Source organism: Schistocerca americana, chromosome 9 (genome assembly GCF_021461395.2).
Source record: "Schistocerca americana isolate TAMUIC-IGC-003095 chromosome 9, iqSchAmer2.1, whole genome shotgun sequence".
NCBI lineage: Eukaryota > Metazoa > Arthropoda > Insecta > Orthoptera > Acrididae > Schistocerca > Schistocerca americana.
Genome location: NC_060127.1, coordinates 23,313,017 through 23,457,195, shown reverse-complemented (window position 1 = coordinate 23,457,195; position 144,179 = coordinate 23,313,017). Strand labels below are relative to the sequence as shown.

The window sequence follows — 144,179 nt, the reverse complement described above, 5'->3', positions numbered from 1 at the left end:
AATTTTTAATTGGAATTTACATGCAAAAAAAAATTGCATTTGCTGCAGTACTACAACATGTGGTTCCCAGAACCCTTCTGATGACAATGGGGACACTTGATACAATATTTTTCCATGCTAGGTCACTTTGCATATTATGTTTTCACCTCAAACCGGATTTTACAAGCATATTTACAAGTATAAGTAGGGTAACTTTGAACCTCTATATCTAAGACACAGCTAAAGATACCAAGAAACATTTCAAGGATGTTAGAGACTGGTATCTCAGCAACATGTCATAAAAATTACATACATTTGCTGTGCCTGATTATCTTGGAATCCGTGGCTTGGTTTTGGCACCCAAAAACCATGTTTCTCAATAATGGATGAATATTTTTTGAAAACAGGAAGATGGCACTTCTAGATAAATGCTTAGAGAACATACCATTAAAATTTGAGTAATTTGTTACAATTGTTATTTAGATGTCTGCTGCTGAAGATGAAAACATGGTGAACAAAGCCTTTTTCAGGTTTTATCAGGAACTGCACATGAACTGAATGGTGCCTCTACAAGCCCCTTTAAGGCTCACTGTAGTCCACATCTAATGCAAAAAGAACTAAGCTGTGCTACAATGTGTCCGATTCCGGGCTGCTACACATCAGGATGGGTGGGAGAAATGGTGAGGGAGAGCAAATTTATGCTAGGACAGACAACCAGACAGTGGTAGTGTTGACAGGCATTTATTCAAACAGTCCTATACAGCACTCTGACTGTCCTCACAGCCATGTTGTGTGCTTGCAAATGCAGCTGATCATGGAAAGTGCTGACACCCTGATCTGCTGGTGACGACCGTTGCCGTGGGTTGCAAGCGACAGCTACTGCGAGGCCAAGCAGCCCACCAGCAAGTGCACCGTGCATGCTGCCATCTGTGCAGAATGGTTGCAGGCCACCCAGGTCCTCTGGAGACTTGCTGGCGACACACCCTTGTGCTTATTCGTGGTCCCAGTATCGTGTGCTTGGGTACAGTAGTCGACACCAGATGCCTGTTGCCGAGCAGCAGTGCCCCGTAAACCCACCCGGGGATCGAAGACCGGGATAGTGGCCAAGGATGTCTAGATAGCTAGGAGTCCAGAAGGGCACATCTCTGTAAGTGAGGCAGCAGCAGGTAGTCAGCCGATATTCATCACCGAGTGTGGGACATGGTTGCTCTGAAACTTGAAAAGCCCATCATCCTCTGCAGTTCAAGATGCAGACTAAATGGCAGGCAACTGAACGTTTTTAGCCCCTAAGCTTGATTATTTGTACCCTTATACCTCTGCTTTTGATATAGTCAAACTGGAGGGGTATGAGTAAGTTTGTTCATTGCACTTGTCCTGTCAGTTGTTCCTAAATGGTTCTGCCCTGGGCACGAATTGCTAGGCCCAGTTAAATTTGCAGCATGTGGGTTTCTCAGTAGCGAGCAAGTGCCTGAGCTACAAAATGTTACTTCACACTCGGTCACACCATATTAACTGCTCCATGTGCTCCACCGTTGACCAGCATCACAAAATTATATTGCTTAATACAGAGGTTTCATTTTGATCAACTGTTCCCTCTACCTATGCAGGCTAACCACTCGACTGGCAACTGATGTGTCAGTGGATCTGTAGACTCTGCAAGTTTATGTTTATTTTGGAAATCAAATATGCAAATACCCAATAGAAACCTGCCACAACTGTTAACTGAAATGCTTATTAGTGTAATCTTGTGCTGACAATTTCTTAAAATTTTGAATATGTTGTAACATCCACTTTATTGAAATTTTGCCTCCTGCTGTGATTCAATAAATTTGTCTAATGAATATATAAGTTCAGGATTGAGGGTGGCACTAAGGTAAGTTAAAGTGGCCCTTCCAGCCAATAGAATGTATTCTGCATGAGTGCCATTACAGCCATACCAGTGAGTGTAGCCAGAAGGTCAAAATCCTTCCCGACCATCTCACAAGCTATACCATTAATGATAAGACCACTTCCCTGCAACTCTGATCTTCTCGGCCCCTTTTTCACAGCAATTTGACAACACAGTTTCTGGAGAGAAGACCGAGTACAGCCAATGCCTCCCTACCTTTTTGAAGTGAGACCCTGTGGGCAAGATTTTCTTTTCACACCTTGTCTCATTCCTTTCCCATAAAAACATACGTGCCTCACGTCTGCATCTCAGTCTGTACCATTCGGTCTAGACGGACAACAATACTGCACTGAGTGCACTTCTTCAAATCCACTAACTATATAATGACCCCTACTATCTGAATACAAGAATACTTTTTGTATCCTTTTCACATCCATTTTAGTATTATTCTCCCCCCTCCCCATTTCTCTGGATATTGGCAAATGGTGTAACACTGAAATTTTGAACCAAACCATGCCATAGGTAAGTGAACCGAATTATATGCCGTTGCTCCATCCTTTTTTACCTTAGCCATATGAAAAACTGATGCTAAACTACATTTTATTGCTTCCACTATACATCTTAATTCTCCTGGCAACTGCATCTCCACTAGGTGTAATTCTAACATAAACTTTCATGCTGGAATCTGTTGTAACGGCGACTAGAACGGTCGCGGGATAGTAGTTACGGAAACGCGGCGGGACCCGCGGAGCGGCCCGCGAACAACACAACGGGAGAGGACGAACACGACCAATGGAAGACCTTACAACACAGCAAGAACAGACAACAGAGTACAAACCAAAACAAGACAACCACGTCCACTGGAATAGAAACACGAAGTCAATACGCTGTCTGAGACGATATGTACCGAGACACAATGCGATGTTAAGACTGCTGGCTGAGCCTGAGGCAGGCGCTTAAGTATACTGTCGGGGGCGCCGCTATTGGCCCCTTGGACCACGTGTTTCACTGTGGTGCCCTCTCACTAAAAGCGGGCCAGGAGGTGCGCACCGCCACAGCTTATGGCGCGATGGTGCAGAGACCTCTAGGGGTCTTCGACGTCCATGCCGACTGGCGGGGATTCAAATTCCGCGGCGTGCAGTACCAGAGAATCAACACTGGACTGAGCAGTCCGTTTACTGCATCCTGCGATACTGTCACCTCACTTCTTGTGTCGCCCAGCCAGTTTTCCAGTGCAAGGAGCAACCTTGCAATGGACAACTTATTATACCACAAACTTAATTGTTCTTGCATCTCCCTCAGATTGTTATTCAGCACCTTCTTTGTATCACTGATATACCAAGTTACCTCAATAGTTAACTCCTTGTATTGTTTAATACTTCCTGCTGTAAACAACACAATCAAGTTGCATGCCATTCTACAACACCCTTTGTAGAACATGAAATTTGCTGGAACTGATCAAATGTATAATTTGATACCTGAACATCCTCCTCATCCACTAGCCCAAACGCCATTTTTAGTAATTTACCTCCTGCATTTAACCAACTTCTTTTCTCTGAACTAAGGTCTGTGGTACAATATCCACCATCTGTTATAACTGTGCTCCTAATGTACTGTAGGTAAACTGTAACTCATGGTACTCCCACTGCACTTCCCTAAAAATGTCACTTCCCTGCACCTCTTTATACAGCTCCAAAACAACATCTCCCCATTTCTGAATTTCATTCCTAATTTCCCAGATCTCTACTGTTGACTTCAGTGTCCATTGATGGCTTATAAGCCAGACATCTGAGTGCCTAGAGAATAACACACCTTATTCTAACGATTGATCAACAGTTAAGAATTCTGCTCTACTCTTGATGAAGTATGACTAACCCAGGACCATTCCCATCATCCAGGATGTCCGTGCAAATTCACCATGTGAGGAAAGGAACCATCCAGCATCACTCCCTCCTTCTGAAATGAATAATTAATTACAAATACAAACAAGAAACAACAGGAACAAAATCCTGACAATAGTAAAACTAAAATACCTGTGGCAATGACATGAAAACACAAAATCCGCCAGAGCACAACACAGTGCAAAACATACCCATAACACAAATATCAAGACTATGTCTCTCAGACTTATTATGTGACCTTAAAGCAAAAGGCATATGTTATACCTTGTACTGTCTAACAGCTAAAGGTTCCTTCTTCCTGCCTACTGCACCTTTGCATACCATATCAATTCCAGCTAGTAGTGGTACTGTATCCACCATACCCTTAAATTATTTCACCCGGATGATGCTCATGAGAAACAGTTTGGTCGGAAATTGTACCTTTACATTAAATGGTGGGGTCATCTCTGTGACCTGATACAGCCCCTGGTATTGGGTCAAGAACTTCATCTTCTTTTCCTTTGGTGTACAGGGATTAGCGACCAATACCCACTGCCTGGTTGTCTGTCCATGGGCCTATTCGGCTGTTCTGGGCATTCCATAGCCCTTGTGTTCACCTTTTGTACATTTCTCTACACTTCCCTTATTCTTCTTGCAAACTTCTTCACTGATTCACAGTTTGGTCCTAATTTAGGACTTAAAAAATCAAAGGGGAATGGTATGTGTGTCACATACACTACTACAAATGCTGACTTATCTGTTCCCTTATGAGTCTTCAAGTTGTACGAGCTAACCACAAGTGGAACATAGATATCACAGTGTTCATGTCTAGCGTCCATGTAAAAGCTTAGCATTTTCAAAATGGTCTTATGGGTGCACTCTGTCCTACTGTTGGTTTGAGGGTGGAATATGCTCATTCATAACTTCAGAATAAGCAACATGTGGCATATCTGTGTCATAAGTTCCGAAACGAAGTTTGTACCTTGCATCTGTGACTAAAGGTATCAGGCACTCCAACTTTCAATATCCAACTGTTAACTAATGTCTGAGCTATAGTAGTGGCCTGTTGGTCTGGAATTGCTGTCAACTAGAAAACATGAAACCTGGTCGATGATCATAAGCACATACCTATTCCCTGCAGGGTTTCTGTTATATGGGTTGCAAATGTCAACTCCAAGCATTTGAAATAGCACTGATGCTTGTGGTAACCTCTAGAAAGGGATTTTATGGTGCAAAATATTTGCTCTCTCCATGCAGGGTACACAGTTTCTGACATCCTGCTCCACAACACACTTCCTATTCATCAACCATAACCAGGGGGGGAGGGGTTACAGAGAGACAGTCATGCAAAGAACTTTCAAACATGTTTTCTGAAAACTGTCTTGAGCAACTAGTTCAGCAGCCCACATGAAATGGAAATATCTTAGACCTTGCAGTTACAAACAGGCCGGACCTTACCAACGAAGTCAGTATAGTGATGAGTATTAGTGATCGTGTTATCATTATACCAGATATGGTCAACAAAAGTTAATGAATCAACCAAGAAGGCCACAAGAGAATTTCTGCTAGAAAGAGCAGATAAGCAGTTGTTAGCATTACACTTAGATAGTGAATTGATATCACTTGGTTCCATTAAGATGGATGAAGAGGGATTAAGTGCAAAGTTTAAAGATATTGTAAATCATGGCTTGGAGAATTATGTGCCAAATAAATTTATTACAGATGGAAAAGAGCCACCATGGTTTTACAATGAAATTCTGAAAATGGTGAAGAAACAAGGTTGTTGCACTCTCGGTTCAAAAGAGAACATGCAAATGATGACAGGCAAAATTTAGTAGAGATTCATGTGTCTGTGGCAACGGCCTTGCTGCAGTGGATACACCGGTTCCCGTGAGACCACTGAAGGTAAGCGCTGTCGGGCGTGTTTGTCACTTGGATGGGTGACCATCCAGGCCGCCATGCACTGTTGCTATTTTTCGGGGTGCACTCAGCCTCGTGATGCCAATTGAGGAGCTACTCGACCAAATACTAGCAGCTTTGGCCAAGAATACCATCATAACGACCAGGAGAGTGGTGTGCTGACCACACGCTCCTCCTATCTGCATCCTCCACTGAGGATGACACAGCGGTCGGATGGTCCAGATGGGCCACTTGTGGCCTGAAGACAGAGTGCTTTTTTTTTCATGTGTCTGTGAAAATATCTGTGTGCAAAGCATAGAGCATCAACTAATATCATGCCTTAGCAAAAGATCTGAGGGAAAACTCAAGAAAAATCTGGTCCTATGTAAAAAGATGAAGCGGCCCTAAGGCTTCCATCCAGTCACTCGTTGACCAGTCTGGTGTGATAGTTGGAGATAGCAAAACAAAAGTACAGTTTTAAATTTCCCATTTAAGAAATCATTCATGCAGGAGAATCATACAAACATACCGTTGTTTGAGCATCACATATGGACGATGTAGCATCCATAGTGTAGAGGAGCAACTGAAGGGTTGTAAAGAGAGAAAAAAAAAGTCACCATGTCTGGAGAAAATGAGAAAATATCAAAAATACCAGTTCAGTTTTACAAAGAGTACTCTGCTCACATTTACCACAAATCTCTCACATGGTGCAAAGTCCCAAGTGACTAGAAAGAAGCACATGTGACTCCTGTGTATAAGAAGGGTAAAAGTATGGACCCTCAAAATTACAGACCAGTATCAGTAACGCTGGCTTTCCACAGAATGCTGGAACATATTGTCAGTGTGAATACGATAAATTTTCTTGAGAGCAAGAAGCTTATGTTCACAAATCAGTACAGTTTTAGGAAGCATCACTCATGTGAAACTCAGCTTGTCCTTTTCTCGCATGATAGACTGCGAACTGTGGATAAAGGGCAACAGGCAGAGTCAATATTTCTAGATTTCTGGAAAGCATTTGATCTGGTGCACCACTGCAGACTTTTAATGAAGATATGTGCATATGGAATAGGTTCCCAGATATGTGAGTGGCTCCAAGACTTCTTAAGTAATAGAAGAACTGAGTATGTCATCCTCAACAGCAAGTATTCACCAGAGATGAGGGTATCATCAGGCATGCCCCGGGGGAGTGTGGCATGGCCACTATTATTTTTTATACAAATAAATGATGTGTCAGACAGGGTGGGCTGCAATTTGTGATTGTGTGCTGATGATACTGTGGTGTACAGCAAGGTGTTTGAAGTTGAGCGATTGTAGGAGGACACAAGATGACTTAGGCAAAATTTGTAGTTGATGTGATGAATGGCAGCTAGCTTGGAATGTAAAAAATTGCAAGTTGATGCAGATAAGCAGGAAAAACAAACCTGTGATGTTTGGAAACAGCATTAATAGTGTCCTACTTAACACAGTCACATTGTTTAAATATCTGAGCATAACACTGCAAAGCGATATGAAATGGAACGAGGATGTGAGGACTGTTGTAGGGAAGCTGAATGGCCGGCTTTGGTTTATTGGGAGAATTTTGGGACAGTGTGGTTCATCTGTAAAGGAGACCACATGTAGGACAACAGTGCAATCTATTGTTGAATACTGCTCAGGTGTTTCGATTATGTACTATGTCAGATTAAGGGAAGACATCAATGCAATTCAGAGGTGGGCTGCTAGATTTGTTACTGGTAGGTTGAAACAAGATGCAAGTGTTTCAGAGAGGCTTTGGGAACTCAAGGGGAATCCTTAGAGGGAAGGCAATGTACTTTTCGAAGAATACTATTGAGAAGCTGATTGCAGAATGATTCTACTATTGCCAACATACATTTCGTGTAAGGACCATGAAGGTAAGTTACAAGAAATTAGGGCTCATTCGGAGACACATAGGCAGTCACGCTATTAGCAAGTGGGATGGGAAAGGAAGTGATTAGCAGTGTTACAGGGTACTCTCTGCTATGCACCATACAGAGGCTCACAAAGTACATTTGTAGACCTAGATGAATAATCTGTTCAAAGGCTCAGCTATTTTTGTGAAATTAATTAAGAACTTACAATATTAGATGCACAAACTGACAAATGACTGTATCTGTCTCATCATCTGCAGTGCTGGGAAGTTCTGATTTGATCCGTGCACACCACACTCAAATTACGTTCGTTTCCCAGATAGTTAACCCAAGTTCCAGCAAAGTTGCACTTGTCCATTCTCAACGTTGAATGTTCTGACTGTAACATACTAAAAACATCTTCTAATCATCTCACATACGCTGGTATATCCTTTGAATAGACTACTATGTTGTCTAAAAACACTGTACAGATTTTAGGCTTTAACTATCTTAAAACTCTTCTAATAACCACAGAAAAGTAGCATGTGCATTCTTTAAACCAAATGACATCTGCTTATACTGGTAATGCCCACATGGTACAGTAAATGCTGTCTTTGGCTGAACCTCAAATAACCACTTTTGAGATCCATTGTAGAAAAGTAATGAAACTGACCCACAGTATCCCTGGTTTCCATAATATTAGGAATTGGGTAAGCGCCTGTAACAGTCTGTGCATTCAGAGGCCTATATCACAGCAAAACCTATGTTTCCTCATTCCATCCAGTAATTTTTTAGGGGTGATTATGATTGATATTCATGCTCCAGGGCCTGTCGCTAGGTTCTACGATCCTGTCTTGTAGTTGGTGTTCAGTGAACTCCTCTGTAAATGGCTACATGATACAGTTTCCTATAAATCAGTGTACTATCTCCTGTTGGTATACAATGCTGATTTATCAGAGATGCTGGAAATCCCAAAATATGTACAAAACAAGTCAGTAAACTTTAACAATTCTTTTTCCACAGGTGTGTGACCACTTCCCTCCAAGTCACCCGGCTAGTCATGAAACACTGCTGTCAATGGTTTGCTTTCGGCCTGTATCCAGACTCAAACTATCAAAGTCTTCTTCCTTTAATACTTCCAATGTGTCTGTAACTTGGCCTTTTGACAGACTAACTTCATCTCTGCCAACGTTATCGATGCTAACTGGAACTACATATTCCCTGTTAACATATTACTTCTGCGTGCTATGCTTCTGCACAAAAGACAGTGTGAACCAGCCAAATCTTTATTACTCAATTACATACAAAGCCCCACAAAGCAAATTACTACCCACTGAAACCCTCACTACCTTTCCCATACCTGCCGCATCACCTTCACGGAAGGTGAGTCTTGCGACCTGACTCAACCATGCGCTGCCAACATTCAGTCCTCCCACGGTGTTTGTTGGAGAAAATCTAATCCAAGATCACTGAGTATCCTTCATCCACATAGGACAAAACTTCAATACATTCTATTAACTTATTTTCCCCTACAGTAAATTCAAGTACTGCCCAACAACTCAGCACTTCTATCACCAACTCCACATAACTTATATTGTGGTGACCCAAGCCACCTCCTGCTCACCAAGTTCACACATTCGTCCCTGTGTCTGCAAGAAATCTCTGTTCCACGCCGTTACTGAGCCCGCTAAGCAGCATTCCGCCTTTGCACTAACTTGTGCAGTGCTACGGCCTATCAGGAATGCTTTCTGATGATCCAAACATTCCTATTTGAGTTTAATGCCTGGTTCTTCCAGTGGTGCTTCCCATTCTCCCCCTTCCAATAATCAGATGCTAAATGGCTCGTTTCCTGACACGAGTAACCCTCTGTCTGCATACACTGTTTCTGAATATGGACCTTACGTGCACACCTATAGCATTTGACCTCAGAAGTAAACACACACTGACCTACCAATTGCTTCACAGCAAAATCTATTTCCTCCAATTGCACTGCTGCTGTTCAGTCATTCGAATTCTCAGTGTGAACTCTTTGTGACATTTCTGTGGGAATTCTGCACAAGAAGACGTCTAGTGCCCTGTTTCCTGCTTCCTGCAGTAACAACTCACTGGCCTCTACAGTCTAAGCATTGACTTTGTGAATCCTGCCTGAAAATGCTCCGACTGGCTCATTACACTTGAAAGTCAAAGTACTGAGCCTCTTGTGAAAAAACTGTGTGCTCTTTTTTGTAATTCTGGCGTAGTCCACTGACCAACTCCTGAAATAACTATTCTTTACTGAGAGTCTCACGATATACTACATATGTCTCGGTTTCTCCTGTTAATCGTAAGTTAGCCACATGAAGGGTTACTTCATCTGACCTACTGCTAATTGCTGCAATAGTTGTAACATTATCAATAAAAACTGACACATCTTCCAGTATTTTCCCTGAAAAGGGATCAATAAGTGCAGCTACTGCTGGACCAAACTCTGCCTTATTTTTGCCTGACTCAGGCTGTGGCAGAACCTGACAGACTACCAAAGTCTAAAAGGGAGGTAGTTGGGCTCCTGCTTTTGTCGAAAATTTTCCTCTAGTAACACCTGCACTTGCTCTGCTAGAGCAGCAACAGACTCTGTAGTAGTAGTAGTAGCAGCATGTGTTTCTGCCTTTCTGTGTACTTTATTTCTACTGTAATTAATGCCAGAAACACAAATAATCCAATAATACACTAAAAAGCGTTACAATTTATCCCATGTATTGTCATTCATCTACACTCTGAACTATCACAAACCAAATGACTAACACGTCTATACAAAAATATGTGGTTGCTACAGTCTTATTGCACAGAAATTTGTGCCCTACAAGACTACAAAATGGACGCCTTACTCATACTAGATTATTGGTTCTACCAACACCATTAAACAATGATAAGTCCATGGGTTCATGTGGCTTTGCTAATGTGACATACACTAGCTAGTACATCACAAATTAGATCTAATAACTGAGAACAAATACCAAATTAAACATAAACAAATTGAGACTCACCCCTTCCCATTGTGCTGTGCCAATACTACCAAACTGGAGATATGCCAAGTACCACTGTTCATATGTAATTTATTAAAGTACCTTTTTGTACTGCTTGGCAGCAAATCACAGAGTTTGGATGTCAAGAGTTACCCAACAATCACTTCACTCACCAAACCGTAGCGTTTGGATGTTGGACGATCAATTCTCGATACAAACTGTGCGGAGATATGAGGGAGAGGGCATATTTACACCGGGGCATACAGTAAAACAATGATAATGTTGACAGACATTTACTAGACCAGCTTTATACAGGATCTGACAGCTCTCACGACCACACTGTGTGCTTGCAAAAGCAGCCATTTGCAGTATGCGCTGATGCTCTGATCTGTTGGTGACATCTGTGGTCCTGGGTTGTGGGCAGCAGGTACTGCAATGATGAGCAGCCAATCAGCAGGTGATGCTGTGCATGCCACCAGTGATGAAGAATTAGGTTGGCCCACCAAGTCCTCCAGAATCTTGCCAGCTAAGCACCCCTGCATTTACTCATTGTCCCTATTTCATACACACAGTTGCAGTAGCCAACACCAGGTGTCTGGTACCGAACACCAATGCCCTGGCCACCCTCCCTTTCCCCAGGGATCAACCAGAATGATGGCCAATGACATCTAGGTGGCTTGGAGGCTGCAAGAGTGTACCTCACCCAGCTGAATTGTAGACAGTTCACTGGCCAAAGTCCCTCAGAGGGCAGTTGCTGATCACATGCCAGCTCCCTACATCACTGAAACTTCCTAAGACTTATAAAGCCACTATGCCAGGGTTAGGCACATCTCGTCTGAACTCGGTAAGTCAATCAGCAGCAGGTAGGCAGCCAGTCTTCATCACCAAGGGTGGGTCGTGGTTTCTCTGAAACTCAAAAGCGTGTCCATCTCTCCAGTTCAAGGCGCAGATAAAATGACAGCCAACTGAATGTTTTAAGTGACTAAGCTCGATTATTTATGCCGTTATAACTACAGTTCCAATCTAGTCCTACTGGAGGGGGACAAGTAAGTTTGCCCCTATTATTTGTCCCGTCAGCTTTTCCTAACTCGCTCTGGCCCCAGCACAATTTGCTAGGTCTGGTTAAATTTGCAACATGTTAATTTCTCAGTAGCACACCAGTGCTAAGTTAGAAAATATTACATCATCATGTTCAGTTCCGTGGGAATGATAGTGCCCCACGACCATGACGTAATCCAGGACAGAAACATCAGCACTGGTTGCAATGTCATCTGCCTTTTTTATTGCACTGCAGATTTAAATTTCAAGAGCAGCTATCATCTGCCAGTTGACATCTATATTAGCGATGCAATAAAAAAGACAGAAAACATTACATACATTGCTGACTTTCATTTTGTCCTGAAATGTTACTTCACTCTTGGACAAACTGTGTTAGCTGTTCCACACACAACATAGTGTAGCAAACTCCCATCTGAGTGAAGTGTTTTGTCATAATGTCAGTGATACCACCCAGTGGCTTACTTAATTAGCACACCAGTCAGGCTTGCCTGTACTGCTTGGCCATGGTAGAAATAAAACTTCAAAAATTCACATTTTATGCGCCAAATTTTTCAGGGTGCAGCATCTGGAGGAAGTATGTAACATCCAAAAATTGACCATGTACTGTATGACTGTTACAGTACGACTGTTGGGTATAAAAATGATCCCTAGCCCAAGGGCTATGCAGAACACTTGACCCTACCTCTCTATCACCTACAGAACCCAAGATACAAGCCCCAGGAAAATCACTTTTTAAGTGTGGCGTTATGGAACATGTTGGTAGTGCATGCTGTTGCATGCATACCAGTTATTATTATTAGTGGTGAATGCCCCCTTGAGGAACAATAAGCAGATGATTTTCAATCTTTGTTAAGGTTCTTCTTATTTTCCCAATATGTCTTCATTTTCTCCCCAAAGGCCTTCTTTCTTGAGTCCACATTGGTTGGTATGGTTTTAGTTCTGTCTCTGAAGTAAACTTCCACTTGTCAATTTTGCTTCGGAATGTATCCCTGTCTGATGTGTTTGTTATGTCAATTTTTGCTTTTGTCAAATCCTTCTTAATTTCAGTTACCCGGGGTACTGATACTTTAAGTAATGTCACATGGTCCAATAGACATTTAGTTAGTCTGGTTCCAGGTAATCCATAGAACTTCATTCATCTCATTCTGATGTTAGTTTCAGTGTTTGATACTTTTTCTGTTTGGAGTCTGTATCCACCTTGTGCATATCATGGTCCCAGAATTTTTCTAAGACTCTTTCCCTCTACATACTCCCAACATCACCACTGCCGAAGCCCAGGCTATCCGTGATCTGAAGGCTGACCGATCCATCACATTCTTCTGGCGGACAAGGGTTCCACGACCGTGGTACTTGATTGTCGGGAGCATGTGGCTGAGGGACTGCATCAGCTTTCAGACAACACTACATACAAAGTTTGCCAAGGTAATCCCATTCCTTATGTCCAGGCGGAGCTTCAAGGAATCCTCAGAACCTTAGGCCCCCTACAAAACCTTTCACCTGACTCCATCAACCTCCTGACCCCACCAACACCCCACACCCCTACCTTCTATCTACTTCCTAAAATTCACAGACCCAATCATCCCGGCCGCCCCATTGTAGCTGGTTACCAAGCCCCCACAGAACGTATCTCTGCCTACGTAGATCGACACCTTCAACCCGTTACATGCAGTCTCCCACCCTTCATCAAAGACACCAACCACTTTCTCGAACGCCTGGAATCCTTACCCAATCTGTTACCCTCGGAAACCATCCTTGTAACCATTGATGCCACTTCCTTATACACAAATATTCCACACGTCCAGGGCCTCGCTGCGATGGAGCACTTCCTTTCACGCTGATCACCTGCCACCCTACCTAAAACCTCTTTCCTCATTACCTTAGCCAGCTTCATCCTGACTCACAACTTCTTCACGTTCAAAGGCCAGACATACCAACAATTACAGGGAGCAGCCATGGGTACGAGGATGGCCCCCTCGTACGCCAACCTATTTATTGGTCGCTTAGAGGAAGCCTTCTTGGTTACACAGGCCTGCCAACCCAAAGTTTGGTACAGATTTATTGATGACATCTTTATGATCTGGACTCACAGTGAAGAAGAACTCCAGAATTTCCTCTCCAACCTCAACTCCTTTGGTTCCATGAGATTCACCTGGTCCTACTCCAAATCCCATGCCACTTTCCTTGACATTGACCTCCATCTATCCAATGGCCAGCTTCACACATCTGTCCACATCAAACCCACCAACAAGCAACAGTACCTCCATTAAGACAGTTGCCACCCATTCCATATCAACCGGTCCCTTCCCTACAGCCTAGGTCTTCGTGGCAAACGAATCTGCCCCAGTCCGGAATCCCTGAACCATTACAGCATCAACTTGAAAACAGCTTTCGCATCCCGCAACTACCCTCCCGACCTGGTACAGAAGCAAATAACCAGAGCCACTTCCTCATCCCCTCAAACTCAGAACCTCCCACAGAAGAACCCCAAAAGTGCCCCACTTGTGACAGGATACTTTCCAGGACTGGATCAGAGTCTGAATGTGGCTCTCCAGCAGGGATACGACTTCCTCAAATCCTGCCCTGAAATGAGATCCATCCTTCATGAAATCCTCCCCACTCCACCAGGAGTGTATTTCCGCCGTCCACCTAACCTTCGTAACCTCTTGGTTCATCCCTATGAAATCCCCAAACCACCTTCCCTATCCTCTGGCTCCTACCCTTGTAACTGCCCCCGGTGTAAAACCTGACCCATGCACCCTCCCACCACCACCTACTCCAGTCCTGTAACCCGGAAGGTGTACACGATCAAAGGCAGAGCCACGTGTGAAAGCACCCACGTGATTTACCAACTGACCTGCCTACACTGTGAAGCTTTCTATGTGGGAACGACCAGCAACAAACTGTACATTCGCATGAATGGACACAGGCAGACAGTGTTTGTTGGTAATGAGGATCACCCTGTGGCTAAACATGCCTTGGTGCACGGCCAGCACATCTTGGCACAGTGTTAAACCGTCCGGGTTATCTGGATACTTCCCACTAACACCAACCTATCAGAACTCCAGAGATGGGAACTTGCCCTTTAGTACATCCTCTTATCCTCTCTTCCCGTTACCCACCAGGCCTCAACCTCCACTAATTTCAAGTTGCCGCCGCTCATACCTCACCTGTCATTCAACAACATCTTTGCCTCCGTACTTCCGCCTTGACTGACATTTCTGCCCAAACTCTTTGCCTTTACAAATGTCTGCTTGTGTCTGTATATGTGCAGATGGATATATATATATGTGTGTGTGTGTGTGTGTGTGTGTGTGTGTGTATACCTGTCCTTTTTTCCCCCTAAGGTAAGTCTTTCCGCTCCCGCGATTGGAATGACTCCTTACTGTCTCCCTTAAAACCCTCTCCTTCCCTCTTTCCTGATGAAGCAACCATGGGTTGCGAAAGCCTGAATTTTGTGTGTGTGTTTGTGTTTGTTTGTGTGTCTATCAACATACCAACGCTTTCGTTTGGTAAGTAACATCATCTTTGTTTTTAGATATAAATATATGATATGTTGTTTATTATTGTAACCATAGGTATTGGTGTCTTGTTAAAAGTAGTGGTGATGGGGGGGGGGGGGGGGGGGGGGAGAGAGAGAGAGAGAGAGAGAGAGAGAGAGAGAGAGAGAGAGAGAGAGAGAGAGAGAGAGAGAGAAGATATTTCCATAAACATAAAAGCCATTTACCCTATTTACCCGAGCATAAGACGACCCCCCTTTTTCAAGAGGCTTCTTGGGAAAAAAGATTTTAACGTATTCTGACTAATAAAAATTACAAACTGTTTTATTAATGTAAAGCACCTGCCTAAAAAGTTAACATTAACATCTGTTCTAAATTTAGACATTTATTGATTGTCTACATTTTGATAATACATGGAAAAATAATAAAATAAATGAAAAGAAATTATTTACATTAATTTGCAGACCATCATCTTTTCACCATTTTCATGTACTAACTCTGTCATCTGTAGTGTCATTAATTTTAATCATCAACATAACAGCACAACTCTGAGATTTATGTCATCATTGTCACAAATATTTGACTATTTCTTCTGAATATGTTGCAATTTCTGAGGTTGTGGTTACCAGAGGACCTGAGAATACAGCTGTTTCTGTCCAAATACTGGTGTGAGCCTGTTACAATGCCTCTTGCTTCCAAACATATTGTCTGCCCACCCCTCTCTCATTGGCTGTGTAGACCCACCAGCTGACACACACCTTTTCATTCCAGTTGTATGTCTCAGTGAGTGTCGACAACATTGCAGCGTGAAACACACAAGTATGCCACTGGCCTCTATCTAGAAAAACGCAAACCTGCATGTTATACGTACAAACACTCAACTGTGTTAAAAGGGAATTTTCCACATGGGCCTCCAACTGTTCAACAATCGTCCCACTAGTATTAAGTCCATGGAAGACAACATAAAATTTAGCAAAGCCCTGGGGTCATATTTGTTGTGTCACTGTTTTTACTCTGTAAATGAATACTTAGAACAGTAATCTTGCTGTTTGTGTTAAATTGAAAACACTGAGCAATATAATACATTAGGATACTACAGGCCTACGTTAATATATGTTAACAATGTTAAATGATATTTTCTGACATCTGCAACACACTGTGTACCATCAGATCACATGGAATAAATAAATAAATAAATAAATAAATAAATAAATAAATAAATAAATAAAGCTGTGAGGGCAGTCATGAGCCTTGTTTGGGTAACTCAGTCAGTAGAGAACATGTCTAGAAGAGCAAAGGCTGTGGGCTCTATGAGAAAAAGACATACCTTTTTTGGACTTACTAAAAACATTTGATACACTTGATCATAGAATTTTGTTACGTAAATTAGAGCTGAAACTTCCTGGCAGATTAAAACTAAAAGATATGTCTTGCAAGTTTTGCAGGAGAGCTTCTGTGAAGTTTGGAAGGTAGGAGATGAGGTACCGGCAGAAGTAAAGCAGTGAGGATGCATTGTGTTTTGTGCTTAGGTAGCTCAGTCATTTGAGCAGTTGTGCACAAAAGGTAAAGGTCCCGAGCTTGGGACTCAGTGCAGCACACAGTTTTAATCTGCCAGGAAATTTTATATCAATGCGCACCACACTGCAGAGTGAAAATCTCATTCTATAAACTAGAGTTACTAGGAACAAGAGGAGTGGTTAAAAAGTGATTTAAGCCATACCTAGAATATTGGGTGTGAAAAGTTGAGACCTCTCATACTTCAAAAGGGTTTCTAGTAAAACACCTATCGGATCTAAAGTATATTAACATAGGTGTCCCGCAAGAGATATTTAGGCCCAGTCCATTTTCTTATTTATATTGCTGATTTCCCACAGTGTGTTGGATGTAGAGAAAAAACACTGTTTGCTGACAACACCAACATAGTGATCATAGCTAAAATTCCAACACACTCGATAGAAAATGCTGACACAGCCCTCAGAGATGTCCACAGCTGTTCACTGGAAAATAATGTAACTGTAAAAGCAAAGAAAACTAATTGCATGTGCCTCTGGTTGAATAAATAACACAGTGATGTAAGATTAAAAATTAATGATGATGTATTAGAATTTGTAATGGACACAGTATTCTTGCAGTTGAAAGGAGACTGTCAGTTGAAACAGATAGAACTTGTAAAAACTTTGGCAAAGAGATGATTCACAAAATGTTATGCTTTGTGAATACTTGCACCAGTCTGCAATGTTTCATGCCTCAAATTTATGTCAGCCCTCATGTTTGACACATAACAGCTGACTGGGTAACAAATAATTCCCAGCCCTTGGTCAAAAGGTAGGGTTCATGTGGACCCCCGATACAGACTAAGCCCAGGGAAGGGTGACTGCCTGAACTGTTACCTTCTCAATTGTCAATTTGTCACTCTGTCTGGAGTTCAGGAGATATGATCTTAGGTGTGAACAACCACCTGAGGCAGGTGAGCCCCTCTCCTTAGCTCTAGCTTAGAGCTAGCTCCTCTAGCTTAGAGGGGCCCCCAGTCGGATGAAGTGTGCCATCAGAGGCATTGGCAATCACGGGAGATTTTTTCACAATGAGCCAATCATCTTCATCTCAGTCTACATATATTAAACATAAATCGAAAGAAGCTCAAGATTCAATGACCCTCCCAGCTGCATCTCGGTTCCTCGTGGTGTCAAAGAAGGTCAGTCTTTTGCTACATTTAAGCAATGTGTTGATGCAATTGCAGACCCTGTGAAATTCTGCTGTCACTTATGTAATGACACTTTGCTTCTGGACACCAATTGTGATTTTTCAAGCCCAACAACTGCTGACAACATCGCTCCTCCACGTATGTCCTTTTCATGTCAAAGTCTTCACATAGTGTTATTTACACTCAGGTGCTTGATGGTCTGATCAAGGGGGAAATCCAACATTGTCCCTCTGGTTTCACCAGCTGCAACATGGTCACATGGATGTAAAGTAAAGGAAATTTATCATCCCTCTGATCAGGACATCACTTCGGTCCATCAGGTAATGAAAAAGACTGATGCAAACTTAGTGGATACATGTACTCTTTTTCCTACATTTTATCGAGTAGTGCTTCCATCGAAGCTTAAGGCAAGCTATGAAATCATTACAGTTTGACCATACACTCCCAACCCAATGTTTTGCTACCAGTGTCAATGTTGTAACCACACTCTTGTGTCCTGTCAAAACATGGCCAAATGTGTTACTTGTGATAGGGAAGATCATGAGGGTGATTGCTCACCTCCTCCACCCTGCTGTATCAATTGTAATGGTGACCATGCTGCCTCATCCCACAAGTGTCCCATGTATCTCAATGAGTGGGCCATTCAGAAGGTTGGGGTGAAGGAGAAAGTACCTTATTCTGCCTCCATAAGTTGTTGGCTGCTCAAAAGCCCTATATTTTACCATCCAACACTTATAGCACAGTTATTGCTATGCCTCACTTGACAAAGGACATGGCCATGCAGACTTGCGAACTCCATTTCAGAACTTCAGTTGCAAAATTGCCCAATACCACAGTAGAATCCCTGTCTCCTTCTCTTATAGCTGCGAAACACGCCACTAAATCTTAACCCCAGTGGCAAACTCACCTGCTACACAAATGGCAGGCTGGAAAGGACATAAGGAACACTCCTGTAAAGGCTTTTTACATCCCTACAGCCAACAAACCTCTGGGTCTTTGTCTGCCAACTGTAAAGGCTCTAAGAAATCAAACAAAGGTGAACGGTCTTTTCTTTCCCTGACTCGGAGATCCTCTTCAATGGTGTCACCCTCATCTGGATGACCTCCATTTCAATGGTGAGCACTGCCTACCATTTCTCTGCTGCTGAGTTCACAAGCCAAACCAGGAAGAGTGCTGATGTCTCTGTAGATTTCAACAAAACAAGATCCTCCAATCTCTGTGCCCCGTAGTAGTGAGCCTTCGAACGCTGGCACTTGGCAGCTGCTGAGGTGACTGCCCTGTGTTTGTTCCTTCCTCCCCATTCCCCATTATGACTCTTCTCCTATAGAACATTTGTGGCATTAATCCAACAACAAGGAATTACAGTTGCTGTTGGAATTACAGCATCCAGTTGTTTTGTGTCTCCAAGAAATGAAGTTGTATCCTCGCGACTGCTTTGACCTCTCGTGTTTCCTTCTGGTACTCTTTGACTTTCCACATGAGGATTGCATTCCATCTCCTGGAGGAGTCTTGCTGCTCATATAGCATGACGTCCATAGCCAGACCATCTCACTGAACACCCAACTGCAAGCTGTTGCAGTCCACATTTTCCTTCCTTGTTTCATCTTTTCTCTTTGTAACGTCTACACCCTTCCGTCATTTGCAGTCACCAGGGCAGACTTACTCCAGCTTATTGATCAGTTCTCTCACCCTTTTTTGTGGTTTGGTGACTTTAAGGCCTATCATCCCCTTTGTGGCTCTTCAAGAAACTGTCTGAGAAGTTCCCTCTTGTCTGACCTTATCAATCTACTCAACCTCATCTGTCTTAACAGTGGAGCAACCGTGTTCCTTTCAGACTCCACGCACACCTGTTCCCATTTTGACCTCTTGTTCTGCACTGCCCAGCTTGCCTGTCATCTTGAGTGACCCATTCTCTCTGACATCTACTTGAGTGACCATTTCATGTGCACCATCTGTTTGCTCACTCCTACCCCTGTAGCATGTAAACCAAATTGGCAGCTTTCTAAGCTGATTGGGGGTCCTGGGGACCTTTGACAAACTTCATTTCCCAGTTATGATGACCAGGCAGAATATCTTATGAATGTTGTCCTTACCACTACAGAATGTTCCATACCTCTTCTTCTTTATTGCACCATGTCCGGATCCCCTGGTGGACTGAGACATGCTGTGAAATGATTCACATGTGGTGATGTGCTCTTCGCATTCTTAAACATCAGCCTATGATGGCAAACCATATTCATTATAAACAGTTGCATGCACAGTGTTGCTGCATTCTTCAGGTAGCAAAAAAGCTAGCTGGATTTCCTTTACTCGTTCTTTCAACACGTTCACTCCCTCTTCCGTCATGTGTGGCAATATGCACCAGCTCTCTGAGGTCAAGGTTCATTCCCCAGTTTCTGGATTGACTATAGCAGATGGCACCATTGTGAACCCTATTGCTATCTACAACACCTTGGGCTGCTATTTTGCAGAGATTTTGAGCTCCACCAACTATCATCCCACCTTCCTCCCTCAGAAATGAGTAGAGGAGGCTCAGGTGATGTTGTTCTCCTCTCATAACTGTGAATGTTACAATGTCACCTTTACTATGATAGAGCTTCACCATACTCTCACCTCATCCTGATCTTCTACCCCAGTGCTGGACGATGTTCACATTCAGATGTTGCAGCACCTCTCTCTTGCGGGCAAGCACTTCCTCCTTCAGACATAGAATCAGATTTGGGCAGATGACACATTTCCTAGATGCTGGTGTGAACACACTGTCATATTCATACCTAAGCCCGGTAAGGAAACACACCTTACTTCCATCTAGCAACCCATTTCCCTCATCAGCTGTGTTTGCAAAGTGATTCATGGCTGGCTGGTATGATGCTTGAATAATCACTCCACAATGTAGATTTTGTGCATGCTATTCTGCAGTTGACCATGTTGTCACTTTGTCAACACATGTCATGAACAGTTTTCAGTGGAACTAACAGACTGTGGCCGTGTTTTTTGATTTGGAAAAAGCTACGATGCCTGCTGGAGGACTGGCATCCTCCATCTTCTATACAAGTGGGGCTTCTGAGGCCATCTGCCCCATTTCTGGTAGCCCAATGTGTTTCTCCTTCTGTCTCTACATATTGGGCTTGTCCATCTCCTGTTTTCTGGAACTACAAAGTTCCTGGGACTTAGGCTTGATAGGAAACTTTCTAGATCCTCCCACGTGTCTTACCTGGCCTCAAGCTGTACCTGCTCCCTCAATGTTCTATGTATTTTAAGCAGTACTTCCTGGGGAGCAGATAGGACCAACCTCCTCAATTTGTACTGATCCCTTGTCTATTCAAAACTAGACTATGTACCTTTCACAGTAGCCTGGCTGAGACTCTATGCAGGAGCTGCTGAACTACCACTGTTCTACCGGCTTGATGTCCTCCTCAGCGGATACACATTTCGTTTGTCTTCCATTCCCAGCCACCAGTCTGTGCCTCCTTTTTGATGACTCTCTTGACTGACAGTATGGGGAATATCCTTCTCTGTTATCTCCTGGAGTTCACTTTCAGCTGCTGCTCCAGTAGCTAACTTCATGCTACCTGCCATGTTCCTGATGGATGTGAACCCTTCACCACCTTGGCTTCATGTGGCAGTCCGTGTTCATCTTGGGACTTCATTTGCTTCTCAAGGACACTACTCTGATCTGATCTATTGCTGTAAGTTTCTCCAGTTTCACATGCAACTAAGCGATAGCACCTTCGTGTACACTGATGGCTCTAAGACCAACTGTGGTGTCTGATGTGCCTTTTTCATGGGAACAGACCACTTTAGGTATGGGCTTCCAGAGCACTGTTTGATTTTTACAGCAGTTCATTTTACCCTCTATCAAGCCACACACTACATCTGGCAACATGGGCTTTTTAATTGTGTCATTGGCTCTCATTCACTCAGTGCCCTTCAAACCATCAGTGTGCTGTACACAGTCCATCCCTCAGTGCAATGGGTCCAAGAAAGCTTCCACTTGCTTGCATTTGAAGGAGCCACCATGGTGTTATGTGGGTTAATGGTCACATTGGTCTGACGGGAAATGTGGCTGCTGACACTGCTGCCAAGGCTGCAGTCATCCTATCTTGACCTGCTAGTTTTCCCCTTCTTTGAATGGTTTCCACATTGCCATCTGTTGGCAGGTGGTGTCACTTTGGCGTCACCACTAGTGTTCTCTTCAAAGGAACAATCTCTATGCAATTAAATCTCTCCCAGTGGCTTGGCTAACCACCTCTCGGCCCTCTCCACGTGAAGATATCATTTTAGCTAGGTTGTGTATTGGGCACTGTCATTGTAGCCACTGCCAGTTGTTAAGTGGTGATGCCCCACCACTTTGCACTCATTGTCATCAGCCTTTGATGGTTTATCATTTCCTGCCCCTATGCCCTTTTTTTAACTACTTACATTTCAGTGTATGTTTGCTATCTGAGTGATCAGCTATTTTAGTTACTGATGTGCAGGCTGTTGATTGTGTTTTACTTTTTATCTGTTGTAGCAATATGGTGAAGGACATTTAATCTCTGGTTAGGGACCTTCACTGTCTCTGTATTGTATTTTGCTTACCTTTCTCCAAAGGGATGTCCTTGTTTTTAACTTTCTTTCCTTCCTTTGATAGGGCTTAGTTTGTAGTCACTTTTAATTCTTTTACTTGATAGCATTCTACCGTTATAACATGGACACTTATGATCTCAGCTGTTTTTGCACTCTAAAACAAAACAAAAGTATCAGAATTGGATTAGCAAGACTAGATATAATCACATTATCCATCTGAAAGGAAAATCAATCAATGTTACAAGAAACTTTTTAAATGACTTTCCTGAATATGCATTACTTCTTAATAAGCAGTTAATGGCTGTATGTGACTATGCAATTAGAGACCAAGCAACTTTTGTCTGCAGTGGAAAGAAGAAAATTGTTGACCATTTGAAGTATCACTACAATCTGTAATGCAGGAGCTAGTTCGACAGCCTTGTAGCTTCAAACAGAGCTGATCTTATCAGTGGCACCATTATGGAGACAGGAATTAGTAATGATGTCACTGTAGTGACTATGGTTATGCCAGCTAGGACGTGACAATAATATGTGAAGGATAGATCGCCACTCGCCACATGGAGGATATCTTGATTGCAGACTGCCACAACAAAAAGACTGCTAAACATGTGAGCATTCAGCCAAAAGGCCTTCATCTACTTATCTAAAGTAGATGACACTAAAACACACACACACACACACACACACACACACAGAGAGAGAGAGTCACACATTTACACAAACACTATTAACAAACACTTGACCACTGTCTCTGGCGACTGAGGTCAGATTGCAAGCAATCTGGGTGGCGGGAGTAAGGACGAGGCTGGTGTGTGTGTGTGTGTGGGGGGGGGGGGGGGGGGTTATGGTAAAATGTTGCTTGTGGAACCATGCAAGAATGTGGTGAGACAGGGTAGGGCAGCTAGGTGCTGTCAGGAGACTAGACAGGGGGTGGGGAGTGGGGGAGAGCAGAAGAGGAGATAAGTAGAGAAAAAAGACTAGTGGTTGTGCTGATAGAATAAGGGACTGTGTACTGCTCACATGGGAGCAGGGAAGGACACAACTGAGTGAAGGACAGGGACTAAAGAAGGTTGAGGCCAGGGGGGTTGTGGAAATGTAGGATACATCTCAGGGACAGTTTCCACCTGTGCAACACAGAAAAGCTGGTGTTCGTAGGAATTTCTGAATACCCCCTCTCCCACCACCTGTAAAAAGAGTGATATGTGAAGCATACAACAACTACCACCATCGTACCTTAACAAAAGGTCTTGCTTTGAACCCAAGAAAATTCTGGCCCAACATAAATTTGCTAAGACAGTCCAAGTTCCTTGTTGATTGGTCGGATATGGCAATAGAAGGTAGCAAAACGAAAACTGAAGTTTTAAACCTAGAATTTAAGAAATTATTCACACAGGAGCATCAGACAAACATACCATCATTGGGCCAGCATACAGACTCCCATATGGAGGACATAGTAATAGGTACCACCGGCCTACAGAAACAGCTAGAAGAGTTGAAAACAGATAAGTCTCCAGGTCTGGATGTAATTCCAATTTGGTTTTACAGAAATTAATCTATAGTATTGACTCCTTATGTAGCTTGCATTTATTGAGGATCTCTCACAAAGCTTAAAGTCCCAAGTAACTGGAAAACATCACAGATGACTTCTCTATGTAAGAAGGGTAGAATAACAGACCAACAAAATCACAGACCAATATCCTTAACATTGGTTTGCTGCAGAATTCTTAAGCATATTCTCAGTTCAAATACAATAAATTTTCCTGAGGTGTAACAGCTTCTGTCCACAAATCAGCGTGGTTTTAGAAAGCACTGCCTGTGAAAAACCCAGCTTGCCCTTTTCTCATGATATTTTGTGAACCATAGATGAAGGGCAGCAGGCAGCTTCCATATTCCTAGACTTCTGGAAACCATGTAACATGGTGCTCGCTTGCTGGCTACTAACTAAGGTACATGCATACTGAATAGGTTCCCATACATGTGAGTGGTTCAAAGACTTCTTAGGTAGTAGAACACAGTACATTGTCCTCAATGGTGAGTGTTTGTCAGAGACAAGAGTATCATCAAGAGTGCGCCAGGGAAGTGTGATGTGGCCACTCTTATTCCCTATGTTCATAAATGATCTGACTGTCAGGGTGAGCATCAATCTGCAGCTGTTTGTTATGATGCTGTGGTGTATGGGAAGGTATCATCATTGTGTGACTGTAGGGAGGATACAATATGACTTAGAAAAAATTTCAAAATGATATAATGAATGGCAGCTTGTTCTAAATGAAAAGAAATTAAGTTAATGCAGGTGAGTAGGGAAAAATTCTGTTATGTTTGAATACAGCTTAGTAGTATACTGCTTGACACTGCAATGTCAGTTAAATACCTAGGCATAACACTGCAAAGTGATATGAAATGGAACAGGCACATAAGGGTGGTACTAGGGAAGACAAATGACCAACTTCTGTTTATTGTGAGAATTTTAGGAAAGTGTGGCTCATCTGTATGGAAACCACATATAGAACACCAGTACAATCCATTCTTGAGTACTGCTTGAGTGTTTGGGAAGTATTTTGGGAAGTACAGCAGTTTGGATTAAAGGAAGACATTGAAGCAATTCAGAAATATATGCTGCTAGATTTGTTACCAGTAGGTATGATCAACAAGCGAGTATTACGGAGATGCTTCATCAATTCTAGTGGGAAACCTTGGAGGTAAGATGACGTTCTTTCTTCAGAACACTGTTTAGATAAGTTAGATAACTGACATTTGAAGCTGGCTGTGGAACAGTTCTAATGTGGTCAACATACATTTCAAATAAGGGTCACAAATGTAAGAAAAATTAGGGCTTGTACGGAGGCATATAGACAGCCATTTCTGTGTCGCTCTGCTTGAGAGTGGAACAGGAAATAAAATGACTGGTAGTGGTCCAAGGTACCCTCAGTCATGTACCATACAGTGGCCTGTAGAGTATGTATGTAGATGTAGATTCATCCACAGACTTAGAAGCTTGTCTGACAACCTATGTTGTGACTTCACAGACTTGCACCATAGGATTGAGAACTGTATGATGTCCCCAAATTGGTCACATCAGAGTTGATTTTGTGTGTGTGTGTGTGTGTGTGTGTGTGTGTGTGTGTGTGTTGCACACAAAAATTTTTTAAGATTAGGTGACTCTCCGTTCAGTCCAAATAATGGTAGCAGTTGGCGGCACAGACAGGTAAGTATAAGATCCAAGAAAATGCCCTCTACAGGCAAGAGTATTAAAATCGCAGTGATTAACTGCCAAAGCATTTACAACAAAGTGGCAGAGCTTGAAGCATTCCTAAAAAATAGCTAAGCTAAGTACAGAGAACTGATTAAAACTCAAAATTGAAAGCAGTGGGATTTTTGGGGAAAACATAAAGAATATTGAAAGCATTGCCTAATGTTAAGCAGAGGTGCTGTACTTTTTGCTGTACACAGGACACTCAAATCCACTGAGGTATGATTTTAAACTGCACGTGAGATTATCTAGGCAAGACCAGTATGAATGACAGGGATAAACTGATAATTGGACCTTTCTATTGACAACCAGACTCAGCTCTAGATGTAATGAAAAACTTTAGAGGAAAATAAGTCCATCAGCAGTAAGTTCTCCACTCACTGTTATTTTCAGAGATGACATTAACCATTTAACAATGGATGGGGAAGTTAAAGTTTTGTAAGAAGTGGGTGTGGCAAGGTGTCCTGTGAAAAATTACTAAACGTCATCTCTGAGAATTACCTAGAACAGATTGTTCAGAAACCCACTCATCATGGAAATATATTGGATCTATTAACAACAAATATGCATGGCCTCTTTGAGGAAGTGCCCACTGAAACTAGTATTACTGACTAAGAGGCAGCTGTAGCAACAATGACCACCAAAGTATAAAGGCCAACTAGAACTTGTAGGAGGAGTTACAGGTTCAGCACATTGGATAAGGATGCAGTAATGTTCCATTTCAATAAAGGACTTCAAATGTTTAGCACTACAGAGGAGCATGTAGAAGAACTGTGACTCAGGTTTTGAAGAATAGTTGACAATGCATCTGATAGATATGTACCCACTAGAACATTAATGATGGGGAGGGACCCTCCATGATATACAGTCACTGTAATTCTAAGAGGACAGGGGCTACTGCATAACAGGTGTAAAAAAAAGTATGGATATAGATGGAGAGACACTGAATGAAACACATTGGAAGTGAAAAGGGCAATTTGTGAGGTCTTCAGCTATTACCGTAGCAAAATATTATCAAAGCATGTCTTACAAAACCCAAAACAATTCTGATCATATGTAAAGGGCGTTAGTGTTACCAAAGTTAGCGTCCACACACTCATGGACAAGACAAGAAGTGAAATTGAGGGTAGCAAAGCAAAAGCAGGAATGTTGAACCCCATTTTCAAAGGTTCCTTTGCATATGTAAATTCGCAGGCATTGCACCAGTTTAATTCTTGCATCACTGCAAAGATGAGTGATATAGATATTAGTGTCAGTGCTGTCAAGAAACACCTGAAACAGCTAAAATATAATGAAGCTCCAGGACCATATAGAATCCCTATTGGATTCTACACTCAATTTGTAGCTGAGTTAGACCCTCTCCTCTAGATCCCGCAAACAAAAACTGGATTGAGTATTTGGAAGAAAGCACAGGTTACAACTATCTACGAGAAGGGTAGACAGAAACACGGTGCAACATCACTTACATCAATTTATTGTCGAATCATAGAACATACTCTGAGCTCAAACTTGAGCAGACTGACTTTCTCTATGACAACCTGCATAGACTCAGAAAACAGTGACCATTGAAACCAAACTCACACCTTTCTCACACAATTTAGATCCACAGGACATAGGAGACAGGATGAATAATCACTCACTTCATATATTCTGTATAACACATTTATTGACAATATAAATATACATTGTACAAGAAACTGAACATTACACAGGCGTGAGACAGACTCCCAGTCAAAGAGTTTAATGCACGGGACCCAGGTCGACCACCAGCAATGTTACTTTACGGAGCAGTGTCCCCACAGGGAACACAGCATGGTGAGGGAGGCTGCATGAAGTGTGGAGATAGAGAGATTGTGTGGACCCTGGTAAGTCTCCCAGTTATGTCATTATCTGTAGCATCAAGGATGTCAGGCGGTGACGTACACTGGATGGCGTACAGGTGATAACTGTGGAGGCGAGCCAGATGGGGCCGACTGTGGCGTGAGTGTGTGGTGACGTTGAGGGGAGGAAGAGTGGAGGGTATGTCACCAGGGGTGTGTGGCACCAGCGGCAGTCTTAGTTTCATCAGAAATAAATGTTGTGCTGTGATTATGAGCATACTTATGATGGAAATGTGCAATGTGAGCACAGCAGTCTCAATGTTGTGTGACGGTTTGGTGATGTTGCAGAAATGCCATCTGATGGAGTCATCTTGTGATTGCGTGAGTTGTCACCAGCACACCAGGTGGCACAGAGTTTGTGAGGAGATCAATAAAGGCCAAAGAGAGACTCACAAGAAACATGCTGCCAACACCCTCTCGGAAGCCAGTTCGTACATCGCCACTGTGGACCAGAGGGCCCAATCAATCGGTCATCCTGTGAGTCACTGAGTCAGAGTCACAGTTAGCTCAGCCTTTAGCTCAGACTCAACCAGCACATAGTGACTGGAGTAGTTCACATAGCAGTGAGGCTAATGTGGACTATTGCAGAAGAGCTTGTACCACAACACATGGACTGTCTTAAGTTAAGTAACTTATTATTCTTATGGATAAAGAACCTTGTTAATACATGCACGCAGTTTGTGTTATAGAGGAGGAGGCCGGCCACCAAACAACATCCTCTTCTTGCTACCCACAGTACAAGCCTACATAACAATGAGACGCCACACAAAACATCTAATGCCTGACAGTCAGCATGCATACCTTTAATAGAAGATCACTGTTTATGAGCTTGACATGGAGGTGCTTGGGAAGGAGGTTATGGAAGTCCAGTCATAATATGAAGGTTGACGATACGGTGTTGCTAATGGCAGGTGTCAGAGATGAGGTACTGGGCATGTGCTGTTGTCCAGTGAGTTATCTGGAAGTGTCCACATGGGTTTGGGTCAGTTGACAGACACATCTGTAGGTGTTGTGGAAGGTAGCCCTTTGTGAGGGCCTGAGGGGAGGGGGCATGGTGGGTAGGGCAGGTCATACCATGTCATCTCTTATCATTACAAAGTCACAGACGGTGAGCAAAGACTTTAGGTGACAAACATTTGACTCTTAACACTTATGACTAAATGCAGTAGATCAGGGGATGTAGGTGACAGTTCTTGCAGCACGAAGTCTGCTGTGAGGGATAGTGTCTCACAATACAGAATTTTGGCCAGTGATGCTCTGAGGTCACATTCTTGTGCTGTGCAAACTCCCAGGAGAACCCATGGGAGTGCATCAATCCATAGGCTTCCATGGCACATGAGGACTGCTTTTAACATGTGGTGCCACCACTCAGCCAGACCACTGCTTTGAGGTTGGTATGCTGTAGTCCTGAAGGGCTTAGAGCGTGTCATGTTGCAAAGTTCAAGGAAGAGAGCAGATTCGAACTGCCTGCCCTGTTCTGTTGTGATGGACATGAGGCAGCTGAAGTGGGAACCCCACATTTCAGTGATTGCTTCAGTTGTGGATTCAGTAGTTATCCTTCTTAGTGGTGTTATTTCAAACCATTGTGTAGCCCGATTGATCAACAGTAAAACATAGTGGTGGCCGTCAGAGACAAGTGGTGGGGTGGGCCAACAAGGTCAATATGCGCATGTTGAAAGTGTCCAGTGAAGATTACCAAGGCCTATGGGTGGCTGTGCATGAATTGAGACTTTGCTATTCTGATGTGGGACACACACATGAGCCCAAAGTTTACAGTCTCTCTTCACACGTTTAGGCTACACGAACTTGTCTGTCTTCGGATGGGTGTCTGGGCAAATGCTCAAGTGTACCAAATTGTGGAGCTGATCAAATATGACACTTTGGAATTTTTGAGATACAAGAGGACATGTCCAATTTTGTTAAACATCACAGAGTATAGGGCAGTTTTCCCCCAGGATAGGACAAGATTCAGTCCATAGGTTTGTGGATGGGTCTCGAATGGGGGCTTGTAGCTGTTCTCCAGCTTGTTGGGCCTCAGCAAACTGATCACAGTGGAGGGTAGATGACACTGCACTGATATGTGAAAAATAATCTATCACAATTTTCTCCCCACCTTTGAGGCGGTGGACATATATGGTAAAATGGGAAATGTTGTCTAAATGCCAAAACAATCAGGCAGGTGTCCTTGGGTGGGTTTTGAATAGAGTTGCTAAGTGGGAGATTATCATGTAGATGATCAGGAGGCATCTTTCTATGTCCTGTCTGCAGTTGTATACTGCTTGAATAGTGCTAGTAACTCCCTGTCATTTGCAGAGTACTTGCTTTGTGACAACCTGAGCTTGTGTGAGAAGAAACAGAGTGGCTGTCGCACAGTGCCCATCTCTTGTCATAGCACAGCTCTGAGAGCAGTGTCACTCACATCTGGTGTTGTGATGAGATATGCTTGAGACAGAGGGGTGCCAAGATGGTGACCTGGGTAAGGCAGTCCTTAATGCTTTCAAAAGTGGGCTGCATCTTGTTCATCCACAAGAGTTTGCATTTGTCAGTGGCGTTCCTGCTGGCAAGGGCTTGTGTTAAAGGTGCTTGCAGGAAGGTTGCCTGTGGAAGATGGCTTCTGTAGAAATTTATCAAGGCTAAGAGCCGACATAGTTCTTGACAGTCTTGTGGTGGAGGCAGTTGTCGGATAGTCTCTATACGCTGTGGTGTGCGACAGATGCCCAGTACACTGACAATGTGTCTGAGGAAGATGACTTCCTTGAGTTGAAGTCTACATTCATCTCTGTTGATATGACACCATTGTGGGAGAGGGTGTCGAAAACTTGTTTGACATGGTTATTGTTAGATCATTTGTCCAGTGAGGAAATTAAAATATCATCAAAATAAGTATAACAGAATGGGAACATGAAGAGGAAACCATCAATAAAGTATTGCCATATTTGTACCGCTTTCGTAAGTCTGTATAGTATGAATATAAATTGAAACAGATCAAAAGGCATGATAATGGCTGTTTTGTCAATGTCATTGGTACACTGAAAAAAGAGGCGTCCACTAAATAATGGATGAAGTTCTGGATATTTGGTACCAAATAGCTGTCACTAATGATACAATCATAGAGGTTTCTGTAATTACTGCACAACCTGAGAGATCCATTCTTTTTGGGAACTAATGGGAGAACGGCAGGAACTGTTGGAGGGGTGGACTATCACTGCTTGTAACAGCCTGTCTGAAGACACTTTGGCAGCCCTTAGCGGATCCAGCAGTAGCCAACACGGTCTGTGGTGCACCGGGAGACAGAGGGTGGTGATGACCTGGTGGACTGTTCTGTTCATAATGGCACATTGTCTGAATCATTCCAGTGGCAGGATGCGTGAAGGCTCCGTAGCAGGCAGGCAAGCGAGCAGTGACCTGCTTACCTCTGCAGGGGTATCTGGAAGCAGTGCTGTAGGCATCTGTATGGATAGTGGTAAAGATGTCGGTAAGGTAGTGATAACAGGTGTAGGTGATCAACGTAGTTGGTCAAGGTGTTGTCATGTTGCGCAGAATTCTTGCTCAGAGTATCAGATTTTTTGTTGGATGATATCACCATGTCGCAGGTGGAAGTTCATATCATGTATGTCGGAGCAGGTTTGTTGAAAATACTGAATACAGTCAATGGTGTGGAGGCACTCCTGAAGGAGCCAGTGACCATTGGATGTGTCTGGAGGGAGGTGGGGGATTGGCGTGAGAATTAAGCTGTGCCGTTATGTCAAGCCACGGAAGGCGCATTGCCGACAGCAACTGTAACAGAGCAAGCTCTTGTCGTGTGACAATGGCCTTACAGTCAACCTAAAAAAGACAAATTACATTCATTTCTCTTCTAACACAAATGTTACTAATAAAATGAACCTAAAAATGGGTGAGCACGAGATTTTGAAGGGTGAGTCCTCCAAATTCTTGGGTCTGCATATAGATAGCAAAATGAAGTGGCACTACCGTATTCAAGATCTGTGCAAAACGCTAAGCTCAGCAACATTTGCCTTAAGAATAATTTCAGACACTAGGTAAATGAGCACAATAAAAAAAGCGTATTTTGGCTATTTTCACCAACTTATGGCCTATGGTATAATATTTTGGAAAAATCGACCAATAGCAAAAAAAGTGTTCCATGCACAGAAGCGATCAATAAGAATTATGTGTGGAGTACATCCTAGACACTCGTGCAGGGATCTGTTTAGAGCTCTACAAATCCTTACAACACCTGCCCAATATATCTTTTCCCCAATGCGCTTTGTTTCAAAAAATAGCAACTTATTCATAATCAATAGCTCATACCACAGTTATAACACCCAAAGGAAACTGGATATCCATTATGAGCTAAAAACGAAATGGTCCAGAAGGGGGTTTTATACAGTGGCACCAAGATTTTTAATGCCCTCCCACTGCACATTAAAGAACTGGTTGGAAACATGCCAAAGTTTAAAGAAAATCTGAAGCAGTTCCTTTTAGATGAATCTTGTTACAGTATTGATGAATTTCTTAGCAAAAATGCATAGAATCTCTTGTTTGTGCTTAAACCTTACTGTGGGACCTCTACAATTGATTAATCTTACTCTGTAAGTACAGTGTAACTTAACAATACCCAAATTCATGTATGTCTGTATATGATGCCTGTATAACTTAAAAACAATACCCAAATTTATGTATGACTGTATATGCTTTCAGATGTCCTGTATCTTAACTAATATGTAAGGGTATATGCTAAACTTCACAGTTTCTTTAATCTAATGATAAGATCAATGTATCTGTGCACAAAACAACAATCTGCAAAAAAACTTGACTCGTTCTATATCCAGGGATATGTTCCCATATGGATCTATGGAACACGAAATAAATAAATAAATAAGCATGCAGTTAGTCAAGTCCAGAACCAAGTGGAAGTACCAGAAAGCCCGTGCTGGTAACTGGTTCTGCTGCATCCACGGTGATAAATGTTCAGGTGAATTTTTCATTGGGGCTGAGGTCTGGTGTGCAGACTTGCAAGCCATGGACTTGGATTGTGCAATTACACTGCACAATAAAATTAAAGGAACACTTTTTCGAAGCCCCATACTTGTCTACCATTCTGACCCATAACTTTGAAATTTGGCTCAAAGGTACGTGTACAAACTCCCTCTGTAATGACGCAGAAACGTGGCGTCCTGCAACATCGCTCTCGGGCTCAGCGATGTTTCATACAGCGAGGTGTCGACAAGTGCGAAGAAAAGGCCACAGCTCAGAAGTTCGTGTGTGTTGATATGTCACATTGGCACCATATTTCACGACAATTACGCCCAAAGCTTCGACCATAGATACTAGAAGACTGGCCTTGCTGTGCAGAAGCTATGGGGCTAGTGTGGCCCCAACATAAACCACGTGACTGTTGGCAAAACGTGGCGGGATTTCAAATCAGCGGCCTGCCATCCTATGTTTGTATCGTATTTTACCCACATTTCTCAATTGACTGCCAAACGCTTCCAACAAAAATTAGTTTTTTATTTGTGAAAATTATGCCAGAACTACATTTGACCTGGATTTGTTCACAGTACCATTTATAAAATCTAACAAATACGTCGGACGCCACTCTGGTGGGCAGCGGGACGAAATTACTATAAACTATCAATTAAAGTAAAATGTCGTTAAAATTCTTTTAAACAGTAAGAGTGGGCTCGTGTCAAGACTTTAAACATTGGATTCGCCACGTTTTGAGCTCTAGTCAGTTATAAAAGAAAATGGGATATGGGAATTGTGTCAACTATAGGTGTCAAAATTGTTGACTTTAGGAGCAGGTCCATTTTAGAGTATCAATTTTAGGTGCACTTCAAAGGTTCAGTTCCCACTATTTTTACAAAAGTTTAAACTATCAGTTTTTAAAAAAATGATATTTTAGATGAAAGGTGTGACTTTGAAGTTTCAGAAAATAATTTTGGAGGGTAGGTTTAAAAAGACAGACACTGTAAATACAAATTATAGATATACATTGTAAATAATAACTAACCTATCAAAACACTTCTCCACGAAGTGCTTCGAGCAAAGGCGCGTATGTGCAAATGGCTTAAAATTTTTCCGTTTCAGGGCCTGTATCCAAAGCTGCCTTCGGTTTTCATCCTTAGGGAGCCTATAAGTAGGAATGAGAAACGATTATACTTACTTCTGTAACCGAATTATCACAGATACTTTCCAAAATGTAATATAAGTCTGACTGTATAGGCATCACGTTCAATACTTTAATTTACATGATACTCTATTTCAATTGTAAAAAAACATATAAAAGTCACTTCAGCAGATTTCAATAAACGCATCTGCACTATCATAGAAACACACGTGAAATGTAATGCCATTTCCCCCGACAAAACGCTGAGTTCAGCCATAAGCGCAACACGAAACAACCATGTTTTGCCAACATCCACGTGACTTCAGCCCAGAGATGTTGGAGCCACGAAAACGACGTCAGGGCCTGTCTATTATATTTATGGTCGAAGGCCCAAAGCCACCGTGGACGTGTCACACGATGCAAAGGTCGTCACACCTCATCTTACCTACATTTCATCACTTCTTTTGGCGTCTCTGCGGTGGAGGTCAGGGCCGCGACACCCGACTCCGAAATCAGATGGTTTTCTTATGGATGGCCGAGGGAATTTTAGCCACGCCGTCTGTCAGAATCGGCACGAAAACGCCTCAGGGGATGACAAGGGCGTCAGTGAAACCACGCCTTGCCTAGGGGGTTTTAATTCCCATACATTTCGCTGTCAAAAATTAGGGTTGGCAGATATTGCGTTTTTTCGGATTTATAGACTTTTTTCGACTATTTTTGGTACTTCGTTTTCTCTTTCTCCAGAATCCCTACTACTCATTGTTTTTCTTTTTTAAAAGGTTCATTTTTGTGCAAATACTTTCCCGAATTTCGGAAGAACTTTAAACGTTGTGGCACCATAGCGTGTTTGTTTGCATGGATATAAGTACTGCATAATAAATGTTCATGGTGGTTAAGATATGAGTTGGTAGCACAACCAATTATTTCTTGAGAATTAATGCATAGCGGCCACTGCTACTGCTGCTACTAAGCGTTTTGCCCTTATTCTAATTGAATCTTACTGGTACAATCTGGTTTGCTTCTAGAATACAACGTATTGTGTCCAACTGCTGACGTCCATAACGATCTGACATTATGGTATTACAAAAGCTTTCATTTAATCATATTCCTTACCACACATAACTACCACACGTGAACATAACACGTCCCTATAATGCACTTTCGCAAAACGTTGTTGAGAGAGAGCACACATGATTGTTGCGTAGCTTCTTATTACTATTAGGGGTTATTGTCAGTATTACCAGTATCTCTTCACCAGTAAACAGAGCGGGATGCATTTCCGACTCACAGCTCTTCTTGCGAGACCAACTAGTAAGTACGCATTCTCGTATTAAAAAAGGCAATTTACGTACCAGTGTAGTAAAATGGCTGTTTTAACTAATTTTAGAATAAGTGGACATGGAATTGAAGATTCGCACAAGATTCCCCCCAAGGAAAAAACTTAAATCTAGACGCACTCAAGTGTAACTGAAGATTTGAGAAAATACGTTTTCTTGGGTTAAACCGGGAACGAACGAATATCTGGCGTTATGTGTTTTATGCAGAAAGGAACTTAACATTTCTCACGGCTGCCAAAACGACGCGCCAACACGCAGATGTAAGGGACATGCATTAAAAGAAAAATGTAGTGCTGCTTTAAAGAAATTTAAGAATTATTTCGTACGTAAAATAGAATACAACGGAACGTCACAATGTCGCTTCAAGTAAACTGGCTTTAGTGTATCATGCAGTGAAACACAGCCACAGTTCCTCCAGTTTGGTCTGCGGTCATGCAGTGAAACACAACCACAGTTACTCCAGTTTGGTCTGCGGAAATAAGCTCGTTTAACACATTATCGAAGATTCTGCGACGTCTTCAAAGATTTATTGTGGACGAACAAAAGCGGAAATGTTGATGCAGAACGTGTTGGCTCCTAAAAGTGTGAATGACTTGTTTTTTTTTTGCATTCGCAACAGATGCGTCGAATAAGGGTAACAGAAAGATATTTCCTGTAACTTGCATTCGCTACTTTGACAAATTGAAAATGCTGATGAAACCTCTTCTGGAGCGACTGATTTGCTACTGCGAAGTTGAATGTAAATAAGGGTTTATTCATAGAGTGCTGATAATGCAAACGTTAATTTTGGCACGAATACATAAGTTTTTCATTCACTTCTCAATAAGACTAAAAACAATATAAAGGCGAATTGCACCACTTATATACTCCACAATACAGTTGAGAATGCGACTGATAAGTCAGATATCGATGTGGAAAGTGAACTGAAATCCTTTTTCCTACTGAAATGGACAGAGATATATATATCACAGATTGGCTGTGATATATATTACCGAGACATGTTCGTACAAGACGACTTTCTTAACTAAAGAACTTAATTAACAAATAACTTTTTAGCAGTCAACTGTGCTTTGTAATCTGATTACAATAATTTTGATCGAAAACATGAATGTATGAAGCGGTATCTATTATGAAGAAAAAATGTGACCTTGTTATGTGTGTAAACTTATTTATTTGTGATGGTAAAAAGTTTGTATGCTAGAAGCCAATATACAAAAAACAAAAAAGTTGACTTACTTTGACTACAGCTGTAGGCCTAAACAGGATTCTTCTGAACAGGGATGCCATCAAGAACTCTTTTCAAATTATTGATGAGTATCCAAAATTTTTGAGGTCAGTTTTTTTTAATGAAAACCCTGAGTGAGACATCATGCCAGAATTATACCTCCATTGTATGAGCAACATTGGAAATCTATTGGGTACAGCTAACAGAACATTAGAAGGTTGCTCGTGTTTGTATTGATAGCTTTTATTTATTTATTTATCATGTTTACTTCTTGTATCATGATCATGATATTCGCTGTTTGTTTTGTAAATTGTATGTTTGTGAGGATCTCAAGCTGTTTGAAAAGGTTTCTGCAAGAGTATCAGGGATGCACTCTATCCATAATTCTAGTGACTCTTCTCTGTGAAATAAAGACTTTGTTTGTGACTGGTTACTTCAAAATATGATGCTATATGTGAATGGAAATATCCTAAGTGTACAGCTTTGTTTCCAAGCCACACAGCTGAAATTGAGCGAATAGCAAATGCTGCTGAATTCAGTCTTTTACCTAGGTTGCTGATATGAACTGACCAGTTTAGATGGTTGTTTATTTGTAATCCCAGTAGTTTGGAAGACTCAACTCTCAATATTTCTTTGCCACCATATTTTATTTCAGTGTCTTCCTGTTTTTTATTTGCTTTTTGAAACTGTATGAATTGAGTCTTGTTCACATTGAGTGACTGAGTATTTGAAGTGAATCAATCTAGAACTTATATGAATACAGTGGTTGCAGTGTTCTCTAGACTGCAATGGGTGTTTTGTCAATCATAATGGTTGTGTCATGAGCAAACAGGGTGAAGTGTGCTTTTTGTGACATACAGCATGGCAGATCATTGATAAAGATGAGGAAGAATAAGGGGCCCAGCACTGAGCCCTGTGGCACTCTACATTTTACTGTGTCCCAGTCAGAGCAGGCAGGTGCCATTGCAGAATTGTTCAATACTACCTTATGCCGTCTAGATATGACTCGAGCCACATCCTTACTTTACCACTTAATCCATAGTGCTTAGCCTTTGTAATTTTGTGACCTACACAGTCAAATACTTTAGACAGATCATTGAAGATTCCAGCTGGTGACATTTTATTGTTTATGGCTTCAAGGACTTGAGTGACAAATGATAAAATAGCATGTTCAGTTGAAGTACCCTTTTAGAGTCCAAATTGATTTTTATTAACGATTTTATTTTTATTAAGATGATCCATGAGTCTCTTGAATATTAGTTTATCTAGGATTTTGGAGAGCCTTGTTAACAGTGAAATTGGCCGGTAGTTGGAAACATCAGCTTTATCACAGTTGCATATTTGAGTCTTATTATGGACAGTACTTTGACTTATCGACTCATTAAATATGTGACATAGAACTTCAAGAATATATTTTCAGCAGTGCTTCAGTACTTTGATAGATATATTATCAAGACCAGTAGAAATTTTATTTTTCATTTGCCTTATTACCTTCTCAGTCTCTTTGGTTGTAATATAGGGTACATGCATCTGATTAATTTTGTTCTGCACTGTTTTTTGCAGAAGATTCGTGGCTTCAACTCTAGACCCTTTACATCAAATTTGATCTGCTATTGTCAAAAAATGGTTGTTGAAGATATTGGCAACTCTATCACCTTCATCTACCGTGCTTCAATTATGACACACTCCGATACTGTCCATATCTTCTGTCTATTTTCCTGTCTCCCATATGACCACATTCCAAATAGTTTTTATTTTATTATCTGAATTGTTAATTTCAGATTTAATACACATGATCTTAGATTTTTTAATGACACTCTTCAGGATGCTACAGTATAATTTGTAGTGCTCCCTATCCTGATGTTTGTTGGAATTTCTGAGTGAGGCATAAAGTATTCTCTTTGTGTTAGAAGATGTTTTGATCCCCTTACTGAGCCATTGTCTTCTGTAGTCACTTAATTGGAGTTTTTCTAAATTCTCTTGGGAAATTCCACTTCAAAAATGGTAACAAATTTATTTGGGAATAAATTACATTTAGCATTGACATCTTTAGCCTGACATAGGGCCTACTGTGTTCCATTCCAACTGCTGCAAATGTCTGCTGAAAGTTTTCAGATTGTCACTATTGAATAGTCTAAAAGCTCTATTGATAAAACTACTCGTGTTACCTGGGCTTATATCATGTATTTTTAACAACTGCCCATCATGGTCGGAAAGTCCATTTAAATTTGTGTTACATATATGTTATCAATTCTGTTATTGTCTACAAATGTATTGTCAATCAGACTTGTGCAGTTCTTAGCCACCCTCGTCAGAAAGTGAACAACTGTCCTTAGAGTAAAACAGCTAATTACATTCTCAAAATCTGTTCTATCGTTATTATGGGTAAGGTAATTTACACTAAAATCGCCAAGCATGATTATTTCGTTGTTTAGAACAGGTGAGTTAAAAGTGATTCTGTTTGCTTAAGGACTATACTAAGCTTTCCTAAGGGTGCTCTATAAACAGTAATCACATAAACAGGCAAAGTATCATCACATAAAGAGGCAAAGTATTAACGTGGATCTCAATGCAACAAGCCTCAAAATGTTGATCAACACAATAAGTTTTTTACATCTGCAGACTTGTACACTATATTATTTTTAACATATATTATTGATCCACCTTTATCCATTGTAGCTCTAGTATAACAAGCTGCTAGGTTGTACTTATATAGTTGCACCATTGCAGTCCTTTCTGTCAAATGCTGTTCAGTAACACATGATATACAGGGTATTGTTTATTGCATTTGTGTCATTAATGCAAACAAACAACTGGTCCAGTTTGTTTCTTAGATCCAGTATATTCTGATGAAAAATACAAAATTTGTCATTTCCTAAACACTTTGGTCTGATGTCACTGTTTTGTTGTAAATTGAAATTAGAGATTATAGGCAATGTACGTGCAAATTTTTGACTTAAATTAGTTGCAGTATTTATTCAGAGATGAAGAGGCTCACGCAGGATACAGTAGCATGGAGAGCTGCATCAAACCAATCTTTGGATTGAAGACTACAACAACGAGATCATGATCATGATCATGATGATGATCATCATCATCATCCTTAAATTAGTCCTGGAACTGAGGCTGGGTACCAAAAACCCTGTAGAGTAGTGCGTTTCCTGGTTCTTGTGCTTCTTCTGCTTACCTCTGTTAGGCCTACTGCTGATGATGGTGGAGACACATCAGGTGGAGCAGAGTCTTGTGCTGCTATAGATTGTGGAGGGACTAAGACTGATGAAGTGTCTTGAGCCACTAACGGAAGGTCAACAGTAGATGAAATTCCTACCGCTGCAGCTGGTGAATGCAGATTTGATGACTGTGTTTTGAGATTCCACTGTTGCTGCACCTGAAGTTTGTGATAATGCTCCTGCTGAGCAATCTGTTATTTGCACAGGTATTATTGGATCTACAGTACTTCTCACAGCTAGCAGGGGACCTGAGATAATGTTTACTTTACTTGTTGATAGAACAGCTTTCATTATTTCAGCACACAGGGCATCTTTACCCCTACTATTTCGGTGCAGACCATGTTTTATAAAGTGCTCTCTCACAGAGCTGTTAACTGGTATGAAACTAGCATTGGGAAATGATTTACAAATTTTTCATAGTTTCGTATTAGTGTTCGCGATTTCAGTACTAACACACGATTTTTCTATAAAATCATGCCTTATGGAATAACAAGAACAAAAAAGTTAATTCGTGGGCTATTGTGAAGTCTGTCGTTCAAAACTCTCATTGCTCACCTACTTTCATTACCCTTACAGTAGATGCCGTTAGCGCCTCCCATCACAATACACTTGCTTCTAGACTGTAAGGAGCTTTCACAGTTTTTTGGAATTTCAGATAAAGGCGCTTCTGGTTTGACAACGCCAGTTACATCAAGTCTTTGGTGAGCATTACTTCAAATTGTGGCGAATCCTTTACCATTGCTATCTGCAATAACATGTTTTTTACTATATTTCTTCGGTACACGGTATGTGCGCGATTTGTGTGATGTACGTTTTTTGTTAACTGTGTCTTTCACATTCATTTCATTATTGCGTGCATTGCACAGCTTCTCACTGCCATTGTTTTTCCTAATACTAAATTTAGACAATGTTTCCCCATTCTGCCAACACGGTGGTTTTGAATGTTCATTTCCACTTACCGGTATTGGTTCAGTTTCTTCACTCATGGAAAGAGCTTGAAATTTGTTTTTAAGCACCAGTTGTTCACTGTTTTCACTTTCTGGCGATTTTTTTATGTTCTAACTTTTGTTTTTATATGAAGAATTCTCTGAATTCAAGACTGACTGACTAGAAAGTGCGAACAAGGACAGTAGCGATTTAGCGAAGCGGTTATGTTTCTTTTCCGCTATATCATTACATAAAGCGCCAAATATTTATAAGGTAGTGGGATTCTTGTTCAGCATACTAGGTTCGCTAATGCTTTTGTGGAAAGAGTGTTCTCATTAATTAATAACAAACGGAATGAGACAAAAAACAGATGTGGCACAGAAGCAGAGCTCCAAGTTATGGTGAATTTTAATCAGTTAATGTAAAGAATTTTTTGAATATGTAAAACAAGATCTTACATTATTGAAAGATGTGAAAGCATATACAAAATACCTGTAAACGTTAGATGAAGTTTTATAATTTTTTTTCGTACCGGTATATGTAACTAAATCTCATTATTATAATATGCAGAAACAATAACTATATATTCATTATCGTCTCTAAAAAATTAGAAAATACTTCGTCTTTTTTCTTTAAAAAAACGGTGTAGCACCGAGAATGATCCGTTTTTTCCCTCAAAAAATTTGATAACCCTACTCAAGAACGACAGTTTGCAGTGTGACGATCAACAAGAGGACATTCTTGACAGCCCCTGGCCCTTTCTGTAAGGACATCGTGGGGCTGCAATCCACTGAAAGTGATCTTGACTCCTTTGGAGTGTAGTGCGACCACAGTTTCTGTTCTGGTATACAAGGTAGAACCACTAGGGACCGTTCAAAACCTCCGCCCGTCCACAGGAGGATGTGAAACAGAAGCTGAAAAAGCATAAAACCTCTTTGCTGCTTTGTATCACGATCACATTTCGGTGAACGGTTTTGAACGACCCCTAATGTTTCTACCCAAGATAACAGAGCAAAAATTGCGGTCCCACTACTACCCACAGGGGTCAGATCATGTTCAGTGGGGTTGTGCAGCCCTACAATTCTCGAGTGCGGGCCGGTAACACTCTGAAACGGCAGGCACCGCTCGGAGTCGACGCTCCTAAGCACACCTGCGCTACAGGCTGACGTCAAGACCTTGTAAGATCTGTAGGATAATATTCTATACTGACTTAATGATGACATCTTAGATGCTTTACTTCAAATAAGCTTAGACTGTATTGTGGTCATGTTTTAAAGCCTGTTTGCTGTCTGACTCCTTTAGGGGTCACGGGAGTCATTCAAATGTTCGAGATTTGTTGATAATGTAACAAAAAATACAGTTCAAACAAGTAACAAATCCACTGCATTCAGGAAAAATTTGGATTCCAAAACGCAAATTCTTAAGAAGGAAAAAAAGGAAACTGGATTCATTTGAAATTATATTTAATTCAAATGCGCATTTTTAAGATTGACTCTGATAGAGTTGTTCTATTTAGTAGCATGTTTGCACCTGGTATGAGAGAATTAGCCACCTACACTTATCACAGACACCCAGGGGACGCCCAGGTGTGTAGAAAATAGTAAGCTAAACACACCCGACGTGGAGGCTTCTCTCGTGTCTCCCATCACTTCAATTGCGGTGCTATTAAAACAAATTTAGCACAACAAAATTCTTTCGCAAAAAACTGAAGTGAACGCTTTACAATACAATAAGAATTAAGTCGACTTAACACAAAAGAAAACCTCATTTTCTGAGTACTCGTGAAAAAAGTTCTAACCTTTCACGTCATAAAAAGAAACCATGCAATGTCAAAAGAAATAAAATAAGTTGTCTTTGATAATCGGAATTTCCCCGCTATTATCGCGTTTTTGCTACTTCTGGGAAATTATACAGCAGTTCAAGCAACATCCAGGTTTGTCTGGGCAGGTTGTACACTCGTATAGTGTATCAGTGCGCTTGCCTTGTTCCGCGCGCACTTCTTAAACACCGCTTCTTCATAACTTGCTTCTTCCCTGCAGTAGCTTCCCGCTTTTGCACAACGTGTGTTTGTTTGTGATGTTTCTTGCTCACATTTCGTGGAACGTCCATTGGTGGAAGGAAGCCCTTTATAATGTTCATTCTGTAATCGCACAACGTCATTTTATTTCCTGAGTATTTGTTGTGTAGATATTGAGAATTGAAAACTAGCATGTCAGTGACAGGAAAGAATGTTTTTTTTCAGCCAGCGGAGAGTCTTTCGTTCACATAAATAATACGATAACATCTGATCTTGTTTATCAATCCCAGACATACATGCATTGTACCTAATCATAGGCAAATGTTTCGTGACTATTTGCTGGCGCGCTTTCGTCACTTGCTCCATAACATTTAGATGTTTTATATGAAAATGTAGGAAACCTCTCGTCGATCCTTCCATTTTCCAATCATAACTCCGTTAGAATACCGCGCAATTGTCTCTGCTCTCCCAAGTTTTGCCGATACAACGTCTTCGGGGGTATATTTGCTATTTAATTTCAGAGTTCCTGTGGAAAGTGTTTTTAGGTTCAACATAGTTGTAGCTAAATGAAAACTGTTATAATAATTGTCCAAATGAATGTGATGCCCAACATGTAGCTTTTCTGCCATCAAATACAAACGACCTTTTAGTGTGACCTTCCACCCGCCCCCCCCCCCCCCCCCATATCTCCACTACTTCCCGTGTACACAGCGCACTTATTTGTGAAACCGTCTGGATTGTTGAGCGTGTGCATCTTAATGCCATATTTATTAGGTACGTTTGCTTGTTATGTATTGTCTAAATGACAATCTTCCCCTCCAAAGAATCATTGATTCGTCTATTGATAAATCTCTTCCCGGGTAATACACTTGAGACATTCTCGTGTTAAAATAATCGGATGTAGATCGTATCTTATATCAACTATCGTCTGGTTTCGGGTTTCCTGGAAGTGGATTTTTTGCAAAATGCAGAGAACGTAATATGAGCAAATACCGGTCTCTGCTGATACTCATTGCTATTCCTCTATTCTCAAACAGCGGTTCTTTCTTCCAGTAGTCTTGTAATCGCGGATATTTAATGTTACCTATATGTAACGAAACTCCCAGGAAAACTAGTAATTCGCCTATACTTAGAGGTTTCAATTTACAGATCCTAGATCCCTCTTTTGTATTTTCGCTCAGCAATATGTTGACTGCGTTATCGTTCGTTTCGTCAACTACAAGTTGCAACAATTCGTCTGTTACCAATAATCTGAAGAAATCCAGAGGAGAATTGCCAGCAGGATGAATTTGCAAAACTTCTTCCTCCGTAAATGGGTGATACTGCATATTATGTGGCTCTTTATGCCAGGACTCAGCTGCACAAACGTCGTGATCCGTATCGTCGGATTCGGAACTGTCACGAAACAGATTCGAAAGCTGTGCTTCCACGCTATCATCACTCTGCAATTCTTCTGCAGCCTCTAAATGACAATCTCCGTGGTATGCCTCGTCCTCACTACACAGGAAATCACTGTCGTCTAGTACACAAGTAACTGTTCCTCTGTCTGTTTAACACTTTTCTTGCTCCTTTCCACATTGGAAGGTCCAGATGTAGGTTCATTAGCCGCCATTACGAACAATATACGTGCGACAACTGACCACACAAAACAAAAGTTTACACGCTTTGATGTTGGCTTAAAGGCCTGGCCAGACAGTATGCGGCCTGGCCGTCCGGCCCATGGCCTTGAACCGCAGCCGGCAGGCCGCATTGTTGAATCGCTCGTTATTGTACGGCGGCCATCACACAGAGTGCAGCTTTGACGCAAGGGCATGCGGCCTGCCGCACCGGCCACCGCCGGGTTGTCACAGATTACAGATTCGCCGCAAGCCGGAGCGGCTGCTTGCCTCTGTTGGCGCACTCAACTGCTCTGCGGTCACACTGGAAGCAGCGGCGTGAGGCGGTTTTTGTCTTTCAGCTCGTAGTGAATGCATCATGGACACAGAAAGACTAACAGAGGAGGTGAGAGAATACAACTTTTTGTATGATACACGCGAACCTGATTTGGAGGTAGAATACTTTTGCCCTCCATATACTCTTGATAGAAATCTGAATTCTCAGAAATAGTGTTGTCACTGTGACGTCCATAATCTCCAATATCAACTATTGTAAACTCGTAGTATGAATCAACGATCGCCAGGAGAACCAGCGAAAAGAATTGTTTGTAACAGAAGAACTGGGATCCACTATCCTTCGGGCATTTTAACCATCTTTTCCGTCTATGCTTCCAAGGCAGTTCGGAAACCCCGAAAGTTCTAGAAATCCTTCTTCAGATTTCTTCCACATCTCTGTTGTAGGAGTAGGTAAATACTTGCGTTGTAGAACAGTCCATATTGCCTGGCACACTTGTTCCACAATTTCTGAGACTGTTGAACGTCCTAACCGAAAAGAAAAAGCTATGATCTGGTGACTGTCGCCTGTAGTCAAGTATCTGGAAAAGATTAAAATCAATTATGATAGAACGAATAGATAAGTTAACGACCAAAGATATGTTTGTTTAAATTCAATGACAATGTTATGAATACAATGAAACAAAACAATCTATTAAGTAGAAAGTTCTCTCTAGCGGGATATACAGATGCTAGATGTTACTATCGTTTGCTGTATTCATAAACACTGCAGATAAATTTATCATTCCACTCGTAACTATGTTGTGGGATAGCACTTTCTCCGGCAAACCTTTCATATGATACAGCAAAACTGAAATGGAATAAAGTATACGACTTCTGTTTGAAGCACAAAGAGGCCACAAACGGTAAAACTTACCTCAAACAAACGGCTTGTCTGTGCCTTGTATCAATTGGCTTTCTCCAATTCGTTGTGCGCTTCTCGGTGCTACCTTTTTATCAGGCGATGCATTTCCTCGAAACATTCTCGCGACATACGAAAATATTTGAAGAACCTATCTTCGTCAGACTCTAGGTCAATATACAGACGATGGTATTCTCCTAAGCTTTCTCTCTTGCTATCAATGTCGTGCACCCAACATCTCCTCTTCTTGGTGCCATTTCGTATCGCTAAAGCAAGCTACTCATTTCTGCAATAAAAAATAAAAAAAATAAAAAAAACCTTGCACAAAGATAACGTGCCACGCGTGCAGATTCCAAATCGTCTAACGCAAGACAATCGCGCTACGCATGCAAGCTTAATAATGGGTTTCGGCCCCTTCCACAGTGTAACAGCTGACGCATCAAGAGTCGCTGCGGCAGGCCGTTGCCTGTGTGGCGTCCCTGGCCGCTGACTGGCCCGGCCTACCGCCGCGCCGTCCTTCTCCTGCGGGAGAGCTTCTGTAAAGTTTGGAAGGTAGGAGACGAGGTACTGGCAGAAGTAAAGCTGTGAGTACCGGGCGTGAGTCGTGCTTCGGTAGCTCAGTTGGTAGAGCACTTGCCCGCGAAAGGCAAAGGTCCCGAGTTCGAGTCTCGGTCGGGCACACAGTTTTAATCTGCCAGGAAGTTTCAAGGAGATTGTTGATAAATCACTTGTACGACATGTCCTAGAATAAATGTTCACAGGTTTGTTTGACTAGTGGGAGTGTCTCACGGAGGTGCTGAAGAAACAGAACTGGCAGATACTGGAAGACAGATACAAATTATCTTGATAAAGTGTAACAATAATGGAAATCCCTGGATGGAGAAATACATGAAATAAGGGAAGGGCAAACAGTCACCTATAGTGGACCGATGCGTGGGGTACAGAAACGCATTACAGGAAGCAGTATTCGCACAAGCTTTTGAGCTCTTGTTCTTGTAGTGGCAGTAGCCATGGGGATGTGAGTTCGGATGTCTGTGTGATTTTGCATGTGAATGTGTGTACTTTTGTTAGAAAAAAGATAAATAGGTCAAAAGCTAGTGGAACTGCTGTTTCCTGTTGCTTGTGCCTGTGCACCATGCATTGATCTGCTATAGGTGAGTGGTTCCCTTTCTCTTGTTTTACCTATCCTGAAAAAGCCTACTTAAAAAGTTTGAAGAACCAGCTTTAAGTGGCGAATGTAATGATATACTACAACCATCACTCCCGTAGGGATCATGAAGACAAGATTAGATTAATTACAGCATGCATGGAGGTGTCACTCATCCCACACTCCATATGTGAAATGAGCACGAAGAGGCACTAATAGGTGGTACAGTAAAGCACCCCCTGCAGTTCACTTCACAGTGCACATCACATTATGAATGTGATGTAGATGTAGAAATGCTCGAAGGGTCCCCACAGAAGATCACTATCACTTCCATCATCCCATAGCCTCATCAGTAGATGTGTGTTAGGGGCCTAGTGACCTGAATAAATTACTTATTTAATCCATGAATAATCCACCTTATACTTTGATAACCCTTCTTGAGCATTGTGCTATCCTAAAGGTTCCATTTGCAATAGCCATTTAAAGTAAATAGCTATTGTAAGCAATAAAGCTCTGATTTTCCAGTCTAAGTTGATCAGCTTCTTTGCACCTTTTTTTCTGTTAAGTCCTTCTGAGACTTCCATATAGCAATGTGTAGCACAATTTGCAGCATTGTCCCCAGAACTAATAGTGGGCCTTTGGTTCCGAGCTGAATGGAATTACTGAACCAGAGACTTTGAAGGCTCTGTGACAAGCTAGGCTGCGACTTCTCAGAGTTGTGCCATAGGGCTGAGAACTGTAGGGCCCCCCTGAATGAGCTAGGTGTGCACTACACACCAGAGGCTGCTACAAAGATAGCTGACTGTGTGTGGGGTGCACATACATACAAGGGTTTTTCTTAGATTATGTGACTCTCCAGGCAATGCAAATAATGATAGCTATAGGAAATGCAGAAGTATTCATGTAAGATCGAAATAAATGCCTCCCACAGGTTAGAGCGTTAAAGTCCTAATGGTAAACTGCTGAAGCATTTGCAACAAATTGCCAGAGTTTGAAGTGCTCCTGAAAAGCAGTGAAGCTAACATAATACTAGATACAGTAAGCTGGTTGAAACCTGAAATTGATAGCAGTGAGGTTTTTGAGGAAAATTTAATCATATATCAAAAGCATAGCCTAATGGGAAATGGAGCTGGTGTATTTATTACAGTAGACAAGAATGTCTGATCCACTGGGATAGAAATTGAAGCTGTATGAAATATTATTTGGGCAAGATTCATTATGAGGGGTGAGTATAAAACGATAATTGGATCCTTCTATTGCCCATCAGACTCTCTCTTGATGTAACTGAAAGTTTTAGAGAAAATCTCTGCTCAGTTGTATGTAAATTCATCAATCACACTGTAATAATTAGTGGAGACTTTAATCACCCTACAATTAATTGGAAAAATTACAGTTTTGTTAGTGGTGGGTGTGATAAGATATCCTATGAACATTACTAAATGCCTTCTACGGAAACTACCTAGAAGAGATAGTTAAGAACCTCGCTCATGATGGAAATACTTTTGATCTAGTGGAAGCAAATAGGCTTGACCTATTTGAGGATGTCCACATCGAAACTGGTATCTGTGAGTGTGACACAGTTGTGACAAAAATGATAAACAAGTATAATGGACAACTAAAACAAACATAAAAATATACACTGATCAGCCAGAACATTATGACCACTGACGTGCTATTGATACAAACCCATCCAGGTGATAGCAGCATCATGGGTTTGGCAGCCACCCTTCATTACAAGTGTCGGACATCAAAGGATGGGCAGACTGCTAAAACAGAACAGGCAATGAACTGTGACAGAACTAATACCAGACTTTAATGCAGGGCAGAGTGCAAATGTGTCTGAACACACAGTGCACCAAACACTCCTGACAGTGGGGCTCCGCAGCCGACAACCTGTGAATGTGCCATTACATCAGCAACTGTGGCTGCAATTGGCATGTGACCATTGGCACTGGATATTGGTGCAGTGGCAGAGTGTTGCATGTTCTGATGAATCCTGATACCTTTTTCATCATGCTGATGGGAGGGTGCAAATGCGTCATCTTCCAGGGGAACAGCTCCTTGATACCTGTACTGCGGGACAGAGACAAGCTGGCAATGGCTCCATTATGCTATGAGGAACATTCACGTGGCCATCTATGGGTCTAGTGGAGCTCATGTAAGGCACCATGATGGCCAAGGAGTATCGTAAACTGGTTGCAGACCACTTACACCCCTTCATGACGATAATGTTTCCTATAGAAGTGTCATGTTTCAGCAGGATAATGCGTCATGTAGAAGGCCAGGAGTGAGGTGGAGTGATTTGAGGAATACAGTGGTGAGTTCCAATCGATTGCTGGCCCCCAACTCGCCAGATCTAAACCTGACTGAACACATCTGGAATGTGTTTGGACATTGCGTCAGAGCTCATCGTTCCCTCGCCGGAATTTACGTGAATTAGGTGACTTTTGTGTGCAGGTGTGGGAGTGACCTCCCAAGCCCTCATTACTTCCATGCCACAATGCATTGCCACTGGTATCCGTGCCAAAGGTGGACATACCAGCTATTAGGTAGGTGGTCATAACGTTCTGGCTGATCAATGTTTATGTTCAGTAAACTACATAAAAGATCAGTACTGTCGTATCTCAGAGGGGAACTTGAACTTTCAGCACAGATCAGGAGCATGGAGAGGAACTATAGCTCAAGTTTAAAAGAATAGTTGATGATGCACTGGATACATATGTACCCAATAGAACAGTTCATAATGAGAGGGAACCCCCATGGTACACAGTCACTGTAAAGAAACTTTGAAAGAAACAGAGGTTACTGCATAATAGGTGTGAAACAAAAAGCAGGGCTGTGGATAGAGTGGTGCTGAATGAAACCATGCTTGGCTGTCAAGAGAGCAATGTGTGAAGCCTTTAGTGATTATCGTAGCAGAATATTGTCAAATGATATTTCACAAAATCCAAAGAAATTCTGGTCATATGTAAAGGCTGTTAGCAGCACCAACGTTAGTGTCCAATCCCTTGTAAATGAGACAGGAACTGAAATTAAGAGTAGCAAAGCAAAAGCTGAAATCCTTAGCACCATTTTCAGATATTCCTTTATAAAGGAAAACACAGAGATCTCCCCCAAATTAGTTCTCATACCACTGAAAAGTATTAGTGTAAGTGGTGTTGAGAGAAAGCTGAAATCATTAAAGTTGAAAAAAGCTCCAGGACGCAGTGGAATCCACGTCAGATTTTATAATGAATTTGCAGTTTGATTAGTCACTCTTATATTATTTATCATAGATCCTACAAAGAAAAAACCATGCCCATTTCTTAGAAAAAAGCACAGGTCACACATGGGTACAAGAAAGGGAGTAGAGGTAATACAGAAAACTGCCTTCCAATATCACTGACATTGATTTATTGCAGAATCTTAGAACATATTCTGAGCTCAAACATAATGGAGTATCTTGAATGGAATGATCTCAGTGCCAGCCAGCATGGGTTCCAACAACATCAACCATGTGAAACCCAACTCACACTTTTCTCAAATGACATACTGAAAGCTACAGATCATAGCATTCAGGTAGATGCAGTATTTACTGATTTCTAAAAAGTATTGGACTTAGTACCACACCTACGTTTGTTGTCAAGAGTGTGGTCATATGGGATATCAAGTGAAATTTGTGCCTGGATGGAGGACTTTTTGGTAGAGAGGATGTAGCATGTTATCTTGGATAGGGAATCATCGTCAGATGTAGAAATAACTTCGGTTCTGCCCCAGGGAAGCGTATGGGACCCTTGCTGTTCATTTTGTTTATTAATGACCTTGCAGAAACTGTTAATAGTAACCTTAAACTTTTTGCAGGTGATGCAGTTATCTATAAAGAAGCATTGTCTAAAAGAAGCTGCATAAATATGCAGTCGACCTTGATAAGATTTCAAAATGGTACGAAGATTGGCAACTTTCTTTAAATGTTTAGAAATGTAAAATTGTGCACTCCACGAAACAAAAACCATAGTATCCTATGACTGTAATACCAATATGCCACTATTCGAATTGGCCAACTCATACAAATTCCTGGGTGTAGCACTGTGTAGGGATATGAAATGGAACAATCACATAGGTTCAGTTGTGGGTAAAACACGTAGTAGACTTCAGCTTATTGGTAGAATACTGGGGAAGTGCAATCAGTCTACAAGGGAGATTGCTTATAAATCAGGTGTCAGTGGTTCTAGAATAATGCTGAAGTGTGTTGGACCCATACCAAATAAGACTAACAAGGGATATTGAATGTATACAGAGAAGGGCATCACGAATGGTTATGGGTGTGTTTGATCCATGAGAGAGTGTCACAGAGATACAGAAGGATCTGAACTGGAAGACTCTTGATGATAGGTGAAAAATATCCCAAGAAATACCATTAACAAAGTTTCAAGAACCAGCTTCAAATGATGACTCTATGAATATACTACAACTCCCTACGTATCACTCACATAAGGATTGTGAGGGTAAGATTATAATAATTACTGCACGCACAGAGGCATTTAAACAACCACGCTTCCTGCACTCCATACATGTATGGAATGGGAAGTCATCATAACAATTTGTGCAGTGTGGTGTGTCGCTGCTCTGCGCCTGACAGTGTTTTGCAGAGTATAAATGTAGATGTATTTTATGTTATTTCAGTGATTACAAAATGAGTCTAGTTTACAAAGAACGTGGCAATATAAGCCCACTTATCAGTATGGTGCTGCACACCCTCTCACCTGGACGCATGCACTGATTTGGTTGGGAAACAGTGTCATAAAGCCATTGTATCCTCTCCTGTCGAAAGCTGGTCCACAACTGTTGTAACAGGTCCTTGATATCCTGCGTACTGGAACTGAAATGGAGTTGATATCCAAATTGATCCCACATATATTCTATCAATGACAGATAATGGTGGACCTTGCTGGCCGTGTGATAATGGTGGACCTTGCTGGCCGTGTGAGTATGTCAATATCACACAAACAGTTCATAGACACACATAACTTGTTTGGGCAAACAGTCCTGTTGAAGATTGTCACCACACTACTGTTGCATGATAGATAACACATGAGGATGTAGGAGTCCATGATGTACCATTGTGCTGTCAGACCCAACTCGCTTTATTTGTTCATTAGACCCAGAAAATATTAGATACAGGCTCCCAGGTAGATGCCATTTTCCTTGATTTCTGGAAGGCCTTCGATGCAGTTCCATACTGTCACCTGATAAACAAAGTAAGAGCTTAAGGGATATCAGACCAGCTGTGTGGCTGGATTGAAGAGTTTTTAGCAAACAGAACACAGCATGTTGTTATCAATGGAGAGACGTCTACAGACATTAAAGTAACATCTGGCGTGCCACAGGGGAGTGTTATGGGACCATTGCTTTTCACAGTACATATAAATGACCTAGTAGATAGTGTCAGAAGTTCCGTGCAGCTTTTTGCAGATGATGCTGTAGTATACAGAGAAGTTGCAGCATTAGAAAATTGCAGCGAAATGCAGGAAGATCTGCAGCAGATAGGCACTTGGTGCAGGGAGTGGCAACTGACCCTTAACATCGACAAATGTAATTTATTACGAATACATAGAAAGAAGGATCCTTTATTGTATGACAGTGGAATAAACCCTGGTAGCAGTTACGTCTGTAAAATATCTAGGAGTATGCATACAGGGTAATTTGAAGTGGAATGATCATATAAAATTAATTGTTGGTAAGGCGGGTGCCGGGTTGAGATTCTTTGGGAGAGTCCTTAGAAAATGTAGTCTATCAACAAAAGCGTTGGCTTACAAAACACTCGTTCGACCTATACTTGAGTATTGCTCATCAGTGTGCGATCCGTACCAGATCGGGTTGACAGAGGAGATAGAGAAGATCCAAAGAAGAACGGCGCATTTTGTCACAGGGTTATTTGGTAAGCGTGATTGCGTTACGGAGATATTTAGCAAACTCAAGTGGCAGACTCTGCAAGAAGGGCACTCTGCTTCGCGGTGTAGCTTGCTGTCCAGGTTTCGAGAGGGTTCGTTTCTGGATGAGGTATCGAATATATTGCTTCCCCCTACTTATACCTCCTGAGGAGATCACGAATGTAAAATTAGAGAGATTTGAGCGTGCATGGAGGCTTTCTGGCAGTCGTTCTTCCCGCGAACCATATTTGACTGGAACAGGAAAGGGAGGTAATGACAGTGGCACATAAAGTGCCCTCTGCCACACACCATTGGGTGGCTTGCGGAGTATAAATGTAGATGTAGAATCACTACCAGCCATATGGTGTCATATCTGGTGGCTCCCACAACAAAGTACCAGGAGTAACACAACTGTGCCTCTCCAAAACACTGGAAGAGTGGGACTTCTTCCCAGTTTGCGCCATACTCCACTGTGATGTTCATCTGGAGCAGTGCAGAACTGCGATTCACCAGTGAACACAGTGTGACAGCATTCAGCAGTCCTTGATTCTGGTCACAACAACACTCCAAACACATCTGTCTGAGCTGTGGTGTCAATGGCAGCCTACACATAGAATGATGAAACTTCCTGGCAGATTAAAACTGTGTGCCGGACTGAGACTCGAACTTGGGAATCATAGTATGATAATTTCCTAGTCTGACTGCTGCTAGTCTCAGACTAATGATGTGGGATTACACAGAACGCTGCAGGGAGGCCATTACTTGTTCTTAGATGGCAGGCGCACATGTGAAGGGGTTACACTGTGCTCAGTGCACAGTACAGTGATCATCCCTTGTAGTGTTCAGACGTCATCAAATGGCACCTGGACGACAAGTACATCTGCACTCACATTCCTGTGCAGCCCAACATCAGGCCACTGACGTATTGAAATGACCCACAAATCAAGATATTGCACAATTCGATCAGCCTGCCAAATGAAGAACTTCAATAAGGCCTCTTTCAAATTTGTTAGGTGCTGAGACCACTGCCTCATATGAGTATGCGGCAGCTCGATGTCCTCCAAAGTGATCGCTCGACATCCGACACTGTTCATGCCTGTTACACGAGGTATGATGAAAAAGTAATGAGATTTTTTGTGCTTCTTAAAGAATCTTTATTTACAAAATTGTTAAGACATTTGTGGCCACTTGTCGACAAACTGTCTGTCGGCTTCTGTCTCGGGTTCTTCGGTTGACATTTATTTGATGATTTTTCTGATGTTTCACTATCACAAGTGGCTGGCATTGTCAAAGCTTCACCGTCTATTGCTGGTGGTGGACTGGAGTCAAGCTCGTGCCAATAGATTATATGTGCATGGTGCACCAACGTCCAAGGGCTTTTCTGTGGTCATGTCCAGAGTGATTCTCCTTGTGCTACCTGCAACGGTCATTTTCTGCAGCACAGGAGCATGGAAAGCCAGGATCTGTTCACCTTGAGGCTTTCTTCTCTCTTGTTGAAGCTACTCTTGGTATTTCTATATCTTCTCTGAACAAGCAGGAGTGATAGCTCTTCTCTACAGCCAGAACTTCCATGTCGGCAAATTTTACTGAGTTGTCAGCCTCACATAGTGTGTACAAGACATTTCTTGTTAGGTTGGCCTCTCTGCCGTACATTCCCAGAGTAATGGACATTATCAGTTGTATAATATGCATATACAGCATAGAGACTATTTATAAACTAATGAAGAAGATCAAAGAGTGTCTCAGATCAGCAAAAATTGATAGGGACCCATTTAGAATGTTGGGAATATACCACATGCAATGCACATGCAGAAAAGTTTATGTGGAATGACTGGACAATCAGTCAACACCAGTATCAGACTGCAGGTTGGGCCAGGTGGAGAAATCAGTCATGGCAGAGCACACGTTGTGTGAGGCCGACAACTGTAAAATTCACCGACACAGAAGCTCTGGCTGTAGAGAAGAGCTATCACACCCACTTGTTCAGAGGAGCTATACATACACACAAACATGAGAATAGCTTAAACAAGAAGGAAAAAAGCCTCAAGGTGAACTGATCCTGGACTCCCACACTGCAGCAAATGACCATTGCAGGTAGCAAGAGGAGAACCGCACTGGAAATGACCATGGAAAAGCCCTTGGACATTGGTGCCCCAGGTACACACAATCTGCCGCTGCGAGCTTGACTTCAGTCCACTGTCAGCAATGGAGGATGAAGCTGAAGACGTCAGAAAAATAATCAAACAAGTGTCGGTCAAAGAACCCGAGACAGAAGCCAACAGACAAGTTGTCAGTCTTTATTTACTCAACATCACCTTTGTTTCCCTCAAAGTAATCCCCCTTAGATATAATACACTTTTGCTAGCATTTTTTACAATCTTGGAAGCACTTCTGGAGTTCACTTTTTGTTATAGAGACTTCAGCGATTTTGTTTTTATATCATTAGTGGTGGCAAAATGACATCCTTTCATGGTTTCCCTCAGCTTTGGGAATAGAAAAAAGTTGCAGGGGTCCATATTCTGTGAATATGGTAGCTGTGGCAATGTAATTGTTTTGCTTTCTGCCAAATAATCGTGGCCAGGCATTAGGTGAGAGTGGGAGCATTATTGTGACACTTTCCATGAGAGGTTTTGCCACAATTCCAGTCATTTTCTTTGGATTGTTTAAAAAAAGCAGTGCATAACTGCTAGGTAGTATTCCATATTGACTACAAGATAATAAGGCAGGAACTCACGATGCAGTATCCCATTGTAATCGAAGAAAACAGTGAGAAGAACCTTTACATGTGATGGACCTTGTCGAATTTTTTTCGGTCTTGGCTCATCAGGTAGTTTCCATTGGTATGAAAGGACATGGAGTTTGTGATATCCATATACCCATGTTTTTTTCATACGTTACAACATTCTTTAGGAGTTCTGGATAATTGTCAACTTCGTTCAGAAATTCCTGAACGATGTCTGTGCTATGTTGTTTCTGGTTGAAATTCTGCAAAGTCAGAACAAACTTTGCTGTTATACGTTTCAGGCCTAAAACGTCCAAAGAATTGCTTAAAATGAGCCAAATGATATGTCAACATCATCAGTATGCTCTCTGATGGTGATTTGGTGATATTCCAGAACCATTTTCTTTACTTCTTCCCCAGTGTTGTCAGTAATAGATGTGCTAGGGCACCCAGGGTGATCATAATCTTCAGTGTCTTTATCAAAACCCACGGCCAACATTTATAATGTGCTGTTGAGCTTTATTCCATTTTTCAAGCACAATTTAATGCAAATTCTTTGATCCATCTTTTTCTAAAGTAAAAATTCCACAAGCCCTTGAAAACACTTATAACTCCTTCGAGTTTCAACAATAAACTAACTGTTCAAAACAGCTGAAAATCCAAACGTAAATCAGGAATATGTGCAACAACAAAATAAAAAAATAAATTGAAACTTGGACATATAAAGCCTGTGAAATTAAAAAGTTCCCGGTACTTTTTGATTACACGTCTTATACTCTACAAGCCTGGTAACAAAACTAAATACAAACAACATTAATGTTTTCTGATGGTTGTTCAACCTGTCACAAAGAATTGCAACTCTAATCATTTAGACACCTGCTGACACCCACAGATGGTGCATATGTGTATGAAGTTACATTGTCATTTGATCATGTCTTCTGGGCACTTATAATACGCTATAAGGCATGTGACTTGCATTTTACTGCTGGAAGAACTAAGCAGTGCAGTCACACTGAAAATATTTGCTCAGTGGAAGAAGAGAACAGAGGTGAGGGACCTAGGAACCCATTATCATGCACAGCGATGCACTGAAATGTGTTGATCTTTTGTTATGGTATGCAGGACAAAATGTGTTTGACTATGCTAGTGTTTTAATAAATTGTGGCCATTGCTTACTTCAGGAGATGAAATGTGTAATTCTGCCACAAATACACACAAATGAATGTCAAAGGGTAACATTATATAGCTTACGGAACTACTAATTTTGTCCTCTGTGGTGGGTGGGAGGTAGTGTGGGGGAAAGTTAACACACTGTGGATGCAAATGAAGTAGGACTCAGGCAGTAGCAGTGTGTTAAGCATATGGTGTGTGAGTCTTTCTCCACTTCTTGGATCGAGTAGACTTAATGGGAGACATTTTACTGAAAAGATATCACCTAGTGAAAAAGAAAATTACATCTGCAGAGTGTGTTCTGATGTCAGAAAGAGCTAGAAGGGGAAAGCCTGTCAAAAGGAAATGTCCTGGTGGTGTCTAAATTGTAATGTAGCTCTTTGAATGCCTGAGTGTTTCAAAAACATACAACACCCAGGTAAATTATGTGTAAAAATGGAGTGTACAAATTTGTTTTAGAATAAAAATATGATCCAGTAAAACATTTTGTATATCTGCTAATTTTAATATTTCATAATAAGATTTTTAAGAACAGATAAACTGTCATGCAAATTTATTTTAAATCATGGTTACAAACCTATGATTTTTTAAAAATTTGTTAAGAACAGCAGTCTGGCTGCTCCATCCAGGGTGAATGAGGAGTCATGTATGTGTTAAAAAGAAAGAGCAGGTCACTCAGTTCCAAGAATGAAAAGGGCCAATCTGTATTGTGGAAGAGGAAAGATAATTTATTAGTTTTGTCAAGTGAAATTTCTGTTGGTGGAATATACCAATATTTTGGCTATTCAGAAAATGAGAATCATCATCAACAAAAAAGTGAATGAATAATGGATAGTTATTTCCTAAAAATGATACAAACTACAGTGTATTTTTCAGTCTAACTTTGTAAATAAGTGGTTAGTTTCTGGAGAATAATGCTTAAATAATGCAGTGGGCTTTCACACATGACATATAGTATGATCTATAATTACAGTAAATAGCAGTTCCAAGTAAAACATAGGTATTTTTGATCACTGAATTTTGGTTATCCAACCAGTAGTATGAAAAAATAGAATAATAAGTATTTTCCATAAAGCTTATCAGAACAGCTTATACAATCACAGCAATAACAAGCAACGAGTGTGTGTAACAAAAGGCATAAGAATTTTGCATAACGGAAAACAGAAATTGTTTCAAAACTTGCAGCACTAGCAGGAGTCACCTGCAGTTGCTCATTAAAGTATTGTTAGTGTTTTAAGAAATATTTTTAGAGAGATGAAGAAAACTTTATGATGCACAAATTCCAGAATAAAATAAAAACATTATGCGGTACAGTGAAGACAATCTCCAGGAAGCAACAGAAAATTCATTTACCAATTTACTGAAATGGGATCATACTCTCAAAATACGCAAGGCACGAAGTTATTATTTCTTGTCTGTTGTACGAGGGGCAATCAATAAGTAATGAAACACAATTTTTCCTCAGCCAATTTCAGCTGAAAAAATGCGGAATTTTCGGTCTTTAGATTACCAGTGTCAGTGAGGGCTGACCATTTTCAGATCTGTTTTATATCCTGCTCTAAAATAATAAAGCTATAATGGTATCAACAGAAAATACATATGCTGCCACTATGGCTTTATTAATTTACAGTAAGTTATAAAACAGATTGGAAGATGATCATTGCCCACTGAAACCAGTAAGCCAAAGATCATAAGTTTTTTGATCAGTGGCGGAAAAAAAATTAATTCATTCTACACTTCCTGGATCACTGTTTTAATCTGTGACCAAGTCAACGGGGAGCAGTACGTGGAAGATGTATGGGGTTATGTAGCTAAAAGAGTGGGGAATAATATGGTGAACTGAAATTCTGAATAAAACAAAGCTGCTTTCAGAAAAAAAAATGTGTTTCATTACGTACTGAATCAAAACGTATAGCACTAACCCAATTGAATAAAGTTCTTACAGAACACTTTTTAAGGGAAAAGGATGAGACAGGGCTACTGGAAGTGAAAACAAAACAAATTGAGTCAAGAAGCAAATCTTGAAGTATTTATTTATTCATTCATCCATCCATCCATCCACAGACCATCTCACAATGAAATAGGATTTGTCGTCATGATATGAGAGGTGTTCAATATGTAATGCAACACTTTTTTTTCTGGAAGCAGGTTGGTTATACCCAGGACTCTTTACACCATATTATTCCCCACTCTTCTGGCTACAAAACCCTATTTTTGAATGTAATCTTCATTGAGTGTGACGGTCTTACACCATCTTACTGGGTAGGCCTATGTGCCCACACGATACCACTCTACTGGTTGACGTTGAAGCACACATCTTGCTGCATCGGTAACCTCTCCATCTTCCTTATACTGCTTCTCAAAAAGTGCATCCTCCGTTGGCCAAAGAGATAAAAGCTCTTTATGGTCTTCTGTTAGGCAGCAAGGAACTCAGGGGCATACACATTTGAGTACCCCTACTGGTGGCCAGGTGTCAGCACTACCAACAGAGATATCCAGTTGAGTAGCAAGCTGTTTGATTGCAGTCTGTTGATCACCTCGAATGAGAGTGTCTGCATGTTCCAACGTTGCAGGAGTCAGAGCTGTGTGCAGCCGGCCGGCACATGGGAGATCGGACAGGTTTGCACTATCTTGCAGTGGTGACAGACACCTCACCCAATAACTCACCATGCTGTTGTTCACTGTAGAGATTCTGCAAGTGCTTAAGAATACCTGGTTTTCTGCCAAAAGACTCAATGACATCTGTCTACTTAGAACACACCTCCATTACAAACGCCAGTTTGAAGGTTACATATAGTGCCACCACCTATCGGAACATCGTGAAACTCTATGGGATGAAGCGGTAAAATCCCACAATGTCCCCCAACAAATTCCACATTTTTTCACCCAAAACTGATCCACAAAATATACATACACATAATATGTTTGTATGACTTTATGCCTAGAACCGCTCAGCCACACCGGCCGGCTGACTTTATGAAGACAGGGTAGGTGGTCAGAAGTGGCATTGCTGAAGGATTTAGGAAAAGTACAGAAAACCTTAATGAGTATGGCTGGACAGAGCAGATTCGCTCCTTCCAAACATGAGGTCAGTGCCATAACAGCTGCACTGCGTCATTTGGTTGGTCACTACTGTGCAATATTGTTTGATTTATGTACAATTCATTTCAAATAACTCGTAATATGAAACATAGTTCCGTTCTTCATCACTGCACACACTAAGGATACCATTTGGTGGCTCCTGTACTCTGAAAGTGCCTCTCACACAAACTCCAATCTGTGGAGAAAGCTGACTCCATGCTCGCTCACATTCACTCCTCAGTCCACCTAAAAAACTGACTCAGCACCCCCTTATGATGAGAGAGATCTTAAACTCTGGAGAATTATAAGAAATTACTATCAAGCACTTTACATCTTGAAACTTCCTGGCAGATTAAAACTGTGCGCCCGACCGAGACTTGAACTCGGGACCTTTGCCTTTCGCGGGCAAGTGCTCTACCATCTGAGCTACCGAAGCACGACTCACGCCCGGTACTCACAGCTTTACTTCTGCCAGTATCTCGTCTCCTACCTTCCAAACTTTACAGAAGCTCTCCTGCGAACCTTGCAGAACTAGCACTCCTGAAAGAAAGGATATAGCGGAGACATGGCTTAGCCACAGCCTGAGGGATGTTTCCAGAATGAGATTTTCACTCTGCAGCGGAGTGTGCGCTGATATGAAACTTCCTGGCAGATTAAAACTGTGTGCCCGACCGAGACTCGAAGACTGGCAGAAGTAAAGCTGTGAGTACCGGGCGTGAGTCGTGCTTCGGTAGCTCAGATGGTAGAGCACTTGCCCGTGAAAGGCAAAGGTCCCGAGTTCGAGTCTCGGTCGGGCACACAGTTTTAATCTGCCAGGAAGTTTCATATCAGCGCACACTCCGCTGCAGAGTGAAAATCTCATTCTGGAAACTTTACATCTTGACACATGATTTCCTTGTGAAAGGAATAAACCCTGATAACATCTTGAAATGCAACAAGATGTATAAAGAATGAATTAGCTGCCTTTTTAAACAGATGTATTTAGTGATCTTTTTCGTTTCCCTGGACAGTTTATTATATTATTTTATTCACTGATAGAAAATGCTATCTTGAGGTGAGGATTCCTATGATATTGTCAAAGACTGGCTTACTTACAATGTCTTTTTCAGACCCATCATGATGAAATCCTTGAGGAGGCATTCATTAATTCAAAAATTGGTTTGTGTACATCTCGTCACAAAGGAGAGCCTGCAGGAATGTGGAGTGAGTTAAATTCTATTAGGCATTTATGTAACTTTACACAGAACAGTATTAGTTACCTGTCCGATTCACACCCTCAGCACATCTTACTACAATCTCATCACAGGCTTATCCTATCCATCTGAGGGAGGGGCACCTATGAAAGTAACCATGGCGTTTACCAACTCTGCTCCAATTCCTGCACAGCACTTTATACTGAGGTGATAAGTCATGGGATAGCGACATGCACATATACAGCTGGCAGTAGTATCACATATACAAGTTATAAAATGGCTGTGCATTGGCAGAGCTGTCATTTGTGATTGATTTAAAAGGTTTCCAATGTGATTATGGCCACACAATGGGAATTAACAGACTTTGAATGTGGAATGATAGTTGGAGCTAGAAGTATGGGACATTCCATTTCGGAAATCGTTAGGGAATTCTTATTTTTATTTATTTCTTGTTCCGTAGATCCAGTTAGTGAGTCAATCACAAGGATATGGAACGTGTCAAATTGTACAGGTTTCAATTTAAACTTACAATAAATACAAGGGCATTTCAATGGCAAATTGTACATAGTTTAAGTAAGACATACTATAAATACAGTAACAGATACAATGTCAGCTAGATAACATTACTACCATTTGACAGAAAAAGGAGTTTCAAATAAAGGTTAAAGATAAGAGCACAAGGTTAAATCAGATATTAGGCCTACAAGAGTAAATACATGTACAGCCAATCTGTTGTTACAAAAAGTGTGCTAATGCCCAAATGCACAATAAAATCAATTGAACTACTTCTAGACATAATATGTTTAGTGATGGTATACATTTTCTTTCGGGTATTCATCCACAGTATAATAAGATTTCTCTGTCAGGTAATCTTTGAGAACTTGTTTAAATTTTGGCAGTTCTGTATGAACATTTTCTTTCAGAATTCAGTATTCTGAGATCCTCAGTGTCAATAGTGTGTCAAGAATACCAAATTTTGGGCTTTGCCTCCAATCACGGACAACACAGTGGCAACACAAGGGCAACTGCATTTGCTTATAATTGTTAGTGCTAATAAAGAAGCAACACTGTATGAAATAACCATAGAAATCAATGTGGGATGTGTGATGAATGTATCCGTTAGGCCAATGCAGCAATTTTTGGTGTTAATGCGCTACGGAAGTAGATGACCGACACTTTGCTAACAGCATGACATTGGCTGCAGTCCTCTCCCGGGCTTGTGACCATATCAGTTGGTCCCTAGACGACTGGTAAATCATGATTTGGTTAGATGAGTCCCAATTTCGGGTAGTAAGAGCTGATGGTAGAGTTAGAGAGTGGTGCAGACCCCACAAAGCCATGGACTCAAGTTGTTAACAAGGCACTGTGCAAGCTGGTGATGGCTCCATAATGGTATAGGCTGTGTTTACATGGAATGGACTGGGTCCCTGGCCAAACTGAACCAATCATTCACTGTTCATATACTTGGAGGCCATTTGCAGTCATTCATGCACTTTGTATGATTGGTTTAAAGAACATTCTGGACAGTTCAAGCGAATGATTCAGCCATCCAGTGTTTGCATGAAACCCATAAAACATTTATGAGACATAATTGAGAGGTCAGTTCATACACGTTATCGTGCCCTGCAACACTTCTGTAATCATGGACAGCATGACTCAGTATTTCTGCAGGAGATTTACACAAACTTGTCGAGTCCATGCTACGCCAGGCAAAAGGAGGCCCGAGACGATATTAGGAGGCAACCCACGACTTTTTGTCACCTCAGTGTATGTGGGCACAACTGCCAACTTTCTGTCCACGTGGATGAATGACCAATGCTAAACTGTGGTCAGGAGGCGAGTTAATTGCCCAGTGGTGGAATATGCTGCCGACCGCATGTTCTATTTCAATTGCTTCTTTGCAATCTGTAACATATGGATCCTTCTGTCAACACCAGTGACTCTTATTTGTGTAGATAGAAGTTGTCCTTGCAACTCATCCTTCATTCACATAATTCTCAGGGCCTCAATCTCTGCTAACGCCCTGCCCCAGGACCTTAACTCCAATCGTGCTGTACCCACATCCTCTTTCCCACAGTCTCCCCTTCCTCTGTTCTGTCAACTCCTCCCAATCCTCTCCACCACACCATCATCATCGTACAGTGAGCAAACTCACCAGTTCCGGTGCTTATTTGTCGAATTCTCATCCTGTACACCAGCTGCCTCCCTCCGAGCTGTCAGCCACACTTCCCCATCTCGTGTCTATTTTGGGAGTTGCTAGTTTGTTACATTTACTCCTATATTATTGCTAGTTTCTTGTTTAAAAGTGTTCCAAATTGTTTTCTTATTCTTGGCACATTTTATCTTTTGAGTTCTGTGCATGTTCAACTTTTTTTGGTTAATGCATGTGTTTCACTGTTTTAAAAACAGACTGGGAATTAGACAATACTTTACTACAGCTTTCCACAGGAACACTAAAATCAAAATCCACAATATATGCTAATCAAACTTGTACCATGCTGTGCCAGACATGTATCAATTCAGTATCTCTTTGAAAAAAGCCGTAACATGTAATAAGTATTTATTAGTATCAAGTATAAAACCTTAAGTAAGCTTAGTGGTGTCGAAGTTATAAGTCAAATGCAAACATTATGGTTAGAAGGTATTTAGGTTATGAGCCAAAACTGTTCCTTTATTCACCACGAAAGTGAGTTCTCCCCAAAGCCATCTCTTTCTCCTCCTAGTGCAAGATACTTTATCTCAGGCCGTATCCAACCTTATTCTTGCCTGTGCCCTGTTTCACCTTTCTTTTAGGGGAAAATCAGGTTAAAAATGCGTAGAACTCTGTTCAAATAAGATTGGAGTTTCACCTACATTGTACTTTTCCCGTCCAACAAACACCACTGAAATAACCACTCACATCAAGATTAGATTAGATTAGATTAGATTTACTTTCATTCCAATTGATCCGTAGTGAGGAGGTCCTCCAGGATGTGGAACATGTCAGAAAAACAACAATACATGACAAATATTTAAACTAAAACAAATAAGCTAATGTACCATTCCACAGGTCCCAAGTGGAATGATCGTCTAACAGCGTCTGAACTTGAAAACAGCTCTTTGGAAAACACAAACACTGTGTTTAATATTGTATTATCTCGTTCATTGCAGTAATACAGCCCCAACCTCAACGTGGTGTCATATTGTTTAATTTATTGTGCGACACATGTTAGTTCATTACGTGATTTAAGTAACTTATGTTACTGGCTCTACAAAACAGATGTTTTTTGGGGTATCTTTATGAAGCTATCTACAAATTCATGTCGCTGATTTCATCTTTAGTCATTGCACTTTCTTGTTATTGAAAGAAAGATTCCGTATTCCTCTGCACGTGCTACTTCACGTAATAATTCTCTACCAATTGCGTCAAAGATAATAGAGCAGGTGGGGCGGCGAATATGAAGCATAGACAATATGAAGGCTCACACAACATACAGTGTCATTTCCGGTTCCGAAACAAGTTGACGTGTGCCAAAGACATAAATATATAACAGCTGTTAACGCAGCGTTTTAGGGTCTCAGTAGAGCGTAAAATGTTGGATCTGTTTACAATATTCAGTAAGGGGGGTATCGTACTTTGGTATTTTCAAAGTACGAGTCAGATTTTTACACCGTCTGTAAATGCGCTTATACGAAGCGTCGTGTTGCAGGTAAGTAGCCAAAATTTGTATACATGTTTCGTACAGCGTGACTTTTCTACTTGTGTGTATTTGTATATGTAACTAAAGCAATTAAAAATTGTTGCTAACTAACCTTAGGTAAGCGCAGTGCTGTCAAAACTAAAAGTCAAACACACGCATTTTGGCTCGAGGGTGTTCAGCGTATTATTCCTATTGCGTTTTAGCAGTTTTTAAAACCGCTGTTGTTATGATGTTACAGCAGGCACTTAAGGAGCAACATTCGTGTTACTGTTGATTACTTTGTTTTCGCGTGTTTTTTCGTCGCAGTTATTAGCCGACATTTCGTATCTTGCAACAGACTGTCATTTGTGTAGGCCTAAGGTTAATATTAATAGACTACATGTTTATCAGATGAGACAAAAGTAAACGATATACGCGCTTCGCTCGTGAAGCTGAAAATTTCCATTTAAGTAAAATGATAGAATATGTTTGTCTGGTATATCAGCTGAGTTTAATACGACTTGCAAGAGTGTTCGTCAGACGTTTTACTTTAGAATGTTGATAGCTTGAGGTACAGAGGTTGTGCACATCTGGGTTTTAAGTATTAATATAGCTTTTATTTTCTTTTTCAGGAAAGGACAGGGAGTAATAGCTTTGACCATAATACTGTCACATTAAAATATAAATTAGACAATGAATTTGAATTGCTCTTCGTTGTCGCTTACCAAAAAATTCTACAGTTGTCATATGTAGACAAATTTCTAAATGATATACACTTGGAATTTCGTGACAAATACAAGAATGACCTGCAACAGAGAAAATATTTTCAGGTTTGTACAACACATGGATATCTCAGATTAATATTACATGTATTGCTGTCTAGAGTTCTGCAGTAGATGCAGCACTTAATACTCTTTTATGTGTATAGAGAATGTGATATATTTAGGATATTGCAGGTAATTTCACTTTTCTCATTGCTGTTAGTGTTGTCATCATCATTATTGTCTACACTGCAGTTTCCTTCCTCCCTCCTGCTGCTGCCTTTATTGCCATCCTTAGTCCTGCTAATACCTCTTTTACCGTCTAAAATCTGCAGCTAGAATTAATAATACCATATCAGGTCAACCGGCTGATGAAATCGTTCACCTGGAAGAGATAAGAGCTTCAAGAAATGAGTAATGATGATATCTCTCTCTCTCTCTCTCTCTCTCTCTCTCTCTCTCTCTCTCTCTCTCTGAGTAGAGTACTTGCAACCTACGACCTTAATTATTTGCTTCGTGTATTCCAATCTCTGCGTTCCTCAACAGTTTCTGCGGTGTACAGCTCCCTCTAGTACCATGGAAGTCATTTCCTGATGATGTCTTAACAGATGTCCTATCGTCTTGTCCCATCTCCTTGTCATTGTTTTCCACATATTCCTTTCCCCTGCAATTCTGCGTGAACCTCCTCATTCCTTATCTTATCAGGCCCCTAATTTTGAACACGTGTCTGTAGCACCACATCTTAAGTGCTTCGATTATCTTCTGTTCCGGTTTTCCCACAGTCCATGTTTCACTACCATACAATGCTGTGCTCCAAATGTACATTCTCAGAAATTTCTTCCTCAAAATAAGGCTTGTTTGATACTAGTTGACTACTTTTGGTGAGGAATACCCTTTTTGCCAGTGCTGGTCTGCCTTTGATGTCCTCCTTGCTCCAGCCATCATTGGTTACTTTGCTGCCTATTTAGTAGAATTCCTTAACTTCAACTACTTCGTGACCATCAATCTTGAAGTTATCACAGGGTCCCGGGTTCGATTCCTGGCCAGGTGGGGATTTTTCTCTGCCTGGGGACTGGCATCATCATCATTTGTGACAGTGGCTCAATTGGACTGTGAAAAAATTGGGACTTTGTACGCGTGCTGATGACCGCGCAGTTGAGTGCCTCACAAACCAAACATCATTTATGTTAAGTTTTTCGCTGTTCTCATTTCTGCTACTTATCATTACTTTTGTCTTCCATCAATTTAATCTCAATCCGTACTCATTAGATTGTTTATCCCATTCAGCAAATAATGTAATTCTTCTTCATTTTCGCTCAGGATAACAATATTATCATCAGTGAATTGTGTCATTGAGATCCTTTCACTTTGAATTTTAATTCCACTCCGGATTGGCCCCCCCCCCCCCCCCCCCTCCTCAATCATTGGTTCTTCAATGAACAGATTGAACCTTTTTTAATCTGAGCACTTAATTCTTGGTGCTCCATTCTTATTATTCCCACTTGCCTCTTGTTCATATTGTGTATTACCTGTCTCTCCCTATAGCTTACCCAAATTTTTATCATAATTTCAAACATTTGCACCATTTTTCAGTGTCTAATGCTTTTCCGGGTCGACAAATCCTGTGAACATGTCTTGATTTTTCTTTAGTCTTGCTTACATTATCAACTGCATTATTAGAATTGCCTCTCTGGTGCCTTTACCTTTTCTAAAGCCAAACTTATCATCCAGCACATCCTCAATTTTCTTTTCCATTCTTCTGCATATTATTCTTGTCAGCAACTTGGATGCATGAGCTGTTAACTGGTTGTGCGATAATTCTTGCACTTGTCAGCTCTTGCAATCTTTGGAATAGTGTGGATGATATTTCTCCAAAAGTCATGTGGTATGTTGCCAGTCTTGTGATACTAAAAATTCTGATGGAATGTTATCTTATCCCTTCTGCCTTATTTGGCCTTAAGTCCTCCAAAGCTCTTTTAAATTTTGATCATGATAGTGAATTCCCAACCTCTTCTAAATCGACTCCTGTTTCTTATTCTATCATATCAAACAAATCTTCCTCCTCGTAGAGGCTTTCAGTGTATTCTTTCAACCTATCTGTTATGTCCTCTGTATTTAACACTGGAATTCCCATTGCACTCTTCATGTTACCATCTTTGCTTTTAATGTCACTGAATGTTGTTCTGATTTTCCTGTACAGTGAGTCTGTCCTTCCAACATAATTTCTTTTTTGATTTCTTCATATTTTTTATGCAGCCATTTCATCTTAGCTTCCTGTACTTCCTATTTATCTGATTCCTCAGCAACTTGTATTTCTGTATTCCTGAGTTTCCTGGAAAATTTTTATGCTTCCTCCTTTCATCAATCAACTGAAGTATATCTTCTGTTACCCATGGTACACCTTACAATCCAGTAAATGATATCAGATCTCTGTCTGTTCATGATGTAATCTAACTGAAATCTTCCCATATTACTCAGCCTTTTCCAAGTGCACCTCCTCTTCTTGTAATTCTTGAACAGCGTATTCTCTTTTACTAGCTGAAATTTATTACAGAACCCAATTAGTCTTTCTCCTCTCTCATTCCTTGTCCCAAGCCCATATTCTCCTGTAACCTTTTCTTCTACTCCTTCCTCTACAAATGCATTCCAGGCTCCATGACTATTAGTTTCATCTCCCTTTATGTATTATATTACCCTATATATATATATATTCTCCTACACTTTCTCTATTTCTTCATCTTCAGCTTGCAACTTCAACGTGTACATCTGAACTATCGTCGTCGGTATTGGTTTGTTGTCGGTTCTGATAAGAACAGTTCACAGTAACACTTTCTTTGCCCTACCTTCCTGTTCGTAATGAATCGTACTCCCATTGTACAATTTTCGGCTGCTGTTGACATTACCCTATGCTCATGTGACCAAAAACCCTTGTCTTCTTTCCGTTTCACTTCACTGACCCCCTACTATATCTATATTGAGCCTCTGCACTTCCCTTTTCAGATTTTCTAGTTTCCTTATCACGTTCAAGCTTCTGACATTCTACACCCCAACTCGTAGAACGTTATCCTTTCGTTGATTATTGAATCTTTCTCTCGCGGTCACCTCCCCCTTGGCAGTCCCCTCTAGGAGATCTTAATGGGGAACTATTCCAAAGTCTTTTGGCAATATAGAGATCATCATGACACTTTTTCAGTTACAGGCCACATGTCCTGTGGATACACATTACGTGTCTTTAATGCAGTGGTTCCCATTGCCTTCTGCATCCTCATGCCGTTGATCATTGCTGATCCTTCCACCTTTTGGGGCAGTTTCCCACACCTAGGACAAGTGTGTGCCCTGAACCTCTGTCCGCTCTTCTCCCTCTTTGACAAGGCTGTTGGCGGAATGAGGGTGACTTCTTATGTCAGAAGTCTTCGTCCGCCAGTGCTGATTATTAATCAAAATTTAAGCAGTGGCGGGTTTTGATCCCGGGACCGAAGACATTTTGATTACTAATCAAAGACACTACCCCCTACACCAAAGGTTCTGTGTATCTATGAACACAAAATGTTAGGAAAGCAAGAACTGACAAACTAGGGGGAAGGGAATGGTGTCGTTCAGGCCTTGAAACATATTAAAAACTTTATTTCAGACCACAGTAGAAAAGCAGATTTCACACGGGACATAATTGTAAACAAGGAATATGCAACATTTAAAAGACAAATTTTCACCTTCAAATATAACCCAAGTCTTGGATTTAAATCAGTCATCCACCACTATCTTCACAAAAAATTGCTTTTTATCGTAACACATTTGTTGGCTTGTCAACTGTCATCCAAAATCGGTTTCCGACCTAACTTAGGTCCCAGGAAATGGAACAACAGTTTCACACCTGTCATTTCCACTAGGTTTATGTGGGTTTACTTTACAGTACAGTCAAAGCTACCATCCATATTAACTCAACAACATATTGTTAAGGAACATGAATGACTTTACGATTAAAACATACAAGCAAAAACATCATGGAGTGCCAGCTACATAACATAATGTCACAAATAAAAGAATACACCAATGGTTCATTCACTAAACCCCAAAATCCTGCTGCCATTTTTTTCATCATTCTCTGGGCTCCCTGCTACCTGTCTTTCTGTACTCTGGCCAGTTGCTACTTTTATGGGGGAGGGAGGGGGGGTTGAATTACGATTGTGTAAGGAACAGGTGGAAATTGAACCTAAACTACCACTTTTACAGCACTGTCAACTTCAGTGAACAATTGCACAGTAGCCATTACAGAACTCTTTGTGTACTTCACTTTGTTTAATGTATGCATTGCTTATTTATTTTTCTTCTTATTTCGGAATGAGTGAAGAGACTAATTCTGCCAGGATGAGCTTTTCACTCTGCAGCAGAGTGTGCGCTGATGTGAAACTTCCTGGCAAATTAAAACTGTGTGCCGGCTCGAGACTCGAACTCGAGACCTTTGCCTTTAGCGGGCAAGTGCTCCATCGCCTCAGCTACCCAAGCACGACTCACGCCCCATCCTCACAACTTTACTTCTACCAGTTCCTCGTCTCCTACCTTCCAAACTTTACAGAAGCTCTCCTGGTAGAGCAGTTGCCTGCGAAAGGCGAAGGTCCGAAGTTCGAGTCTCGGTGCGGCACACAGTTTTAAAGGAAGTTTCATATCGGCGCACACTCTGCTGCAGAGTGAAAATATCATTCTGGAAACATCCCCCAGGCTGTTGCTAAGCCATGTCTCTGCAGTATCCTTTTTTTCAGGAGTGATAGTTCTCCAAGGTTCGCAGGAGAGCTTCTGTAAAGTTTGGAAGGTAGGAGGCGAGGTACTGGCAGAAGTAAAGTTGTGAGGACAGGGCATGAGCCGTGCTTGGGTAGCTCAGATGGTAGAGCACTTGCCCGTGAAAGGCAAAGGTCCCGAGTTCGAGTCTCGGTCCGGCACACAGTTTTAATCTACCAGGAAGTTTGACTAATTCTGGTATCGCGGGTTTTGAGTCTGACTCTCACAACGTCAGAAGGGATTGGCAATCCCTATGACCATGTGCCAGTTTGGTATTCCTGATAGCACAGAGGACATGTGATGCCTGCCAGCCCTGTGAAAAGGAAGCAGAGCTGGTACTCCTGCACCATTCCTCCGTCCTCAGACAGTCTTAAGTTCTCATTTGTTTACACTCGCGACAGACTGCTGAGACGTAATAATATACGATACCAGTAAGGCAATACCCAAAGTGAGTGAAATAATGTAAATACAAAATTTCAAATTTCATTACCAGTTACACCTTTGTCAACTAATGTAATGAAAATGCAGAAAAAGGAGCAACATGATGTAGTAATATTTGAAATGAGATGTGTACACTGCATACTGAATGCCACAGTTAATATCATTGTACCCGCTGCAACAAAATTTCAGTTTCTCCTTCTCCCCCTCCCCTTTTGTTAGTTTCATCATAGTTGTTACAGTTTAAATTTCATCTCCTTTGATAATTTCACTCGAGTGATTCATAACAATCCCGTTGATGCATGAATAAACATAAATTACAGATACTGAGAGAGGATGGCTGGCCACTACTTATCTTCAGGAGAGGGAATTCCCAAAATCAAACAGAGTAAAGGTTAAAGATAGCATAGTACTAGATTCAACCCAGATAGGGTAGGACAACATTAGAAGTAAAGATGGATTAAAGCCAATTCACAGTTGATGGAATTAATGTCAAAACACTTCCTGGCATTCACTCAGACAACTAATGGAATGTGGAGTACTGTATAATGACATATTTTTTTCCAAATGTTGTGTTTTTTTTTTTCTCCAGTCTTTGATCACAATATAAAGTACTTTTGACTGTATAATGGTTAGGGGAGAAATTGGCCAAGAGTGACAGTAAGTGAAAGACTCTCGTGTGAGTGTTGGGAAGGGTGGTGGTATAAGGCTGAGAGACCACATGTATGTAAGATTTTATTGCAGCCTGGAGTTCCATTACTATTGACAAGGAAGTTTCAGATTTTTCCATGATATTTTGGCAGACAGATTTCTTATAATCTTCAGGTGCTTCCTGATAACTGTTCTCTGGCCATGTCAGTGTCCTGCATATGTTGACCATTACCCCTCCCACCACTCCACTTCTGTTGCTATCTCTGCAGCAACAGTAGTGGTTGGTGGCGGATTGGGGAGGGGAAGGGGGGGTCGTAACAGCACTTGGCAGGGTACAGCAGTTGCCAGTGTCCGGGTATTGTCGGCCGGTGTGGACTCACTCACTGTATGAGAATGCTTTGCTTTTTCTCAACTCGGTACTACAGGGTTCTGGGAAAGTAGGATTGCCCAAGTGTCTTGATTTTATTGCAGTCTTCAGCATTGCCAGTTTTTCTACTATGTCCGGTTTGGTGGTCTGGCTTAATGCAGTGTGGTGCTTATGTTCACAGCATCTCTCATCTACCATGCAGTTTCCCCCAATACATGCCTTACAGTATAGGCAGGGAATTTGGTAGGCCCCTGGTTTGCGAAGGCGTCGTTCGTCCTTTGTTAAAATTAGTAGTGGCGAGGTCATAGGAGTTGGGTGAAATACAGATTTGACATTGCATTGCTCAAAGATTCTGCTTACCTTTCTTGGAGTTATTGTTGACAGATGGGATGCGTATTATTGATTTGTGCTCCTTTTCTTCCTGGTGTTGTCCAGGTACAACCTGGTTGAATATATATTTTATCAGCTCGCTGCAGTAATCATTGGTTTGGAATGTGGTCTCCAGGTGCTTCAGCTTGGTTGGGAGACTGTATTAATTGTAGGTGGGTTATGCCCTGTGAACAGGAGTGTGTAAGACACCGTGCTGGGAGTTGTGCTGATGATTGAAGGCATGTAGCTACAGATCAGTGCACAAACTGTCCCAATTTGCCATCTGGTTTCTGTTTGACCAGAATGTCAAGAAATGGAGGTCACTATCCTGTTCCACCTCCATGGTAAACTATATGTCGGACTGAAACAAGTTGACGTGATGGAGAAATCAACCTAATACTGGCCCGTTCATGTGACTACATGATGGCACTAGTCAATTCACATAGTGGTAGAAACAGTTTGGCTTTAGCTGGGCTTGCTCCATGGCCTTCTCATCAAAATCTTCTGTGAACAAATTCATCACAACTAGTGACCTATGTTCAGTGGAATGAAGGGGGAGGAACATTAGATTGCATTGACAAGGAAGGTTTAGATTGGGAGAGGTATGGAAATGGATTTGAGACTTTCAGGAATTGTCAGTTTATAGGGCCTGGTATGCATTTGGTAGGGGTTTGAAGACTGCTGTGGTGGAACAGGGAGGGGGACAGTTATTTTTATGAATTTTGGGAAATAGGTAGAAGAGAGGGGGTGTGATTCAGGAGGGGTCAGGAGTTCAAAGGAGCATTTGTGAGTCTTTATGACGGTCATATAATCTTAAGCGATTTTTGTCATTCTGTCTGAGTGGAAGTAATGGTGTCATTAAGAGCAGTTCAGTATCTTGAGGTTGCAGAAAACTGAAGAAGCCCTCTGCTACATAATCCCTGTGGTCAAATACCGGAGTAGTGAAGCCTTTGTGTGCAGGGCCAATGATGATAAAGTGGTCTGCATTCTGGCCACAGATAGTTCCTTACTCCATTTGAGTAAGGTTCAATGAAGCATGTGGAAATTATACTGGAAGTTTGGAACTCTTGGCATATATTGAGTCGAAAGAAGAGGAGGAACACTTTGGGATTTACATTGGCACTGTTCTAGACAGGGTCTGATGGGTGCTCGTTCCCCCCTGTCCCCTTCTTTTAATGTTTCATTATTAATTCAATTTTTTATTATTATTGTTTCTATTATTATTGTTGTTATTGTTTATTACCTTAGTGCCAACTGGTTTGCTTGCAGTTCCATAGTAATCACAACAGAAATTATTTTATAAACATGGATTAGGCCTACTGAAAATAAATGTATTAATGAGCCGTTTCTTTTTCTATGCAATTCTGACAAGCTTTCTTTGAGTTAGTTCACAAATTGCATCAGTTGTCATAGATTTAGCTTTAAAAATGTTTTAATACAAGGTCTGTTCAAAAAATTCTGGAACATTCGTAATTTCACATCAGTGATGTGTTGGAGCAAAATGTCGTTAACATTCCTCCACATACCTGTGTTCGAAGTGTAACTGCCAGAAGTTTCATTGTCGTATTGTACTGGTTGTTACCTTACTGGTTTCTTAAATAACTGAAAAATTGTTTATAGAAACTTACATGGTTTAGTGTGGTAGGACAGCACTCTCACCACGTTTTATTGGTTTCCATTCAATAAACTATTTGAATGGAAGTAAGTCCAGTCCCAGTGCAAATTTGCTAGTAGTCGCTGAAAGATTACATACCCAATAACTGCGCATCTTGTTTGTTTAGGGGGTTTCATAATTTTCTTTGTCTGCACAATGATCATTCCAACATCAAGCATGGCCTGGTTTTTCTTCTCTTTAAACAAACTCCACCGGACTGGAAATATTTTTTGCTAAACATTATATTTATTCAAACTTTTTGTTCTGAACTACACTATTTGCAATGTAAGTTTGCACTTCCTAACATTTTTACTATCAACATTGATTATCTAACTCCGTTATACATCACTGGTTACAAAGGCATGACTGTCTACCTCCAAGATTGAAAAAGAACTGACAGGCAAGCCAACATGTGTTCAGAAGTTACAAATATTCCTGCTTCTTAGCCTCTTCGGTCTACTTACCTTATACACTCCAAAGATATGTAATCATCTTAAACAAGTTCATTAGTTGTTACAAAAGAACATATTCATAATTAAATTAATAAATTAAGCACGTTTTCTGGCAACATAGTACAGCCATGAAATTACTTCAGTTCTTTGCTATGGGTATCGTAATCTATGCTTTAGATAAATCTTATTTCTGACGGTCCATTACATTACAGTATGTCTATTCTTGTTCAGTGTTGTATTTAGTAGGACGTTGTCACGCAGTTCGCGACTTTCTAGATGGCAGAGTTAGAGGAGCAATGTGGCTGCATTAAATTTTGCACATGACTCAAGAAAACCTTTACAGAGGCACACCAAATTTTGCAGGAAGCCTACAGTGAGAGCTAAAAAAATAGCTGGACAGAAGTTAAAGATGATCCTCATTCCGGACGCCCTTCAACATTTACCAACAATGCTCACATCAGGAACGGCAATGAAATTGTGCATGCCAATCGTAGACTGACTGTCTGAGAGATTGCAGAAGAATGTAACATTTAAGTTGGATCATATCACGAAATCCTGATTACAGCATCTTGTTATGCATCGTGTTGCCGTCAAGTTCGTTCCACGGTTCATGAGTCAAGACCAGAAAGACGTTTACCTAACACTCTATGAAGAGCTTTGGGATCATGCAAATAAGAATGAGATGTTCCCTAAGAGAATCATAAAATGATGATGAAATGTGGGTCTTCAGTTATGATGTTGAGACAAAGGTTCAATCTTCACAATGGGTTGGGAAAGTTCTCAAAGACCAAAAAAAGCTCATAAACTCAGGTGAAATGTCAAACCCATGCTGATAGTTTTCTTTGGCTTTGAAGAACTAGTTCATCATGAATTCATGCTACAGAGACAAAATGTTAATCAAAGATACTATCGGGACGTGTTGCAATGCCTGCGAGAAAAGGTGAAAAGGAAATAGCCTGAAACATGGTAAGACAACTCGTGGTCCTTGCATCACAATAAGGCACTCGCATGTTCATCCCTGCAGGTGCACAACTATTGCACAAAAAATGAAATCACTGTGCTGCCTCATCCTGTGTACTCCCCACAACTGCCTGGCCTCTGCAGACCTTTTTTTATTTATTTCCAAAGTTGAAAACACCATTGAAGGATGAAGATCTGCAATGATAGACCAGATAAAAGAAAATTCGTAGACAGTGCTTGAGGCGATCCAGCAAGTGGCATAGAAAGAGTGCTTCAGGAAGTGGAAACGGCATTGTCAGTGGTGCACCAATGGTGGAGGAGAGTATTTCGAAGTAGAAGCTAAGCACAGAAAAATTTTGTGGACAAAGTTTCGGAATTTTTTGAACAGTCCTCATACAACAGCATATTTTCATCCACTATTTCACCCTTTTAGGAGTTCCAAAAACACTGAAACAGGTATTATTTTTATCGCTTACCGAGAAGTCAATACCAGTTTTCATAAATGTAGCTTTAAAAATACTGTAGTAGTCCTCTAAAAAAGGAATTTTTTTCCCAAAAAAATTCCAAAAACATAGAAACACATTTTTATTTTATTTTTTTCTGACCAAGAAACCAAATACTGATTTTCATTGTTCCAGGTTCAAAATTGTCTTGACACAGATATATTCTCAAAACCTTTCATCTACCGTTTCACTTGCTTAGGGGGCGGAATTAAGAAAAATCCCTTCTTAAATGATGCCTGCAGTATAAGATAAACACCCTCTCCAATACTCTGCTAACTATTGTGAGGTGCATGGCAGAAGGAACATCCCATTGTACCAGTTATTAGGGTTTCTTCCTGTTGCATTCACTTGTGGAACACGGGAAGAATGATGGCTTGAATGCCTCTGTGTGAGCAATTCGCAGGAGGCCTAGTATATTTCTAAGAGTCATCATTTAAAACCGGTTCTTGAAACTTTGAAAGCCTTTCTCGGGATAGGCGACCTCTTATCCTCAGGAGTCTGACAGTTCAATTCCTTCAGTACCTCTGTGACACACTTCTACAGATTAAACATATCTATGACTATTCGAGCTGCCCTTCTTTGTAAACATTCAGTATCTCCTGTTAGTCCTGTCTGGTATGGATCCCTCACATTTCAGCAATATTCTAGAACCGGTTGTGTGAGTGATTTGTAAGCAATCTCCTATGTAGACTGATTGTGCTTCCCCAATGTTCTACCACTCAACCGATGTCTGCCACATGCTTTTTCCCACAACTGTACCTATGTGATCATTCCATTTCATGTCCCTACAGTGTTTTACATCCAAGTATTTGTATGAGTTGGCTAATTCGAACAGTGACATATTGATATTCTAGTCGTAGGTTACTATATTTTTTTTTTTCGTTTTGTGAAGTGTACAGTTTTACATGTCTGAACATTTAAATCAAGTTGCTAATCCCCACACCACTTTGAAATCTTATACAGATCGACTGCATATTTATTCAGCTTCTTTCAGACAGTGCTTCTTTATAGACAACTGCATCATTTGCAAAAAGTCTAAGGTTACTATTATTTTCTGCGAGGTCATTAATAAACAAAATTAATAGCAAGGATTCCATCACACTTCCCGGGGGCACAACTGAAGTTACTTCTACATCTGACAGTGATAACAGGCTGCATCCTCCCTACCAAAAAGTCCTCAATCCAGTCACAAATTTCACTTGATACCCCCATATGATTGTATTCTTGACAATAAGTGTAGGTGTGGTACAGAGTCCAATGCTTATTGCAAGTCGATAAATACTGCATCCACCTGTCTGCCACGATCCGAAGCTATCGGTATGTCTTTTGAGAAAAGTGCTAGTTAGGTTTCACGTGGTCGATGTTTTTGGAATCCGTGTTGGCTGGCACTGAGGAGATCATTCCATTTGAGATGCCTCATTACGTTTGAGCTCAGGATATGTTCTAAGATTCTGCAACAAATTGATGTCAAGGATAGTGGAATGTAGTTTCGTGTATCACCTCTATTACCCTTCTTGTAGATGGGTGTGACCTGTGCTTTTTTCCAAGAACTAAGACTGTTTTTTTTTCTTTGAAGGATCTAAAATAAATCACAGTTGGAAGAGTGGCTAATTCAACTGCAAATTCAGTATAGAATCTGACAAGGATTCCATTGGGTCTGGAGCTTTGTTCAATTTTAATGATATCAGATGTTTCTCAACACCACTGACACTAATATTTATTTCATTAATCTTTTCAGTGGTATAAGGATTGATTTGGGGGACTTCTCTGGGTTTGCCTTTATAAAAGAACATTTGAAAATTGAGTTAAGCATTTCAGCTTTTGCTTTGCTACCCTCAATTTCAGTTCCTGTCTCTTTTGCTAGGTTCTGGACATTGACTTTGGTGCCACTGACACTCTTTACGTACAACTAGAATTTCTTTTGGCGCTGTGAAAGACCACTTGACAGTATTCTGCTACATTAGTTATTGAAGGCATCACATAATGCTCTCTTGACAGATACGTGTTTCAACCAGCCTCTCTATCTGTAGCCTACACATTGTCTTAAACCTGTTATCCTGTAATCTCTGTTTCCTTAGAAGTTTCTTTACAGTGGCTGTATACCGTGGAGATTCCCTGCCATTCCGAACTCTTCTACTGGGAACATATCTATCCACTGCATGATCAACTAATCTTTTAAACTTGATGCAGAGTTCCTCTATATATTTCTGCCATGTGCCAAAAGTTTAAAGATTCTCATTGAGATATGACACTATTGGTTTTATCTAGTTATGTGAAAATACGTATCTTTCTACTTGTTTTAGTTGTCCTTTGTACTTTGGTAATCATTGTTGCCACAACTGCATCATGGTCGCTGATAAGTTTCAATGTGGGCATCTTCAAAGATGTCACATCTGTTTGTTGCCATCAGATCCAATATATTTGCATCAGCATTGGGACTCCTATATATCTGTTCTAGGTAGTTTTCAGAGAGAGCATTTAATATAGTTTCACAGGGTGTCTTATCCCACCCACCAATAGCAAAATTGTAAATCTCCCAGTTGTTGGATGATTACAACTTCCACTGGCGATTACAGTGTGTTTGGGGAACTTACTTACTACTGAACTGAGGTTTTCCCTAAAATTTTCAGGTACATCAGGAGATGAGTCTGGTGGGTGATAGAAGGATCCAGTAATAATTGTATGCCCGTCCCGATACTGGATCTTGTCCGAACAGTCTCACATGCAGTTTCAACTTCAACCTCAGTGGATTTGAGTTACTTGTCTACTGTGACAAATGCAGTATATACACTTAAATTTTCCAAATAAATCTCACTGTTATCGATTTCTGTACCTAGTATTATGTGAACTTTGCCAATTTTCATGAGTGCTCCAAACTCTGGCACTTTGTTAGAAATGATTCAGAAATTAGGATTTTAATACTCTCACCTGTGGGAGGCATTGCTTTTGATCTTACAATGATTCTTCTGTGTTTCCTACAGCTTTCGTTGTCTGAATTGGATTGTCATCTAATCTAAAAAAAAAACTTGTGTACAGTCATCTACCTGAGTAGCAGGCTCTTATGTGTTGTGGCATCATCACTACTATGATTTGTGAATGGTCTCTTTAGGACTACAGAAAGTATTTAGAGGTGGTCTTTTGCCTTACTTTGAGCCCATATTTCTTTCATTCTCTTTCTGTGGGCTTCCTTTCTCATTGTCAGATTGTTGTTCCAGTATTCTTCTTTGGTTTTTTCCTCTTGGTCAGCTCGCCTTTTGTGGCTTTTGGACCTGGAAATTTTGCAGTTGTGGATGTCTTCTAGTGTAATTTCTGCCAATTTCAGATTACTTTTGGTCTTGTTGATCCATTGCCCATTTTGACCTTCCTCCTGTTCTTAAAGAATTAGACTATTTATTTTGTGATCTGTTTGGATTTGTTCTTTTAACGCATCCATTGAATCTTAACCTGTGTTTTCTAATGTCGCTAGGATATTTTTATATTGTCCTCGCCATACAGTCTTGTCATCATTGGAATAGTGTTTTCTAATGTGGTGTCTTTGATGTCTTACTCTCTCTTCCTTTATCTGTGCAGTAGGTAGGTTCTCTACAACCTGAGTGACCTATCCTTCTAGACCAATTTTCCTATACTTACAACTCCATTCTCCTTAAGGAAGAAACTAACTGTTCCAAAATAGAAGTATACCTTTTCCTGCTTTTAAATGTCTGTTAGCAGTACTTGAAATTTCACTTCCTGAAGCTACTGGTAAGTACTGGACAGAGTTTGTTTCCTTGTAATTTTAGTTTCCTGAGGTGACTTCTCCTTTCTATACATACGCAGTTGTTAAACAGCTACACTAGAGTTATGAAAGAAACTCAAGCTTTTTTAAACTACATGTTGCTTTGTTGGGTGGAGACTGGAAACAAAAGGCTCACAGTCTTGGTAGAATAGAAGAAGCAACACACCAGAGTTTTGTATCAGCCCACTAGTTGTGCCCGACTAGCTCATTTTGTGAAGTAATGTCAATTAATATGGCAAATTGCCATTTGAGTCCTAGTCTGTTTAAAAACTAATAGTTGTAAGTCAAATTCACATAAGTGCATTTTACCTGATATGCTGACCAACTTGAAGAAAGAATGGGATAGGAATAGGCTGTGGCATGTTGAAGTTATAATAGCATGATTCAATTGAAGTGTTTTAGGAAAACCTGGGAAGATGCCTTGATGTGGATTTGAACCACAATATTCGGAATACAAGCAGAGTTCTTTATCTGTGTCGCCACCTCTACTGACGATTGCACAAGTTTGCCCTCTGTCAAGGATTTCATTTTGCATAGATGTAAGAAGCTATCTGACAAGAGAACTATATAATAATTCTACCTTGACAGCAGTGGTATTTTATGTGGATGTAGTCTACTTGAACCGTAAATGCAAAAATTTATTCAGATATCTGCAAAGTTAAATCTATGTCAGGAAATAAATCTAATTTGTTTAGTGTACCACAGAAGATAATTTACTTAATTACTTTTCACGTTTGCAGGACTTTGACTTCAGTGGCACGTACCGAGCAGTTCTTGCTGCTGCTGAGCAGTGGGGGAAGCAGCAAGCAAAACTCCCCAAACAGATGAGAACTTTTGAGGAATCACAAAAATCCAAGAAGACCGTTGCCTCCATGATTGAGAGGAAGGGAGAGGAGAAGGAAAACAAGAAAGCAGGTCTGTAATTTTTTAATGAGTCCTCTTATATTAATTTATATTACAGTGTATGTCATGTTGCGAAGGTATTTCGTGCAGAGAGAGAGAGAGGCAGGCTAACATGGAGGGGGTTGAGTTTGCTTATGTAAACTGGAAGAGATGTGGAGATAATTCCACACTGTAAGTTCTTACAAAACGTTGCTGTGAACAACAATGAATGACTGAGTCACCACTAAAGTGTGGCAACAGTGCAGGGTGTAAGAGATCAGGTACCCACCAATGTCACTCATAAGATGATATGTGGAAAGAGACTTAATCTTCTTGGCTGCCAGCAACTGGTGGAGGTGGATGTACAGAACACTGCAGAAGTGGGCAGCTTTCCAACTTGAACAATTTTGTGATGAGAATAGATCTTGATTGGGATGGTTTTGTTATTTTGTGGGATTAACTGAAATGTTTGATACAACTTTGTCAATTGATGACCTAATTGTCACTTTCCAACCTAGACCTCAGGCTGCTGTACAGATGAGTATATTACCACAACTCAGATTTCACATTCACATTTTTTTGCTGTCACCTTTCAAACTAACCTATAATTCAGCCTAAGCTACAGATCAGTCACCACAGCTTACAGCCAAAAAACGGATAGACGCAAAAGAAATATTCTCCATGTTTTTCTCTCTCTCTCTCTCTCTCTCTCCCTCCCCCTCCCCCCCCCCCCCCTGCACATAACACAGGCCACATTTTCATTATGTTACAGAACAAAGCCAACTGTTTAATGTATCCACCTCTAACTCCCCCCACCCCCTCCCCCAGTCCATTCTAAGTGCCCCCCACCCCCCTTCCTGCATAAAACACACACACACACACACACACACACACACACACACGGTGCTTTGACCAACCAGTAGTCATCGTCTGTCAATTGATAGAGAGAAGGCAAAGGATCATTATATACTCTGTAAAATCTACCAGGTAACTACCATATTTACCAGAGTACCACCTCCTCCTCCTCCTCCTCCTCCTCCTCCTCTCTGGTGGCTCCGTTCACGTCTCTGTCCAGGTTAAACCCACCAACAACCTGCATATTGACAGCTGTCATCCCTTTCACACCAAAACATCCCTCCCATGCAGCCTGGCCACATGGGGCTTGCGTATCTGCAGTAACAAGAACTCCTTTGCTCAGTAAGCCGAGTGTCTCGCCAAGGCCTTCACAGGCGGGCTCTATCCTCCAGAACTAGTCTGCAGACAGATCTCGCAAGCCATTTCCCCTCACACTCCTAATCCTCCCACCACCACCAAGAACCTCCCACACAGGTGTGTCCCCTTCATCGTCCAGTTACCACTCCAGACTGGAACAATTGAACCACATCCTTCACTAGGGCTTTAATTACCTGTCATCGTGGCGTGAAACGAGGGACGTCCCACGTGATGCTTCCAACCTCTCCGCGTGTGCGTAAGTCTGTGGCTGAAAGCTTTGTGTAAGTGTCTTTTAATTGTGCCTGTCTGCAACTTGAAGTGTCTTCTTTATGGTAAGTAGCAATCTCTTTTCCTACAGTGTTGATATTTACCACAGTAAAAGACGACCCCCTTTCTTTTGTAAGAGTCTCCTTGAGAAATATTTTAAATAACATTTTCAGACTAATCAAAATTACAAATTGTTTTAGTGGCAGTATGTGTCTGCCTTAAATGGTGGCATTGTAACTCCAGTGAAGCCCTTTTTTACGTTTTCGTGTGATGCAGACTTAAAAAATACAAAATTGAGGAAAATGTTAAAACCCCCTAAATACGAGCAAAAACTCGTGTAATTGTCATATATGATTAAAAATAGCTATCCTCTCCAATACTTTGTGTAAAACCTGCCTAAATGAAGTAATTAAATGTACAATACAATGTTTATGCGATAATTTGTGGTAACGATTTTCATCAGTTCTTAAAAATTACACATGTGTAACAGCAAGTAAAAACTCATCAAAAAAGTGAAATTCTATCTGGGTACAAAGTAATCGAGCAGTTTTCAGACATGCTGTGACTACAAACTATACATTTGAAATATGCATTTTTGAGAGATCATTCTTAGTACTCACCCAGAAAAAAAGCAAAAATTGATGAACATGTAGAATTAAACAAAAGCATCACAGCATCTAAGTCTTTAAACCATAAGCATAAATGCAGACATCTGCTTAATGACATACTTTGTCACCATTGCTGTTATTGTTTAATGCTTTTCTCATGAGCCGCACTTTGTATGCTCACCACAGTTAGTGTTATTTTAGGCTTGATGAGAGAAACAGTCATGGAAAAAATGATTTACTTCCCCACCAGTGAATTTCTGTAGACTGTGCAAAAAGTTAATTTGAAAGAAAGCTCAGGTACTACAGTTTTGCTTTATGCCCTCTATCACTGCTGTCAATCTTTAAGATCTACAGCGTGTGGTGTGTGTGGTGCAAAATATATACATAAGTAATGTATGTAGTTGTTGTAATTGTATCATGTCAGATTTGAACATGAAACTCTATAAAATGTGCTGTCGCAAAACCTTTGTTCTATTTCCGTGTGACACCTCTGTCATAGCACATCATCTGCATGAAAAGTATATTTTCAGCACTTCGCTAAATTTCACCCCTAATTGCACTCCTGTCACTAAAGGGCCATTCCCTCTCTTCACAGATCCAGTGGCTGAGCTCGTTTTACATATGTTAGTGTGGTGCAGTCACTCAACTGTCTGTTGAGTGACTTAACAAATTGCCAGCCAATAAGAGTTCACTAGCCGGAAATGGACAACATTTTCTTTATTATGACCGAGCATGTCCTTTGAGACTCAATGTTTGAATTTAAAAGGTTGACGATTGATATTGTTGCTGAATACAGTACATTGGAAATACAGGTAAAAAGATGAGGCTGAGTTATAAGTGGCACAAGAAAAGGTGGTGGCTGGCCCACTTCATTACATATTGCCTTGGTCCAGAGCACTTTGTGTTGAGTGCCTTGTTTTTCTATTACCACTGCAACCTAGCAGTAGTTGTAACATAATTGTGTGGCGAAGCTAAATGTTGCAAGTTGTGTTGGCAACACCAATCATGGATTAATCTTCGTACAGCCATAGTTGAAATGGAGATGACAGTGGGGTGTCAGCCGGTATAAATTTGTATTAAAAATGAAGAAATTCCTGCAGCTGTATTTAAGGTGTCGATTTTATTTTGGCAACTAGTTTCAACGTTGTAACAACACGTCATCTTCAGGCCCATACAAACTTGCCAAAATAAAATTGACTCCTTAAATACAGCTGGAGGAATTTCTTCATTTTTAATATATATCGTGGATTACATCAGCATTTCCTCTCTCCACAACAGCCTAAAATATTCCCTTAATTCTGCCACTGCCCGTGGGGGAAACCATCTGCCTTTTGAGCCACTTATATCATGTTCAGTCACATCAAATGTCAGTAGGAAGAAAATGGGACGAAGTGAAGCGAGACGTTGAGTAAGAACTTAGAATCAACGTAAACCTTACTAGGAATAAATGTAAAATCAGGGAATTTCTAGTGTTGTTCTTGTGGTTTTTTTGCAGGGGATACGAATTTGTGGTGTAGAATTGTGAAAAACATAAAATCGAAGTTCCACTTACTTAAACTTTGGCCATTTATTGATTGTCTGCATTTTGATAATACAAAAAGAAATAAAATAAAAAGAAATGGTTTACATTAATTTTTAACTTCACTGCCTTTAATGCTTACTAATCCTGTTGTCCCTGGTATCACTGTTTTTAAACGTCACCATCATCCTAATGGCAGAGTTAAGACATTTAAATCTTTGTCCTAACAAACATTTCATGGTTTCTTCTGAATACATTGCAATGTCTGAGGTTGTGGTTATAGTGGAACTTGAGAACGCAGCTGTTTTTTGTCAATTAAATATCAGATTTCACTTCTGCATTGGTGTGAGATTGTTACTATGTTTCTTGCTTTCAAATGTATTTTATGCCTGCTGCTCTCTCATTGGCTGTGCAGATCTGGTGGCTGACACACCCCCTTTTGTTTCCATTACACCTCACAGTGAGCGTCAATAACATTGTTACAGCAATATATAGACTTTCAATGTATCCTGCAGAAATGTATACCATTGTTGTGTATTTGTCCAGTTTTAATATCAATTCAAATGGATTCAGGCAGACTGCAGCGGTATGGGTTCTCATGGTTAACATCAAGTTGTAATTTTCTGCCCATTCACTACTCCCCTTCCCTCCCCGCACACATGGTGGTTCTCAGCTAAGTCGGTACCACTGTTCCCCCTCCAAACCATCTGTAATGCTGTGCTGAGCAACTGTGAAACACGGACTTCAGTATCTTCTAGGGTGCAAGGCATATGTAAGAACATCAACTAATAAATACACATACACCAAAAAAAATTTTGCATTCCCCCAGTTCCCAGAACTCCTGAAGACAGACGTTGACTGTGGATATTGTGTCACAGACACAGTCCCTTTGACTGTTCCAAGATGTCACTAAAACCGCCCAAAGATGTAAACAACCATGCATGAGCAGTGCCTATTAGACAGAGGGGGTCTGACAGCTAATCAGTTCCGGTCATTCCACCAGGAAGGAGGTACACGGATCGTGTTGTCCATAGTTTAACCATGCCTAGACAGTCAATACTGAAGTTTGATCATGCCCGCATTGTTACTTTGTGCCAGGAAGGGCTCTCAACAAGCCAAGTGTCCAGGCATCTCGGAGTAAACCAAAGTGATGTTATTCGGACATGGAGGAGATACAAAGAGACAGGAACTGTTGACGACATGCCTCGCTCAGGCCGCCCAAGAGCTACGACTGCAGTGGATGACCGCTACCTATGGATTATGGCTCAGAGGAACCCTGACAGCAACACCACCATGTTGACTAATGCTTTCCACCCAGCTACAGGACGTTGTGTTGAGACTCAAACTGTGCGCAATAAGCTGCATGATGCGCAACTTCACTCCGGACGTCCATGGCGAGGTCCATGTTTGCAACCATGACACTGTGCAGCATGCTATGGATGAACCCAACAACATGTTGAATGGACCACTGAGGATTGGCATCACTTTCTCTTCACTGATGAGTGTCGCATGTGCCTTCAACCAGACAAACGTCGGAGACGTGGTTGGAGGCAACCCAGTCAGGCTGAACGCCTTAGGCACACTGTCCAACGAGTGCAGCAACGTGGAGATTCCCTGCCATTTTGGAGTGGCATTATGTGGGGCCGAAGTATGGTGCTGTTGGCCATGGAAGCCGCCGTAACGGCTGTACGATACGTGAATGCCATCCTCTGACCGATAGTGCAACAATATCGGCTGGTTATTAGCGAGGCATTTGTCTTCATGGATGACAACTCGTGTCCCCATCGTGCACATCTTGTGAATGACTTCCTTCAGGATAATGACATCGCTTGACTAGTGGCCAGGATGTTCTCCAGACATGAACCCTGTCAAACATGCCTGAGGTAGATTGAAAAGGGCTGTTTATGGACGACGTGACCCACCAACAACGCTGAGGTATGTACACTGAATCACCATTGAGGAGTGGTACAATCTGGACCAACAGTGCCTTGTGAGCTTATGGATAGTATGCCATGACAAATACAGGCATGCATCAGTGCAAGAGGACGTACTATAAGGTATTAGAGGTACTGGTGTGTACAGCAGTCTGGAGCACCATCTCTGAAGGCCTTGCTGGATGGTGGTACAACATGCAATGTGTGGTTTTAATGAGCAATAAAAAGGGCAGAAGTGATGTTTATGTTGATCTCTCTCTCTCTCTCTCTCTCTCTCTCTCTCTCTCTCTCTCTCTCTCTCTCTCTCTCACACACACACAATTTTCTGTACATGTTACGGAACTGAGGTGATGCAAAACTTTTTTGATGTACTGGTACGTATAAAAGATCAGACACAATTAGTATAATTCTCAAACTTTTGCTCGTCCTGTGATCCAGTGATTTTTGTTGGTACTGTCTCTATGATGGTTCTTGCTGCTATAGTCTATACTGGTGATTATAGACAGTTTAATATGATTTTTTTTTTAAACATTTAATTCTGCATTAATTTTCTTTCTTGTTCTTATTTCATCTGAATGTCACCATATTGTGTCAAAGCTGATTAGAACATGGTGATTTTTATCTGGTATTCTAATACTTGAACAATAACCAAATTTCTCATTTGCAACCCACTTGGTAAATCATTACAGTATCTCATAATCAAATAAACTGCTGACTTGCATTCAGAATTGAGTAATGTTTTTTGAAGGGCAACATTTTTGCCTTTCAATGTTAACTTCACCTAACAAGCACTATAAATGTTTGTATATGGTATCCATAAATGTTTGTATACGGTATCCACGCATGTACAAGGACTTCTATTGCAAGTCTGTTCAAATACAACAAGAGTTTGTAAGATTATAGTATTAGATTCTATGTCCTTCTGTGCTTCACAAAATTGTCAGATTTTAAACAGAGCAATAGACCATTGAGGTGGCTAGTTCATAGTTTCTCGCATATCCATTGTGAGATACAGTGCGAGTCAAACGTCATATGATTGTCCAAGCAAGATCGATGCTTCGCCTTATCAGGTAGTCTTGAAGCTGTCGGAGTGCAGGTATCATTTGCCGTACATACCCTTCCCACTCCTTCAAAATAAATCTGCTCTTGACCTCGATAGCCCAAGCTTCATCAGTAAGTGAAAGATGACACATATTCAACCTATTAATTGATGTAAAAATGTTGAACTTAGCAGCAAGAGTTTAATATGCAAATATAGGACAACCTCATAATTTTCGAATGATGAGTAAAAGTGATGTCTACATAATGATACAAAGAATAAATTGTATCTTAAAGCATATGCTAAAGTTGATTTCCATTATTTTGTCAATGATTCAGGGACTATGTCCAGCATTGGTGTCAACAGTGTTCATCCAATGTGTGGATTGATGAAACAGGATTGGAACCAATGATGGCACCACTCTTGTTACAACTATTTTGCTTGATATTCCAACTAAACATCAAAGGTTGTTGGGCCACTACCAATACGCCAACCACACAATGGCACCTGTGTTGTCTGTTTTCTGTCTTTACCATTTAAAAACTGAACTTGTTTGTTTGTTCGTCATTGTTGTCATATTTATTTCAAAGTTAAGTTTTTCAAATTGTCTCACGAACAGTGAAGCAATATTATTTACACTCAAGACTGCAAAAGCAAAGGTCAGGTTCTGTTCATCAGGTATGTTTATGTTGCCTCTGAGTTCAACTGAACGTTGGCTCCAATTTGTGGGAACTGTCACATAAATATGTCCAGTGTTGGCACTAGCATTAGCACCAGTGTGTGGACAGAGAGCAACTTCATCAGATTTTATAACTATGTTCATTAGAGTACTGTGACATAATTTTAGGACAGTTTTTCAAGCTTAAAAAATTATCATATATTTAAATTTCAGCAAAAAGGATTTGAGGAGGGATGGTGGGAGAGAGAACATAATCAGTGAATGAACCACTTGATCTTCATGGCCAGCTTGTCATTTTCCCCACAGATACTGATTGTGTTTGACTGGCTGGTAAGTCGCCCGTCAAGAACGAGAAATAATCATGACATAGCCCACTTCAGTATAATGTTGCAAATCCAGTCTTACAGATGGTACATCACAAAATTATAGAGACGCTTATTGTGACTCGGGGGTTCCCATCCAAAATAAAATAAAATAATAAAAATCTACTTGTACATTCTTCGTTTCTTATTTGTTTATTTATGTATCATGTTGTCTACCTGACAGTCAGAAAGATCTATTCTGTTTTAGCAGCTGAGCAGCATATGTCCAAAGAATGCTCTGTGCATACTGTATAAATTGTCCTATTTGCAGCAAGCTGTTATTGGAAATCTTTACTCCAATGTCATTTGATACGACTGACACATATCTAATGATACATCACTACTTTCAGGGAAAGCAAAGAAGAAAGGTGCTGGAATGGTAAATGGTGAAGGCCCTAATAACAGTGAGTAATTTGCAACTAACAGTAGAAGTAATAGAGATTAACGTACAGTGTGTGAGTGTGAGAGAGTGAGAGAGTGAGAGAGAGAGAGAGAGAGAGAGAGAGACTAACAGAATTTGCTTGGAGTTTTTTCTCTAAGAACCCATGCATGAATTTATGGGTAGGAGGGCATGCTTCATTTGGATCTGGTCAAGGTTAGATGGCATTTAAGTAGCTTGAGGTTATGTTAGAAATCTGTTTACTTAATGATCAACTGCTTGCAAAATGGTGGTGGTGTAAATATGAGATTTCTTTAGGTTATATGGGAGGTATATTTGATGATGTGAGAATCTCCATAACAGTTTGAATTGAGGGAACACTGAATCAACAAATAAAGCACTTAACTACACAGAAACACACAAGAATATTAGGGAGGTGTCTGTTTAAAAATTTAGATAGGCAGTTAGAAATTCTGACACATATCATCATGTAAATGGTTTCAAAAAGTTACTCTCTTCCCTGGGGGGGGGGGGGGGGTTTCTTATGTTACTTGGTGTATAACCAACAAAGCCTTTTCTCTTAAGTAGCAAACACTCTAGCTAACCAGCCATGGCAAACAGCAGGTTCTGAAGCAAAAGATTTGTGGTTTGGTACTGTGTACTCCTGATTATTCATATGCGAATTATCCTGTTTGCAGATTATTGGTGCCTCAAAAAATTCTCTAGCAAACGGCAATAAACAACCATTTCCATTGCTATTGGGCGCCCTGTTCCACATGAATAAAAAAGAATCTGTTTTCTTATGTTACTTGGTGTATAACCAACAAAGCTAGTTAAGGAGAAATGATGAAGAATAAATGAAAGAAACATGTTGACATTAAAAGGTATGTATGAAGCAAGATACTGACAGATTTAAAACTGTGAGGTTGGACCATGTGTCCTGGATATGTCACCTAAAGAACGCGTTAAAACTTTGTCCACTGCTAATGCTTCTAGCAACTACAAAATGGAATTACTAGTGATTGGAAAATAAAAATTAAAAAAAAAACTAGCTTTGAGGCGCATTGCAGCTAAGGGTTTTACTGTGAGTTACAAGGTCTGTTCGAAAAATTCCGGAAGATACGTAATTTCACACCAGTGGTGTGTTGGAGCAAAATGTGGTTGGCATCCCTGCACACATCTGCATTTAATGTGTAACTGATGGAAGTTTCATTGTATGTCTGCTAGTTATTGTTCAGTGCAGTATTGAAAGAATGGTGTCTCACAGCTTGTGAATTTTGAGATGGCAAAGTTAGAGGAGCAATGTGTCTGCATTAAATTTTGCTTGAAACTCAAGAAAACCTTTCCCAGAGACACACCAAATGATGCTGGATGCCTTCAATGATTAGTGCTTAATCTGTTCTTGGGGTTTAAAAATGGCCAGAAGGAAGTTAGATGACTCTCGTTCAGGACACCCTAAAACATCCACGAATAATGCTCACATCAAGAATGTCAACAAAACTGTGCATTCAAATCAAAGACTGATTGTCTGAGAGATTCCAGAAGAATGTAACATTACAGTTGGAACATTTCATGAAATCCTGATGCAGCATCTTGGAATGTTTTGTGTTCCCACCAAGTTCGTCCCACAGCTTTTGAGTCAAGATCAGAAAGACCTTCACTTCACAATCTGTGAAGAGTTTTTGGATCTCACAAATGAGAACAATATGTTCTGGAAGAGAATTATAACTGTTGATGAAACGTGGGTCTACAGTTATGATGCTGCGACCAAGTTTCAATCTTCACAGTGGATTGAGAAGGGTCTCCAAGACCAAAAAATGCTCGCCAGGTCCGGTCAGGTGTCAGGTGATAGTTGCCTTTGACTTTGAAGGATTAGTTAATCATGAATTCGCACCATAGGGACAAAATTTTAATCGATGGTTCCATCGGGACGTGCTGAGACACCTGTGAGAAAATGTGAGATGTAAAAGGACTGAAATGTGGTGAGAAATTCCATGGCTCTTGCATCACGATAACGCACCCACACATTCATCCCTGTTAGTGCATGACTATTGGACAAAAAACAAAATCACTATGCTGTCTCATCCTCCACACTATCCAGACCTGGCCTCTGCAGACTTTATTTTATTTCCAAAATTGGAAACCCCATTAAAAGGACGAAGATGTGCAACGCTAGACGAGATAAAAGAAAATTTGCAAATGACGCTTCATGCAATTCAGCAAGAGGCATAGTTCTTCCAGAAGTAGAAACAGCATTGTGAATGGTGTATTAATTTTGCAGGAGACTGTTTCGAAGGAGACCATGCACAGTAGGTAAGTGTAGAAAAATTTTGAGGACAAAGTTCCGGAATTTTTTGAACACAGAGCTCCTATTACAACCAAAAGAGTATAGGTGGATAATGAAACTTCCAAAAAAAGATTCCACACAAATTTTGTAGTACAAATTCAGTGATTTCTAGAACAGAAAGAATTGTCACAGAAGGTTTTTCTATTGCCTGATAACTCCGCTTAACATCCCAATCAGAGAGTTCTTGTATCTGATGATGGTCTCACCATAACTAAGTTTTTACCTCTTAACATGACTGCCATTATACACCCAATGGACCAAGGTGTAATTACATTGGTAAAACTGCACTCCCAGACTGGTCTACTGCTAGTTGATGGGAATGATTTGGTGGCATTCTGGAAGAAGTTTACAATTCTAGGTTCCATATGCAGAATTTATGTTGGGTGGAAGGAAGTCGGGCCACATGCACTAGTTCAGTAATAGACGAAAATCCTTCCGAATATAGAAGAAAGTGATTTTCAAAGCTTCAGGAATGAAGAAATAACTGCACAAATAATGAATCTGGCAATAACTTTAAATAGTTTTGAAGATGTCTGTGAAGAAAACTTGAATGAGTGGTTAGAGAGTGACACACACAAACCTGGCTTCCAGTACATGAGTGATGCCGAAATTATGACCACAGCTTCACAACAAAACAATGAAGAGGACAGTGAATATGAAAGTGAGAATGAAGACAATGAATGATCGTTTCATCGTTTCAGTCACTGTACCACACTGTGATGTGTTGATGCTCTACATTGTATGGGCCAGTACAACAGTATTTCTGCAAGAAAAATTCTAAATGGCATGTGAAAAAAAAAGTCGGCTAATCTCAGAAGCAAACATCATACACTATCTTAACAATTAAACGTGCCTACTCTACCTCTGCACAGACCTTCAATAAACTTTCAAATAAAGAACACACATTTGAAAATACCTTGATTATTTGTGCATCTTGTCTTTTACACCCCCCCCCCCCCCCCCCCCAATTACCCCAAATGATTGAGAGTATAGAGTATACTGTATCTTGAAATATTCAGTATTTTAATTTGTTGTTATGGGGAAGGCTGTATTTATGGATTATGTCCATCCTATTTTTTCCATTTGGTAAGAGCAGTGGAGGTGGAAGCACTTCACTGCAGTCAGGGAGGTGGTCGAGAGACAGAGTATTAGCAGTGTTGTAATAATCCAGTGCAATTGCTAATCCACCAGTGATGGAGGTTTTCTTTTTTTCGTCCACAGTAACAGCTCCAGCTCCAGTTCCACCACCAGCACCAGTCATTCCTGTGTCGCCTTCTTCCAAATCGAATGACTTTTTGAATGAGGAAATCCTAGCCCAGAACAGAATGCGACTGGCTCAGAAGATGGCTCGCAGTCCCAAAGCGATCAAGCAGTGAGTACAAACTGCAGAGACGCACGCTGCTCCGTACAATAGAGGTTAACATATACCTGGCAATACCCAGCCTATTGCTTTGTCAGCACAGTGTGTTGTTGCAATAATGACTATTTCCTCAGCAGTTAGTTTATTAAGAATAATAAATCTAAAATTCTCACAATTTTCTGTAGGTTCTAACTTTTTCTTTATTACTAAATACAATTTACAGGTATAAGTCTCAAATTAAGTCGGCTAACATCGTATTGCGACTTTAACAGGCACATTTCTGATCAGTATTTAATGCTTTGAAAAGAAACAGACAAGTCAGCAATTTTTCAGATTTCCAATTTAAGAGAAGTTAAATTTTCAGCTTCTACTTATGACTGGTCATATAGATTTCTTCACCATTCTTTTTTGTCAAGTTCAGCTCAGTTGTCTATAATTGAGTTGGTGTAAGACAATCCCTAACAGCTTGCACTGAGCATTGTCATGGAGAAGTTTACAAAACTGCATTATGTGATCGGTTAATGTAGGCACATGTAGCTGCCACACCCAGAGCACTGCAACTGTCAGGGATCTTCTTATGTTCACTCTAATAGGAGGATTCCTATGGCAAAAAAATGTTCTCAGATCTGCTGTATGTATTTAAATAAATTGTTCCAGGTGACCTTGTTTCTTCATTAATCATTTATTACGTTTTTCATCAGTTAATTTGCACAAGATCGCTGCTCTCTCTCACTTCAATCACATATGTCTCTCTTCTCACACACATCTCTGAACTGATTCATTACACTTACTATTGCTTAACAAAAATTGTATAATGCCAGAGCACAAGGATAATAGTGATGAATCTTGGAGTGACTGTAGCTAAGCACATTTTCATACACCTTTTTATTGGACATTAATCAGTTTGCACTAGTAATTTTGTGTTTTTACTGTCCACTGTAACAAGTTTTATATTTGACTCCATTGGTAATAGTACAAACCTTTTTTTATTGAAAATAGAGGAATATTTAATTACTTTTGAATTTTTAAATATTTCACTAATCAAATAATGTCAGTTACAAATGTAACACAAAAATTTTGAGAGTAGTGATTATTTGACAGCTAGCACAATTTTCAAACACTCAATACATGGAGTGTTTAAACTGTTTTCGACAAATGTCTAGGAGTGATACATCATGTCTTGGGAAACAACTTTTGTTAGGGACGAAATGTTCACTGCCACTTACCAGGTTTGAGGTGGAGCAGAGTGGATTCCCTGATTTGACAGCTTACTTGTAAACATTATATCATCCTTTGCGAGCGATGCACATATTAAGTTGCAAAAAATGAGCTTTCGAAAACTCTTCTCAGCATATCTTGTGTTATTCCAGCGATGACATCTGTAATTGCCATCTTAAGAGCTTGGCCAAACTTTGTAAACCAAACAAAAAAAAAAAAGTCACAGGGGCTCAACTCTGAGGAGCATGGGGCACATGAAACATTTTGGTGCGAACGACGGGCAGTATGAGTCATAGCACTATCCTGTTGAAATCGGAATGCTTATGTGTATGTGTCATGTTCCTCACCACACTCTTCCGTTTTGGGGATTAAAAAGTGGTTTCAGTCGCACAGTAATGAAAATTTTGCTACACTACAGAATTGTGTCAGGTTGCACAGAGGCTAAGATTGCATTGCAAGCATCTGTACATTTCACTCAGTCTTCTGGACTAAGTTCTTCAACAACCATCAACTTGTAGGGGTGTAAGTGAAGGTCAGAGTGTAAAATCTGCCTTACTGTTCTGGATGATATTCCAAGAGCAGCAGCACATTTCCATGCAGAACAACACGATGGATATCGTTCAATTGAGGTTATCACTGCTACGATGTTTTCAGGTGTCCTCACACTTTTAGGTCGGCCAGCTGGTTTTCTACATAAGCTCAGTAAGGACAAAAACCTTCCTCCTAACTACAACCCTATCTCTCTTACCATCTGTGTTTGCAAGGTGATGGAATGTGTGATTCATGCCCGGCTGGTACGGTGGCTTGGGTCTTGCAATTTACTGATGAATGCACAGTGTGGATTTCAGGCTTGGTGCTTTGCAGTTGACCATCTTGTTATTTTGCTCACCCTTGTCTTGAATGGTTTTCTGTGGAAATCCCAGACTGTACCTGTGTTTTTAGATTGGAGAAGGCCTAAGACTCCTGCTGGCGAACTGATATCCTCTGTACTCTTTACACGTGTGGCTCCCATGGCCTTCTGCCTTGTTTCCTTCAGGCATTTTTAAAAGATCAAGTTTTCAAGGTGCGTGTGGGTTCTACCTTGTTGGAGACCTTTATCAAGGCAAACGGTGTGCCTCAGGGTTCCATCCTGAGTGTCGTCCTCTTTGCTATTGCCACTAAAACTCCTTAATGTTCTCTCTCTCGCCGGGCATCACCATTAACCCTATAATGGCCTGTCTCCTGCTGGGCATCCTGGCTCCCTTTTTGTTGACGATTTTGCCATCTGTTGCAGTTCTTCACGGACCTGTCTCACTGAGCAGCATCTTCAGCAATGTCTCGATCATCTTTACCCCTGGAGCATCAATGATGGCTTTCGCTTTTCCACTGACAACTGTCTGTATGACTTTCTGGCGACTCAAGTGGTTTCTCCCACCATGTTAACATTTAAGGCCTGTTGCCTTCCGTTCATTGAAACTACAAAATTTCTGGGGCTCATGCTCGAAAGGAAAATCTCTTGGTCCTCCCACGTATCTTACCTGGCAGCCTGCAGTATGCGGTTCCTCAATGTCCTGTGTGTCCTCGATAGTACTTCCTGGGGTGCCAATCCTCTGTTTGTATCGGTCCCTTGTCCGTTACAGACTTGACAAGGGGTGCTTTGTTTATGTGTCGGCATGTCCATCCCTCTTACACCGTCTCAACACTATCCACCATCATGGTGTCTGTTTGGCCACTGACGCATTTTACACAAGCCCGTTTGAGAGTCCGTATGCTGAAGCTGCTGAACTACCGCTGTCCTACCCCTGTGACTTTCTCCTCAGCACGTGTGCGTGCCGTTTGTCTGCCATGCGTGGCCACCCACCTATACTGCCTCCTTCTTTGATCGTCAGTGTGGGGCTCGCCACTTCTCTCTGTTACCTCCTGGAGTTCACTTTCGGCACTTGCTGTGGTGGCTTACCTTCACGCTACCTGCAGCTTTCCCCGTGGGTTCGAACCCTTCGCCACCTTGGCTTCAAGAAGTGGCCCATGTTAACCTTGACATTCATTTGCTTTCTAAGGACACAACTCAACTCCAGCCTTCAGTTTCATAACCTTTGCATGGAACTTCACAATAATACCTTGGTCTGGCATTGGGGTCGGTTGCGCCTTTGTCATTGGCACCTGTGTCTTTAGACACCAGCTTCTGGCACACTCCTCAGTATTTACAGCCGAGCTCTTCGCCTTGTATCAGGCCACGGAGTACATCCAGTGGCACAGCCTTTTCAATTGTCCTCTGCTCAGACTCACTCGGCGCCCTTCAAAGTCTATATGCGCTGTACACTACCCATCCATTTGTGCAGCGAGTCCAGGAAAACTGTCTCTTGGTGGAGCCAGAGTAATGTTTCTGCAGGTTCCTGATCATGTCAGTCTGCCAGGAAATGAGGCTGCTGACGCTGGTGCCAAGGCTGCAGTCCTCATACCTCAGCTTCCGAGTACCTATATTCCCTCCAGTCTGTGCAATCTGTGTGTTGTCGTCTGTCAGGAGGAGGTGTCTCTTTGGCATCGCCAATGGTCCTCCCTTAACGGGAATAAGGTCTGGCTTATTAAGCCTCTTCAAGCGGCTTGGACAATCTCCTCTATACCCTCCCGCCAAGAGATGGTTATTTTAACTTGGCTGTGTATTGGGCACGGCCTTTTTAGCCATCGTTGTTTGCTAAGTGGTGCTACCCCACCTCTTTGTTCACATTGCTCCCAAGTTTTAACTGTCCACCACTTCTTGATGGAATGCTCATTTTTGTAACCATTTATCTTTCCACTTGGGTTTGCCGTCTGATTTCTTTGCCATTTTTAGCAAATGACGCATGGGCTGTCGACTGCATTTTACTTTTTATCCGCCAAAGCAATATGGCGAAGGCCATTTAATTTTTAGTTTTGGAGCTCCGTTTCTGTACAGTGTCTTTTTAGCCCTTTTTCCACATGCCTGTTTGTAGCTGTCTTCTATTATGCCAGTTGGGACTTAAGTATAGTCATTTTTTAACTCCTCTCTGTCTTCGTGTTCTATAGTTTAGACTTGGGCGCATATGACCCCAGTTGTTTTTTGCACCCTAAAGCAAAACAAAACCAAATTGAGGTGAAGCACATAACAGTTGGGCAACATCCTCAGCTGCTGGATGGTCCAGGTGCCTCTTGGCCAGTTTGACAGTGGCCGTTCACATGGGCAGATAGCTTAGTCAGCATACCCACATAGAAAGTGGCACAGTGGTTGTAGCATAGTTGGCAGATAACATGGCTGATTTCACAGGTAGCCCTGCCTTTGATGGGGTAGGACATGCCTGTGAGAGGATTGGAGTAGGTGCTAGTGTGTTTCAAAGATTTTGGAACCCCGTATATTAATACATGTGTGAGCTTGATATAAATGATGTGCTAATAACAGACAGAGAGAGTTTATCTTTGTGCATTGCTCATGTGATACAGGTGTATCAGGTTGTATTCTAAAATAATGCTTCTGCTTGTGTACAGAAAATGTGTTTGAGGTGTTGTCCTGTTTCATGTCCTTATTTGGGAAAAAATACATTGACAGGATTGTTATGAACAATGGATGACATACTTGTCACCAAGCTTTCCACATTTAGAAAGTGGTCTCAAAGTCCATTTCCAGAATGTCTTTCAAATAGCACATCACGTTCTCCCAGACTTCCTCTGTGTTCTCATAGTGCAGTCTTTTAGGAACTGTCTTCACTTGAGGGAGCAGTAAGAAGTCTGCCAAGGACCCATTGGTGTTGTAGGGACCTCGAGGAAGTGTTGCCTTGTTGTTCCAGGCCAGGTGGTCATTGATAACGAAGTAGATGTGGCTCAGTGCATTGTCATGTCCCACTCTCTAATTGGGGCCAATGCTTGTCGTCGATTCGTTGACACTTTCCTTCAGCTTTTTAAGAAGTCCCACATAGACAGTACCAGTCAGTCTGTTCCACGGGCACGGATAGGTGATGGACGACAGCTGTGGTGTCAAAGAATACAATGAGCACGACCGTGGCAATTGACTTGCTCATATCAGCCTTCATTTGATCAAGGGCTGCTGCTATGTGCTATTCAGTACTACGGCATTTTGTCTCAGGATCGTGGATCTTGCTACATTGTACCCACATCCCCATAGTCGATTTTTTTCAGAGTCCCGTACAGAATTTTATGTAGTGCTCTTCGACAGAATGTTGCATTTTCATTCTTTAGCCAAGCCTACGGACAGAGGTACTTTAAAACGATAAAATGAATTGCAATGAACCTCATTGGCAAATGACATTACATTTGTTTTGAAGTGATGTCCCACTCCATCAAACTCACTTGGATTGAGCATACTGTTACCTACAGTTGTCAGAAAAAACTGTACTCATTACTTTTTATAAATACACTGTATTATATTTTTATATTCCTTAATGTCATTTCTTGTTAACAATATTAGCTTGTTCCCAAGAATGAGCGGCTTTCGCACTGTTAATACTCAGCAGAAATCAAACCTGCATTTGGAGTGGACTTCCTTAACTCCTGTGCAGAAAGGTGTGCAGTATACTGCTGCATCCATTTTCAATAAGCTACCACTTTAATTAAAAAATCTTAGCAGTAATTCACACACTTTCAACTTGAAACTGAAGAGTTTCCTCGTGGATCACTCCTTCAACTGTGTCAAAGAGTTTCTTTAAAAATTAAGCTGATTCTTGTTGTATTGTTGATTGCATTTACTTAAACATATGGATTGATTTTTTTTTTTTCCAGGTTCATAAATGTTTTATTTTTATCTGTTATTACTTTTATGTTGTAATTTCATGTATTGACATGTTCCATAACCTTGGAGAGTAGTTACTCCTCAATTTGGTCGTATGTAACTTTACATGTAAATAAATAAAATAAATCATTCCTAAGCCACTGACTCTGATGACCTCAATGTTTCAAGACCTTAAACTCCCATCTTCTTTCCTTTGTACATCAAAGAAATAATAATGAGCAAGTTCACTTGTGAAACAAGGCACAGTACACTCAGGCAGTATATTATGGACTTTCATCTTGGCTGCTGCAAACCATTGTGAAATGAATGGAAGAGGATACTTACCACTGGACAAGTTATTGGGGTTTCTTTCCTTTCCATTCACATATGGAGTATGGAAAAAGATAGCTTAAATGTCTCTGTGTGCATTGTAATTAGTCTCATCTTGTCCACGCAGTCCCAATGAGAGTGATGCAGAGGTGGTTGCAGCATATTCCTAGCTTCATCACTTAAAACTGGTTCTTGAAACTTTGTCACTAGGCTTTCACAGGATAGTGTGGTTTATCTTCGAGCATGTCCATGATGTTTTCCATGAATCAGACAAATGTTTGACCATTTATACTGGCCTTCTTTGTATATATTCAGTATCCCCTGTCAGTAATGTTGTACTTCTGAAAGTGCAAACTAGGTCAAACACCCTGGAGTACATCATTAATCAGTTCTATGGACAGAAAGTCAAGAGGTGACCCCCCGCCCCGTTAGTACATTTTGACTCTTTTGTAGACTGATTACATTTCCGTAATCTTCTAGCAGTGAACTGAAGTCTGCTGCCTGCTTGCTGTGTGAGTGAGTGTGTGTGACTGTTCAGTTTCATGCCCCTACAAACTTTTACAACCGGGTGTATCCACAAGTTGGCTGGTTCCAGATGTGACCTGTTGATACTTTAGGCACAGGATACTACACTTTCTCTTCTTCTTCTTCTTCTTCTTCTTCTTCTTCTTCTTCTTTACGAATATTTAAAGCAAGCTTGGATCTTCGCATGATCTTGAAACCTTATCAAGATACACATAATATTTTTGCAGATTTTGCCAAACAGTTTGTAATTACAGATAACTGCATAAACTACAAAAAATCTGAAGTTACTGTTAGTATTGTCTGGAAGATCATTACTATGCAGAGTCTGCCAGAAAAATGTACACACTCTTTGTCAGCTCTATCAAGATATCGATATTGTCGTTCGATTTAAGTGTGTGTTGTTGGCTTGCAGATGTTAGTACTTTCATCTCTGTATGGAGCAAACAAGATGGCTGGTGCATGCTTGACATTCGAGGAATGAAAATGTATTGTGAAATGGTTTTAAAGTTTGATAATGCTGTTGAAGTGCAACATCAGTGGAGGCAAGAGTTTGAAACATCATTGACAAGTTCGAATTGCATGGAACGATTTGTGATATTCACAAAGGATGACCAGAAAGACAGCGTACAGCTACATGTCCCGCTTTGTCAGCTCTCATGTTGGAAATGTTACAAACATCAATTTTGCAAGGTATGGAGCTGAAGAAGAGGTTGTATACTAAAAGGACGTGGTGTCACCAACTACCACGTAGCCATATGAGCTTTCCTGGATTACCATTTTCTGTGGCATTGGATTGGACAAAGAGGGCCCATTGAGTTCTCTCCACGGTTGCCAGATCTAACACCTATGGATTTCTACTTGTGGAGAACTGTGAAAGATAACGTTTATTGGTGGTAGCCACACATACTGGAGGAACTTTGCTAGGAGATTACAGCGACAGTGTGCTCCCTCCCGCCGTTGGATAAGCAGCTGAGCAGCAAGTCGTATACTCCTAGCTCCCTCATTTGTTACATAGTTTAATTCTTAATTTCTTTGCGTGTTTTTGGTACTTGCATTGTTTAATTCATAAATTTCGGGCGTATTATAGTATTTGAGAGTTGTAGCATCGCGTTTTAGTACCTGAATAGTGTAAATTCGCGTAGTCTCCTTCCACCGCCGAGCAGTGTCAGCAGTCCGCAAGTAGCAGCATTACTGCATTTACTAGGCAATCTTGTATTTTAATAACCGTTTAAATTTTGTTGATTTGTTTGCGCTCTCTGTAGATTAGTTCAGACGTTCTTTGCAAAACAGTTTTTAGCATGGATAGGGACTGCAACTGTTGTGTTCGGATGCAGGCTGAGTTGGCATCCCTTCGCTCCCAGCTTCAGGCAGTGTTGGCTTCGGTCACACAGCTTGAGGCTGTTGCCAATGGGCATCACTGTGGGGTTCCGGATGGGGGTTTGTCCGGGACGGCCAGCTCGTCCCACGCATCCCCCGATCGGACTACGACTGTGGTTGCCCGGGATACTGCCCGCATTGAGGCTGATCCCTCACCTGTGGTAGAGTGGGAGGTCGTCTCAGGGTGTGGCAGGGGGCGAAAGACATTCCGGAGGGCTGAACGGAAGGCCTCTCCGGTTTGTCTGACGAACCGATTTCAGGCTCTGTCTCAGGCTGATACTGATCTTCGGCCTGACATGGCTGCTTGTCCTGTTCCAGAGGTTGCCCCTCAGTCTGCAAGATCCGGGCAGTCGCAGAGGGTGGGCTTACTGGTAGTTGGGAGCTCCAACGTCAGGCGCGTAATGGGGCCCCTTAGGGAAATGGCAGCAAGAGAGGGGAAGAAAACCAATGTGCACTCCGTGTGCATACCGGGGGGGAGTCATTCCAGATGTGGAAAGGGTCCTTCCGGATGCAATGAAGGGTACAGGGTACACCCATCTGCAGGTGGTCGCTCATGTCGGCACCAATGATGTGTGTCGCTATGGATCGGAGGAAATCCTCTCTGGCTTCCGGCGGCTATCTGATTTGGTGAAGACTGCCAGTCTCGCTAGCGGGATGAAAGCAGAGCTCACCATCTGCAGCATCGTCGACAGGACTGACTGCGGACCTTTGGTACAGAGCCGAGTGAAGGGTCTGAATCAGAGGCTGAGACGGTTCTGCGACCGTGTGGGCTGCAGATTCCTCGACTTGCGCCATAGGGTGGTGGGGTTTCGGGTTCCGCTGGATAGGTCAGGAGTCCACTACACGCAACAAGCGGCTACACGGGTAGCAGGGGTTGTGTGGCGTGGGCTGGGCGTTTTTTTTAGGTTAGATGGCCTTGGGCAAGTACAGAAAGGGCAACAGCCTCAACGGGTGAGGGGCAAAGTCAGGACATGCGGGGACCAAGCAGCAATCGGTATTGTAATTGTCAACTGTCGAAGCTGCGTTGGTAAAGTACCAGAACTTCAAGCGCTGATAGAAAGCACCGAAGCTGAAATCGTTATAGGCACAGAAAGCTGGCTTAAGCCAGAGATAAATTCTGCCGAAATTTTTACAAAGGTACAGACGGTGTTTAGAAAGGATAGATTGCATGCAACCGGTGGTGGAGTGTTCGTCGCTGTTAGTAGTAGTTCATCCTGTAGTGAAGTAGAAGTGGATAGCTCCTGTGAATTATTATGGGTGGAGGTTACACTCAACAACCAAACTAGGTTAATAATTGGCTCCTTTTACCGACCTCCCGACTCAGCAGCATTAGTGGCAGAACAACTGAGAGAAAATTTGGAATACATTTCACATAAATTTTCTCAGCATGTTATAGTCTTAGGTGGAGATTTCAATTTACCAGATATAGACTGGGACACTCAGATGTTTAGGACGGGTGGTAGGGACAGAGCATAGAGTGACATTATTCTGGGTGCACTATCCGAAAATTACCTCGAGCAATTAAACAGAGAACCGACTCGTGGAGACAACATCTTGGACCTACTGATAACAAACAGACCCGAACTTTTCAACTCTGTATGTACAGAACAGGGAATCAGTGATCACAAGGCCGTTGCAGCATCCCTGAATATGGAAGTTAATAGGAATATAAAAAAAGGGAGGAAGGTTTATCTGTTTAGCAAGAGTAATAGAAGGCAGATTTCAGACTACCTAACAGATCAAAACGAAAATTTCTGTTCCGACACTGACAATGTTGAGTGTTTATGGAAAAAGTTCAAGGCAATCCTAAAATGCATTTTAGACAGGTACGTGCCGAGTAAAACTGTGAGGGACAGGAAAAACCTACCGTGGTACAACAACAAAGTTAGGAAACTACTGCGAAAGCAAAGAGAGCTCCACTCCAAGTTTAAACGCAGCCAAAACCTCTCAGACAACAGAAGCTAAACGATGTCAAAGTTAGCGTAAGGAGGGCTATGCGTGAAGCGTTCAGTGAATTCGAAAGTAAAATTCTATGTACCGACTTGACAGAAAATCCTAGGAAGTTCTGGTCTTACGTTAAATCAGTAAGTGGCTCGAAACAGCATATCCAGACACTACGGGATGATGATGGCATTGAAACAGAGGATGACACGCGTAAAGCTGAAATACTAAACACCTTTTTCCAAAGCTGTTTCACAGAGGAAGACCGCACTGCAGTTCCTTCTCTAAATCCTCGCACAAACGAGAAAATGGCTGACATCGAAATAAGTGTCCAAGGAATAGAAAAGCAACTGGAATCACTCAATAGAGGAAAGTCCACTGGACCTTACGGGATACCAATTCGATTCTGCACAGAGTACGCGAAAGAACTTGCCCCCCTTCTAACAGCCGTGTACCGCAAGTCTCTAGAGGAACGGAAGGTTCCAAATGATTGGAAAAGAGCACAGATAGTCGCAGTCTTCAAGAAGGGTCGTCGAGCAGATGCGCAAAACTATAGACCTATATCTCTGACGTCGATCTGTTGTAGAATTTTAGAACATGTTTTTTGCTCGAGTATCATGTCGTTTTTGGAAACCCAGAATCTACTATGTAGGAATCAACATGGATTCCGGAAACAGCGATCGTGTGAGACCCAACTCGCTTTATTTGTTCATGAGACCCAGAAAATATTAGATACAGGCTCCCAGGTAGATGCTATTTTTCTTGACTTCCGGAAGGCGTTCGATACAGTTCCGCACTGTCGCCTGATAAACAAAGTAAGAGCCTACGGAATATCAGACCAGCTGTGTGGCTGGATTGAAGAGTTTTTAGCAAACAGAACACAGCATGTTGTTATCAATGGAGAGACGTCTACAGACGTTAAAGTAACCTCTGGCGTGCCACAGGGGAGTGTTATGGGACCATTGCTTTTACAATATATATAAATGACCTAGTAGATAGTGTCGGAAGTTCCATGCGGCTTTTCGCGGATGATGCTGTAGTATACAGAGAAGTCGCAGCATTAGAAAATTGTAGCGAAATGCAGGAAGATCTGCAGCAGATAGGCACTTGGTGCAGGGAGTGGCAACTGGCCCTTAACATAGACAAATGTAATGTATTGCGAATACTTAGAAAGAAGGATCCTTTATTGTATGATTATATGATAGCGGAACAAACACTGGTAGCAGTTACTTCTGTAAAATATCTGGGAGTATGCGTGCGGAACGATTTGAAGTGGAATGATCATATAAAATTAATTGTTGGTAAGGCGGGTACCAGGTTGAGATTCATTGGGAGAGTGCTTAGAAAATGTAGTCCATCAACAAAGGAGGTGGCTTACAAAACACTCGTTCGACCTATACTTGAGTATTGCTCATCAGTGTGGGATCCGTACCAGATCGGTCTGACGGAGGAGATAGAGAAGATCCAAAGAAGAGCGGCGCGTTTCGTCACCGGGTTATTTGGTAACCATGATAGTGTTACGGAGATGTTTAATAAACTCAAGTGGCAGACTCTGCAAGAGAGGCGCTCTGCATCGCGGTGTAGCTTGCTCGCCAGGTTTCGAGAGGGTGCGTTTCTGGATGGGGTATCGAATATATTGCTTCCCCCCTACTTATACCTCCCGAGGAGATCACGAATGTAAAATTAGAGAGATTAGAGCGCGCACGGAGGCTTTCAGACAGTCGTCCTTCCCGCGAACCATACGCGACTGGAACAGGAAAGGGAGGTAATGACAGTGGCACGTAAAGTGCCCTCCGCCACACACCGTTGGGTGGCTTGCAGAGTATAAATGTAGATGTAGATGTAGACGTGCAGCGATCTCCACTGTAACATTGACTGACGTAGCTGCAGTGACCGCTCGTCGTTCTGTTATTTGTATAGCTGCGAACGGTGAACATTTTGAACATTTAAAGTAACCATGTGCTAAACTGAAGATTGTACAACATATTTGATCAATTATTAAACACAAAATACACACATAAGTAATACTTTTAGTTCCTTAAAGTTTGTGTAAATTTTTCTGGCAGACTCCGTACTCCAGGAACCATGAGATCCTCAACACACTTCACTGTGGCATGCATGAAGCCACTTACGCTCTCATTGATGTCTCTGCATCTGACATAACTTGGTGTGCACTCCCTACCAAGAAATTCTCTAGTCAGGAGAGGTCCCCAGAGGTGAAATCGACTTTTTGAAATCTACCTATGTGATGAAATAGACTGTGGTGCCAACCACTACACCCTCGCGCCATTCGTCAAAGCGGGCTCTTGTTTGTGCGTAATCAGTGAAAAATATCATAATTTTGTGTTGAGCTTTAGAGCATTAAAATCAATAGTATTATCTGGAGCAGCAGCAGCAGCCGCAGCATATGTTCCTCGTATGCAAAAGTCATTGATTTGAATCCTTTCAGATGCAAGCAAATTTTTTATTTTTAAATCTTTATTGAAATGACTTATCATTGTTTTTATTCAATTCATTGCTTTAAATGTAACTTTTTATTTCTAATACTTTGTAATGTGATTTTAATCAATGCATTAACTTTTTCGTTTGCTCTCATTTTTTCTTCATACTCACTTTTTTTCATCATAAATCTTGCTCCATGTGGTTTTACTTATTTACATGTTAGTTTTTTTGACACTGTTGCACAGCCAGTATAAATCTGTACGTTGTCTTTTGTTTTTTAACCAGTAATGTGATATTTTCAAACATTTAAATAGAGTGATAGGTAAATAAAAATAATTAAAATCACATGCGTAAATATTCCAAATGAAAAAAGAATGATAGATAATAAAAAATGAGAGCAAATGAAAAAGTTGATACAATGATTCAAATGACATGCGAAAATGTCAGAAAAATACATTTAAACCAATTAATTGAATAAAAATAATGATCAGAGTCATTTTGATAAAGATTTACAAACAAAAAAATTAATAGCACTTGATGGGATTCAAACCAACGGTCTTTTGCATATTAGGAACTACGCTACATCTCTTGGTAATTACATGAATTTTAAGGCTCTAGAGCATGATGGAAAATTCAGACATTATTATTATTATTATTATTATTATTATTATTATTTGGAAATGAAGAAGCATTTTGAGGAGTGAATTTTAGTGTGTAGTACCTGGGATCCTAACATGCACCTCCATATAGATTGCAAATTTTGGTCTATCATACTTTCCATAACAAGTGTGGAACTATATGGTCTGACTTGTTATTGTCATATTAGAGCCTGTGCTCTATTTTGAAAAACTGTTTTACTCACTATGTTGTCAAGATAGATGTGAATAAGCAGGCTCTAAGATTGCAGGTAACACCATGTTATATTGACAGTGTAACTGATGTGTTATCTGGGAACTACAATAGTTTCACATTTTCTGGAAGAATGCAGTGATTAGCAGTAGTATTTTCTAAGAATACCTCCCTTTCATGATTGGGGTTTTCTTTTTTTTCATTAAATATGTTGAATGATTCTTTCATAATTGTACACACCAATACTGCCTTTTGGAACACCCTGTAAATTAAAAATGTATTGCAATAAAGATTTCAGGCCAGTTTGAAGTGAGTAGGTTCTCAAATGCATACATTTTCCCCAATTTCCCTTTCTCACAAACTCAGTAACAAATTTTGCTTCTATGATTTTTACTTCTTTGTGACAGAAATATTTCTGTCTTTTGCTTACAGTCACTGTTGCAATTTGTTCTTCCATTCTTCCAGTTTGTTTGCTGTATTACTCCATTTAAAATTCCACTTTAAGTTATTTTACCACACTTCTGATGCTCCTGCATAAACCATAGGCTTCAAAATTGGCATGCATTTTACTCCACTTGATGTGGTAAATTAATTTTCACATTGAGAGAGAATTTCTAAACCATTTGCATACATGTTTACCAACTTTTGACCTAATTCTCAACTAGATTTTTTAGTCAAGAGTATTTGAGTCTAATACACATGTCTGCCAAGAATTAAGAGTTTGTTTGCCATCTGAGCTCTTATAAAGACAAATGATTTGTTATTTTAAGTAAATTAAATCTTAGTTTTATTTCGTATCTTGAGCTCTGTTTACATCATTATGCTGTAGATTCTCCTTGGTATTAACCATGCTGATCATATGTGGCTTCTGATACAAAATATATTGAATGTGAAATCTGGAGCATGTGATGGATTGCTGGGTTTTTCTTGTTATTTCCAAAAGGTAACAATAGACATAAACAGTGCTTGAAGTCTTCCATATTTTTTTTTATATTTGTAAGCTAAATTTCAAAGCAATGAACTAAGAAATTATGTATCACTTGTCTTTAACAATATTTTTGTTTCCAATTTACTTTTAATACTTGATAGTAGAAATAAAGTGTATATTGAAGTATTGTACTGAAATAAGTGATGCACATTAATATGTCAATGGAAAACTACATGCAATTCAAGCATATGATACCTTAATCCGTTTCTGACTATTGCATCATAAATTATGTGTAATTTGTATTTGTGTTTGATGGAATAAATGAAAGTATAGAGCCAACATTGAATTGTATATGCACAAAGGATGGCATAATGTATTTGTGATAATAAAATGTAACAAAGTTCTTCATGGACACATCTTGTCACAGGAAAAGCCCAAAGCCTGAGAAAGAGAAGGCAGGCAAGAAACCGAGAGTTTGGGAACTTGGAGGGACATCACGTGATGTGGCAAATCTTGAGAGGACAAGGGATAAGCCAGAAGACAGAGATGCTGTGGCACCACGACCCGACACTTCGGTAACTCATCAACATCAGTATTGCTGTTCAGTCTTAATTCTTTCTAACTTCTCAAAAAAACTAACTCACTCACCTCTTACAGTGGATCTTAATGTTCAAAGGCCATCTGTTTCTCATCCAAGATATATATATTAAGTAGTGAGTGATGGACAGAATTTCCCAGCAGATTAAAAGTGAACACTTTGTAATTCAGTTTCCAGAGAATACAGTCTTAGGCTTGGCATTACAAAGAAAGATGAGAGAACTCAGTCCTTCCTGTATGTGAGTGCATAATTTCCCTTTGAACACGTTAGTTATTATAATTCAACTGAAAAGAAGTTTAAGCAACTAATTTTGCACCATATAGCCTATCATAACTTAATGTAATATTTTCATAGAGAGTGTTTTAAGCATAAAATCCTTAATTATATGATTCTTGTCTTCATTATCTTGTGACAATATGATGAAGTTTTAAACGTGTCGTGCAAAAATATTGCATTAAATTGTGGCAGCTTACATTGTAGATTTTTTTTTTTATAATACAGCCTTTCACAGTCACTGTATGCTTAACTTAAAAAAAGTTTTATCCCCAAAAATCATAACATTCCATTATTATAGATGTCAAAATAGTTTGTAATATATGCATAGTGTATACTATATTTCTATACAGAAACAGCATTTTCAAAACACCATGTAGCATGTTATTTAATATTGTAGATGGTGGGTACAATGAGTGGAGGAATACGTGACTTGGAGGTGGAATCCAGTGACTCGGAGGCAGAGTATGATGAAGATGATGGTATTGGAGACATTCAGACAACAAGACAAACTAATGCATCTTCCAGTGGCACGTCAAAGGCACAGAGAGTGTTTTCTATGTTCAGGTAGGTTGTCCTTAAAATGAAGAGTTTCAGCATCCTGCTTCATTCTTATGCATGCTTCAGAGCTCTTAATTAGGAAAAAAAAAATTATACAAATTTAGGGAGTATTACCAACATAGGAGAACGCTCCTCTGCCTCAGTGGGTAATTTCCCCAAGCACTCGCTAATACAGTTGAGCATGTGTAGTTCTCACTCATTGAAACATTTCTTTGTTGATTATGGTTTACAGTCAAAAATGAAAGTTATTAGGACAAATAGAAAATATTAGAGAATAGAATGAAATTTTATTTTCACATAATCACAGGTCTCTTTCTGGGTGAAATATTGTAAAATATTGTGCAGCACAGAGAGGAACTGCACATTGTGCACACTAATAAGATGCCTATTTTCAAAAGTCTTCTCTTGTTGTTACCAGCTCTTCACTTGTCCTTTCTTTGTTGTGCGTGGCAAAAATTTTGAAAAATGCTCAGCTGTAAAAAGAGTTGCTGTTGGTGTTCAGAATGTACATTTCAGTTGATGGTCCTCATTGTGGAATGGATACGGCCAAGTCTTCCCTGAAAATAATCAGTTACAATCTGCTTTTTTCACCACCATATTTTTTGTCCAGAACACATGCCTTGAAGCATTGTTTAGAGCCTTAGTGGGAACTGTTAATTTTTGGAGGACAGCAGAAAGTATTTAGGTACATTTATTTACGTGTAAGTATTTTCACATATTTCAAAACTCATACTGTATCTTTTGGGAACATGGTGATAGAATCTTAAAATTCATAATTAAAATTAGAAAAGAATATTTCTGCTATTGAAAAAGACTTGAAATTTCCTGGGGACTACATGGATTGATTGAAACAGTCAGGCTAATAATGCAGTTGTATATTACTCAGGTCACCATTTACTAGCTGAGAAAGTATCATTTATAAAAATGTACTTGTAAGGTGTTGAGTCATTGGTGGCCACATAACGAGGCTGAAAACATTGCTAGCTTTTGGGCAAATTCTTCTCCACAGCTACATGAATACACTGTCCAAGCTGACTAGGTTGTGCCACACTGCAGCTCAACAAGAGCCAGCAGATGCATGGGATAGAGATGTGGCAGCTGTTGTAGCCACAGGCAGAGGGAGACTTGTGCAGCACATGACACTGAAAGGTAGATTGAGAGGGGGTGACGGAACAGAAGAAGAGGGAGACTTTTTTGGAGGAGCATGAAGTGGGGTTAGTTAAGTTAGTCAATGGTGGAGACAAATGTGTTGCAGGGTGCTAGAGGAGATCGCGGCCTCAAGGATTATGGGATCGGAGGATAAGTTGGGAAGACACCACCAATCTAAGTAATTCGGAGAAGCTTGTGTTCGTAGAAGTATCCAGATGTCAAGAGTTGCGAAACAGTCATTGAAATAGAGAACATTTTGCTCAGCATCATATGCCACTATGCAACCACAGACTGGCTGTCAGCCCAAATGAGTGGCCACAGCCAAACTGAGGGAGTAGTGTTGACCAACCAGTGGCAGGACACACTGATGAGAACACATTGTTATGGACGCTTAAGTAAGGACCTTTGTAGCCTAAGATTTAAATACTGGACCTGAAGTTGTAAATTGTTGAAGATAAAAAGATCAGTTGCAGAACTCTCATAGTCCGATACTAGTGGAAGGATACAAATAGGCAGATTCAGTGAACAAACAAAAAAAAGGAAAATATTGATGTATGTGCTACACAAGGACTCTCTCTCTGCCACTTTTGCCATAGGCATTTTCGTGTCTCGAGCAGTTGGAAGATCCATATAACATTTTTGGGAGTCCAGGGAACACTTTAATGCACCTGGGATAGTCATAAAGTTGTAATTATCACCACCAAAACTCAAACTACGATCATGAAACTTACTGATAGTGTTAGTTCTTCTCTACGTATTCATCCTTCAGTCCAAACATTTTCCTTGGCAGTGCACAATTCATTGGAGACTTTGATTGTATGTACATTGCTCCTTGAAAATCCTTATCTTCATTCTGAAAATTACTGCCTTTCAGTGATTTCGTCATCTGAGAGAAGCAGGAAAAGTCACTGGCAGGTGTGTCAGGAGAACACAGGTCGAGGCTAAGTTTGATAGCCAAAACAAGCAGCATGTGTCACTCTGTGCAGAATGACCTGGAATGTTGAGCATAATCTACTAGCACTGTGCCATGGCAGGCCCAAAACAACAACTGTTGTTGGGACTTCACTTTTTGGAGTTGGTGGTCCAGTTTTCCCCTCCTTGCTTTATTCTGTTGTCAGGATCATTGTAGTACACAAAACACCCTTCCTTGGTACTCACGCATTTAAAGAGATCGTATAGAATGACCTGAATGGCTGCAATATTCTCCTTGCTATCTAGGTTCGAGGGGCTTTTTGAATGGTAGTAAGCAGTTACAGTATCCAGTGGGAGCAGCCTGTGTTGTGCAAGATGTGGAAACTGATCATAATTGTTTCTCAATTGTGATACCCCAGTCTGTGAACACCTGAGCCTCCATTAATCCTTCAGAGCGATTATATGCCATTTCGATCATCATCATTCAGACTTCTTTGACCAGATTGGAATCATCTGCATCGCCTGACAAGTGTGTCGTATGATGATACATTGTTGCTGCACACTTCCATTAACTCCTTATGAATTGTTGGAGAATTGTACCCCTTCAAATACAGAAAACCAATTATGCCACAATACTCAACTTTATAATTTTGTTTTGATTCCTGTAGCAGAGAGATAAAATTCCGTGACATGGGATTTCAGTGTGTACCGAGGCTGTAGACATGTACCTAGAGATGAACAAAAAATTAATTACAAAACTTTATTTTACCAAGGTAACGATTGAAACATTATGCCTATCCATTGTATATGACTACATTGACCGCATTTCACTTGGAAACTTCATCTGAGCATTCTATTGGATGTTTTGAGGCCTTTGTGCTTATAGTCATTGGTCTCACTATGTGGTATCGTATTGGACATCAGTAGTTGGCAACTACCTTTGTTGAGATTTGTGTTTATTAAACCTTAATCGCTGTCTCCACAGAGGCCTCGTGGGCAGCAAGAGCCTGACACAAGAGGATATGGCACCAGTCCTGGACAAGTTGAAGGACCACTTGATAGCAAAGAACGTCGCTGCAGACATTGCAGGGAAGCTCTGCGATTCTGTAGCCACCAGCCTCGAAGGAAAGGTACTTGTCAGCTGTAATGCAGGTCTTCCTTAGAACAACCAGCATAACTTTTTGGAATTTATAACTTGAGACTGTCATTTAGAGTAACAAGTTTTGAAACTACATCTAAAGAGTGAATGAAGCTTAAAGACAGCAAACAGTGTATAATACATGGTGCACCTGAAGAGTTTGGTGAATGGTCTCGGAAAATGAAGGAAACGGGAGTTACAAACAAATCATCTTTACTGAGCTTCAAAGTAATCACCATCAGTCACAACACACTTCTGACATCGCTTATAAAACAGTTGGAAACTGTCAGCAAATGCATCTTGTGGAATGGCTCGAAGCACCGCGGTCGCACACTATCAGATATCTCCAAAGTCTGCAATTTCATGAACTATAGTGTTTAGACTGTCCTTGCTTATCTTCAACTTTTCAGCTCTCTCTCTCAGACACAGCTATTAATCATCCACAAACATCTTTTGCATTGATTCATTGTTGCCTGGGATTGTGCGTGTTGACCCAAATTCGGCTCATCCACAACGCCATACTTCGTGCCTCTAAAGCATTTAAACCAATCAGAAGACACCCTTTTTACTCACCGCATCAACACCACATATTCACGTTAACATTTCGTGAGTCTTCATCACCATTTGCTTAAGTTGAAGCAAAACATCATGTCCATGTTTTACTCCATTTTTTGCTCCATTTTCAAATAACATGAGTGTGATGGATGCTTCCGGATGGTTGGTGAGAGTAGAAGAGTTAAAGAAAAGCAAAGACAGTGTATGCACTATTGTTCATGAACACTCTCAGATGTCTGGAATATCCATTGGAGCTTTAAGCACTTCAACAAGCAGTGTACACTGACAGTTTGCAAAAGTTTTACAACCAATTTCAGAAATGTGTTGTAACTGACGGTCATTACTTTTAAGGACAGTAAAGGTGTTTTATTTGTAACTCTTGTTTCCTTTTTCTGTGACAGTTCTCCTAACTTTGTAGACTCGCCTTGTATTAACAAATAAAATGTTGCAATAACAATGTGTAAAGTCAGTATGATAAGCATTTACTAAAAGAAAATGAAGATGTAAAGAATAAGCACTGAAACAAGTGTAATAAAGTACCAGAGCACATTTAAAAATAGTGGGAATGTTTTAATGTATCCCTGGACATTCTCTTAGAGAAGGTATCAGATCCAGTAGAAATATAAGTGGATAGACAAAAAAATCTACACACTAAGTGGTAGTACAAAAACGCACACAAAAGATGTGGAAGGTTTGAGCCAGTGGCTCCTCCTGGCAGAAGGGCTGAGAGGAAAGGAAGGAGGATGAAGGAAAGCCACTAACGAGGTTAAGGAAATGGGAGAATTATGGAAAAGTTGCCCGTAACCTGGGATCAGGGAAGACTTTCTGTATGGAATAAGAAGAAACGATTGATCATTGGTGCCTGCACCAGATGAGATATTAAAACCTGAGAACTTAAATGTGGAACATAGGTAATAGGCAAGACACAGATTACTGAAAAACATCATGTAAGAGCGGGAAGCTAATTGCATTTTACATGGTAAATACGAGGGTTATTCCAAAAGTAAGGTCCGATTCGCCGTAACTATTGAAATTTGGCGCCAATGACAAAACACGCATGCACGCCGACTCCCGGCAAGCCTTGCGCGTCAAACGCCGCCATTCGCTTTGTTACTGTTGCCGAGTGTAGTTCACAGTGTCACTTTACAATGTTTAAGACAATTGATCAGCCCGCCGATTGTGAAGTAAGGGCAGTGATACGGTTTTTGTCTGCAAGAAACAATTCAGCGGCGGAAATCCATCGGCAGATTACTGAAGTGTACGGTCCTAACATAATGAGCGACAGTAAAGTGCGCAAGTGGGTGCGAGCTTTTAATGAAGGACGGGATAATGTGCACGATGAACCACGGTGTGGCTGACCATCAGTGATTTCAGACGATTTGGTCAATGCGGTTGACAAAAAAATTCGTGAAGATCGCCGATTCACTATTACAGACGTAGACATGCATTTTCCGAATGTGAGTAGAACAACTTTGTACAGAATTGTGTCTGAACATTTGAAGTTTCACAAATTGTGTGCCCGTTGGGTTCCCAGGCTGCTTACTGAGCCCCAACGAATGAAAAGAATGGCTTTTGCTCTTGATTTTTTGGAGCGATATCATAAGGAAGGTGACAGTCTTTTAGACAATGTTGTCACAGGGGATGAGACATGGGTTTCTCACATCACTCCAGAGTCTAAACGTCAGTCAATGCAATGGCGTCACACGTCATCGCCAGTCAAGGTCAAGGCAAAGCAGACAATCTCAACACGTAAAGTTATGGCGACTGTGTTCTGGGATAGACGTGGAGTATTGTTAGTCGACTTCATGGAGAGAGGAACAACGATTAATAAAGCCGCCTACTGCGCTACCCTGACTAAACTTCGACGTGCAATCCAGAATAAGCGACGTGGTCTTTTGTCGTTTGGAATCTTGTTGTTGCATGACAATGCCAGACCCCACACTGCAAATGAAACGCAAGCTCTGATCAAGAAATTTGGATGGGAACAGATGGACCATCCTCCTTGCAGTCCGGACGTGGCGCCAAGTGATTTCCACCTGTTCCGTTACTTAAAGGAGTTTCTTGGCGGCAAGCGCTTCGACACAGATGATGAAGTGAAAGAAGCAGTTAAGGACTGGTTATCGTCACAGGCGGCCGATTTCTATAACATGGGCATTCAAAAGCTTGTTGAACGATGTGACAAATGTTTAAATAAGTATGGAAGTTATGTAGAAAAATAGATAAAGATGTAAGGAATGTAAATAAAACAATTGTTTTGAAAAAACATTTTAGTTTTGATTTTTTTTTTTTTTTTTTTTTTTTATAATCGGACCTTACTTTTGGAATAACCCTCGTATATGAGGGGAATGGAGAAATAGATTGGAAAAATATATAAGGAAAAGTAGCTGAAAGGAAATGCTGAGACTACAGAAATTAATGTAAATTTAGACCTCATGGGCAGTGATAACCAAGCACATGTTGTAATGCCAGTTCCCACTTGCAGAATTCTGAGAAACCGGTGTCAGGAGGAAGAATCCAGATGGCACTTGTGGTGAGAGATGCACTGAACTCATGACTGTCATGATGCTGAGCATTTTATGCATTAAGGTATCGTGTGTTGGCAGTATACACCCTCTGTCTGTGCTCACTTATCCTAAGTGGTAACTTGGGGGTAGTCATAACATTGTAAATGGTTTAACACTGTTCAAGTGACAGCTGGTACACAATGTGTGTTGCTTCACAGGTGGCTCTCCCTTTAATATTATATGTTTCACCAGTTACAGGGCTGGAACAGATAGTGGTAGGAGCATGCATAGTTCAAGCCTTACTGCAGGAATGGGCTCAGGGGTAGGAGCTATAGGCTAGGCAAATGGATGGAGGAGGACTTTGGGGTCTTAACAGGGTATCACAGAGATTGGGGCAGAAGGTGAGTAAGGGGGCAATGAAAAGCTATTTAGCTGTACTGGGCAACATTTCAGACAGCATTGACTGTATTTCAAGGTATGATTTTTAGGAAGTCACAATTTTTGGAACAGCAGATGCTTTGTGACAGTTTCACGTAATGATCAGTGTTGCTTCATACTGTATAATGGCTGCCAGGTTCTCTAATTGTAAATCATTGGTTCTCCTCAGTAAATTGCAGCACCTTCTCCATAAAGACAGCATTGGTTAGGAAAGCCAAAAAAAAAAAGTAGAAATTTTTAGAACATTTGCAAGCGTCGCTGCGTAAATCACTCACCATTTGATTCTTCACGGTGTCCACCTCATACACTGAACAGAGCTGAACACAAATTTAGATCAGACTTGGTCATCTGTGAACTTACACAATTTTGTTTATTAAAACTCATTTTGACAATTTATATTCAGTGAATATAAACACAGAAACTGCCACAGTTTACAAAGACAGTAAATACTTTAATGTATCGTCATGTGCGATAGTTGTATGGCAAGTTGTGATTGAACAATGAATTTGTTCACTTATGATGGGAGCGTGGGTAGTACACTTATTAATATCCACTTGGTAGCTTCCATTTGCATTGCCTTTTTGCATTGAGCAGTAAGTAAATTAATTCACTTTTAACATAAGTTGCTATTTAACTATCACTCATGGCAATAGTGTTTGCTGTCTTGTTGTCACAGAGCAAGTAACTGGCATCACCCTACAAGAATAAATATGTAACATTTGTATGCTCCATGTGAAGATGATACTGAAAAAGCTAATAAACTAGTTCATGGAAATAAAAAAAAACTATTTTGCAAGTGACTGGTTGCAGCTTTCTGTATAAATATTTAATTACATTACAGCCATCCATTGTAAAATATCTGTAATTGATAAGCTTAAACAGTTTCCATTTATATGGTACTGCAGTTCACAGCAGAATCTGTTGTTTTTCTTAGTTGCATTGTAAATGCCTTTCCAGTAAGTTCTCTTTACTTTGTTAATTTATCTGTGCTGTAAGTTTGAGAATTGTTGGTCTGCTGCACATTGCAGGTTGTCGGAACATTTGATACCGTTGCCAAAACGGTCCGTGCAGCACTTACTGATGCTCTGCTTCGCATTCTGTCCCCGAAACGTCGTGTCGATGTGCTGAGAGATGCATTGGAGGCCCGGCGCCAGGGGCGGCCTTTTGTCATCACTTTCTGTGGTGTCAATGGTGTGGGGAAATCTACAAATCTTGCAAAGGTAATAGATACTCTCATAAATACAGTTTACTGTAACTTTGGCTTTAAGTTGGTAGTATAAGAATTTAGTCTGCCTTTAGTAGGGAAGTCAGTGGAGCTGACAGCCATTTAACACAACCACTAATGTTTTGACAGGAAATTATCTGACTTTTACAAAACTATTATTTATAGCATCTGTTTACAAATGATTTAGTTGGTACCTCAACCAAGAATATCGCCATGTTCCTTTAGTTAATCAGAACTAAATATATATATATATATATATATATATATATATATATATATATATATATATATATATATATATATATATATATATATATATATATATATATATATATATATATATATATATATATATATATATATATATAATGGAAGGAAACATTCCACGTGGGAAAAATTATATATAAAAACAAAGATGAGGTGACTTACCGAACAAAAGCGCTGGCAGGTCGATAGACACACAAACAAACACAAACACACACACAAAATTCAAGCTTTCGCAACAAACTGTTGCCTCATCAGGAAAGAGGGAAGGAGAGGGGAAGACGAAAGGAAGTGGGTTTTAAGGGAGAGGGTAAGGAGTCATTCCAATCCCGGGAGCGGAAAGACTTACCTTAGGGGGAAAAAAGGACAGGTATACACTCGCACACACGCACATATCCATCCACACATACAGACACAAGCAGACATATTTAAAGACAAAGAGTTTGGGCAGAGATGTCAGTCGAGGCAGAAGTGTAGAGGCAAAGAAGTTGTTGAAAGACAGGTGAGGTATGAGTGGCGGCAACTTGAAATTAGCGGAGATTGAGGCCTGGCGGATGACGAGAAGAGAGGATATACTGAAGGGCAAGTTCCCATCTCCGGAGTTCGGATAGGTTGGTGTTGGTGGGAAGTATCCAGATAACCCGGACGGTGTAACACTGTGCCAAGATGTGCTGGCTGTGCACCAAGGCATGTTTAGCCACAGGGTGATCCTCATTACCAACAAACACTGTCTGCCTGTGTCCATTCATGCGAATGGACAGTTTGTTGCTGGTCATTCCCACATAGAATGCATCACAGTGTAGGCAGGTCAGTTGGTAAATCACGTGGGTGCTTTCACACGTGGCTCTGCCTCTGATCGTGTACACCTTCCGGGTTACAGGACTGGAGTAGGTGGTGGTGGGAGGGTGCATGGGACAGGTTTTGCATCGGGGGCGGTTACAAGGATAGGAGCCAGAGGGTAGGGAAGGTGGTTTGGGGATTTCATAGGGATGAACTAACAGGTTACGAAGGTTAGGTGGACGACACTCTTGGCGGAGTGGGGAGGATTTCATGAAGGATGGATCTCATTTCAGGGCAGGATTTGAGGAAGTCGTATCCCTGCTGGAGAGCCACATTCAGAGTCTGGTCCCATCCCTATGAAATCCCCAAACCACCTTCCCTACCCTCTGGCTCCTATCCTTGTAACCGCCCCCGATGCAAAACCTGTCCCATGCACCCTCCCACCACCACCTACTCCAGTCCTGTAACCCGGAAGGTGTACACGATCAGAGGCAGAGCCACGTGTGAAAGCACCCACGTGATTTACCAACTGACCTGCCTACACTGTGATGCATTCTATGTGGGAATGACCAGCAACAAACTGTCCATTCGCATGAATGGACACAGGCAGACAGTGTTTGTTGGTAATGAGGATCACCCTGTGGCTAAACATGCCTTGGTGCACAGCCAGCACATCTTGGCACAGTGTTACACCGTCCGGGTTATCTGGATACTTCCCACCAACACCAACCTATCCGAACTCCGGAGATGGGAACTTGCCCTTCAGTATATCCTCTCTTCTCGTCATCCGCCAGGCCTCAATCTCCGCTAATTTCAAGTTGCCGCCACTCATACCTCACCTGTCTTTCAACAACTTCTTTGCCTCTACACTTCTGCCTCGACTGACATCTCTGCCCAAACTCTTTGTCTTTAAATATGTCTGCTTGTGTCTGTATGTGTGGATGGATATGTGCGTGTGTGCGAGTGTATACCTGTCCTTTTTTCCCCCTAAGGTAAGTCTTTCCGCTCCCGGGATTGGAATGACTCCTTACCCTCTCCTTTAAAACCCACTTCCTTTCGTCTTCCCCTCTCCTTCCCTCTTTCCTGATGAGGCAACAGTTTGTTGCGAAAGCTTGAATTTTGTGTGTATGTTTGTGTTTGTTTGTGTGTCTGTCGACCTGCCAGCACTTTCATTTGGTAAGTCACATCATCTTTGTTTTTATATATATATATATATATATAAAAAAAACAAAGATGATGTGACTTACCAAATGAAAGTGCTGGCAGGTCGACAGACACACAAAATTCAAGCTTTTGCAAAAAACTGTTGCCTCATCAGGAAAGAGGGAAGGAGAGGGAAAGACAAGGAAGTGGGTTTTAAGGGAGAGGGTAAGGAGTCATTTCAATCCCGGGAGCGGAAAGACTTATCTTAGGGGGGAAAAAAGGACGGGTATACACTCGCGCGCGCGCGCACACACACACATATACATATCCATCCACACATATACAGACACAAGCATTCGATGTCTGCTTGTGTCTGTATATGTGTGGATATGTGTGTGTGTGTGTGTGTGTGTGTGTGTGTGTGTGTGTGTATGTGTGTGTGTGTGTGTGTGTGTGTGCGAGTGAGTGTATACCCGTCCTTTTTTCCCCCTAAGATAAGTCTTTCCGCTCCCGGGATTGGAATGACTCCATATCCTCTCCCTTGAAACCCACATCCTTCCCTCTTTCCTGATGAGGCAACAGTTTGTTGCGAAAGCTTGAATTTTGCGTGTATGTTTGTGTTTGTTTGCACGTCTATCGACGTGCCAGCGATTTCGTTTGGTAAGTCACATCATCTTTGTTTTTAAGATGCAGAAAACAATGTTCTTGTCATGATGTGAGGGTATGATCATTGGTTGCTGGTCCAAGGGTGGAAGCATTTCTGAAGTGGCTTAGTTTATAAACTTACGGTGCACTGCCGTGTTTAAAGTATGCCGTACATGGTGAAATGGTGCCATCTAAAACCAAAATCATAGATGATGAGGTGAACAGCAGTTGTGGAGATGTGTATGGGTGAATAAACGTGCAACCATTGAGCAGCTGACCACCCAGATGAACCAAGGGGCGATCGACAATGTCTCCTTCACAATCGTTCAACAAATGTCGTTGAGTACTGAACTCTACAGCAGGCGCTGTACGAATGTCTACGTGCTGACTTCTGTCGGTCATTGTCGAAGGTTGTAATTTGCATGCCAATACCTCAACTGGACGTCCACTCGGTGGCAACGGGTGCCTTTTTCAGATGAGTCACATCTTGTGCTCCATTGGACAGAAGGCCATCGGTGGGTACAGCCGTGCGATTGTCGGAATGGTCTAGGCTTGAGGAGAGAGTATTATGGTCTGGGGGAAAGTTTTCAGTGTTCCCTTGGTGATGATGTCGTTCTGGAAGACACAATGGATCGACACAGTTATGCCTCAATCTTTGTGGTCCATGTCCACCTGTACATGCAGTTTGTTTTTCCTCAGCGCAATGGCATCTACCATAAGGACAGTGCAACGTGTCGCACGTCTCAAACTGTATGTGCGCGGTTCGAAAAGCACCAGAATGAGTTTACCGTGCTCCCCTGGCCATCAAACTAGCCAGATTTATTTAAGCTCAATCGAGACTCTGTGAGACCACTTCCATCAGAAACCCATTGCAGCTGGCCACAGCATTGTAGTCAGCATGGCTCCACATCCCTATCAGTACCTTCCAGAACCTGATTCATTCTCTCTTCCTGCAGGGCTGTGCTGCAAAATGTGGTTATTCAGGATTTCAACAAGTGGTCAGATCAGTGTGGCTGGACTGTGTACTTATCTTCATTGTAGAAGATACCCAGCATGCAGTTGGGGATACCCAGCACACAGTTGTTAAAAGTGATTTATAGCATGGCACAAGGACCCGAATGCCTGCTTGATGCTATGCCATGTAGGCTATTTGGAGCCATCATCAAGATATTACAGTTGTCATTTTAAGCTGATCCTTGGCAGTTGCAGCGGGCTGGGCACGGCAGCTTTTGCAGGGTTACTTAAACCGATAACATAATGTGATTTTATAAACGTCTCTGTGGCAGTGCCTCATTGTTGTTGAAGCTCTGTAGATGGCTGCTGTTTTCGCCTGCAACCTTTAACACTTATTAGTTGAAAGATGGTGACAGTGCTGCGAGCTGTCGGGGATCTTCTTGTGACGTCTCGACTGTGTTTTTCCTGAACTCTGGAGATGGGAGCTGGCTCTCCAGTGCATCGTCTTATCTTGACATCCACCTACACTTAATCTCCATTAACACATTCTCCACTAACCCCCTTTTTTCATTATCATTATTTTTCATTATATTTTTATACATACTTCTTTATTTACATGTCATTAGTTTCTGACCTATTATCTCTGGAACCTCCTCCACTGTCTTTCTCTCTTGCAACTCATTACAGGTGGGTCCGTCTCATCCTGGGATCTGTGTGATGTTCCCTTCCCTTTTAATGTTCCCAAGCTATCTCTTCCTTCTCCCTGAGGAAGTAAGTTATAGTTCTGAAAGCTAGGAGGTGTGTGTACTTCTATAAATTACACGCTGCTACATATCTAATGGAAATGGGTGGATAAAAAGTCTACTCAGCAAGTGGCAGCAGGAATGAGTGCACACACACAGAATGATTTTACTTTTACAAGATTTTGGAGCCAGTGACTCCTACTTCTGGCAGAAGAGTTCAATGGGAAGGAAGAGGAGTGAACTAGAGAGGTTTAAGGAAAAGGGCACAGTTTAGAAAAGTTACACAGAGCCCCGGGTCAGGGAGACTTACCAGACAGGATGAGAAAGAAAGGGTAAACCTCTCCAGTCCTTTTCCTTCATCCCTCTTCCTTCCCCTTCAACTCTTCTGCCAGGAGGAGCCAGTTCCTCCAACAGCTTGCCAAAGTTAAACCTGTGTGTGTGTGTGTGTGTGTGTGTGTGTGTGTGTGTGTGTTCTCCTGCCACCACTTGGTGAGTGAATTTTTTATCTATCCATTTACATTATATTGTCAATAACTGATTATTTTTGTTTTTAGCATGTGAGAGTATGACTTAGTGCAACTGACTGCCTTCTTTCTAGATCTGTTTTTGGCTTGTTGAGAATGGCCTCAGAGTGCTCATCGCAGCCTGTGACACCTTCCGTGCCGGTGCTGTCGAACAGCTCCGTACGCACACTCGTTCATTGAATAATCTGCATCCTCCCGAGATGCATGGTGGCAAGCAAATGGTGCAGCTCTATGAGAAAGGATATGGTACGTAATTTTGGACACAAAGCAGTTTTATCTTCGTGCCTGCAACTGTGGCCCAATTAAACATTTTAACACAGTGTTTTAAGTGATTTTACTCACATTTATTTTTATGCAAGAAATTTATCGTATTTACTGTTTCATCAGTAGATAAGAAATATTTGATATTTACACAGATGAAGGGTGTGTATTTCATGGGCGCTTAGGAAGTAAGAACTATTGCAAATACAGGTCAGTGAATTCAGAAAGTGTATTGAAGCTCGAGTTTTGGAAACATTGGAGTACTAATTTCAGGAGTGGAAAGATAGTGTAAGATATAGGTAGTAGAAAAAAGAAAAAAAACCAGACATCTTGTTTAAGAGAGTAAAGATAAGAGTCAGAAGTAGAGGTAAATCAATAGTTAACAACCATGAGTCGAATTCCAGAATGCAATTGATGAGCTCTCAGAAACTGGTAAATCTGATAAGAAAAAAATTACAGAAAGCCACAGGAAGACAATGTCATGCAAGATACACCAAGAATGGAACAGTTATAAGGAGACCGATAGTTTAAAGTGAAATCCAAACCACGGTGTAATTTCATGGTATAAACCATTCGAATTGGTCTAAGTAATATTAAAAGCCAGAAAAAAAATCTTAGTACCAATCTGGACTTGAGTACTCCCTCCTCATTCACTATTGCCAAGGCTGACAGATTCGTAGTTTGACATCTACCTGTGCATTCTCTGAAACACACACTTAACTTTCACCCACTTTAACGTCTGAAAAACATCTCATTCTATAAATGAGAATATTGTTAACTAATTCATATTACCATTTGTTAGTTAGTCAGCACTATGTTGTTGTACTCTTTCCTTACAAGGAGTCTGGCAATGGAAAGTCTTAAGTAAAACATCAAAAATTTCCTGGAATAAAAGTAAGCAAAGCTAGCTCAGTGTCTGTCTGTCTGCCATGCAGTGGGCCCAGTTCGATTCCCAGTCGGGTCAGTTTTATCCATTTGGGGACTGGGGGTTGTGTTATCATCATCGACATGCAAGTCACCCAGTCTTGCCTCAACTGAAAGGACTTGCAACATGGCAGGCGAACTTCCCCAGGTGGGGACTCATGACCATCAGTGCCACATGATCATTTCATTTGTACTACTTCCTCTTCTTTCATCATGCATTAGGCTTTCCCTCAGCCTGTTGCATTTGTACTCTAGGCCTAAAAGGATTTGCCTGAAAAAATAGGGAAGTTTTCAATTTTGTTTTTTGTGCATTCCAATGTCTCAACGCCTTTATTATTTGGTGAGTTGTTATCTTTACTAAAAAAGTATCTCTTTTGCCCAGGACGTACCATTATTGCAGTAACTACTTTGTAGTTCTCTTTTTGTTGCAGTTGTTTCTTTAGTTAGTGTAATTCTCCATTCCTTAAGAACTGTTTCTGCTCTGCACGTGATCTGTTTAACAGTGGCTGTCCAGATTTACACACACCTCCAGTCACATTGATTTAGGTTTTCCATAGTTTTTCTAAACCCATGAACATGGAGGGTGGGGTAACTATTTCAACAAGACCAAGCCTATACCCTGATCAGAATATCAAAGTGATTGACAGCGAACCACAGTTGAACGTGGAAGGGAGCAATGTTGTCAGTTTGCTGCAGTGTGCATGTGCTGTATGGCCATATAAGCCCAACTGCTGTGCTGCTCTGTGCTAACCTCTCACACTTCCTGTTGACATGCAGTATTGAGTTCGCTTTACAGGATCGTAATATCCTTGTTGCTTAACGTGGTGTGGGGAATCAGCCTCTACAATGGCAGATGACCAATTTAAGTTTTCCAACAGTTGATCCACTTCAACTGCTTCAGAAAACTATTGAGGTTTGTCTCACCATGATAGTCATTTGTTTTCCCCAGCATTCAAACCAGATGACCGTTTGGTATGAAACCAGATGAAATTCCAGCACATCAAGACAGTGATTCTTGCAACCTTTCCCAAGGTAAAAGCAATGCTTCAACATATACTATCATCTGTCCAGTCATTCCTGACAGAATGAGTGTCACTTATCTATGTTTAGGTAAGCCACACAGTGTCTTGAGATGGTACTTTAACAATGTCTCTTAAAAACTGACAATGCTGCACAACAGTATCATTTGTCTCCATTATAGTTTTACATGCATTAATTTTTTTGTTTTTCGAAAAATGGAAATGATTGCATGGCGTCAATGGCCGGGAGTTCCCAGGCAGGAAGTTTGGCCGCCAAGTGCAAGTCTTATTGAGTGTGATGCCACATTGGGCGACTTGCGCGTCAACAGTGGGGCTGAAATGATGATGACAGCACAACACCCAGACCCTGAGGGGAGAAAATCTCCCACTCCAGCCGGGAATCAAACCCGAGCCCACGTGCGTGGCATTCAAACGCGCTGACCGTTCAGCTATTGGGGCAGACTTTTGTTTGGAAATGGAAGGTTCTGACAACTGTTAAGAAGTCTTGCTGCCACTAAATAATTTAATAACAACAATAATTCTGCCAAACAAAGAGTAATGCACAGTCTTTTATGCTTAGATGTTCTTTCCTTTCATGATATCCATATATGTGGTGACAAACTGCACCTTGTTGGAGTGAAGTAAAGTATGTTAATCATTGTTCTCTCCTCTTTTTAACAGGCATCCTTACCTTTGACAAATCAACCCTTTCCTGTCCTGCACAGTATTTTTACTTCCAGACTTGGACAACTGTGTTTTTATGAAACTTCAAAGCATCTGCAGTAGTTCTGACTACCTTCGTTGGAGGCAATAGTTGCACCATTGTATCTCTCTCCTCCTTGAAATGTTAGAACACCGATCACACACTCACGTGTACGACCACGCAAAACTTGAGCAGCTCGCTGAACTTTGTGTAACAACCACACTTGCATTGTACATCTGCTACAGGCTTCAGGCCTTCAGTTGTTCAAAACAGATTTGCCACAGAGGGAAACAAAGAAATCAGAATATAACACAACTGTTAGGTTACCAGTCACAACAGTCTTCTGCTACTGGATGTAGTTATTCCCACAAAGACAGTTGACAATGGTGACCAGAACAGAAGGTACGACCACTGTGTTCTCTGGTTGGATGTTCCTACGGTGGCAGCCCTGTAAACAGATAGATGTCAATCATTTTGTAGTCTGATCAAGGTATAGTACTCATGTTTTTCTTTAAACTGCCTTTTTGTAATTTTTACTGTTGTACAATAATTTTCACAGGTAGCTTTGATATATGAAACATTCTGCTGTAAATAAATGTGAATATACGTTCATAACGTGGTATTGTCTAAGATAAACTATCTTCAGTTACAATTGAAGAAAAAATACATATGTTGGAGCTGTGTAGGTTGGCTCGTATAAATGTGTTAAATGCTAGTTCTCAAAATCAGTAGGTTCTGTCAACAAGTGAGAGTATGTGCTAACTTATTTTGTGTAATAGTAGTTTATTTTTGAAATATTTCTTCTTACAGGTGTTACATAGTGACAGTAAATGTTGCTATGTACATGTACATTTCTTCGTTTCACTGTATTACTTCATCTTGACAGGCAAAGATGCAGCTGGGATTGCAATGGAGGCTATTGGCTATGCCCGGGACCAGGGACTGGATGTGGTGCTAGTGGACACAGCAGGGCGTATGCAAGACAATGAGCCACTAATGAGGGCGCTAGCCAAGGTACCGTATGTGATTACTGAAAAGCTTCCTCTCCTGTTTCTGTATCTTTGGTGCTGTGAGTTGATCTGCTTTGGCAGCTGTATAAAAGATAGAGATTTCCTGGTGATACAACCACTGGCCACGCAGTCAATTGCATGTCACTAATTTGTGCTACACATATTGTGGTTTTTTTTTTTTTTTTTTTTTTTTTTTTTTTTTTTTTTTTTTTTTTTTTTTTTTTTTTTTTCCTTCTTAGAAAAGCTATCATACTACTGTACGGCCATTATAACTCCACACCAAACAAAAAAGAAAGTCTTCCTCTGCCACCTCCAAAGATCTCTATCCAAAAGATAGTGTCCTCTTATTTTTACAAAACTCAGTGGCATGGTGACCACTTTGAAATCACTTGGAAAAACTGACATAAGTTAGTGACCTTGCAGGGTCTGTATATACATGTTTTGCAATAATGTAAATCACTTTTCTTTTTAACAAATTAACAAAATACATTTGATTTTGACAATGTCAATCACAAAATATAGTGCCAGTAGGTAGCAAGGCCAACTTATACTTAAAATAGCATTCTTCACAATAAATTCACGAAATATGCATGTACAATATTTAACATGACCTATCGATTATACTTCTCTGTTTGGAATTACCATAACAAGACTCAACGTATCCTCTTAATTTAAAGTGGGTGAGACTCTGCTAGCTGTTACGTTTCACTAGACCATCTGATACCTCGATGTGGGGAGATGCATGCCAAGAACTAATAATAATACATTGAAGTTCATAATTTAAAAAGGAATTATGAGATTCACCCAGAAATTAAATTTTCCTGTTCTTTGCTTCCTTTAAAAGAAAGTTGTATGAAAAACTGTATTGGCAACAGGTACAGTGATGTATCAACTATTTTTCGACTTTTATCTCCATCAGAACTGAGACACATGTCATATCTTGGGATCAGAGTTGCGTGTTCCTGTGCTGTACATTTCTGCTGACCGGGAATGGAACCAGCACGTAACAGTTGTCTTCAGCTCTTTGGCATTGTGAAAATGATGACTGGAGGAAAGGAATTTTTTCAGGCACAAGAAAAAATGGAAATCACTGGAAGCAAAGTCGGTACTGTTCAGTGGATGATAAGAGCTCCCAGCTGAATTCGTTCAGAACATTAGTTGTGCACTGAGCCAAATGTGGGCAAGTGTTGCCTTATATCAGCACATAAAGTTTTGTTTGATCTGTGGAAATTTCTGCAGTGTTTCACAATAATGTCTAACATTCATTGGTTCACCTTAGGGGTGATTGTTATCACTGAAGCAACCAGTTTTCAGTTACGGTAATTTATTTTTTTTATCTCCAGTCCAACTTTAAAAACTGCACAAAATAACCAGTTTCAGAAATAAGCAATTTTTGACTTCTTATTATTATTATTATTTTTAGTAATAAACATAGACACAAAAAAGACTGAAATTTTTTTTGCCTCCCTCACACTTTTGCATTATACATTTCAAGATATGTCAAATAGAATAGATAATAAAAAAACCTAAGTCTGTACATCTTTCGCTGCTTATCTCCAAAAGCAATGAGGGCTTGAATACTACCAGAAATATTGTTGGCTCTGAGCACTATGGGACTTAACTTCTGAGGTCATCAGTCCCCTAGAACTTAGAACTACTTAAACCTAACTAACCTAAGGACATCACACACATCCATGCCCGAAGCAGGATTCGAACCTGCGACCGTAGCGGTCGCGTGGTTCCCCAGAACTATTGTATTCTTTTGAAATCTCGGAAATCGTTTCACATTAGAGGATCATACCACTATTTGAGCATTATGAATAGTCAGTGCCAAAGGGTGAAAACTCAACTTTCCATGTTAAGTCATGCATTTATAAGAGCTGCAGACATTGTCTAAGAGGCCACCTCGCACAGCAACAGCTGCATTATTGCCTCAGCAGTGGTGTGCCAATTCTTGTGTGTTTGCAGCTCATTGATATCGGCAGTTTAACTAAAATGAAGTTTACTAATAAACATTACTCGTTTTTAAAGCAAGTTTTATTAAAAAACAATTTAGCACCACTGATATGACGCACTGATAAAATGGGGTTCTATCCAGTTATTAGTAAAAAATAGACAGACCTGTTATAACACAGATCATACAAATACTGAGAAATGCTGGTTTTTAGAAGTAAAATACTGGTATCAGTTTCCACCAGGCGGTTTTTCCCATCACTGATTCCTTCTGGGTAGGAAGCCAATGAACAGAATGCCCTTCCTCTCCCAGACACCAAGCACACCATTTTATGCAACAGCAGTGTCTGTTTGAACTACAAATTGATCAAAGAGATTGACTGCTGCTCAGTTGTGAGCAACTCATGCCTCACTACCCATGACAGTTCTGCCAAGGAACGTGTCACTGCCGTAGTGCTGCCATTCTTCCGAGGGGGCTCGCCACTCTTTGGTGGGTTCATGTTTGGCTACCATGGGGGCCCCAGCCGTTGCAGCATTTTTTTCTCTTCCATGTTGCATGTCTATCCTCTTGCTATTCTTTTTCCCCTCCCTTGGGGACCATGTCTGGGGTATTATTGGGAATGTTCTGCATTCTGTCGCTGATGTGCAAACAGTCTCCCCTTTGTTTTTCACTCTCTTTTCCTTTCTCTGTTTCCCTTCTCTCATTCCTCCACTTCGGCATTTGAGGATCCTCTTTCTTCTTCTTCTTCTTCTTCTTCTTCTTCCTCCCTGTGTGCTCCTGAAGCCCAGCTCACACATTTGACATGTTACAGGTGACTGGGTAATGCATAATTCCCAGGTCCAGGTCGACAGTTAGGGTTCGCGCGTACCCCCTGCTACAGGCTAGTCCCAGGAAGCTGTAACATTCCAAAATTGCCGATTGGTCCTTCTGTCAGGTGTTCGGAAGGTGTTACATGAGGTGTGAACAATCGCCTAAAGCAGGTGCTCCCCCTTGCGAGGGGCCCCCCCAGTTGCAAGGAGCACACCATCAGAGATGCTGGCAACCATTGGGGATTTCCTCATGATAAGTCAATCATCTTCCCACTCAACGTCTAAGAAAAGTAAGGGTAATGAGACTAATGATTCAAAGCCGTTCCCACTGCACCACAGTTCCTCGTGGTCTCACGTGCTGAAGACAGTCAGTCCTTTGCCACAGTAAATCCGTTCATTATTGAGAAAGGTGTAGATGCAATTGCTGGTCCTGTGAAATCCTGCTCTTGTTTACAGAATGGCACTTTTCTTTTTGAGACCACTTCTGATTCTAGAGCAAAATTGCTTGCTGCCTCACTTCTCCACGGTTACCCTGTTCATGTCGAGGCCCATAGAACTTTGAATTCTTCCCGTGTTGTAACTTACACCAGGCTGCTCAAACGGTCTAACCAAGGCTGAAATCCAATCTTACCTTTCTGATTAGGGTGTCATTGCCATCCATCGTGTAATGAAAAAAAGTTGATTGCTCCTTAATGCCCACTTGCACTCTCTCTCACCTGTGATAGTGGTGCTTCCGTCCAAGCTCCAAGCAGTCTATGACATTATCACCATCCAGCCATACATTCCGAACCCGATGCCCTGCTACCAGTGTCATCTTTTCAACCACACTAGAACGTCTTGTCGACACTCAGCCAAATGTATCACCTGTGGTACGGATGCTCAAGAGGGCGATTGTCCACCTCCTTCTTCCCTCTGTATCAACTGCAATGGTGGCCATGCTGCCTCCTCTCGGGATTGTCCAGTGTATCTTGATGAGCAGGCTGTTCAAGAGATCCGGGTAAAGGGAAAGGTGGTTTATCCAGTTGCTCACAAGTTACTGGCTAGTCGTAAACACAGCGTTCTCCCATCTGACACCTATAGTTCTGTTCTTGTTACCCTTGCTTCATGAAGGACATGGCCATGCAGACATGCAACCTCTAATTCAGCTCTGAAGTTGTGAATTCGCCCAGTGTCAAGGTAGCTTCGCCATCCCGCCGGCCAGCTCTGTAACAAGCCGTCAAACTCTCACCTCAAGGGACGAAGCCAGCAGCTACACAACAGGTAGGCTGGAAAGGACAGGATTACTCCCGTGATGACTTCCTCCATCCCTTCGGCCAAACACCCGAGTCTTGATCTAACCGGAAAGGCTGGAAGATGTCCACCAAAGGCAAACGGTCCTCTCCTTCGCCACCTCGAAGATCGCCGCGTGATACCCCTCTTCGACAGTGTTGCCGTGTGACACCTTAGCCCAGGCAGCCTTCGTGTCGCCGGTGCACATCAATAACCGTTTTTCACAGACTGACCGCACAAGCAAGCTGGTGCTTCTGTGGATCCCATGGAGCAGGATCCTGCTTCTGTGCCCTGTGCTAGTGCCTCTGCCTCAGCTGTCACTCGGCAGCCGCTGAGGTGGCACCCCTACATCTTTTTCTCATCATGACTCTCCTCCAATAGGACGTTTGTGGTCTTTGGTCCCAGGAGGAGGGTTTACGGCTGCTTTTAGCGTCACAACGTCCTCTTGTACTCTGCCTTCAGGAAACAAAATTGCGCCCTCACGACCGCTCTGAGCTTTCACATTTCTTACCGATTCGTTTTGATTTTGCCCCTGAGGTTGGCATTCCATCTCATGAGGGTGTCATGCTGCTCATATGGGATGACATTCATAGTCAACCCATCTCCCTGACTACCAGTCTTAAAGCTGTTGCAGTTTGCCTTTTCCTTCCCAACCTGACTTTTTTTCCTCTGTACCATATATGTCCCTCCGTCATTCACTGTCAGCAGGGCAGACTTTCTACAGCTTATTGGGCAGCTACCTCCCCCATTTTTGCTACTTGGTGACTTTAATGCACATCCTCCCCTTTGGGGTTCTCCCAGGACCGGTCGGAGGTGTGCCCTCTTGACCGACCTTCTTAACCAACTTAACGTCTTCTGCCTTAACATTGGAGCACCCACTTTCTTTTCCGACTCCTCGCACACCTATTTCCATTTGGACCTCTCCTTCTGCACTGTCCAGCTTGCCCATTGTCTTGAGTGGTCCGTTCTGACACCTACTCGAGCGACGATTTCTGTTTGCTGACTCCAACCAAATCCGCGTGCACGCCTAAATGGGAGCTTCCTAAGGCTGACTGGTAGCTTGACTCCTCCCTGGTGACGTTTGAAGAACAAGATTTCCCCAGTTGTGATCACCATGTAAAATATCTCACAAACGTTATCCTTACTGCTGCAGAACGTTCCATCCCCCCCACCCCCACCCCCACCCCCCGAACTTTCTCTTTACCATGTTATGTCCCAGGCCCTTGGTGAACTGAGGCTTGCCGCAGCGCAATTCGTGCATGGAGACGTGCTCTCCGCATTTTTAACCACCACTCTACGCTGGCCAACTGCATTCATTATAAACAGATGCATGCAAGGTGTTGTCGTGTTCTTTTGGATAGCCAAAGAGCTAGCTGGATTTCATTCACTAGTTCTTTTAACAGCTCCACATCTTCCTCTGTCGTGTGGACCAACCTCCGATGGCTCTCTGGAACCAAGATCCATCCTCCAATTTCTGGCCCGACAGTAGCTGACGGTGTCATCGTGGACACAATTGCTATCTCCAACACCTTGGGCTGCCATTTTGCAGAAGTTTCAAGCTCTTCCCACTATCATCCTGCCTTACTCCATCGGAAACGAGCAGAGGAGGCTCGGGCGATACCCTTCTCTTCTCCAAATTGTGCGTGCTACAATGCCATCTTTACTATGAGGGAGCTAGATCATGCTCTCAATTCATCCAGATCCTCTGCCCCAGGGCCAGATTCCATCCACATTCAGATGTTGCAGCACCTTTCTCTTGCGGGCAAACACTTTCTGCTTAACACATACAACCGCATCTGGGCAGAGAGCACATATCCTGGACACTGATGTGAAGCCACCATGATACCCATACATAAGCCCGGTAAGGACAAAAACCTTCCTTCTAGCTACCGACCAATCTCCCTTACCAACTGCGTTTGCAAGGTGATGGAATGTATGATTCATGCCTGGCTTGTGTGGCGGCTCGAGTCACGCAATTTACTGACGAATGCGGTGTGGATTTTGGGCGCGGCGTTCTGCAGTTGTCCATCTCGTTGCTTTGTCCACCCATGTCATGAATGATTTTCTGCAGAAATCCAAGACTGTGGCCATGTTTTTCGATTTGGAGTAGGCCTACACACTTGCTGGAGAACTGGTATTCTCCGTACTCTTTACACGTGGGGCTTCCGTGGGTACCTGCCCTGCTTTTTTTTTTTTTTTCTTCAGGTGTTTTTACAAGACCGAGTTCTCAAGGTGTGTGTGGGTTCTGCCTTGTTGGACACCTTTATCCTGGAAAATAGTGTGCCTCAAGGTTACGTCCTGAGCATTGTCCTCTTTGCTATCGCATTAATGGCCTGTCTCCCACCGGGCATCTCTGGCTCCCTTTTTGTTGATGATTCTGCCATCTATTGCAATTCTCCATGCACCTGTCTGAGTGGTGTCTTCAGCACTATCTCGATCGTCTTTACTCCTGGAGCATCGACAATGGCTTTCGCTTTTCCACTGACAAAACCGTCTGTATGAATTTCTGGCAGCACAAATGGTTTCTCCCACCACCTCTATATCTTGCAGCTGTTCCCCTTCCGTTCATTGAAACTATGAAATTCATGGGGCCCATGCTCGATAGGAAAGTCTCTTGGTCCTCCCATGTATCTTACCTGGCAGCTCGTGTATGCGGTCCCTCGGTGGTACTTCCTGGGGTGCCGATCAAACCAACCTCCTCCATTTGCAACGGTCACTTGTCCGTTCGAAACTCGACTATGGGTGATTTGTTTATGTGCCTGCATGCTCATCCCTCTTACGCCGTCTCACCACTTTCTACCATCATGGCATCCATTCGGCCAGGCACACCTTTTACACCAGCCTGGTTAAGAGTCTGTTTGCTGAAGCTGCTGAACTACCACTGTCGTACCGCCGTGACTTTCTCTTCAACAGTTATGCATGTCGTTTGTCTCCCATGCGTTGCCACCCCTCCTATGCCTCCTTCATTGATGGTTCCTTTGATCGTCAGTATAGGGCTCATCCCTCTTCTCAGTTACCTCCTGGAGTTCACTTCCGGCACTTGCTATGGTGGCTTACATTCACACTACGTGAAACTTTCCCCATCACACTACGTGAAACTTTCCCCATAGGTGTGAACCCTTCATGGCATGGCCCATGTATGTTAACCTTGGCCTTCATTCGCTTCCTAAGGACACTACTCCAGCCTCGGTCTGTCACCTTAAGTTTCACGACCTTCGCATCGAACTTTGCGATAGTACCTTTGTATACACTGTAGGCTCTCAGATTGACCGTGGGGTCGGGTGTGCCTTCGTCACTGGCACCAGTGTCTTTCGATATTGTCTTCCAGCACACTTCTCAGTATTTACCGTCGAGCTCTTCGCCTTGTAGCAGGCCACGGAGGACATCCGATGACACAGCCTTTTCAATTGTGTCCTCTGCTCAGACTCACTCAGTGCCCTTCAAAGTCTATGTGCGCTGTACACTGCCCATCCCTTATTGCAGCGGGTCAAGGAAAGCTGTCACTTGCTCACTCTTAGTGGAGCCAGTGTGATGTTTCTGCGAGTTCCTGCTCATGTTGGTCTGCCAGGATATGATGCTGCTGACGTTGCTGCCAAGGCTGCAGTCCTCTTTCCTCAGTCTTCAAGTGGCAGGTGGTGGTGTCCCTTTGGCATCGCCAATCGTCCTCTCTTCACGGCAATAAGCCGGCTTATTAAGCATCTCCCAGCACCTTGGACGAACTCGTCTCAGAATGCCTTTTTTTTTTTTTTTTTTAAAAAAAAAACCATTAATGTTCCGGCTTGGGTTTGCTGTCTGATTTATCAACCATTTTAGCGAATGACATGTGGGCTGTCGATTGCATTTTAATTTTTATCCGCCAAAGCAATATGGTGAAGGCCATTTAATTTTTAGTCTTGTACCTCAGTTTCTGTGTGGTGTCTTTATTAACACTTTTTCCAAGTGCCTGTTTTTGGCTTTCTTCTCTTCCGTCAATTGCTACTAATGTAATAGTCGTTAAACGCCTTTCTGTGTTCATATTGTATAGTTTTGACTTGACCCCAGTTATTTTTTGCACCCTAAAGCAAAACAAAACAAAACAATTGTGCTGCCGCCACAGATGTGGCAATGCTGCTGCTAAGCGACTCACTTCGTGTTCAGGTGTCAAGTTTTTTCAATAGCCATTTTTTTTTGAACTGCAGGCACTTAATGACAATTTTGTGCCCGAAGCATCACAATATCACAAATCAAAAAGGCAGCATCTCTCAAAACTATGTTCAAAAAAATTATGCTCACTTCTGCTGCATTTAAACAACTCATGACACTTCAACACACGTTTCCGTCTGTTCGTCAGTCAGCACTGTTGCGAACATTTTTCTGTTAATATTTTGTTTCTCATAATCCAGTAAACATTAGATTAGGCTTATTACAAACTACTGCTGTAATCTTTTTTTTATTCAGATATTGATCCCCGTGTAAAAACTTTTTCTGCTTTCCGTACACTTTGGTGCATTTGGGACGTGACAGATGCTCGTAACACAGTTGCCATCAATGTTTCCTCAACCCTCCTGGAATATCTTGTGCTATTTGTAAATTCTTGGCTGAGACAAGGCTTTCTCCATGAAAGCTTTCCGAATTAGGCCCACCAACTCAGAACCCGATTTTTTTAGTTTAATGCAAAATTTGATTGTTTATTACTCCTCAATTAACTACTGCATCTTATATTCTGACATATCATGAAGACACTCTATGCACAAAACACAGTTCTCACTCTTGTCACTTTCCATAGGTAACTGAACAAAGTCACATTCATTAGCCAAAACATCTCACCACCATCTGTGCCAATGACTTCATCACCTTAGCCCTTCTAGTTCACTGGAGAATTTTTTTCCCAAAACTTTTGGGACAAACATTGTATTGCTGACAAAAATGGTAAGACAGTTGTATCTTGCAATGTTGCTGACCACTAATCTAAGTGTCTTTCTTCTGCCTTCTTGGTTTTTTCCCCCTCATTTGGCTATATTTCTTGCTTCTTCAAATGCTGTTTATACTTCCAGGTTGTGCAAAAATATTGTTGTGGTCTGTAGTCCGAAGACTAGTTTGATGTGGCCCTCAGTGCAGAATCTTATTGTGTGCAAGTTTCTTCATCTCTATATAATTATTGCCACTTGCCTCTATATGAATCTGCTTACTGTAGTCAACTCTTGGCCGTCCTCTAAAGTTTTCATCCTAGCTATTTCTCTCCATTGCCAGATTGACAATTTCCTGATGCCTGAGGATGTGTCCTGTCAACTGTGCCCTTCTTTTAGTCAAATTGCGTACTAGATTTCTTTCTTGCCCAGCTGATTCAGTTCCACCTCATTAGTTATTTGATCTACTCATCAAATCTTCAGTATTCTTCTGTAAGAGCACATTTCAAAAGGTTACTGTCGATGTTTCACTTCCTTACGAGGCTACACTCGAAGCAAATAGCTCCAGAAAGAACATTCTAACATTTAAATTTGTATCAGGAGTTGACAAATTTCCCTGTTCCAGAAATGGTTTTCTTGTTTTTCCCAATCTACATTTTTTTTTTCCTCTTTACATAGGCCGTTGTCAATCACTTTGCTGACCAAGTAGTAAAACTCGTGTATTACTTGTAGTGTCTCATTTCCTAACAAATTACCCTCAGCATCCATTACCGTTATTGTACTTTTGTTGTAGTTCATCTTATAACCTTATCTAAGAGGGAAAACTATAGTGAAAACTGTAAACAGCAATCAGTTTTAGATAAATACTCCAGAACATGCTGCTCGCATCTGCATTTATGGTTTTACAGAAGAAATGTCACATTTCTGATTAACGTTGTTGCAGCTGATCAAGGTGAACCAACCAGACTTGGTGTTGTTTGTGGGTGAGGCGCTGGTTGGAAATGAGGCTGTGGACCAGCTTGTCAAATTCAACCAGGCTCTTGCAGACTACTCTTCCATGGACAACCCCCACCTGGTCGACGGAATAGTGCTCACCAAGTTTGATACTATTGATGACAAGGTAAGCAAAGAGGAGCTTTTGTGCACTTTCCAGTTAGCATTTTATCCGTGATGCGGTATCTTCCATAAATTTGTTCTTGATATTAAATACAATTTTTTTTTCCAAAAAAAAAGGGGGGGGGGGGGGGGGGGCACGCTGTGAAGAAATTATCCAAATGGAACAGAAATGTGAGATGTTGTGTACATGTACAGACAAACAAATTATGATAATTTCAGGGAAATTTGATGATTTATTCAAGAGGAAAAATCTTCACAAATTGAGCAAGTCAGTAACATGCTGTCCTGAGGAAGACGTGCCAAATTGGCATGTTATATCTTCAAAATCACATTTCTTTGGAGGGCCCTGCTCATAATGCTCCAAATATTATCAGTTGGAGAAAGATCTGATTACATTGCTGACCAAGAGAGGGTTGCACAGGCACGAAGACAAGCAGTAGAAACTCAAAATGAAACTTCATATGTTGAGAGGATATCAGATGTTATTTCAGTGATTGCAAGTATCATGTCACATGTACAAAGAACTTCACAGCATTAGCCCACTTGTCAGTATGACATTGCACATTCTATAGCCTGGTGCTTGCACAGACTCAGTCATGTCATAATGCCGATGTATCCTCTCCTGCTGGCACACAGCCATTGTAATTTGTCCGTGATATGCCAGTACTGGCACTTGGACATAGTTGGAGACAGAACCGAGAATCTTGGTGGCCACGGCAGTACCATCACATCACACACAGTTCATAGATACTTGCCATGCCTGTGTTGGCAGGCGTTGTCCTGTTGAAAAACAGCTCTACAATAAAATTGTGTGAGGGGTAGCAAATGGGGCTACAGGATGTTCGGTTGTGCCGTCAGAGTTCCCTCAATCACTGCCAGCTGTTACCTGAAGTCACACCAGGTTGCTCCCCACGCCATAATGCCTGGAGTAACACCACCTTTCCTCAGGGTGACACCATACTTACTGATGCTTACCTGTGTTAGTACAGAACTGCGATTCATCACTGAACACAGTGCAGTGCTATTTATCAGCAGTCAAAGCTCCGCTCCAAATGCAGCTGTTGGTGTTATGGTGTTACTGGCAGTTCTGTGTGGGGCAGTAATTCCCTAGCCTGGCTACTCTCCCACCAATGGTCCAGGTTGACACAGAATGTTTCAGGTAGCCCATTACTCATTTTTGGATGCCAGGCACAGACGTGAAGGGGCTACAATGTGCTTGGTACACAATGTAGCGATCCTACCATGTGGTGGTCAGACCTGGTCAACCAGAACTGTGCTGGCGAATATGCCTGCCCTCGTATTCCCGTGCAGTCCAACATCAAACCACTGTCGCCACTGCCCAGCATTTATTCAACGTCGGACACTGTTGACAGCATTTATGTATCCTATCAGGCCTTGTAACAAACTAAACACGAACATTGCTCATGTGCTCTGGTGGATGTTCTACCTGTCACAGAGAATTGCAACTGTAATCATTTATATAAATGTCAATCGTGTGTATCTATACGTCGTTACAGAGACACCCAACTATATCTTCTGGGTGCTTCACTTTTCTGTCCGATGGTGTGTAACGTATTTTGCATCTTATGTGCTACCCTTGAAATTTTTTTCTTTTTTCTTTTTCATCATTCGTTGCCTGTGTGTTTCTTGCAAAAGGTTGAAACTGAGCTGACAAAGGCACAGAAAGAAATGAAATATTAAGAACTGATTATTTGTTTTAGGAGAAAACAACTAGGAAATAGGAGAAAGAGAAAGAAGCACATACCAATAATGAACAGACTGGGGAAAGACAATGTGCGATTTATCAGTAGTCAGCGTGACAGAGAGGAACATAAACAGTGTTAAACAAAGTAGCTTTTGAACCGGAATAAGTCACGTATGCCATGTCTATCGCATCCAACAGAAAAATGTTAATATTGAGAGTGGAAAGCAGGCTGTATATCTGAGTGGTGTCCATTTGTCCGATATGTCTGACAGAATGGACACTACTCGTGATGCTCTGCCTCGTGATGGCTGGGTGTTGTGTGCTGTCCTTCGGTTAGTTAGGTTTAAGTAGTTCTAAGTTCTAGGGGACTGATGACCATAGATGTTAAGTCCCATAGTGCTCAGAGCCATTTGAACCACTACTTGTGATGATGTGGCCGGTGCATATATTTATATGAAGGTGAAGATGGGGAAGTGGAGGGAAAGGATGGGTGGGAAGCAGTTGACCTCTAACTGCACAGGGCATTGTAGTAATGCAATTACAAAAGTAGAAAATGTCTGCCAGACCTGGTCTCGACCCTGGATGCTCCACTTTGCTAGAGCAGTTACCTTAACCGTCTCGGCCATCAGGACACAGGTTCTACCTGATCCAAATTCTCAACTTATCGCTCGCTGCAATGCAGTATCACTCCTCTAACACCCCACCCCACCCCACCCCACCCTACCCCACCCTACTCACTAATTGTCTCCAGTAGGAATTTGGATGATATTGCTGCACCCGCCCTGAAACAAATACCGTGGAGCTGTTGCCCTCTTACAGAAATACATAATCTGAGTGTTGTCTGCTCTGTTGGGCATGTATATACAGTTGTGTAAGAGTGTGAGGCTCCTTGATGTTTGTTTCAGTGTGGGTGCAATAATATCTTCTGAGCTCTTACGGGAATCAATTATTTGCGAGTAAGGTGATTAATGGACAAGGGACAGCATGTGATAATTTGGGAATTTATACTGGACTGAACGCATGGCCTGATGACCGAGGCAGTTGTGGAATCCCTTCTAAAGAAGTGAAGCATCTGGTTTTGAGTCCCAGTGCAGCACAAATTTGCAACCTTTGCCATTTTATTACAACAATGCCCTGTGTGGTTAAGTGCCGAGTTCCCACTCAGCCTTTCCCTTTGCTTTACCCTACGCTGTTACGTATAAAAAAAGTGTAAAGTAACATGATGAATTGTGTTTCGGATTGACTGGAGAGTTTTTCCCAAAAAGCAAAATATGTTAATTGCTATATTTTCTAAAAAAGTTACTGATCCAACCTATGTTATTTATAACTTAGATGGTAAGAATGTACTGCTACAGAGATTATAGTGACAATTTGTTTTGTGCAGGTTGGTGCAGCTATATCCATGACATACATCACTGGACAGCCGATAGTGTTCGTGGGTACCGGTCAGACTTACACTGACCTTAAGTCACTCAATGCAAAAGTAGTGGTGAGCGCCCTCATGAAGTGATTGCCGACAGCTGGGCAGCTCCTTGTCCCTCTGCAAGCCTCTGTGTGTCTATTATACTGTCAGTATCTCAGAAGCAATTTCTCTAGCTGCCAGTGTTTGATTTGTGCCATTCTGCCGTATTTTACTGTCTCTGTTACCACAGGTGCTGAATTAAATTTTTACAGGAAATTATATAAAATTTGAAAGGTTGGTTTTTAGTGTCCCTGCCCTTTTGTTTTGAAATTTCGTGATATTTTAAGTACATACTGAAGTGGTTTTTAAAACAAATCGTGCACTGGTGAGCTAACAGCATTTGAGAGCTATTATATATAATCAGTGCCTTCACGTTATTGTAGTGAATAGTAAGCCACTTTATAATTTAATTTTGGGTGCTCTTATGTGTCATGAAATGACCTCTTAAATCTCCACTTTCAGTGACTAAGAAATTTTGACAGGAGTCTGCGCTATTTCTCCCTCCTCCTCGTCCTTCTCCCCTCTTATGTGGCAATTTGAATGAATTTAAAAGTGCATATGTATTGATTGATCTAGGAAGTATGCAAAGCACTTTGGAAAAACTTGTATGAAAAATAACCTGATTATCAAATGAACCACAAACTGGCTGCCATACTTAAATCACTGCCATTTCTTAAACCGTAATCAGAAACTTGATGCTTTAAAAAATAGATAATTTTAAGGTCCTTAGAGAGAGAATTTCTTTAACTTTTGTAAATATATAATTGAGTACAGTAATCCTGCATACAGATTTAGGTATTGTTTTTCTAGTCTCATGTGATGCTGTCATAAGTATCAGCCAACACAGTTAAGCACTCTAGTTCCGGTTTATAAAGAGTTTGAAGTTATGTAATTATGATTGTGATAAGAAATGTTAAGAACTGTTTGAATATATGTAAACCAATATTATTGATCATACAGATACTTAACCTTCTAAACTTAGGTTGACAGTTGTCTATACAACAGATTATAAAATGTAATTTAAAGAAGTACTGCTTTAGTTTGCAAGCTTGGTAAATATCAGTTGCAGCTTTTACTCATATCAGTTTACACTTGCAAAGGATCTTTAACTGCTTAGTTGATTTACAATTTTTAGTACCTTCTGCAGTTGCCAAAAGCACTTAATTCATGCAGAAACTGCAAATTTGCTCATTTGTAGGCCATAACATTGACTGTAATTAAAGAACTTCAGAGATTTGTAAATAAAGAATTACAGTGGAACAGAGCATTTGCTTACTGTAAAGATGGTTCTTTGGTATCCTTTTGCTTGTGAAGCAGATATAAACATTGTGTAAAACATTATTTAGAATATTTTGTGTATCTTTTCACAGCACATGTAAAGAAATGGCAGTTTGTATGTTAAATTATTGTACTGGTAAATCTGCTTCCAGTTTTCCTCTCCGCTATATCAGTGTCAAAACATAATAAAGGTGTGACGTAAATAGTCTACTTCTGGTAGTTATAAGTATAAAACTGACAATAACTACAAAATTGCTTCTGAGAAACAGTCCATATGTTAAATTCTTGTGTAGGAGAGCAATTTCAGTGCACCTGTATTGTGTTACCTGTCATATCCAATTTTATTTTCAAACTGTGATATTTATAAGTATATACTTTTTAAGTGTCGTAAGATTTTATTTGTTAGATAGCTTCAGCATATGTGTAGTGCATGTGTGTTAATATCATTTTTAGTATTCACTATGTTGTTGCCTCCTGCAAACTTGGAACCCACTTTATTGGTACTGTGTAAAAAAGACCCTTTGTTTGAGATTCATGACTAACTTCCAATGCTGTTCGTATCGGTTGAAGTTAATTTTCTCTCAGCAAATGTTGGAGGTGGTGGCTTATTAACCTCAGTGCAAGATGTCTTGTTACATAGATTCCTATAAAAAGTTTTGTTATTGTACATCTGTTGTTATCTTATTCATGTGAAAATGCATATTTTTCATTAATAAATCAAAAATAGCATTCTTTGTTGAGTTGTTTTTGTTCTGTCACCAACATTCCCAATTCTCCCTTTTCCTTTCATGAACAAAATCAGAGATTGCTCCATTTGTGGTAAAAATTAAGCTCTTTGTCTGGAAACACTGTCATACGTTTTGTTTTGGGTGTAGTCTGCATAGTCAAGGTGGTGTAAATAAGTAAGAAGGGTGTGGTAATATAGTTAACACATTCACCCGATCATAAGAAGAGGTTTTTTTCCCCAAATTTGTCATTCAGAATATACTGGTCAGCATCCATTTGCAGATTAAATTACTTTTCCCGAATTAACCTTTTTTTATGTAGCAGTATAGATTAATATAGAGGTCAGTTCACATTTACTGACACTTTGGCAACTGAGGTGTCAAGAATATTTGTTTTGAAGAATTCAGGACGGTTCTGAAGCGTCACAAAATTGCTGACACTAGCGTTTGTACTTCTGTTGCAGGTGCAATCACTGGCAATGTCTAACTTTGCTAAGATTTATTTAACTGGGGTATTATTTAATCCTTTCATTCGCATGGATTTTCTTTTTTAATTATTATTTAACTTCATGTGAGACTAGGTGAGTGCCACAGACAATTGTCGTTTATCCTCCACATGGCATAGACTGTCCACTGTCGCACCTCTCGTGCACATTCCACAGATGTTGAGGGGATGAGCTCCATAATGCCACATAGAGGATAGAATTTGTTCTACTGTTCCGAAGAAAGTTATCAAAAAACTAATAACACTTGTTAATTAGCTCTGTTTGAAAAAAATTGTAACATTGATTTTACCGATATACACTCCTGGAAATGGAAAAAAGAACACATTGACACCGGTGTGTCAGACCCACCATACTTCCTCCGGACACTGCGAGAGGGCTGTACAAGCAATGATCACACGCACGGCACAGCGGACACACCAGGAACCGCGGTGTTGGCCGTCGAATGGCGCTAGCTGCGCAGCATTTGTGCACCGCCGCCGTCAGTGTCAGCCAGTTTGCCGTGGCATACGGAGCTCCATCGCAGTCTTTAACACTGGTAGCATGCCGCGACAGCGTGGACGTGAACCGTATGTGCAGTTGACGGACTTTGAGCGAGGGCGTATAGTGGGCATGCGGGAGGCCGGGTGGACGTACCGCCGAATTGCTCAACACATGGGGGCGTGAGGTCTCCACAGTACATCGATGTTGTCGCCAGTGGTCGGCGGAAGGTGCACGTGCCCGTCGACCTGGGACCGGACCGCAGCAATGCACGGATGCACGCCAAGACCGTAGGATCCTACGCAGTGCCGTAGGGGACCGCACCGCCACTTCCCAGCAAATTAGGGACACTGTTGCTCCTGGGGTATCGGCGAGGACCATTCGCAACTGTCTCCATGAAGCTGGGCTACAGTCCCGCACACCGTTAGGCCGTCTTCCGCTCACGCCCCAACATCGTGCAGCCTGCCTCCAGTGGTGTCGCGACAGGCATGAATGGAGGGACGAATGGAGACGTGCCGTCTTCAGCGATGAGAGTCGCTTCTACCTTGGTGCCAATGATGGTCGTATGCGTGTTTGGCGCCGTGCAAGTGAGCGCCACAATCAGGACTGCATACGACCGAGGCACACAGGGCCAACACCCGGCATCATGGTGTGGGGAGCGATCTCCTACACTGGCCTTACACCACTGGTGATCGTCGAGGGGACACTGAATAGTGCACGGTACATCCAAACCGTCATCGAACCCATCGTTCTACCATTCCTAGACCAGCAAGGGAACTTGCTGTTCCAACAGGACAATGCACGTCCGCATGTATCCCGTGCCACCAAACGTGCTCTAGAAGGTGTAAGTCAACTACCCTGGCCAGCAAGATCTCCGGATCTGTCCCCCCATTGAGCATGTTTGGGACTGGATGAAGCGTCGTCTCACGCGGTCTGCACGTCCAGCACGAACGCTGGTCCATCTGAGGCGCCAGGTGGAAATGGCATGGCAAGCCGTTCCACAGGACTACATCCAGCATCTCTACGATCGTCTCCATGGGAGAATAGCAGCCTGCATTGCTGCGAAAGGTGGATATACACTGTACTAGTGCCGACATTGTGCATGCTCTGTTGCCTGTGTCTATGTGCCTGTGGTTCTGTCAGTGTGATCATGTGATGTATCTGACCCCAGGAATGTGTCAATAAAGCTTCCCCTTCCTGGGACAATGAATTCACGGTGTTCTTATTTCAATTTCCAGGAGTGTATATTATATATAAAAACAAAGATGAGGTGACTTACCGAACAAAAGCGCTGGCAGGTCGATAGACACACAAACAAACACAAACATACACACAAAATTCAAGCTTTCGCAACAGACTGTTGCCTCATCAGGAAAGAGGGAAGGAGAGGGGAAGACGAAAGGAAGTGGGTTTTAAGGGAGAGGGTAAGGAGTCATTCCAATCCCGGGAGCGGAAAGACTTACCTTAGGGGGAAAAAAGGACAGGTATACACTCGCACACACGCACATATCCATCCACACATACAGACACAAGCAGACATATTTAAAGACAAAGAGTTTGGGCAGAGATGTCAGTCGAGGCAGAAGTGTAGAGGCAAAGAAGTTGTTGAAAGACAGGTGAGGTATGAGTGGCGGCAACTTGAAATTAGCGGAGATTGATGCCTGGCGGATGACGAGAAGAGAGGATATACTGAAGGGCAAGTTCCCATCTCCGGAGTTCGGATAGGTTGGTGTTGGTGGGAAGTATCCAGATAACTCGGACGGTGTAACACTGTGCCAAGATGTGCTGGCTGTGCACCAAGGCATGTTTAGCCACAGGGTGATCCTCATTACCAACAAACACTGTCTGCCTGTGTCCATTCGTGCGAATGGACAGTTTGTTGCTGGTCATTCCCACATAGAATGCATCACAGTGTAGGCAGGTCAGTTGGTAAATCACGTGGGTGCTTTCACACGTGGCTCTGCCTCTGATCGTGTACACCTTCCGGGTTACAGGACTGGAGTAGGTGGTGGTGGGAGGGTGCATGGGACAGGTTTTGCATCGGGGGCGGTTACAAGGATAGGAGCCAGAGGGTAGGGAAGGTGGTTTGGGGATTTCATAGGGATGAACTAACAGGTTACGAAGGTTAGGTGGACGGCGGAAAGACACTCTTGGCGGAGTGGGGAGGATTTCATGAAGGATGGATCTCATTTCAGGGCAGGATTTGAGGAAGTCGTATCCCTGCTGGAGAGCCACATTCAGAGTCTGGTCCGGTCCCGGAAAGTATCCTGTCACAAGTGGGGCACTTTTGTGGTTCTTCCAGAGCACCGGCACACAGAATGCATATAGCTCCACACTACCATGCCACATCAGCTGATCATACCACCTCTACTGCCACAAACATACTGCAGAAGCCACCATTCGGTGTATGGCAGAGGGTACCCTGTATGACTACTAGTCATTTCCTTTCCTGGGGTTGGGTTGTTTTGGAGGAGTAGACCAGACAGCGGGGTCATCGGTCTCATCTGATTAGGGAAGGAAGTCAGCCGTGTCCTTTGAAAGGAACCATCCCGGCATTTGCCTGCAGTGATTTAGGGAAATCATGGGAAACATTAAATCAGGATGGCCGGACGTGGGATTGAACCGTCGTCCTCCCGAATGCGAGTCCAGTATGCAAAACACTGCGCCACCTCACTCGGTTTCCTTTCCTGTTCCAATTGAGAACAGAGTGAGGGATAAACAACTGTCTACATGGCACCGTATGAGACCTAATTTCTTGTATTTTATCTTCACAGTCCTTATGTGAAATGTATGTTGGTAGCAGTAGAATCATTCTGCAGTCAGCTTCAAATGACAGTTCTCTAAATCATTTCCCAACCTGCAGTTTGGGAATGCCCAGGGGGTTCGGAAAATTTTCAAGGGGTTCACCAGAACTTTTTCCATAATGGCAGGTTTATGCCTATTACTGTTTCCTTATTTCTGCAGCATTGTCACAATAATAATAATAATAATAATACAAACAATTATTATTATTATTATTATTTTAAAATTAAGTTAACCCTATAGTGCCACTTGTTATGTCTAACATCAGGAATTTATCACATTATTTCCACAATAAATTAATATTTACCATGAATGCCTGATTTATAGTTACATAATAACATTATTGCTAAAATGGAAATTTAGTCTGCCAGCTTCTTTGTGTTGCAATAATGCAAACAACAGTACTGTGATCCCACTATGGAGTGGTTTACATCTTTGTCAGGCCTTTGATTTTCAACAATAGCCTACTTCTACTTTCCTTGTGCAAATGCAGTAAGTTGTCAGTTGTGTATCAGGATCATTTCCATTCACATTAAAATGGATAACTGGTTGAAAAGTGGAAGTTTGAAAGGGAAACAGGGTTTAACAAAACTGCAAGTTAGTGCTGTGTCAGCAGGTCATTCAGGTTCTAGTGACATGTGTCATTCCGACAAAGGTGAACTGTGTGCAAAGAAAAGAAAGTACAACAAAAATTAATTAGGTTTGGATTTTCATATATAGGTGACGACGACTGTCAAAGACCACAGTGTGTTGTTTGTGCAACATTCTTGCTAACAGTAGTCTGAAACCTTTTCTACTTAAACATCATTTAGAAACTAAACACCCCAACCACATAAACAAATCAGAAACTTCCTGGCAGATTAAAACTGTGTGCCGGACTGAGACTCGAAATCGGAACCTTTGCCTTTCGTGGGCAAGTGCTCTATCATCTGAGCTACCCAAGCATGACTCACACCCCGCCCTCACAGGTTTACTTCTGACAGTACCTCATCTCCTACTTTCCAAACTTTACAGAAGCTCTCCAGCGAACCTCTCTTGAGTCGTGATTGGGTAGCTCAGATGATAGAGCATTTGCCCACGAAAGGCAAAGGTCCCGATTTCGAGTCTCAGTCCGGCACACAGTTTTAATCTGCCAGGAAGTTTCATATCACCGCACACTCCACTGCAGAGTGAAAATCTCATTCTGGAAACATCCCCCAGGCTGTGGCTAAGCCACATCCCCACAATATCCTTTCTTTCAGGATTGCTAGTTCTGCAAGGTTCG

The 144,179-nt window shown here is 41.4% G+C and overlaps 2 protein-coding genes across 3 annotated transcripts in view; one reads left to right on the top strand and one right to left on the bottom strand.

Annotated features, from left to right (window-relative positions):
• LOC124551223 overlaps positions 1–4,128 on the bottom strand; it is a 12,969-nt gene extending 8,841 nt beyond the window's left edge. Inside the window, exon 1 of the mRNA XM_047126215.1 lies at positions 4,033–4,128. Coding sequence (XP_046982171.1) covers positions 4,033–4,128 — 96 coding nt within the window. The remainder of the gene's footprint in view (positions 1–4,032) is intronic.
• A 59,684-nt stretch (positions 4,129–63,812) lies between these two features.
• LOC124550947 (signal recognition particle receptor subunit alpha homolog) lies at positions 63,813–139,139 on the top strand. Of its 2 annotated transcripts, XM_047125758.1 has the most exons (13): positions 63,813–64,018; positions 64,621–64,818; positions 79,432–79,606; positions 87,544–87,597; positions 91,141–91,291; positions 106,031–106,178; positions 106,875–107,041; positions 110,082–110,226; positions 114,760–114,951; positions 120,084–120,255; positions 123,803–123,930; positions 133,788–133,964; positions 137,050–139,139. In XM_047125758.1, the coding sequence occupies exons 1-13, from the start codon at positions 63,902–63,904 to the stop codon at positions 137,173–137,175; spliced, it is 1,950 nt and encodes a 649-aa protein (XP_046981714.1). In that variant the 5' UTR covers positions 63,813–63,901; the 3' UTR covers positions 137,176–139,139. The 2 variants fall into 2 exon arrangements, with proteins under 2 accessions (XP_046981714.1, XP_046981715.1); XM_047125759.1 differs by lacking the exon at positions 87,544–87,597.
• The last annotated feature ends 5,040 nt before the right edge of the window (positions 139,140–144,179 follow it).

Bases quoted from the DNA above. Each gene is read 5' to 3' on its own strand.
- LOC124550947 (XM_047125758.1), top strand. From the start codon at position 63,902: ATGTTGGATCTGTTTACAATATTCAGTAAGGGGGGTATCGTACTTTGG. The intron at 91,292-106,030 runs GTGAGTACAAAC...ATCTTGTCACAG, and splicing joins AGTCCCAAAGCGATCAAGCA to GAAAAGCCCAAAGCCTGAGA. The intron at 114,952-120,083 runs GTAATAGATACT...CCTTCTTTCTAG, and splicing joins AATCTACAAATCTTGCAAAG to ATCTGTTTTTGGCTTGTTGA.